The sequence below is a fragment of the Rhinopithecus roxellana genome, chromosome 8, assembly GCF_007565055.1.
Source record: "Rhinopithecus roxellana isolate Shanxi Qingling chromosome 8, ASM756505v1, whole genome shotgun sequence".
NCBI lineage: Eukaryota > Metazoa > Chordata > Mammalia > Primates > Cercopithecidae > Rhinopithecus > Rhinopithecus roxellana.
The window spans coordinates 138,862,703-139,006,881 of NC_044556.1; positions in this window are offsets into that span (position 1 = coordinate 138,862,703).

Genomic DNA, 144,179 nt, shown 5'->3' on the forward strand with positions numbered 1-144,179 from the left:
GTCATGCAGCATTTGTTGTTCTGCGACTGACTTATTTCACTTAGCATAATGTCCTTTGGGCTCATTCATATTGAGAATGGTATTGGAAACTGTGTACCCTGTTGCTGGGAATGTAAAGTGGTGTATCAGCTATGGAAAACAGCCTGGTGATTTCTCAAAAAATTAAACCAGAACTACCACATGATCTGGCAATCCCACTTCTGAGTATATAGACAAAAGAAATAAAATCAACATCTCTGAGAGGTGTCTGCAGTCTCAAGTTCATTGTACCCATTTTTCACAAGATATATTTTATTATTTTGAAAATTTTTAATTTTCTAAGATTTGGAAGCAACCTAAGTGTTCACTGCAAAATATCTTGAGAATCTTCTAATTCTTTCCTATAACCTTACCTTCTAACAATGTAGATGAGTTGAATATCTTCAATTCTATTATTGTAAACCAATATTTTTGAAAGAGGCTTTTCTAACACTATAAACCAGCACTTTTCAGAGGTGATTTTTTGCCTTAGTATATGGAAGCCTGTTTGGAATCCTCTCAAACACACACACACACACACACACACACACACACACACACACACACACTCAGGATGCAGAATAATCTTTGGAAACAGTAACTTGATGATGATTACAGTCTTTAAATTCATGCTCTTCCCTTAGAACACCAGTGGCATTTCTGTAAAAATTGGTCGTTAACAAACGCTGAATCATTGAATTAAATCTTTGTTTTTTTCTTCTTTTTCTTAAAAAAAAAAAAAATAACGTGTTTATCTGTGTAACAAACCTGCATGACCCACACATGTACCCTGGAACTTAAAATAAAAGTTGATAAAAAAAATAATAACAAGCTTACATTGTTTACTCAATATGCACCAGACTTTACTCCAGGCAACAGGCAGAAATAAATATTTTTCTTCGTAGTATTACATAGTAGGTATGAAACAGTAGTATTACATAGTAGGTATGAAAGAAATGAATTAATACATGAAAAAAGGGATTAAAAAGTGGTATGACAAAAGTATGTGTGAATATGGTATGAGAAAAAAGAAGAGGGTGCTCATTTCTAACTATAGATCAACAAAACATACATAGAGTAATTATTAAGGTAATACTGCTTTCATACTTAATAATGTGAAAAGTCTAGGAAATAATGTCAAACAATTTTTTTTTAAATGAACAAAGTTGCATACTTGTGAAACTAACCAATCAGCTCATGAAAATGCAAGTAATACAGTACTCTGGATCATAAGTAAATTAGTTTTTTTTTTTTTTTTTTTTTTTTTTTTTTTTACTGCTGTAACAAATTGTCAGGAAAACAGTTCCTTAAAGGAATAGAGATTTGTTATCTTACAGTTCTGTATGTTTGAAATCCAATCTGGGTCTCACTGAGCTAAAATTAAGGTGTCTGCGGGACAGCACTCCTTTTCAAGGCTCTATGCAATAATCTTTTGTTTTTGTTTTTTTTTTGTTTGTTTGTTTGTTTTTTTACTTTTTTCAGCTTGTAAAGACCCTACGCCTCATTGTCCATTCTTCTAGAGTCTCATCTTCCTTTAATCCTTCTCTCTTGACCTAAGGACCCATGTGATTACAACCAGGTACTATAAACTAGGTGGCTTATAAGCAACAGAAATTTATTTCTTGCACTTTTGAATGCTGAAAATTTTATATCCAGGTGCCCGCACGGTTGAGATCTGGTGAGATTTCTCTTTCAGGTTGCAGGCTACTGACTTCTCATTGTATCTTCACATGGAGAAAGAGAAAGCAAGCTAGCTCTCTGGCATATTCCTATAAGGGCATTAGCACTATTTGTGAGAGCTCCACCCCCATGGTCTAATTATATCCCAATGGCGCTACCACAAAATTCCATCACATTGGGGATTACTTTGCAACAATTGAATTTTGGATGGCAGAAACATTCAGTCCCTAACACTGAATTACCAAAAGTAAATCCAATTTAATGTCAGTTACGTTATGAACACTAGGGTGCTTCCATGGGCAGAGATCCGTATTTTGAAATTGGATTCCCAGACTGGGCTTTAGAAACGAAGGATGAGCTGGAGTTTCAGTGTCAGATTAGTCTACAAATGATCGCCACTCAGAGTGGCTATGAAAAAGAATAGAAAAGATCCCACCAAGAGATGGGATAGCAGAATAATCCGATGGAGAACACAAAATAAGCAAAAGCACGAGGTGAACCTGAATACTCTTTCACTCACTGTATGAGAAATTTAGCAGTCTGAGCCACCTTAACCCAACCAAGTCTTGTTTTTCACTATTAGGTAAATAAATGGCTTTTTGTCAAGTGATAGAACATATTGTAACAAAAACTCCTTCTGTGATAATTTTTAATGTCACACATTTATAATATGATCCTTTCATTTGTTGGCTGCCTCAGGATTCTGGATGTGATAGATAAATATCCTGGGGATCTGATTCCAAACATACAATTGAATCGCTCTGAAGATCTTGAGAAAAGTCACTTAATTTTGTTAAACCTCTGTTATTCTTTTATAAACTAGGGATCATAATCCTTATGAGAAAGGATTATGGCACAAATTAGAGATAATGCACAGAAAGAGCACTTGGCATATTACCTGACCCATAGTAGGTAGCCAGTGGTTAAATTCTGTTCTATGGTTGTTTTTATTTTTTGACTCCCAAAGTGACATGTTGGTGTGAGTCTCTATCTTTTCAGCAATACAGGGCATATCTGAACTGACAGATGAATGCTCTGGAGAGGGCATTTTCTGTTTTTCTTACTCTGGCGAACAACTGACCTGATTTCAAACTAGTCAATTCAGGAATATATAATGATATGCTCTAAATGAAATGACTACTGTGAAGATTGATATGTATTCTCAGAAAGGAATTACTGAGTGTCTTAAAAATGACCTCCATGTAGAAAACAATCATATTGACACTCTCCTAAGTTACAGAACTAATATTAAAGATAGTTTTACAGGTAAGCAGCAATACTTTCATTTAGCCAATGGTTCTATCTGGAAATGCAATTTTAATGCATTCCTGATAATAAGTGTATATATTTCAGTAATTTCATGTATTTATTAATATTTTTTCCCTGCTAGATAAATAAAGGTAGTAAAAGATCTTTTTGGGTTCAGAATTTTGGCAATTCACATAAAAACAGAACTATTCTTTTTGAGATTAAGATATGATATTTTAGAATGTGAATGTTTGTTTACGTTACATGTTGGTTTCATCACTTTTTCCTTTAATTTTGGTTCCAAACTTGAAGGTAGCTGAGAGTTTGTAGCACTAAGAGAATGCAATTTAGTTTCCAAATTGACAATGTCCAGAGAGTCAACATCTAACAAAACTGGAGGAAGAAAGTGTTATGAAAACACTCATTTGTGTGTGTGTGTGTGTGTGAGACAGTATTTCCATGTTCTTCAAGTTTTATTTTGAGTTAAGAATCTTCAACCCAGAATTGTTGTTTCCTCTGTAATTTTCAAGGTTTTTAGAGAACAGTGTTGTATGTATTTTCAGTGTGATAAAATGTTTTTACAGTATTAAATATGCTCAGAATATAACCTTGATCATAGATGACAAAAATTATGTTTTTATATTTTGAAATACATGTAATTAGAAAATCTGATGCCCTAAAGTTGCTAAACCATGGGACTTCATGTTATTTTATGAATGTTGATATATTTCAATTTATAGTAGTACTATGCCAATAACAAAATCAATCAAGGTACTCTGAAAATATCTCTCTTTAATATTTTTATTCATTTAACAAATACTTTTTGAGGTATTTCTGTGGGCTAGGTACTTTTCTAAGACTGTAATTGTGAATGAAATAGCCATAATTCTCTTTTTTCACAAGATTTGTATGTGTGTTAAAAAAAACAGATAAAACAAGTATTTAGTGTGCCCACTAATGTCTGGGGTTTACATGGGCACAGGTTGGTTTGGGGGCGGGGGAATGGGTGCTGAGTTGTCTTGGGAAATGCAACATTGAGGTGCAAGAACAGGAGTGCTTGTTCAACATTCAGGTGCAAGAACAGGAGTGCTTGTTCTCACATAGGTTTATGGGCACAGGCCCTAAGATGTATCCCTCACCAGGGACCCCACCCTTCTCTACCCAGAAGTTTCCTACACCACTCCCATATCATGAAAAACATTAAATATATGATAGTATACAAATTTGTTGAATTTTGCATACTCAAATACATAAAAAGTTCCTGAATATTTGACAAACACAAGCAATGGGGAAAGGATTTCCTATTTAATAAGTGGTGTTGGGAAAACTGGCTAGCCATATGCAGAAGACTGAATCTGGACCCCTTCCTTACACCTTATACAAAAATTAACTCAAGATAGATTAAAGACTTAAATGTAAGATCTAAAACCATAAAAACCCTAGAAGAAAACCTAGGCAATACCATTCAGGACATAGGCATGGACTAAGACTTCATGACCAAAACACCAAAAGTAATGACAACAAAAGCCAAAATTGACAAATAGGATCTATTTAAACTAAAGAGCTTCCACACAGCAAAAGAAACTATTATCAGAGTGAGCAGGCAACCTGTGGAATGGGAGAAAATTTTTGCAATCTGTCCATCTGACAAAGGGCTAATATCTAGAATCTACAAAAATCTTAAATAAATCTACAAGAAAAAAAAAACATCAAAAAGTTGGCAAAAGATATAAACAGATACTTCTGAAAAGAAGGCATTTTATGCAGCCAACAAACATATGAAAAAAAATTCATCATCACTGGTCTTAAAGAAATGCAAATCAAAGCCACAATGAGATACCATCTCATGCCAGTTAGTATGGCAATCATTAAAAAGTCAGGAAACAACAGATACTGAAGAGGACGTGGAGGAGTAAGAACACTTTTACAGTGTTGATGGGAGTGTAAACTAGTTCAACCATTGTGGAAGACAGTGTGGCAATTCCTCAAGGATCTAGAACCAGAATTACCATTTGACCCAGCAATCCCATTACTGGATATATAGCCAAAAGATTATAAATCATTCTACTATAAAGATACATGTACACGTATGTTTATTGCAGCAGTACTCACAATAGCAAAGACTTGGAACCAACCCAAATCCCCATCAATGATAGACTGGATAAAGAAAATGTGGCACATATATACCATGGAATACTTTGCAGCCATAAAAAAGGATGAATTCATGTCCTTTGCAAGGACATGGGTGAAACTGGAAACAGTCATTCTCAGCAAACTAACATGAGAACAGAGTACCAAACACCACATGTTCTCACTCATAAGTGGGAATTGAACAATGAGAACACATGGACACAGGGAGGGGAACATCACACACTGGGGCCTGTCGGGGAATGGGGTCTAGGGGAGGGATAGCATGAGGAGAAATACCTAATGTAGATGACAGGTTTATGGGTGCAGCGAACCACGATGGCACATGTATACCTATGCAACAAAGCTGCACGTTCTACACATGTATGCCAGAACTTAAAGTATAATAAAAAATTTATTGAATATCTGAAAACAAATTTACTTTTATTCTAATCCTAATGTTTTATTGAATTAGAAATATATTCTTAGTATGTAAAATGCAGAGCAATAGACAACTGAATCAAGTTTGAACACAAGAAGTGGTAATTGTCAGATAGGATACCATTTTAAAGCTAATGCAATTAAAGCTGTATAGTATTGCCATACCTATGGACATATTGAACAATAAAACAAAAGAAAGCTAAGACATATCCTCAAACATATATGGAAAGTTGCTAAATGTCTGACCAAGAAAGCACAGCAAATCAGGAGAAAAGCACAGACTCTGCAAAATAGTGCTCAGATTGTTCTTCATATAAAAAAGTAAATAGATCTTTATTTGCACTGTACAAGAAAAATGAACTCTAAGTGCACTAGACATCTTGTTATAAGGAGTAAAAATTTAAAATATTTAGAAACAAGTTGGGAACTGTTGTGATTTAAGATTTAAAAAGACAAGAGAGGAAAGACATGAAAATGCAACAGAAGAGATCTATAAATTTGACGTATGTGTAAGTCACAAGGCTCAGAAACAGAAATAAAAGGCAAGCTCATGACTGGGATGAGATTATATTTTTCTGGGCCTTTAACAAATATTTAGAAATTATGCAGAATGTTAGAATCTCTTGCAGATCATTAATAATAAAGAAAGAGAGAAGTCCACAAATGATATGAACAACTGTTTTCAGAAGTAACAACCTGTCAATAAATATAAAAATATGTTTAATTATTTAAAATACAAAAAGACCAATGAAAGAAAAATTTTCATATATGAAAAAGCAATGATGTATACTGTTTATGAAGGTATGTACAGATTTCGAAAGTGTAAAATTGTGGACAAGGAAGATTAACATCTATTCCAAGATCATAGGTATCTCTAAGGCAGGACAGGCGTGATAACATGTAGTGTTCAGACAGGCTGTGGTATTAATCTTATAAATGTGTTTAATGTATCTGAAGAATAATTAATAATTATGTTACCGATAGACATATCTTTATTATGTATGTGTATGTATATGTGTGTTTATTCAAAATAATTTTCTATTTGCTCAAAAATCATGATTCAATAGGCAAATCTTATATATATATATACTTGTTTACCAATAACTTTTCAATACAATAGAAGGTTAAAATAGAAAATAAATTTTGTCCATTTTCTGCCCTATCTGTGCTTCAGAACTAAGTCAAATTTCTCAAGTTACCAAATTATATCATTTATGTTTTTAGTTATTTGATTGATTATTCTCTAACTGCAAATATCCAACAATGAAATATTTCAACTACTTTCTCTTTCATCGTACTTTGGTCTTTCAGAATATCCTATTAATTTACTACTTCCACATGTGTAAATATTCCAATTATCGGTTTTTCACAGAATTTATTTTATTCAGAAAATTGTTAAATCCCTCAATGGGCTTTGAGGTAAAAGAGGATACAAACTATTGTGTTCTCAATTGTTATGTTCAATAGTTATGGTAGTTTGCAAAATTCTTACAGCCTTTATTCAAGACAATAATTTTCATTTCAGTTCAAGTAGATAACTGGGAAAATCCTATTAAGTTTCTGCCTTTTGCATTTTTTTTTCTGACTAGGGCTTTATCAAAAATTAAGTAACTAAACACTTTATTTAGAATTACACATTGAAAGAAAGATTTCCACTTACTGAAATTCCCAGTCTGGAGCTTTACTGCATAGCTCCAGAAATGTTCACTGTATGTCTTCCCATCCTCAATCAAGCAATGAGAATAAAAGGATGCTGCTGTCAGATATTAACTCCATCACATGAGGTGTCAATAATACTGACCAGAAGGTCTTCAAGACTTTTTATATTGTAAAAAGATCTTTAGAAAGATCAACCAATAGGATAAACACAGAGAGAGAGAGCTGAAGAGATATAGAGGGATATGTTAAAGGAATTGGCTCATTTGTTTATGGAGGCAGAGAAGTCCCATGATAGACCATCTGCAATCTGGAGAACCAAGAATGCCCATAGAATGGTACAGTCAAATTTCAAAAGCTTCAAAACCAATGAAGCCAATGGTATAACTCTCAGTTTGAGGCCCAAAACCTGAGAAGCTGATACAAATTCTACAGTCCAAAAGTTGGAGACCCTGGGATTCTGACATCTAGGGGCTGGGGAAGAAGGAAGACCTGGACCCAAAAGAGAAAGCAAGAATTTGTCCTTCTTCCATCTTTTTGAAATTCCAACTGGGCCCCCAGGCAATTGGATGGTGCCACCTACATTGAGGGTGTATCTTTACTCAGTCCACCTACTCACATGCCAAACTCTTCCTGATACAACCTCACAGACACACCCAGAAGTAATGCATTACCAGCTATCTTGGTATCCCTTAATCCAGCCAAACTGGCATATAAAATTAATCATCATGTACATATACAAATTATGACTACAGTCTGGGAGAATTGGAATGAAATGAATGGCACCAATTTTAAAGTTTATTTATTTTTTGTTTGTTTGTTTTACTTTTTACTTTTTATTTTTGAAACAGGGTCTTTCTGTTGCCAAAAATGGAGTGCAATTATAGCTCACTTGCAGCCTCAAACTTTTGGGATCAAGTGATCCTCTTACCTCAGCATCCTGAGTAACAGGGACCACAGGCGCACACCGCCAGTCCTGACTAACTCCTTTATTTTGTGTAGAAATGTTGTCTTGCTATGTTGCCCAGGCTGGTCTTGAACTTCTGGCCTCTAGTTATCCTCCTGTCTGGGATTACAGGTGTGAGTCATTGCACCACAGTGAAAAGGCCATGAAGGAGGTCAAACATTTGAGATTCTAAATTCTCGTGGTGTGTAATTGCCAAAAAGATAGATGAATGCTGTGTTGAAATAGTAGTTCTATGAGAAACTAGTTATCTTTAAAGTATACTAACATTTTATCTCAAGTAACTAATTCCCAAAATATAACTCATCCATTAATTAATGGATTTCTACATTTACAAAAAGCCCTGTCAAACTTGTCTTTGTTCTTTATAAACACATATTGCAAAAACTTACTAATTTTTATGCTTTTGAATTCTAGGTTTTGATCTAGTGTTGGATTAATATAAATGAACCTCATGATTCGTAGGTGATTACTTAAATTGTTCAGAAGCATTATATCTCACAGCTCACATTTTAACTGTTAAATAAAAATCTAGCTAATCATTTATTGCCCACTTTTCTCATCTATGGTCTTAAAATAATAGTTTTACAATAAATACAATATAAAATATTATTTATTCCAGGACTTCTTTTCTGTATTATAATTTTGTTAATTCTTTCCACAAGAGAAATTTGACTTATTCTCAAAGTATGTATCCTCTTTTTTTTAATATTTTGCTTTTTGACCTGTGAAAACTATTCCTGGAAATAGTCTTTTAGATTAGTCCCAGTACGTAGTTTTCATTAACCTGCCTTATTTATGCTTCATGTTTTATTTATTTTTCTAATTAGAAACCCAGCCAGGTTCAAATGCTGAAATCAGCAAGCAGGCTGAAGGGACCCACATTTTGTCTTCTGCAGTCTTAGGTGTGCATAATCAGTGCCCCTTGTAGAAATGCACAACATGAGCTAATTTTTATAAAACTGGAACAAGTCTCTCATATAATTTTATAATACCATAAAACCTAATGTTATGTTAAATTATTTTTTTATATGCAACAAGGACATTAGGAAGAGACCCAGCAGTGAAAGGTACAGTCTTTTCAATATGCTTCACATTGTATCCTATAATGGATACTCTTTAATTTTCTAACTTTATTACCAGCTAATAACAAAGATTTAAATTTTCAACAAACAACATCTTAAATATTTTACCACATGTGAGCTAATATGTTATAAAATTATTTCAAACCAGGTACATTTTAGACATAATGTATTTCCTGTATAAAAGAGAGATGCCTTTGCAACCAAGAATGTTGTTTTCATTTACAATAAAAATATTCTTTCAGTGGTCTCCATTTTCAGACTCTTAAATGTTAATTAAAGCTTGGAGACTTTTTGTTAACATTGATAGAGTTTTAAACCCCTTTTGTGTCTTACTTCAGATCAAACTAAACTATCTTTTTAGTGAATATCTAATCATAACAATTGTAATAACAGTAACTTCAAACTAAACTAGTGAAAAGTTAACAAAGATATTTCTTAAGATATTAAATGATTCATTCTGCCTTAAAAGCATGTGTATTTCTTTTAAAGGCAGTAAAAGGAAAACAGAGAGAAAAAATAGAATATAGGTAAAAAAAATAAAGCAAATAGTAAAATTTTACATTTAAATACAACTGTATCAATAACTACATTGAATAACATTAAATATCCTTAATGTAATGGATAGAAAAAGACATAAAATAATAGTTAAATAAACTATTATTTTAGCTTGACTTTTTGATAAATGATATGGCTTATCCAAGATCACAGATATAGGAAGATGAACATTTATGACTCTAAATCAAGTATCTTGAGCCAGCTTGTGCTTCTCTCCTACTAAAATATTTTGTCAAATACCAAAATATCTACCCCACGCCATTCTTATACTTTTTATTTTTCTGAAATTCTGGCAAGTCATTACTATTAGTATCACATACCTGTTACCTCTTCAGATGTAAGCAGATGATTCTAGATGGAAACCCTAGTGTTTCCATATGTGCCTATGTACAAATGAACATAGGTACATATGCCAAGTGAACACATGTAGATGCAATACATATGGTAACTATGTATTATCAGTTATTTTTCTGGTTGCTTACGTAAAAACTAACAGTCATATTTTTTTTCATTTACTCTTGTACTTTCTACATCTAAGTTGCATAAAATTTTATTTCAAATTTCCTAATAGATTTCACATTTTCTTCTATTCTTACTGTCACTATCTTGGTCTAGGTAGTGCATCAACTAATTATTGAGTTATTGAAGTAATTTCATTTGCTCTCACATTATCTCTAGTCTCAGCCTATTTCCATTTCAATGGTACTAATGAACAGCCAATTGCTGTTGGAAGACCACTGTGGTCTTGTCACTAACTTGATCAGGATCTGATAAATGCTCTTTATTTCCTAAATAATCACAGAATGAGCTCATATCACATATCGAACTTTCTACCTGAATTCTATATTAAACAATGACCTTTTATATGCTCAGGGATTTTATTAAAAACCCCTGAACATACTCCTCATACTGGACTCTGTGTCTTGCTTATTATTGTGTTTCAACCAAGTTAAGTCCTCCCTATATTCACGTTATGCAAACGTTCAACATTAACCAACAAAGTTCCACTTTCTCCAAGAAGCATGCTCCAGTAGTACCTTTCTCCACTCTAAGGAAATTGACTCATATTCTGATATTAGTAACCCTGCCTAAAGACTTCTGCCTCTAAAAGCATGAAAATGATTAATATTACTATCTTGTAAGGTATCCTATTCTGAAAATTCTACATTCCTTTCAATGAATCTAAAATCTTATATATGTATGTATATATATAAATATGTGTGTATATATATATTTCTAAAACTAGAATGATATGCACCAAGAAAAAGTATTTCAGTCAATTATAAATACTTTCCTGAAACATAATTTAGTGTGAGTACCTGAGAGTACAAAGGTGTCAGGACTGTTCTCTCTATTCCTGGCACAAACTAGCGGGGTTTAGAAGTCTAGGAAAACCTTTTCCTAGAAAATGAAATTAAAACACACAACCAAAGAATGCTTGGGTGTTAAAAAAAAAAAAAAGTATGCAAAGAGAACAGAGATGAAAAGGAATTCAAGTGTGCTGAGGTAGAAAGAATTAAAAGATGCCAGTACAGCTGGAACCAAGGGAGGAAGTGGAAAGCAGATTTCAGACAATGCTGGACTTTGTTAAACATATTATTGGAATGTATATTATAGGAAAATGAGAAATCATAGAAGGACTTTAAGCTAAAAGTGATTGAACTTAAACCACATTTTAAACACTTATGCAGTGTTGTAAAAGTGTAATGTTTCTCTTTAATTTTTGAAATTAATTCAAGGGGGATAAAAGTGAGTATAGAAAGTGTGGAAACAGAAAATTGGCACAAGGCTGGTAAGGGTGGATATAGGAATCTCACTTAAGGGGCTACAACCATAAAGGATAGAAAGAAAAAAAAATGAACTTATGCTAGAATTGTGAAAAAAATGTGGAATGATTTGACTTGGGAATCCATTCAACAAATAATTGAGTACCTATTCTGTAGCAAATGATGGAAATATAGATAATAACAGAATAGATTCTAAAAATCATCTCTTAATGGTCCCTAAGCTTTGCTGAGAGAAGAGATAAAACAATCACATACTGGGTTATTTTAGAGCAATGGAAAAAAGTGTCACAAAGATTGGAAATAGGGAATATTGAGGGAGTAAGTTTTCAATATGGAATAGAATGTATGCAATGCCATATATTTTTTCACAATGTAAAATAAGTTATTTCTGAAATATATTCATGCATTAGATACAATTGTGACAGTACAATAAAACTGAACTGTATGCACAAATTTGCAAAATAGAACTGTCAGAAGAATTGTTTTATCTTCTGAATACTATTCGAGATTAAAGATGACAACATGAAACACGGTTTGGGAATATTAAATCAGATTAAATTTGGCCTTAACTGTCTTCATACAGAGTAAACTGTATCTTAACTTAATATGTAAACAAACTGTAACCTGACAGTGTATTCCCATAATAAGTAGCCAATTCTCAGCCAATCATAGCAGCGGAGTTTTCATCCAATCACAGGCTGTAAACTGCCAAAAGATGTCTGAATAAGATAAATGCTGAGCCAATCTGAATGAATCAGGACATTTCTCTATGTCACTTTTCTTTTTCTGTCTATAAACACTGCCTGATTAGGTTTCTGGATACAGCTCTCCAATCCTTTACTGATTCAGCATGCTGTCCTATTTACAAATTGTTTCTATATGCAAATAAACTCTGCTAAATTTAATTTTCTAACGTATTTCTTTTAACAGGATCTTTTCAAAGTAGTTTTAATTCAGCAGTATAGAAATTTTCTGTATATCTTTTTTCTTTTCCTGGGTTATTGGCAAAATGAATTTTACCTATTTATGACAATGGCAACATTTTCTAACATTAGTTAATTTTATATTTGCTTATAGAAAAAATCTATATTGCATATAGATTTGTTATGAACAATTTTTGTGTGTGTGTGTTAAATTTGTTTTGGTCATGCATTTTTTTTTTTTTTTTTTTTTTTTTTTTTTTTTTTTTTTTTTTTTTTTCCAAGACGGAGTCTTGCTCTGTCACCCAGGCTGGAGTGCAGTGGTGAGATCTGGGCTCACTGCAAGCTCCGCCTCCCAGGTTCACGCCATTCTCCTGCATCAGCCTCCGGAGTACCTGGAACTATAGGCTGGAACTATAGGCGCCTGACACCATGCCCGGCTATTTTTTATTATGATTATTATGTTTTTTTTTTTTTTTTTTTGTATTTTTAGTAGAGACAGGGTTTCATCGTGTTAGCCAGGATGGTCTCGATCTCCTGACCTCATGATCTGCCCGCCTTGGCCTCCCAAAGTGCTGGGATTACAGGCATGAGTCACCGCGCCCGGCCCCATGCGTGGTATTTTAAATCTTCAGTTAGTAAATTAACCCTGGGACTCACAGTGTTCATTTTGTAAATTATTTTTCTAAATAAAAATACATGCTTAGATTACTTTCAATAATAGATCATTTTGAGACCATAAAAAGCAATAATATTCTAAAGTTTAAAAGGTACACAGAATTGTTAAAATAACCACCTCTGCCTCTAAATAGTACATATTTGTGATGTAATTCTTTTATCTAAGGCAAATCTAACCATATGTGATACATCTCTGAATTGCATTTTACTAATTTTGAGGTTATTTTTGCGTTAATATCTTAGTAAGATAGCTTTTTTCTGACTACTTTTACCTAACTTTTTAAAAACCTTTTGAGTAGTTCTTTTTTACAGTTCTCAAAGATAATCGTTTATTGTATTGCTTTTAAAATATTAAATGACACACCTGATCTCTAATTTCTAACTATAATGCTTTTACACAAATTGATTTAAAGTGTGATGTAATAAGTAGAAGCAAAGTTTAGGAAATATGAGTCAAGAGTGGAAAAATAAGGCATTACTTTTTCTACCCATACATATGGGATGGCAATGGGTTTAATAATGTCTAAATTATAAAGAAGGGAATTAAAATGGATATTATGTTATAACCATCATTGGAAAGAAAAAATAGTTTTGAGAAAATTGATTAATATATTTTATAAGCATATATATTTAATAAAATATTCTAAAATGTCTATTTTGCCTATAAGAGAATACCTAAGTGAAGTAGAGTTTGGAACTCAGACACTTTGACTGAGGCAGTTAGAAACAGCTGCAGTCTTTATTAAACTGTATGCTCTTGTATAAATAATAATCTAGGGACTTTTCCAGGATTAGCAAAATCCATACTTCAGATGTAAGCAAATGATTCTAGATGGAAACTCCAGTGTTTCCATATGTGCACATGTACAAATGAACATAGGTACACATGTCAAGTGAACACATGTAGATGCAATACATATGGTAACTATAACAAAGATAAGAGAGGAAGAATAGAACAGAATTATAGAGCAGCAAACTATAGGCAGTTTTATCAGTACTGTCACTATAATGATATTTTGTTTAAAAATTTAGCTCTTACATTTAGTTTACTGATGTATAATATGAGGGAAAGATTGGGTTTCATTTTTTTTCTTTTTTTTGCATAAGATTATCAAATTTTTCCAGGTGATATGAAGAAGAGATTATCTTTTGTTGGTTGAATTGTCCCTGACTCTGATGTCAAAAATCAGTATGTGGCTCTATATTTGGACTCTTTAATTTACACCATTGATGTGTCTGTCTGTATTCAGGTCCATAGCACACTGCTATGTTTGTTGCATGTCTATAAAACTTGGAATAAAGTGTTGTGAATTTTTAATTTTTCTTTTTCAAAGTTTGTGGCTACTCTTTCTTCTTTGTATGGCCATATAAATTACAGAAACAGCTTGTCACATTCTATCAAAAAGCGTGCCTGAAATCTAACTAAAACATAGTGGAATCTCTAGACGATTTTGGGGATGGGTCGGTGATATATATGTTAACAGCAGTGAGCCTCTCTTCCATTAGCACAGTATTTATCTCAATATATTTAATTTTTTATTTCTGGATTCAATTTACTTAATAATTTCAACATGTATGTTCATAAGGAAATTGTGTAAATTTTCAACTCAAAATAGCATTGTTTAGTTTTGTTATATGATTAATTGACGCAGATAATGAAATAGGAAGTACCTTATTGCCTTATTAAATATTCGGTAGAATACACCTGTGAAGGCATCTGAGTGTAATTTTCATTGTAGAAAGGTTTTAAACTACATGTTCAATTTATTAAATAATTATAAACTTATTCAGATTGTCAACATTTTCTTGAATGAATATGGGTCATGTGTGTCTTTCAAATAATTTGTTCATTTCATCTAAGATGTTAAATTTATTGACATAAATTTGCACAAAATTGTTCATAATACTCTCAATATCCTTTTAATATTTGTAGAATCTGCACTGATATCCTATTGTGGCATTCTTTTTCATTTTCCTAATGGTTAATGATATTCAGAATCTTTTTGTGTGCTGTGATTCTAGATTGAACTGTTTTAGCATGTATTTTTAAAACATATTATCCTAGGTTGATTTTTTTTTTTTAATTTTCTAATATTCACCACCATGGCTTTTTCCTCTTAGATGATAAATCTGGCTAAAGACTAATCAACGTTATTTTTCTTCTCAAAGGACTGAATGTTTTCCCAAGTTTTATTGAGGTATACTTGACAAATAAAAATTGTATATATTTAAGGCATACAGTGTGATTTTTGATATACATATACACTGTGAAATGCACTCCATTATTAAGCCAACTCACATAACCATAACCTCATGTATGTACATTTTGTGTGTGTATGTTGTAAGAACACATAAGATCAACACTCTTAGCAAATTTCAAGTACACAATACAGTATTATTAACTATAGTCACCATGCTGTACATTAGATCCTCAAAAGTTATTCATCTTGCATAAACAAGTCTTTGTATCATGTGACTAACATCTCCTCATTTTTCCCTCCTCCCAACCCCTCAGATCCACTACTTTACTCTCTGGTTTTAGGAATTCTTTTTGTTTGTTTGTTTTGTTTTGTTTATGTTTCTCAGATACATAATATTATGCAGTATTTGTTTTTCTGTCTGGCTTATTTCAGTTAGCATGATGTCCTCCAGTTTCATCTACGTTGTTGCAAATGGCTGATTTACCTTCTTTTCTTTTTTAAGAGTGAATAGTCTTCAATTTAGTATTTTCTTTATCCATTTATCCATTAGTAGACATTTAGGTTATTGCTATATCTTTAATATTATGAATTTTGCTGCAATAATCAAGTCTCTTCAAGATACTGATTTAATTCCCTTTGAATATGTAGCTAGAAATGGGACCACTTGGGTCACACTAGTTCTGTTTCCAATTTTCCAAGGAGCCTTCATACTGTTCTCCATATTGGTTGTACCAATATATGTTCTCATCAACAGTATAAAAGAGTCTTTATTTCTTCACACCTTCACCAACACTCATAACCTTTTGTCTTTTTCATAATGGTAATTTAACATAATGGTGATTTCTCTTTATGATATTGATTTGAATTTCTCTGATGACTAGAGTCTTACTCTACTCTGTGTTGCTATAAAGGAATAACTGAGGTTGCGTAATTTATAAAGAAAAGAGGTTTGTTTGGCTTGTAGTTCTGCTGACTGTATAAGAATTATGGCACCAGTATTTGCTCAGCTTCTGGTGAGGGCCTCTAGCTGCTTTCACTCATGGCAGAATGTACAGAGGGCCTGTTTTCCATAAATTACATTGCCAGGAAGAGAAAGAGATAGTGGAGATGTCAGGCTCTTTATAGCAATCAGCTTTTGCAGGAACAAATCTAGTGAGACTGCACTCACTCCCCTAGGCATTTATCAAGGATCCACCTTCATGACACAAACACCTTCAGTTAGAACCCCACTTCCAACATTGAGAATCAAATTTTAACAAGAGATTTGGAGGAGACAAACATCCAAACATTAGTAATTAATGGCATTAAGCACTTTTGGATATGACTGTTGGCAGTTTGTATGTCTTATTTTGAGAAATGTCTATGCAAGCTCTTAGTCTATTTTTTCAGTAGGTTACGTAATTTCTTTTTTGCTATCAAGTTGTTTGAAATATAGCTTAGATATTTTCTGTGTCATTTGAATTATTATGTAGCTTAGATATTTTCTGTATTGTTTGTCAGTTTTCTCTATCAGAAATTTATCTTCTGGTTATTATTATTACTACCTTTTTTGTTCTTTCATTTTACTAAGTTTTTGTTTTCTAGTTTCTTATTTTGAAGACTATAGTTTGAGATTTTTATTCTCTTTTTTTTTTTTTTTTTTTTTGGGATGGAGTCTCACTCTGTTGCCCAGGCTGGAGTGCAATGGTGCAATCTCGGCTCACTGCAAGCTCTGCCTCCCTGGTTCATGACATTCTGCCTGCCTCAGCCTCCCAAGCAGGTGGGACTACAGGCGTCCACCACCACACCCGGCTAACTTTTTGTATTTTTGGTAGAGACGGGTTTCACTGTGTTAACCAGGACCGTCTCGATCTCCTGACCTCGTGATCCACCCGCCTTGGCCTCCCAAAGTGCTGGGATTACAGGCGTGAGCCACCACGCACAGCCGAGATTTTTATTCTTTTTAAATATAAGTCTTGAGTACCATATTTTTCTCTCTATGGCTACTTCAGTTATGTCCTAAATTTCATAGGTAGCATTTCATTTTCTTCAGTTCAAAGTAATTTCACTTTTTCTTTTTATTTTCTCATTTGATCTTTAGTTACTTAGAAAAGTGTTATTTTCAAAATATTGGGGTATATTTTACATATTTTTCTATTGCTAATTCTTAGTTTAATAGCATTGTGGTTAGAGTGTTAAATGTGTGTAAAATGAATCATTAAATTTTATTAATACTTATTTTGTGGTCCAGGATTTGATATAGATTAGCAAAAGTTTCGTATTTAGTTAAATAGAATGTAAAATCTTATGTTGTAGCATGTAGTGTTTTCTTAATGTTACTGAAGTCAAATTGGTTCATAGTATTGTTTAATTCTTTATACCCTTACTGAATTTCTGAGTATTTGATCTACAAATTATTTAGAAATGTTAGAATTCTCAACCGTAATTCTGGATTTGTCTATTTCTCCTTATAGTTATTAGTTATTGCTTCACATATTTTAAAGTACTGCAATTAGGTGCATTCATTTTCAGGATTGTTATGTCCTCTTAAATTTATTGCTTTCTTACTATATATTAACGTTTGCTGTCCTTGATGATATTCTTTTCCCTCATATTTACTTGGCCTTATCTTACTATAGCCATTACACCTTTTTATTAAAATTAGTGCTAGCTTGATGTGTATTTTTAAATAATTTTCTTTTAAACGTATAGAGATCTGCAGATGATGCTTTTTTTCAAATTTATATGCCTGTGAAAGTCTTTATTTTGCATGAATTTTAAATAATTTTTCTTTAAAAATTTCTGACATAATTCTTCACTAATGTTTACTCTTTTCATTAACGTCATTTCACTGCTTCAGGATGCAATCCAGCTTCCTATATTTCATAAGCTGTTGTGTTTCATTAGTCTCTTCATCTTATACCAGTTACTTAATCGTCCCTGGTCTTTCATTACTTGGACATTTTAGAGTTTCATACACTATTTTGTAGAATATCCCTCAAAGTTTGGGTTTGTCTATTTTCTTACAATTAGAAAAAATATATATACACATTGGGTAGGAGTAACAAATAGATGAAGTGCCTTTCTCTGTGCATAGTATCAAAAAATATATTATAGTAATATGACTTTTCACTGGTTATATTAGACTGTCACTTGATTACTTGGTGTCTGTTAGATTTTCTCCAGCAAATTTACTATTCTTCCTTTTGTGATTAGTAGATATTTGGGGGAAATACATTTGAACTTTGAAAATACTTTTTATTTTCAAACTTTTACCTACAAATTTTAGCATCTATTAGTGGACTTTGTCTACAAAAATAATTACTATGATGTTTTAATGGTGATTTTTCTATTCACCTGATTACATATACATTTGTGAAATAGAATGCTACTATAGGTAGAAATGTTCATTCCCTCCTTCTGATTATTCAGTTATTCATTTGTATCAATATAGAGTCATAAATATATTAAATTTTTAGTTGTAATCCAGTTCTTTGTTTTGTTGCTCCAATTATTCCAGCTTTGTCCATTGGAGGATTTATGGAGTTGGCTCCTACTTACTTTTAATATGCCCCCCATTTTATTTTACTGTTTTTATTTCATTTACTTTAGCATTTCTTCTAATCCTGGACCATAGAATGCTCCTCTCACACCTCCCACTCTCCCCACTCAAGTAGACCTAGTGTCCGTTGTTTCATTCTTGTGTTTATAAGTTCTTATAATTTAGTTGCCAGTTGTAAGTGAGAACATGTGATATTTGGTTTTCTGAACCTGTGTTGGTTTACTAAGGATGATAACCTCTAGCTCCTTCCATGTCCCTGCAAAGGACATGTCCTTGTTCTCCTTTATGGCTACATAGTATTCCATAATGTGTATGTGTGTGTGTGTGTGTGTGTGTGTATATATATATATATATATATGAGATTTTTATCGTGGAATGATTTTGATTATTGACAAAATGATTTTTTTTTTTTTTTTGCAATGGTAGAGATGGTCTTATATAGGATTTTGTTTGTTCACTTGTTTAGTTTGCTTATTTAGCAAGTTAAACTAATTGATTCTTGAATATTGAGCTAGCTTTGCGTTCCTGAAATTAATCATGCTTGGCCATAATATATCACTATTCTATATGTTTTTGAATTTGATTTGCTGGTATTTATTTTAAGTCCGTGTTTGTGAAGATTATAGGCATATGGTTTTGTTTTCTTATAAAGTCTTTGGATTTGATACTACTGTGAATTCTGGCTCCATAAAATGAGTTAGAAAATTTTCCCTCCATTAAATTTTTGCACAATATTGTATATAATGGGTATTATTTGTGGCTTACAAAAATGGCAAAATTTGCCAGTGAAACCATCTAGACCTATTGTTTTCTTTGTAGACCTGCATACGCCTATTAAAGAAACGTCCTATATCTACTCATAGCAGCTTTATTCTTCATGGTCATACACTGGAAACAACCCAAATATCCATTATCAGGAAGATGAACTTGTTTAAAGTGGAGCACTACTCAGAAATAATAGTATTCTTCCTGATACAAGAAACACCATAGTTTTCTTCTGTTGAAATTCTGGGGCCCAGTATAGGATACAGAAATCATATTACAATAGGGAACTACCAATATTTTAAAAGTCTTAAATAGTTAAAGATAGTAACTAACCAAAAGTCATAAAAAATAATGGTACGGTGTTACAGGCTTAGCAAATCCAGTCACTATTGCCTCATATGTCATATAGAGGAGTGAATAATGAAGAAAGTTAGAAAATAGTTCAGAAAGTCAATATTCAGATAATTGTAAAGAGTGTAATTGCTTTAGGGGCATGCACACTGTTGCTGAGAGGCAAGACTGGATCCCACTTACACTGTAGGAGTGTGAGAGCCAGAACCAGAAAAGTCACAACCACAGAGCCACTGCTTCCGCAATGGAGAATAAAGTGAATAGAAGTGAATCACATGTGCAGAATCACAAGTGTCTCCACCAGAGTAAAGAACAATGACCCAAAGTTCTGTAAGCTGAATTGCCCATCATCATGCAGAAAACAGAACACCAAAATGAAAATAAATAAATAAATAAAAAGATTATTTATTTCTCCTTCACTCTTGCAGGTTCCCCCAGAGCCCTCTATTTCCCTGTAACCCATTTCACCCCATTATCAAAACTTGACAGACAAACTAGACAGAAAAACAGCATAGATTTAAAATAACAACACTATAATTTAAAATAGTTTAAAATTTAAAATAATTTCACAACACCAATTCAAATTGACATCTAGCAAAAGTACCATCCAAGAACAGAAGAATACGTATTTTTTTCAAGTACCCATGGGAGATTCACTAAAGTAGACTATATTCTGGGATACTAAAAAATGCCTCAACAAACATAAAGAAATTAAAACTAGAGTGAGTTCTTGGACTGTAGTGGAATCAAAATAGAAGTCATTTAGGGAAAGATAACAAAAATCTCCAAACACTTGGAACTAAACAATACATATAGAAATCATCCATAAGTCAAAGAGAAAATCTCAAGGGAATTTAGACTATTTCATTTAACTGAATAAAAAGGCAGCATTTCAAAATATTTGGGAAACAGCCAAAGCAGTCTAGAGAGAATATTTATAGTATTAAATCCATATATTTCAAAACAAAAAAAAAGAGAGAAATGTCTCAAATCAATAAATAAGCTTTTAACTCAGGAAACCAGAAGTACAAAATAAATCCAAAGCAAGTGGGAGAAACAAATAACCACCAGAGCCAAAATGAATACAATTTAAAGAGCTGATGTGCTTTGGCTGTGTCCCCATCCAAATCTCATCTTGAATTTCCATGTGTTGTGGGAGGGACCCAGTGGGCGGTTATTGAATCATTGGGACAGGTCTTTCCCATGCTGTTCTTGTGATAGTGAATAAGTCTCATGAGATCTGATGATTCTATAAGGGGATGTTTCCCTGTACAAGCTCTCTTTTTTCCTGCTGCCATCCATGTAAGATGTGACTTGCTCCTCCTTGCCTTCCACCATGATTGTGGAACTGTAAGTCCAATAAACTCTCTTTCTTTTGTAAAATTGTCCAGTCTTGAGTATGTCTTTATCAGCAGCATGAAAATGGACTAATACAAGAGAATAATGGTATTGTTATATAAGGAAACTCAATTTAGAAATCAAGATGTTTATTGAAAATAACAATAAAATTGACAAACTTTTATCAAGACTGAAGAAGAAAAAAGGACTCAAATTACCTCTATCAGGAATAAAATAGCAGATGTTAGTACATACTATCTAATTATCAAAAAGGTAATAATGGGATACTATTGACAGGTATACATATACACATTTGATAATTAGATGAGATGAAACAACTAACTGAAATGCATAAGCTACAAGAACTTTCCCAAAATAAAATAATTTGAGAAGCTCAGTAACTACCAAGAAAATCAATTTTTAAAATGTAAAAATTTTCCCCTCTCCAAAAAAATATCTGGGCCCAGATAGCTGAACTAGAAAATTGTATCAAATGTTAAAACAAAAATTAACCATAATTCAACCCAGTACTTTCCAGAATATAAAAGGAGAAATACTACATAGTAACAAATTCGACCTTGCCCAAAAGGAGGTCGGGCCTTTTTCCTCAGCTTTTGGGAAGATAAGAATATCTAAAGCCTTGGAATGTCCTGCCTGATAGAGTCCTTGTTTACCTGAGTCTTTGTTTACCACATCTATAATGTTACTTAAGTTATTTTATGTGAAGAATATAAAGAGATTAAAAGTCCTTGGTCCAAGACTGCTGCACCAAGGCAGACAGTAACAATATACTTTAGCATGCAATGGTTTTAGCAATAAAACTTGGGAACTTTGAGTTATTGAGAACTCAACCTTTTGATTGATTTGAGTCTGAGATCACCCAGGTGGGCAATCAATCATACTAATGTAATGGATCCACACTAAAACTTTGGGCACTGATGCTTGGGTGAGTTCCCCTGATTACCAACACTCTGTTCACATCAATGCCAGGAAGGTAACATGCCCTGATTCCCATGAAGAAAAGACCATAGAGTATTTGTACATCTTTTGAGACCTCCTCTTTGATTCAAATTTTATTTGTAAATGTGTTGTTTAATCTCTAGATACTTGGGGATTTTCCAGATATCTTCATTAGTTTAGGTTCATTGCAGTCTAAGAATATACTTTATAGGATTTTTTATTATTTTGAATTTGTTATTTGTTTGTTTTCCAGAATGTTGTTCATCTTCATGAATGTTTTGCTTGATCTTGAGAAAATTTTGGACTCCCCTGTTGTTTAATGGAATATTTCAGGAATATTAATGAGAACAAGATGTTTGATATTATTCTTCTAGTCAGCTCTACCATTACTGACTTCTTGACTGCTTGATCCGTCAATTATTGAAAGTGAAAAAGGAGTGTGGAAGTAGTCTTAAACTCTAACAGTGTAAGTCTTTTTCTCCTTGCCATTCTATCAATTTTTGCCAGAGCTATTTTGACTCTGTTGTTAGGTTCATACATGTTAAGGATTAATTCTCTTTGGAGAATACAGCCCTTTATTATTAAGCAATGCTTTTGTTTATCCCTGGTAATTTTCTTTGAAGTCTGTATTGTTTGAAATTAATGTAGCTACTCCAGGTTTTTTGATTAGCATTATCATACTGTATCTTTCTCTATACTTTTACTTTTAGCTTATTTGAGTCTTTAGATTTAAATTAGATTTATTCTAGACATCATTTATTTGGATCTTGCTCTGTTCAAAATATACTCTTACAATCTCTGTTTTATAATTAATGTATTTAAAGTATTCATAAAGTTATTATTTATAGAATTATATTAATTACTATGTTTATAACTGTTTTCTATTTGTTGTACTCGCCCTTTTTTCGCTTCTTTCTCCTCTTCCCCTCTTTTTCTTTCCTCTCTATTTTTAATTGAACATTTTATAAAAATCAATTTCTCTTTATCTCTTAGTATGTTAAACATACTTATTTTACATATTTTTATGGTTTTTCAAGAGTTTACACTATGCATTTACAAGAAATCTAAGTTTGCCTTCAAATAACACTTTCCTTTTCACCTGCCAGAGCCTAGAAAATCTTTCCCAGCTATTCACTATAATAAGTTAAAGAAATTCTTGGCCAAGTGCGGTGGCTCACGCCTGTAATCCCAGCACGTTAGGAAGCCAAGGCAGGCGGGTCATCTGAGATTGGGAGTTCGAGACCAGCCTGACCAATATGGAGAAACCCCATCTCTACTAAAAATACAAAATTAGGCAGGTGTGGGGACACATGCCTGTAATCCCAGCTATTCGGGAGGCTGAGGCAAGAGAATTGCTTGAACCCGGGACGTGGAGGTTGTGATGAGCTGAGATAGTGCCATTGCACTTCAGCCTGGACAACAAGAGTAAAACTCCATCTCAAAAAAAAAAAAAAAAAAAAAAAAAAAAAAAAAAAAGAGCAACTCCTGGAGGTAAAACCCACTAATATGTGAGAGCAAACTTTGTTACTAAATATTACTCTAGTCCACACTGGGCTTCCACACTTACCAAAGTTCCCTTTAAACTGTTTTTACCAATGTGTAATTCCAGTGGCCTCTGTTCCATGTATGCAGATTTTGACTGTGAGCCTCTGGATTCTCCTATCTTCCCAGGTTTCGGGGTGGCTGCTTACCAGGAAACCCATTTTATTAAAATGTCCAAGTCATTGAGTTTAGTTTATTCAGATTTTTCCTTGTAGTAAATGTGAGATTGGTTCCTTTAACCTTCTAATATGTTAGCACTGAAATTAGAAACAAACCTCATCTTTTAATGTTTGGCTGACACCAAGGTGCCAGTACCTATTAATATTAGTACTAATATGATAACTAAAATTTTTCCTTGACTCTTTTTTAATTTATAAAGAAAATGTTTTATAATTTCAATTGTAATTCAAAAATAAACTATATTTATAAGATTTTTTTAGCATCAAGGTAATAATATAATATACATAATAAATGTACTATTTTGTTTTGAGCTAATGATAAGATAATCAGATTCAGAACATGGGAAGGCAAAATTATGTCATAGTGTGCTATTTAATAGAAAATTCTATATTAGCCCAAACTTACGTGTTGAAAATATAAAATTCTTGCACAACATGTTGGGTAATAATCATGTTCAACTCAAAAGAAAAACATTTCTTATCTACCCTACATACATAATGAGAGCAGCCATACAGTTTTAGCATAAAAATCAAATCTGTGATGATAAATTGTATTATAAATATTAATTGAATGCTTTTACAGTCTTTTAAGTTGGAAATTTTTTGGACCATAAAGTTATAGATGGTCATAAAATGTGTATACTTATGTTTATAATAAGAAATAAAAATCATTTATGTTAAACTTAAGATCCTGCAAAATGTTATGCACCTACTAAAAGGTATCACATATAAAAAATTTGGAGACATACTGACTAAAGTGATGGAAATTTTTAGTGTGCAGCCACTAATATTCTAATCTGTAAACAGAAGAATGTGTAAATCTTTGACCCATTCACCCAAACAATTTTTCTGCATCATTGATAAGATTATATAAATTTTGTAGCCTGTTAATATGGTACATTACATTGATTAATTTGCTAATATTCAACTCATGTTGTATTTCTTCATATTAAAAACTATGATGTTTGATTTTTTTTAAAAAGTATTATATTCAGAGTATTAATATTATACTGATGTTTTTTGCATCTAAATTCATGAGAGATGATGTGTAGTTTTGGTTTGTTTATTTCGGTACTATTTTTTCTGATTTTGTGCATTAGAGCTTTCTAGAGGAACAAGACTAATACAATATATGCATATATGAAAGGGAGTTTATTAAGGAGTATTGACTCACAGGATCACAAGGTGAACTCCCACAATAGGCCCTCTGCAAGCTGAGGAGCACGAAAGCCAGTCAACTTCAAAAGTAGAGAAGCAGACAGACAGTGCAGCCTTCAGTCTGTGGCCGAAGGTCTGAGAGTGCCTGGCAAAACACTGGTGTAAGTGCAAGAGTCCAAAAGCTGAAAACTTGGAGTCCGATGTTCAAGGGCAGAAAACATTCAGCATGGGAGAAAGATGGACAGAAGACTCAGGTCGGCCTAGACCTTCCATGTTCTTCTGCCAGCTTTTATCCTAGCCATGCTGACAGCTGTTTACCTATGATAAATGTGATTTTTAAAGTATGATAACAAAGCATACTTCATGTACCTGTATTTTGGCTCTTTCTGTATTTCATGTGCCTTTATTTTGGCTCTTTCTTTCTTCCATCTTAATACTGCGAGATTATTGTTTTATTTCTGCTTGAAGAACTGCCTTTATCTTATCTTTAATAATAGGTATGCTAGTGACAGTCTTATTTATTTATTTTTTATCTGAGGATGTCTTTATTTCTCCTCAGTTTTTGAAAGAGTTTCATCAGATATAGATTTCACAGTGATATTCCTTTCCTTTCAGGGTTGGAAAATTATTATGCCAATTTCTCTAGCCCTCACAATTTCAGATGAGAAATTACTAGTCAGCTAAATAGATGTTCCCCCATAAATGCTGTTTTTCTTCCATTGTTTTCAAAATTTCTACTTTTTCTTTAGTTTTCCAGAAGTGTAATTATTCTGTGCCTTTGGGTAAGTTTGTGTCTTTTGTCAAATTGAAGAGGTTTTTGTATATTATTTCTTTGAATACTCTTTCAGGCTGACTTTCTTCTTTCTTTTGGTGATCTGATAATAAAAATATTAGAACTTTTGTTTTTGTCCACTGGTTTCTGGGATGTTTTTCATGTTTTTTCAGTATATTTTCTCTCTGTTGTTCATATAGAATAAATTTGATTAATCTGTACTCCACTTAATCTATCCTCTGTCATCTCTATCTTACTATTTAATTTATTCCATTTTTAAATTTTATTTATTGTATTTTTCAGTTTCTTGATTTTCATATGGTTCATTTTTATCATTTTTACTTGTTGCTGAGATTTTGTCTTTTACATTTCAACAACATCTGTACTTGATTTTAGAAACTTGTTTGATGGTTGCTGTAAAATTCTTGTCAAATTTTTTTTTTTTTTTTTTTTTTTTTTTTTTGAGGTGGAGTCTCATTCTGTCACCCAGGTTGGAGTGCAGTGGCGCGATCTCAGCTCACTGCAACCTCCACCTCCCAGGTTCACGCTTTTCTTCTGCCTCAGCCTCCAGAGTAGCTGGGACTACAGGTGCCTGCCACCATGCCCGGCTAAATTTTTATGTTTTTAGTAGAGGCAGGGTTTCACCATGTTAGACAGGATGGTCTTGATCTCCTGACCTTGTGATCCGCCCGCATCGGCCTCCCAAAGTGCTGGGATTATAGGCGTGAGCCACCGCGCCCGGCCTCTTGTCAAATTTTTATGGGATCTGATTTATCTTGGAGTCAGCATTTGTTAATTGTTCTTTCCCAGTTAAGTTGTATGTTTTCCTTATTTCTTTGTACTACAGATGATTTTAATGTTACTTTTGACCTTTTATGCATGATATTGGGCAACTCTTTGTCTTAGGTAAGTTTTACATTTCAGTCACATTGTTTAAGTGACCGCTAGCACTGGCCTAATTTTTGTGTGCTTTAGTTCCCAAACTAGCTTAATTTTGAGAACCTTGCAGTTATTTTGTGCTGCTTGGATTATCCAAAGCCACTGAGATCCTATTGGTTCCTGCTGGTGCCATTTGAAGAGGGGAAACTACAACTAGTTCTTTACCTACAACTATGTCTTTACCTACAGCTGTTAGGTATCTCCTGCTGAGGGAGGCTATGCTCATGTTTCCGGAAATGAAGAGGCTTCCCTGGCATGGTGATTGGGATTTCTCACCCACCCCTTGTCTGTAAGATACACATGTGCTGAACATAGCTACTTGTGGCAGACATCTCTCTTACCTCGCCACTCTGGTGTCTCTGAATTGTGAAGGAGAGACTTGGACCTGGTGGGAAAGGGTACTACTTCCTCAGGCTGCTTTTTTCTAGCAAGATTGATCCCTTTCTGGTGGTTTATCACTCAACTGCTGTTTTTGGAGGAACGCCTGTTGAATCCAGCATTAGAATGCCTATTTTGGTCACTTTTTGCTTCTAGAGTGGTAGTTGACAAACAGTGGTCTAAATTGCCTTCTTCCTTTGGGTATGAGGACATAGATACCCTGCTGTGTGTTGTTCCTCCAGCTCTTGTATTCCAAAGCAATTCACTTACATTTTACTACCTTGCAGAGCTCTCCTTTGGATGTATCTTGCATTTTTTTTCTCATTTTATAGTTGTATATATTTTGGAGTAGCAGGAAGAATCCAGTCTACAACTTTTTAGGACTACAAGTAATTTATATGTTTTTGAAATCAGCATCACTTTCACGCATAAATTCTTTCTACTCAATACCCTAACTGGATCTTCGTACTTAAGGTAGTGCCTAGATTAACAAATGCTTTGTTTGAATACAGAAGAAGTAGTAGTTAGAATCTAGTCAATTCTGTACATGTGGCATCCTACAATGAATCTTTCATTAACAGGAGGACTTACTTCCTAAATTTCACCAGTAATTTGAAGTAAGAGTGAATTTACACAGATGTGTTTCTGCACTTGTTTTAAACTACTGCTAAAACATTTTTTTGCCCAGTTATCTTACGTTAATGATAAACTATGCTTTTTAAAAAATGTGGTTTTTAAAAAATATTTTCCAGTGATCTTTTAAATGATACAACTAGTTCAACTTACGCTGATTTCTTTGAGTCAACTCTAACCTGATTACTTCTTGATTTCAAACTTAGGACAAGTCCTTCCTTATACTTAGAAAACTCTATCTCTGTACCTACCAATTTTAACTTGAAATGTCCTTTCTCCTTGAATTTCTAGGTGAGCTATGACCATCACAGAAAACTAACCACTCATTCTAAAGTACTTTCCTACATTGCACTCTGGCACAAACCATTATATATTTAGTTTCCAATTTAAAATTATTATTTTTGTCTATATGTCACTCTTGTTTACTAATAGCATTTAAATACCATTAAGGATATAAGATTGTCTTATTTACCTATGCATTCCTGCTAATTTGAAGAGTGCCTAGCATACAGTAAATACTTAAGTATTTATACTTAACTATAATATAAATAATAATAACATATAAAATATCAAATTATAAATAATAATAATAATACACTAAATAAATTTAAGTGAACAATTAAATAAGCTGTCAATTCCAGTTTTTTTAAAACCAACTTATTTTACTACTGGCAAGTTAACTTTTTCAAGATTCTTTATAGCCTCTGACCCAAAATAAAAATACAATGTATAATGAATACATTATATCCTAGTGCAACTTATGTAACTTCAAAAATATTATGTGAGTATTCCACATTTTAGGGCATCTTCTGTAGGCACGTATGCATGTTTGAGTCTATATAAACATGTCTGATCAACAGCTTTGGCAAATTTTATTTTACTGGGTCATCATTCGTAAAAAAATGTGAACAAGGATTTTTCCAAACAAATGCAATCACTTGAACTTTAAGAAACTTATGTTTTTTATTATGAAAATCTCTGAATGGACCAACCAGCTTAGATATGGCAGCGATCAACAGGGAATATAGCTTCTTTTTCTTTTCTCCGCCATTCTTAACATATGCTTTATATTTTGCTTCAAAATGCCCCTTCTCATTTCTACCAACGTATTAATATTTTCTCTATTTTATGTTTTATTACATATTTAGATAGTATTCTAGACTTGTTGCAACACATTTATTTGGAAATTGAAAATTTCTTTAGAATCTAATAACTTCCTTCTAAAAAAAGGAGATGAGAAACAAAGTTCGGAGTGTGTGAGGGACTGTATCAGTTTTCCATCTCTTGCAAGATATAGCTAAGCACCTTGCATATTTAGATGCTCAAGTTATTTTAGTCTCAAATATTTATTTATTTTTATTCATATGATAGTTAACTTTATCTTTTAATAACATGTTTAACCCAAAGATTTATTATGAAGTACCTAAAATTGTATTCAGAAACAAATTAACTCAAATCATCAGATGTTAATGCATTTTCCCCAAAATACTAAGTAAAGAGATCAGAGGGATGATGAACCTTTCCCTAATCTAACATAAAAAATGATTATTATTCATACAGTATTCTTACATTCACACAATACATATTTTACATCTTAAAGGCTCATTGACCTTAAACTCTTGGATACTTTAACTGATGAAACAATTGACTCTAAAATTTAGCAAAACGTGCTATGATCCCTGTAATCAGTACATACATTAGCAAATTATGATATCTTACTGTCCTAAATAATATTAACTTAAAATTTTGAATTTCACAGTGTACTTTCTCGTATTAGTTCATTTGCAGCTAGTAAAAATATAGTGTCTTAAATAGGGCAACTGCTGTTTTCATCCTTTAACAGATAAATTCTATAATTGATATTTGAACCAATATTTTCTTAGAAGATATGCTATAATCCTTTCATTAGGCTGCCTGTGTGGAAGAATATTGAAGCAGTTCAAAAAAAAAAAGGAGATCACGAAAGATGATCTCATGGGAGCAAAAAGAGAACTCTAATAGTAAGCAAAATTAAGAGGTCAAGACAAAGAAATGGTTACTTTGTCAACAGAATACAGGCACTCAATCATTATATCAGCCTTTGGTGCATGATTAAATTTTCCAATGAGAGTTTTTAGTCCCCTTACCAATTATACTCTGTTGGAGGAGGATAAGAATAAAATAAAATTATCCACTAGGAACTAGGATCAAAAGAAAATGTAATATTAAATGTGAACTTTGACTTGTAGCAATATTTCTTTTCACTAAGGAAATAACAGCACCCGGGTCTGTGACCTAATAATGCATCCTTGGATCTGACCATTACTAACTACAGAGATTTGGCACATCAAATCTCTGTGACAGGAAGACAATAAGTCAAACACTGGTATTGCAGTGACTGCTCACACATCTGCTATTAGAACAAACTGAAGCCAGAACAGTAAAATCTCTTTTCCAAATCTAGTTTCCACTAACCTTCACATATTAGCTTGTTTTATCAATCTTCTTGTATGTAGCTGATGTCACGTAATCCTCTCCCTGCCCCCTATTCCTTGCTGACTACATATATCAGATCATCTCAGAGAACAAAGCTTGAGAATATAGCTAAGTACGTGTATATAGCTATATGTATATAGTGTGTGTGTGTGTGTGTGTGTGTGTATACACACAGCTATATTCCTTCAATATTCATATATTCCAATAAATATACATATATATATGTCTTGTGTATATGGTTATAAACGTATCACCTGTATGTACCCACAACTCACATATACACATGTGAACATAAAATACCAATATATCTAGTTACAATCCACTACTGTTAGAGGAAGTAGTTTAGACAGATATGAGCAGGGCAGGAGTGCCACCAGAAATGGCAGGCACTCATGGGGTGATGGTCAGCCAATCATAAAACTGTCCCTCTGAGATAATAAGAGAGGGCCCCAGAAATGTCAGGTGCTCACTGGGTGATGGTCAGGTGATCATACTACTCTCACTCTGAAATTGTAAGTGGCCACAGCTGCACCAAGAGGAAGAGGTGTTCCCCAACAGTTAGGAGCAATTAAGAGCCAGTCAATCCCAATTTCCTGATAAGGTCTTAAACATAAGCAATAAGGGACAAAATGGCAGAGTTTGACTGGTATATGACTTTCCCCTGGGGGCTCCCGACCAGTAAGGGAAAATCACCCCAGGTGAGCATGCACGCAACCTCAGTAGAGGTTGTGCATGCCACACAGCTCAGCCCATGTGGCAATTGAGCAACAGCCCACCAGAGGAGGGAGATCAAGAGAGGAAAAGAGAAAACCCTGGAACCAAGCCAATGTATAAAAACCCCAAGTCAAGGGCTGAATGGGACACTTGATGTCTTAAGTAGCCCATCTGGACTTCTTTTAAATATACTTTGCATCTTTCAATAAACTTTTGCCTCTGCTTTAAAACTCGCTTGGGTCCTCTGTGAAGACAACAGTCAGGATCACTGTGGACTCATTGCAGGTTGTGGACTAGTTCGCTGGTTCTGAACTTGATGCTAGCTATGGACTCACCACTGGTAACAATACGACATTCTTCATTCTAGTAAGTTTCACTTTCCATATTTAAAATTTTATTCTCCATTTTTTAACAAACTGGTTCCTATAATGTTTACACATTTATTTATTTTGTCAATATGTATTCCTTTCTAAGCACTTCATGCCTGTAGTTGTAAGTGTAAATGATACTGTTTTTCCTTCAATTACCAATTGTTAATTGCTAGTATACCGAAACATGTTAGATCTTTGCATACTGACTTTGTATCATGCTCAGTGAGTGTGTGTGTGTTTTAAAAATAGACTATTTTTAGAGCTGTTTTTGGTTCCACAGCACAATTAAGTGGAATGTATAGAGAATCCCCATATACCCCTGGTCCCACACACTCATGGGTTCCCCCCTATTAATATTCCACATCAGAGTGGTTTTGTTACAATCAGTGAACCAACATTAACACATAATTGTCATCCAAACTTCATATTTTATATTAGGAGTTCCTCTTAGTGTGGAATATTCCTTTGGTTTTGATAAAAATATAATGACATGAGTTTACCATCACATTATAAAAAATAGTTTCACTGCCATAAAAGTCCTCTGTGCTTTAGAATGTCATATAGTTGGATCATACAGTATGTGGCCCTTCAGACTGGCTTCTTTCACTTAGCAATCAGTGTTTACATTTTCACCATGGCTTTTGACATTTTGATAACTTATTTCTTTTTAATCACTGAGGAATACTTTATTGAGTGACTCTTTCACAGTTTAATTTTCCACTCACCTACTGAAGGACATCTTGGTTTCATCCTAGTTTGGGCCATTATAAATACATGTAAGTATCCATGCAGGTTTTTGTATGGATAAAAATTTTCTGCTCTTATCAATGATTATAATTGCTGAATTTTATTTTAAAAAGTTTAGTTCTGTAGGAAACTGGTAGACTGTATTCCAAAGGGCCTGTAATCTTTTGCATTCCCACCAGTAGTTAATGTGAGTCTCCATTTCCCCCATTCTTGCCAGAATTTGGTGTTGTCAGTGTCTTAAATTTTCACCATTCTAATAGCTGTGTAATGACATCCCATTGTTCTTTTAACCTTTAAGTCCTTAATGGCTTATGAGGATTAGCTTATTTTTGCATGTTTATTTGTCATCTGTATATTTGTATATTTTCTTTGGTGAAGGGTCTAGTCAGGTATTTTGTCGTGTTTTGAATTAGATTGTACACTTTTTTATTGCTGAGATTTAAGAGTATTTTGTATATTTTGTTTAATTTTAATTTTTAAAAATTATATAAGTGACAGACAAAATGTACATATTTACTATGTATAGCATGACATTTGGACACAGATATACATTATGGAATGACAAAATCTATGTAATTAACTTATACATAGGCTCAGATAGTTATTTTTGTGGTGAGAACACTTAACATCTACTCGCTTAGCATTTTCCAATAATATAATATATTTTAACCATAGTACTATGTTTTAAAATGGATCTCTCGAATTTAGTTCTCCTTTCTAATTAACATCTCCACGACATCTCCAACCACCCTTGTCCCTGGTAAACACCGTTTTACTCTCTACTGCTATGAGGTCAACTTTTTAGATTCCACATATGAGTGAGATCATCTGTTATTTGTCTCTCTCTCCCTAACTTATTTCATTTAACATGATGTTCTCCACCTTCTTCTATGTTGTCACAAATGGTAGAGTTTCATTTATCTGTTGCTAAATAACATTCCATTGTGTATACGAACATGTTTTCTTTATCTGTTCTTCCACTGAAGAACACACAGGTTGAGAACATACCCTTGGCTATTGTGAATAATGCTGCAATAAACATGAGAGTGTGGATATCTTCTGGACATAATGGCTTCATTTTCTTTGGATTTATACCTAGCAGTGGAATTGCTGGATCATATGGTAGTTCAATTTTTAATTGTTTGAGAAATCTTCATACTATTTTTCATAATGGCTCTACTAATTTATATGTTACTACCAATAGTGTGCACATTTTTCACCACTTTGTTGCCAATATTTTTTATCTTTTGCCTTTTTGGTAATAGCCATTATAACATGTATGAAGTGATCTGGATTTTCCTGATGGCTTTAACTTGATGATGATCTTTGACTTGACCTGATGATTGGTGATGTTGAGCATTTTTTCGTATATCTGTTCATCATTTGTCTGACTTCTTTTAAAAAATATGTCTATTTAAGTCCTTGGACCATTTTAAAATTGGGTTATCTGTGTTCTTGCTCTTGAATTCCTTATATGTCTTCATATTATCCTCTATCCCCTTTCAGATGTACAGTCTTTAAATATTTCTTCCCATTCTTTAGGCTGTCTCACTCTGTTTTTTTGTTTCCTTTGTTGTGCAGAAGCTTTTTAGTTTGATGTAATTCCATTTGTGTATTTTTGCTTTGTTGCCTAGCTTTGGAGTCATATCTAATAAGTGATTGCCAAAACCAATGTCATGGAGCTTTTTCTCTAGTTTCTTTCTGGCTATTTCACAGTTCAGTGTCTTCCATTTAAGTCTTTACATATTTTGGAAATAGTTCTTTATCAAGTATGTCATTTGCAAATGTTTTCTCCCAGACTGTGGCTTGCCCTCTCAATTTCCCCATGTATTTTGAACAGTACATTGGGAGAAACTGCAAGGAGTAAAGAGAAAGCTTCATAATGATAGGTTTGATGAAATGGTGAGAAAATGTTATTATTTTAAATAAACTATGTTTTTCATTTGGGAGTTTAATGGTGATTATTTCCTGATAGTTTTCAACAGAGTCTATGCACTGGAGGAAGGATTTGAAGCTTTACTAAGTGTGAAAAGTGAAAGTAATGAGAGGAACTACAGATTTTCTTTTCTTTTCTTTCTTTCTTTCTTTCTTTTTTTTTTTTTTTTGAGACAGAGTCTCGCTGTGTTGCCAGGCTGGAGTGCAGTGGCGTAGTCTTGGCTCACTGCAACCTCCACCTCCTGGGTTCAAGCAATTCTCCTGCCTCAATCTCGCGAGTAGCTGGGATTACAGGCACGCGCCACCACGCCCATTTAATTTTTGTATTTTTAGAAGAGATGGGATTTCACCATGTTAGCCAGGCTGGTCTTGAACTCCTGACCTCGTGATCCACCCGCCTTGGCCTCCCAAAGTGCTGGGATTGCAGGCGTGAACCACCGGGCCAGCCAGATTTTCTATTCAAGAATTAGCTGTGTAAGGAACGAAAGAAAAGAAAGAAATAAAAATGAGAAAAATAAGATAATTTAAAACGTTAGCAGAGAGAGAGTCCAATACCAGAAAAAGATTTAAATTACAAGGAGTTTTGAAGGAGTCAGGTAAAATGTTCAGTAAATGATATGGGGCAACTAGAAATATTTGAAAAACAAGTGCTGGGTACTTACCTCATGATTTGTATTTTAAAATGATATGTATCAGACATAAAAACTTAAGCTCCTAAATTATGTTACTACAAAACTTTTGTGACTACATCTGTAAATTCAACTCTCTGTATATAAAATATCAAAATTAGGAAAATTTTTCAAAGTGTGATTCCTATTCAGAAGCCTTAAATGACCATTGATTTTATTCTGTAAGTTTTCAAAATAAAATTCTGCACAAAATTAAGAGAACTGGCAGATGCAAAGTCATATCAATGTTTGTGAAGGAAGATTCACCATTGTAAAAATAGCTATCTATCATGCATAAGTTTAATATGATTCTAATAAAATATTGATACTTCTTATTTTCAAAAAGACTACATGGTACTGGAGTTATTTAAAAAATAGTAATAAAAATGTGTAAAATAGGTGCAGGGATAGGAAGTAGCAAAACGTGATTATAAAAAATATGTAAATTAAGTAAACAAGCTTTAATTACTAAAAGTGATGTTTGCTGCATACCTGGATTAAACAATAAATAATGAAATTGAATAAGAAACTATCCAAGCAGACCCAAATAATCAGATAATTTAGTGTAGCACAAATGTACTAATGTAAACCAGTTTGAAATTGTAGTGCTTAGACATGTTATTGAGAAAACTGGATGGCATTGATTAAAAAATATTCAATTGGATTGTTTCTTCTTGATGTAAATTAAGAAAAATCCATGTGGATCAACATTTAAATCATAAATAAACCAAAAAAAAAAAAAAAAAAACTTTAGAGCAGAAGAGTGACGTTTTCTATTATTAATCTAAAGTGGGGAAGACATATCTGTCACTCAAAATCCAGGAGTCGTGAAGGAAAAAGTTAACAAGAACGGTCAACACAGAAACAAACACTTCCTAAACTTTTTCAGAGGGTGTCGGAGAAAGGAAGAAAGTGGTACAATTCTGAATACAAAACGATTAATTGAGAAAAAAAAAAAAAAGCTTTCAATTCATTTTTCAAAAAAAGTTAATTCCTCAATATATAAAGTTCCTGAAAGTGAATAAAGGAAAAAATAAATAAGATAATGGAAAAGTCTATTGATATGAACATGATTAAAAGAATAGTACATTTATATGCAACTTAGTTATGTGAAAAGATGCTCAACTTATAAAAGAAAATCTCAAGTAAAACTACACAGATAATTCAAGTTATATATTTTGTATACGATTAAGTATTTGTATTAGACTGTCACAAGCAAAAATCTTTAAAAGCTGGATTAAGTAAAAGCAAGCAAACAGAAAAGGCCAGCTATTTAAACATATGACAAAGCAGTCAAGTCATTGTGGACTTGATGGTACAACATCCTAGAAAGAGGAAACTTTAGTGAGATGAGCCTAGCTGTTCCCAGTGGGATTCCTTCTTTGGGGGCATTTGTCAATTTGCAGCTCTGAATTGCTAGAATAAAGCAGCAACTTAGTGTTCTCTGCAGTCTCATAAATCTGAATTGACAGAAATTGGACTTCTTTTTTACTTACTTTTAACCAGATTTAAGAAAATTCTATATGTCCACTAAATAGTTACTCTGAAGTTCATGTCATATTATACCTGTTTTAAAACTAGTTTGGGTCTCTTGGTTGATATGTAAAATGAGATTTTTTTTTTTTTTTGCTGGTAAGAGAATGTATTCATATGACATAACTTGAGTAATTAGCCTCCCTGCCTAGGTTCAGAACCCTCAGATTATTTCAGAGCAATCTCCGGAGTGCTTAATATAGAAATTACTAAGCAGTACAGTGGAAAATGACATGTCGATGTATGCTTATTCTGAAAGTAATCAGAGCATCATATGGTAGCTGGTTCTAGATGTTCTGTCCTCTTTCGAAGAGTTCCAGGTATTTCCAATAATATGGAACTCATAGTTGTTCATGCCACTTAATCCTCACATCTTTGTTGCTAAATTCTTAGTAGGCAAATGCCTCAGGCAAGTTGTGACTATAGCACTAGGTTTTTTACTCAATAGAGATCAGCAAACTCTCTAAGTTTTGTTTAGATTATGTCTTTTTTTTTTTTTTTGTCATTTAATTATTCTCAGGCTAGTCTTGATTGCTGTCAACAAAATGAAATAAGTACCAAGCTAGCATAAATACAGATAATGGTAATCCTAGGCATAATTTAGAATCTTTAAACTTTCTGGCCTAAGGAAAAAAACAAGCTGGCTCTGTCTTGGTATAATACATTTTTTACTCAAGAAATTTAAAACTTCAGTACAATGTTACAGTCTGAACAAGCTGAGCTTTTCTCCCTACTTATCCCCTATTTTCTAATATCCCTAAAATGCATCTGGGTTAATTTCTGATTTCCACCTTCCGATACAGACGTTAATAGGAGGTCATCAACAAACTGTAGTAGTCTCAATTCATGCAGCCTTTATGACTCCCTGCATACCTGAAGGCAGTTCTGTAACGACCTGTCTCTTTTAGTCGAAATGATAAAATATGCACTACTAATATCAGAGAGTGTGAGGAAATTTGCCCAAGCCTCCACCTTTAGTAACACCTCAAGGTCACCACAGGGATAATAGGAGTTGAGGCATTTAGCTCTCAAAAATCATTTCAAGCCTCCAAGCCACATTTATCTTTTAAACAAGCCAGATTGGAGCATCACAGGGTTCATATATAGGGTTTATAAATTCTTGTTCTGCCAGGACTCTAAGGTTCCTGTTCACAGCTGTTACTGCTATGTGGGATGGACACCACAGGTTGCAGTTTTGGTGAAGGACCTCCTAGCTGCAACTCTGTCTAATTTGGGAGCCAACCCACAGTCTAAGTTATCTTGTCTTCAAACATCTATAGCCTTCTATTAATCAATAAATTCTCTTGGACTCTCAGATATTTAATAAATCTGCCATATATGTTTTGAGTACTAACTGACATCTATCAGTTGCTATTAATATTGATCAATTAGTTCCATCTAAAATAGCCTTACATCAGTTAGAATTTCAATAGCTATTCAAAGGATCCCACCCTTCCAGTCATTTGCTTTCTTCCCCCATCTTACATTAAAATCAACCTTTGGTAACTGTATACGTTTGTGTATTTGCTGTAATTTATTAATTTTTGTTACTTCAATGTTTTTATTTAGAGCTATGAGATATTTACTCATGCTAACTTACTTTCTGATATCAATAATGGAACCATGAATCCTGATGGTCCTGGACCACACACTGGTTGCCCTGGCACTGACACTAAAGGCATCTCTAATTGTTCTTACTCATTGTAATTGTAAACCATGAAGGTTGCCATGATGGATTTGTTCTCCTAACCAAGCTTGTCTGCTATTTTAATATGTGTCTTAAGTGCTTGTATAGCTATATAGCCCCTGTTTCCCACCTACCCCCCTCCCACCCCTCCACCCCCACCACCCACCACCCCGCCAACCAAAGATGGAGTATCTCTTCTTGATAGCAGGCAATTCTGCTGAAAATAAAATAAAAAATAAAAATAAATAAATAAAGTGATCATTCTTTCTTTCAAAATACATGGCCTTTCTTTTGAGCAAAATGTATGGCCTTTCATTTTGTAAAAATAGTATCTGACCTAATTTAGCCGTGACTAATTGGCTTCACTTTCTTGTGCTTCTAAGCTATTGTCAATATTTTTCCATCTAGCTTCCTAGTGTTTGCCTTTGTTTTATCTTTATGATGCTCAAGTCTATATATCTGTTTATTTTCCAGATATTTCAACATCTATTTCTCTTAATTTCTCTAAATTATCAGACACATACCTTTTTAAAAATAATGTGCTCTTGCAAATTTATCCAATATATTAGAGTATTAATGAGATAGCTCAAAGAGCATCTCTATGTTGTTTACATTATATCATTGTGGTCTCAATGTTTTATTTTAATTTAATTGAAGAACATGTTATGAAATATATTGGACTTCATCACTGGTCATAATGCATGATGGAAAAAAATGGGTAAAATTTCAGCCGTGGGCATAGTGTAGCTTTGGAATTATTTTAATTAATATACCAAGTTAACCCTTTTTGGAGCCTTTTATGTATCAAAGTATACTCTGCTCACCAGCAGAAGCAGGAAGAAAGATAAAAGAGAAATTGACCACATTGGGGTATGGATTTAAGAAGTTAGTCAGTGGTAGTCCCAATCCTGATCCAAGTTTGGCTCAATGATTAGTTTCCACAGCCACAGAGAAGAAAACAACAGAGAGTATAAGAAGTAATGTCTACCTTCTCTTTCCTTTTGGCTAGTAATAGATCTCTACTAAACACAAATTCCTTGTGTTTTCTTATTTTCTTACTTTCGTCCTCCACAAAAACACATTTTTCTATTATAAAGACGTGTGCACATATATGTTCAATGCAGCACTATTCATAATAGCAAAGATATGGAATAAACCTAAATGCCCATCAATGATAGACTGGATAAAGAAAAGATGGTACATACACATCATGAAATACTATGCAGCCATAAAAAATAAAAAAGATCATTTGATTTGCAGGGACATGGATAGAGATGGAGCCCATTATCTCAGCAAATTAACACAGGAACAGAAAACTAAATACTGCATGTTCTCTCTTATAAGTGGGAGCAAATAGATGAGAACACATGGACACGTGGAGGGGAACAGCACATACTGAGGTCCATCGGATGGTGGAGGGTGAGAGGAGAGAGAGAATTGGGAAAAATAACTAATGGATACTGAACTTAATACCTGGATGATAAAATAATCTGTGCAACAAATCCCCACAAGTTTATCTATGTAACAAACCTACACATGTAATCCTGAACTTAAAATAAAAGTTTAAAAGAAAAGAATGAATTTTCTGCTTAGTATGTGACTCACCTGGGTAGACCTATGTTAACTATTTATGAACACAATCTTGGCAGAAAATGGCCAATACATCGTATCACTTCATCTTTAAGTGCTGCAATATGATAAAAGGGGATGTAGAGACTTCCAGTTAATTGTACAGAACTGAATATGCACTCAATTCCTGTTATCCCTGTGATAGTCTCATAGTCAGAGTAACTGGACAACTTGGAGATTTGACAAGACTCATTCTTCTCTTTTTTGACTTGTTTCAGTGTGAAACAGCTTTCCTGAGTAGATGTTTTGACTCTTTTCCTGAGTAGGCATTTTGACTCTTCTGTCACAAACTTCCCATAGGATACCTGACCCACGATCCAGGGTATGTGGAAATGGAAGAGAAGGGATGGTTAGGAGGATGGTAGGAAACTAGCAAGCCAATTGGCCCATATGTTGGACCATTAATTTTTGCAGTATTATTAACAGTAAAGTGCTCTCATTTAAATTCTAGTAATCTAAGAAGTACATTATCAATAGACTTTTATAATTTTATATCCACGTCTTAAAATTATTATATTACTAATATACTATTAATAGTGTTGACTAGAGTTCTAGTTTAGATATTACTGTAAGGCTATATTACCACGTAATGCTTAGCTTATTGTACCTCTCCTACATGTGATGTGTCCGTGCACATACCTGACATTTCTACAATTTTCAGGAAGAACATTTTGCTTTTAGTGCATAGACAGTGCTGCTGCCTTAAGGTGATCATGTAAATATAATTTAATTGTTTTCAATTTTAATTCTTGTATATTGTTTAAGTATATAGTAATGGCTATTTTCGTGAGCAACCATTTGTCCCATAAACGTTGGTATAATTAGATGTTAAGTCTTTTGTGCCGATTCAAATATGATTCATACTCCTTTGCAAGGGAGATTTATTTTTATATAATGCTTGTACATTGACTTCTCATTGATTAGTGTGGAGGGAAGGGGAAGCAGGAGGGAGGATGCTGAAAAGTGAATTGGCAGTGGATAAAATGAATGTAGCATCTAAATGGATCACTATCAAGTGACCCTGAAAAATACAGACCTCAATCAAATATCCAGACAGAAAAAAAGTCACTCAGCTACCTTTTCTTCTCTGAAAATTACAAACCTTGTAGTCACTTACAATAAAGTGGATTTCAGCTCATAATTTATAACATATGTGAGAGTCTGTGTGTGAACTATGTTATTTCAATTCTTTTATAAACTTCTTTATTCTTCTATGGCCTTACTGACTTTCAGCTTTTTAACATTATTTAGATTCAACTTGTAATTTCAGTTTATAATTTCATACATTACTATTCTCTTTATGTTTTCCTAGCACCGACATGGATTTGCCTTAAATGCAGTTCATGTTCAATATGGCATAATGTTCTATTCTTAATGCTAAGGGGCACAAAACAATACAGTTCCCCTTATCTTCAATACTAATATACCATGATATTGTAGGATTACTCCATAAAGACTGTGTGTTAAGGAAGACAATGCATTTTTTCTTTCCTTGTCTATGAAGGACTAAAAACCATTTCCATATTATTAAATAGTAAATATGTCAAAAATACAAAAATTTCATTAAAACATTATATATAAGTTTATTAATAACATATATGTATGTAATTTTTGCCCTTTTGTCAAAAGCATTCATTCATGAAAAGAGTAATAGCATTCAGGGGATATTTTAGTGAAGGAGGCCATTTTGAGGCTGGTATAAAAGTTTAGTTTCTATTAGTGGGTTTCAGCATTAACCACACTTTATAAAATGAGCAGTGGTTGAAGGATTTCTTGATAATATCACAGGAACTCATTCCCATAGCAATGCATTCCCCAACCTGCAGAGACTTACCATGGTATACTGGTTAAATTCTAATTCAGATAATTACATTCTGCCTGCATATCTGACTTCTTACAGTTTCTAGCCTTTTTTGCAATCTTCTGTTATTTCCTGTTTTGAATTGATGGCTGCTGTGCCCTGTGGAACAGAGGCTGAATAATGGGACAGGAAATCATTCACTCTGCTTCTGTTACAGTTGTGGTCTCTAGCTCTATTTTTCATTTCATCGTAATATTTGTGAAATAGAATCACTTTTCCTTGTTTCTGGTCTGCTAAGAAAAATAAATTCCATGAGAAACCTGTACACATTCTATTTCTATTAAAATATGCGTTTATCTAACTGAAAGTTAAAATATAGGTTTACTTTACAAAATATGTTATACATATAGTGTATTTTTAAAGATGTTAAGTGAACTTGCAAAATTGATATTTTTCAAAATATATCTGTGGTATTAACTTCAAGTAGCAGCCTGTTTTTCATAATTTGGATGCACACCATTCAGATGCCCTGTATAAAGCTCTATCTATAATGTGCACTTAGTAAATAATATGTACTCTATGTCTTAATGGAAATCCAGAAAGGTCATGTGATTAATCTTTGGGGCAGATGTTCGTATCTTTCCTAGACAAATTTCAGTGGGTCAAGTAGCAGCTCAGTTTCTTCTTCAAACATTATTCAGAGAAGAAAGCAGTATTTTATTCATATTGATGGCCATATACCCTACCTGACCTCTGCCCTGACTTCCTAGGTCCAGAAATTATTTAAGTCCCACTCTGATGAGGTCTAAATTCACATGGGGTATGTGGGGTAATAATACAAATTCTGCTTTTCCTTTCTACACATTGTAAAACTTTTGCATCTTATACCAAAAGAAAAAATTATTACTTGTTGTACTAAAGGTTGTTGCTTATTATTACTTGTTGTACTAAAAATTATTACTTTTTGTAGTAAAAGTACTTTATAAATAAAGATGAAGATCCAATGGGTTTAGAGGAAAGTAACATTAACAAAGAAAATATATGAACTTCTTCAGTGTTTAGTATTTCACCATAAAAATAACTTCTGTGTATAATATTAAAAACGAGTACTTTGAAGTAAAATATTAATTTATCCATGTTAAAGAACTAGAGGTATAAAATTCACTTAGAATTCAGTATATTTCCTATGTCCTCTTTATTGAATATATATGTATGCTAATATACAATTCAATAGCATCAATTATAACATAATATTCTTATTCTTTATTTAAAAATACATATTCTCATGTTTCATCTTATATTAATCAGCCCAAGTTAAAAAATAAAAGTTATAGATATTTCTTGTCTTCAAATTTGAAAATGTTAAACAAAATATAATTTTCTTTCAAATGAAGATAAATCTGTGTTATTGTAGAGAAAAATATAAATATGCGTGTGTGGATATGTGCTTTCTCTCTTTATTTCATTTGAGGGGATGGAAGTATACATCCAAATTTTAGCCTCCAGGGAAACATGAAGACTCTCCTGTCTCATTTAGAAGAAATTCTAGTGTGAGTCAAGGAAAAAATTAGTGTTGTTAAGGAGAGAATGGTTTCATTATGTGAGCAAAAGTTTTACAAGTTTTACTTTGTCTTGTTTAAGTAGTGACTGGATGACAGTGTATACTTTCTTCTTGCTTCTTTTTTCCCTTCAATATATTTTATAAAGTAAGTTGAGTCTGCAGACATTACCCAATTAAGCAGCTTCTTTACCTTAATAAAATCAACCAAAGGACAGAATAGGATCCATAGGAAAAGGTATACATCACTGACTTTAGTTTACACCTTTAAGTAAAGGATACAAGGACATCATCAAGAGTCACATCCAATTCTGTGCAATTGATCAGCACAAAAACAAACAAACAAATGAAAACAGCCCAAAACAAAACAAAAGACTGTTGTTTCTTGAATTCCTGGAGCATAGATCTTTCAAAAGAAAACCTCTAGTTTCAGCATTGCACTGAAAATCCTTCATTTCTTCCTTCTCTAATATGCTTCCTTTCTTTATGAAAAACTGACCTATATCATTTTCTTTCTCTCTGGAGAATACCTTTTGACACATTGCAAGCTTTATTTACTGCTAACAAATGCCTTCAGATTTTGTCTGTAAAAGACTTTAATTCTTCTTCAATGCTAAGGGTAACGTAACTTGATACAAAATTCTTGATTGCTTGGTTTTTCTTCAGACGCTTTAAATATTACACTGCACTGTATTCTTGCTTGTATGGTTTCTGAAAGAAGTTTAATGTAATTCTTAGCTTCTCTAAAGGTAAAGTTTCACATGACCCCACCCCAAAACCCCTGGTTTCCCTCAAGATTTTCTCCGTCCTTTGTTTTGTAATAAAATAAATATGATGTGACTAGGCATCCATTTTTTCTGAGGTTTTTCATACTTGGTATTCTCTGAAATTCCTAAATCTGTGGTTTTGAGTGTGTCATTAATTTTGAAAATTTCTCAACAATTAATATTTCAAATAATTCAATATTTGTCTTGCTCATTTGTCTATTTCTGATCCATCTGATACTTCCAATGCATGTTATATGTTTTATCACTATCCAACAATTCTTGACTATTTGGCTCAGTTGTTTGTTCGTTATTTTTTCTCTCTGCATTTCAGACCAGGTTTCTATCAACATATCTTTAAGCCCACTGATTCATTCCTTGGCCATGTCTAATTTACAGCTGAGTTATCAAAGGAATTATTTATTTCTGTGCAATTCTTTTTTAATTTCTAGCATTTTATTATATTTTTTACTTTTATTTTTGAGACAAAGTCTTGCTCTGTCACCCAGGTTGGAGTGCAGTGTCACAATCTTGGCTCACTGCAACCTCTGCCTCCCTGGTTCAAGTGATTCCCAGGCCTCAGCCTCCCAAGTAGCTGAGACTACAGGCCCCTGTCACCACGCCCAGCTAATTTTTGTGTTTTTCTGTTGTTTTTGTTTTTTTGATGGCATCTCACTCTGTCACCCAGGCTGGAGTGCAGTGGGGAGATCTCGGCTCACTGCAGCCTCTGCATCCAGGGTTAAAGTGATACTCTTGCCTCAGCCTCCCCAGTAACTGCGACTACAGGCGCCCGCCACCACGCCTAATTTTTTTGTTATTTTTAATAGAGATGGGGTTTCAGCGTGTTAGCCAGGATGGTCTTGATATCCTGACCTCGTGATCCACCCGCCTTGGCCTCCCAAACTGGTGGGATTACAGGCGTGAGCCACCGTGCCCGGCTGCCTGTTTTCTTATGTATAAAATTTGGATAACCAAGTCTGACTCACAGTATTGTAGTGATGAAAATATTGATAATATCTACATTTTAATAAAAGTTACATATTATTATTTTAAGTAAATTAACGCATTAAATTATTTCAGTACATGAATATAGTATTTATCAATACCAATAGTTCTACTTAAAGATCGCATTGATTTTATGTATTTTGTCTGAGTTCCTGTTGTATAATAATAAAAACCTTGATAGCTAGGTTTATTACTTTCTTTTTGTCACCTGAATATTTATTTTATAAACATACATGACTTGCTAAATATTAGCCCATCAGTAAGTGGAGGACATGAAATAATTTTGCTTCTCAAAGAACGGATCTCACGGATATTCCACTAAGATAATTTTGCAGGAATTAGCCATATTTATTTATTGTTTTGAAATAATATTTGAAGCTCTATTAGATGATTATGGTTTCATACTTTTTTCTTCTTACATAGAGTCACATTTTCCCAGTAAACATGAAACAAATCCAGTATTTTATTGTAAAGAAATTTGTTTTTCATTTTGACAGCTTTGGGACATCTCTGATTTAATGAAAGCTCTTGTTTACCATTTCTCCCTGCAGCACACATCTGTTGATTCTAGTTCTTTCATCTAGAGATACTGAAAAAAAAAAAAAAAAAAAAAAGAATGAAAAGAAAAGCCGTTTATTCATTCTACAAAAACTGTTGAAGTGTCTCTTATGGTCTTCAAATAGTTACTGCTGCTTTCTGCAGGCACATTTCTTGAACTAAAGGACAAAACAGTATTACCAAAATTCACAAATGGTCCTAAAATTATTGGTGATTCTGAGACAGAAGGCATACTTGTGACAAAAGAAAAATCCTTAAGAAATAAAATTAAGACCAAACAGAAAAAAAGGCTAGTGATATCGTATTTAAATAGTGGCTAGTTTTTTTTCTAAGTTCTTAGAGAAGAAACACTGAAAATTGGTCACATAAGTAGAACACCAATATAACCTCCTGAGATTTTATTGCATATATCAAATGATAAAATGAGAAAACCTGTAAAAAACATTGAGAAGATTATCTGTTATATAGGAAATATTTAAAATACTTTTACTTTTATTATGTATCTATGCATAGTTGAGTTTTATGGTAAAATGCATCTAGTTCTTATACTCTCATATGGGTGCAGTGTTTCTCAATAATCCTTTCATCTCAACACCACCCTCAGTTTTAGAACTTTTCTAATTATTTTTATGTAAGTATTGACATTAACTCAATTATACCAGACTGGGTCCATCATCACATCTGTTTCTAGAATTAGGGAAAAAAAAGAGGGCCCTTTGGTAGAATACTACTTTCAGAAGATTCTATCTGAATATAGGAAATAAAACTAGACCAGTATAAAAAGAACAGCTTATGGTTATTACTGAAAATTTGAATTTATTTCCCTATAAATGGGATAAGTGAAAAATATTAACAAAGTAGTTACTATAGTTAAAAACCATACAAATATATATTTATATATTATTCACTCTAATGCTTTTAATTTTTACATATACTCAGATGGTTAAAAAAAAATCTGTGCCTATGTCTTTACAGTTAAAAAATAGTCATCAATATTACTCTTTCCAAAGTATGCATAAACAAATAAACCTGACTTTTTTTTTCCTAAGAAACAGATATTTACATAGCCTAACTCTTAGGAAAATAGAGTTATATTATAAATAAATAATTTAATTCTGTGTCTGAAAAATCAATAGCTAATTTTTTCCTGCTACATATCTGTTCCCTTAGGTCGTGAAAGCATTTCTATTTTCCTTTCTAAGCAGGCAAATCAGATAGATATTTTAATGTTAGACAGATTTTTATAAAAATATTTTCTGTGAACTTTATAATATATGACTTTGGAGGAAGTGCAGATTAACATGTATATATTTATACATTTAACAAAGCATCACACAGTCAAAATAAATTTAAAATAAATAAAAGGAAAATAGATAAATAAAAAATAATTGATTTGAATTTATTGTGTCTTTAGCAAGTAGCTTTAGTTCTCTAAATTAAATTCAAATATTTGGAGTTTAATAGGTTAGTGAACTCACCTATACTAATACATGCTCTGTAACTTTGTACAAGTTCATAAGATTATGGGTTAAAAGTCATAAACAAACTAGGCTGTTTGGCCATGCTCCTCTTCTCCTTATCTACAACCACTATTGTTATTTGAATTCAAGCACAAATATATTTAATTGGAAGTTATATTGTATATTTTTTTAATTCTGAATTTTTCCTTTTAAGGGACTGTGGAGGTCATACCTTATTAGACAATGGTTAGTGAAATGGTGAAACTGCCTTTCTTGATGGGGAAAAAGAGGGTTGCAACTCTACATTGAACTTTGCTGAAAGGGACTTCTTTCTCATGTTCTCATTTATGAAAAAAGTAGTCAGGTTAAATCATTTTATTCAGACTGAACAGAATTTCAACATTAATCTCATTATGTCTTAACTATGTAATCAAAGGAAAATCATTTTGAATTTAAGATCATTATTAGCAAAATGGACATAATAATAATTATGATAAAGAGACTTAAAAACCATGCATGTAAAATGTGGTTAAAATAGAAATAGTTACAGATAATCAGAAGTCCTGAAAAAAGTTAGGCAACATTATGGGCAAGTAAGAATCACTATGATGTTTTCAGAAAGAAAATACCTTGAAGAGAAAGTAATTTATTATTTTTTGTAGGACAGGCTGGTGTTGAAAATGATGAATAGGAAGTTATTACTGCAGTTAAGCTTAGAGTTGATAAGAAAGAGAAAGAAAGAGGCAAATTGCAAAACTTTAGCTGCAAAGAAAAAACAAAAAGCATGCTCTAAGTACCAAAAAGGTTAATATGAAAAGCAGTCATACCTTGAGTATTGCTTATGATCATATTTATGTCACTTTTAAATATTTTATTTATATTTCCCAGTAATGGTCAATGGACTATTATATATATGAGCAAAAATCATGTAAACTTTTGTAAATGGTTTCTAAAAATATAATCTTTTACTTCTGCTAGCCAAGATACCATAATTACTATCATAATTCATCATATTCCCAAACTAGTACCTAAATATGTGTGTCTATTTAATATGTACACATATATGTATACATTTAAACCTGTCATGATTAGGAACAAAGATCTATCATACCCAAGGAAAGCTGAAATTGATTTCTTAGTTAACAGGCCTTTTAGGCACACAAGCTTCTACATATTATAAAAATTGTTATGCTTTTCTCTTACTCAAATCCTATTTTCAACAGTAGCTCATGTTGTTCACATGCACTGTGAAGACATTTTAATTCTGATTCATACCACCTTTCACATTTGCTTTCTGTCAGAAAAATACATGTCCTGTCGTCATAAATTCTACCCTGCAAACCTTTTTCTTTACTGCATTCTTCCTATTCAGAACCATGCTACTCATCACTTGACAGGTTGCAAAATGTGATAGTCATAAAAGTAAAGTCTGCTAACTTTCACTCCTGACAATTTGTCAAAAGGCACATTAAAAAATAATTGGAGAGAAACTGCACAGATTTTTAAAATGTATTGAGTCATTTTTCTTCAATGCCTGACTGGTCAGCTTGTAAGATACCATTCTCTCCATTATTAACAAGTCAAGACTACTGCTTTAATAATATATATATATATATATATATATATATATATATATATATATATGCACTGTATTGCACTCATCTTGCTCTTGGGGTTTGTGGCAATAGACTTCTGATTTATCTGGAAAGTCAACAAGTAAAACAGTCCTTTAGTACACGACTAATTTATGTTTCCAATTTTACCCTTCATTTAAATGTACATATTTCTCGACTACTAGTAATATCATAAATACCACCTGAAGTAGAAATAATAAACCTATAATATGTTTTTTCTATATTTTCATTAACAGTTTAATGTCTTATTATAATTTTAAAGACTTCAACTGTTATAAATGTTCTAAGCTTATTCTATCATAAATCAACATTTTAAAACATAATAGATAGTAATGACATTGTTGTATAGCCACATATATCTCATGGAAGCCTATAAGATAAAACAAATGGCATAAATTGATGAACTCTATGGAGAGGTAAACAATATTCTTTGGAATTTCAAATGAGAAAAGCAGAACTGTATTAGGAAATTGGCAATCTAGGAATAAAAGATAGGTAGCATATAAGAGCAGGATGTATGAATTTGAGTTAATGTGCTAAATAAAATCATGGTATCAGAGTGATATGTTTTCATTTATTCTTAAAGAATATTAAAATAGGGATTATTTCTGTATTATAATTATAAACTCAATGGTATATTAATTATTGATAATAAGATTTTAAAGAATAAACAGAATTATTAATATTCCACAGACTTTCTGGAGCTGCAAAATAGTTACAGCAATAACCAACACAGTCATGTTAACTGTTGCCATACTTATGACGTGGTTTTTAAAGGTAGGAAGTAGAAAGTTCTTTCATAATATTCCAAGAGGCTAATTGGTTATGATACTAAATATTATCTTCTAAAAACGTGTAATACATTTCTGAATGACACAATGGGAAATATTGTTTTAAAAGTTCTTAAGTTTTCACAGAAAATTTTGAGAAAAAATATTACGGTGCTTAAAAATAAGTCTAATGGTATGTATCATTAATGAATATATATCTTCATACATAATGTTAATATTTATGATATATATAATATAATTCTCTTTTGCCTTTTTTGATGAATCTTTATCCTTGGATTCTCTTAGTAAATTAAATCTCCACACTTTAAAAATGTTTTTTGGCAGGTCAGTTTTCTTTTAAAAGACAATTTGTGAAGAAAAACAAAACACATTCTCAACTAAAATGATTATTAAATGGATAAAAGGTCTGTTAAGAAGAAATACAGATAAATATGAAGAAGTTCACCTTTTATTTTTTATCTTCAAATTAAACAGATAATTTTATAAAGCAATAAGAGGAACAAATTCAAAATTCATAGAAGCAAGCATCTGTCAGAAGAGTTTTTCAGCAAAGTCACTTTATTTTTTTCTTTTACTTTTTTTCAATTTTTAATTTTTGTGGGTATATAGTAGATGTATATATTTATGGGACAAATGGTCAGCTATTAAGTGATTGCTTTAAATAGCTATTTATCCCCAAAATAAAAACACATTTTCACATGACAAGTGGAACATATTACCTAGCCTACATCAGACAGGTTTATCTGAATTTTCCTGATATTGCACTTCATGTGTTTGTCAGTGTATTAACTAGTTATACGTGCCTCAGTTTTTTTTTTTTTTTTTTTTTTTTTTTTTTTTTTTTTTTTTTTTTTTTTTTGAGACAGAGTCTCTCTTTGTCACCCAGGCTGGAGTGCAGTGGCCAGATCTCAGCTCACTGCAAGCTCCACCTCCCGGGTTCACGCCATTCTCCTGCCTCAGCCTCCCGAGTAGCTGGGACTACAGGCGCCGCCACCTTGCCCAGCTAGCTTTTTGTATTTTTAGTAGAGACGGGGTTTCACCGTGTTAGCCAGAGATGGTCTCCATCTCCTGACCTCGTGATCCGCCCGTCTCGGCCTCCCAAAGTGCTGGGATTACAGGCTTGAGCCACCGCGCCCGGCCATACGTGCCTCAGTTTTATTTGATGTACTGCAAATGCCTAAAACTTAGAAGAAGAATACATTGAAAGAAGAATTTTAAAAATTTGTCTACCTAAGACAAAAATAACTTTAGAATTTATTTAAGTTCTCCTTGAAAAATACAAGTCTATGACACAATTGGCCTACATTTGGCTATTATCCACGATCATGTACAATAACTAAAAAGCAATTATTTAATGTATGTATTTTAATTTAATGTATATTTCTCTTATTTTTATCCAACTTTCTAGTTTTTATTCGTCTTTTAACTCATAAAACTGGTTGATAATATCTGAGTCACATACATCTTTTCATATTTTGTATAGTTTATATGCGCATCTGTAAACATATTATTTGTGTAATATTATTTATGATGACGAGACTTACAAACTATGCATGTAAAATGCAGTTACATATTTATCATATCCTTACATTTTAATTATTTGATTATATCTAAGTCAGATTATATAGCTACAATTCTCTACTTAACAATGGTGGATAGGTCAGGAAATGTAAAAAATAAAATAAATTATCAATGATAGGGATGAATTAATATGTTAGTTCTATGAGTTATCAGCAATATTTTTGTTTGTCTTTTTTTCTTTCAACAGAAATACTTTTACACTATAAGATGTTTAAAATTATAATATGGTTTATTGAACAATTTTCTTTAAATAACAGGTTTTAAGCTTTTGCTCTTGTATCTCAGAAGTCATTTGTGACATGATATAGCAATTTTGCAGAACAGTATCAGCTGTAATATGACGTCTTAGAAAATAAAACATGTCTTCCATGTTGCATAAATAACAGATATGTTTTCTAAATATTTTTAGATATCTCTTTATGAAATTGTATACACATTTGATATTAGCTTCTAATGCTATTTTCTAATGGCAGTGTTATAAAAAAAATCAGTCTGGCTTTTTTTCATTTTTAGCTTGAGAAATATAATAAAAGTAAATCTTACAAGAGTGGGAGAATGGGATGGTTTGATTGAGAAAGTCAGATTGGATACATAAATAGAATGAAATATCTTTCTTGAACCCATGGTACATCACAGTCTCAGTTTTTCTGGTTTGAATTATCTTTCTGGCACAAATTGATCTCTTGTGCCCATCACTGTGAAGTAATAGTTCCTCAAAGGAATATCATTCTCAGAGTTCTCAAAGACAGGAATGGATAGGTTTTCATCATATATGCCTTCATTACATAACACATTGGAAATTCTATATTAAATTGTATTTTATCTTTATAGATAACTTAATATTAAGGTTAATAGTTTTAAAATTTGAATATAATCATTGATTTTTTGCCTTATGTCTCTATTATTAATCTGTATTATTAAACCCAGAAAGTGTGTGCCATGTACCAAAATAAATAAAATGCAAACTTGAAAATTATAAACTGTTACCTAATATCATATACATTCTTAATATCATTTAATGTCTCTGAATATTAACATTTGCTTAAAAGAGTATTTGATGAAATAATGGACCATATTATATAAAAGTCTATTTTTTTTTTTGTTTCCTCAAACCACTATGTCAAAGGGTATATAAAGTTAGAATACACTCACTCATTATGCTTTCGAATTCAACAGAATTTTAAAATATTTTTTCCATTTCTAAACAAATGTAATGATGGACTTCATCTTAGGTGTAGCTATTCTTCTAGAACTTTGTATTAGAAAGTACAGATTTCTTATAGCTAGGCGCATAATTTGGATCAATTTCATAAGTAACTACATATTACATTAATCTTCAAAATACTTACAGTTACTTGAGATATGTTGTACATTAAAAGATAGATTTGCCTGCCACAACTTTCCCCTTTGGCATGAATTTAAAAACATACAGAAAACCATTCATTAGGACAAAAATATATCATTCATTTGCCAATGATAAAGGTAGAGAAAGAAAGTTTAGTCTGAGCACATAACTAAGATGCTCCAGAAGTTCCATATTATCTGGCATTTCAAAAATACCTTTGGTAAGCATCCCAATATTAAAATATTCCCTATTAAAGCAAACCATTGTTTACTTGGGTATCTATAAATTGCTTTGCATTCCATTATAAAAACTACAGAAAATTGAAAAGAGACACAATTATCTGCAACTCAGTGTATTAACATAACCTTCGCTTCTATCTACCTCCCTACTTGAAGTTCCACACTAATATCTTACATCATAACTTTGTACATTTTATTGATGTTTACATATTTATTTATTTACAGTGGTTTCTTGAGTATTTTCTTACATTGTTATGCTTTCAGAGTTCTTATATTTGCAAAATGTCTTTATATTGTGTTAGCATTTAAATATATTTTCTCTGGGAATGGCATCCGTATTAGTCCGTTTTGACACTGCTGATAAATACATACCGGAGACTGGACAATTTACAAAAGAAAAGGTGCAAGCCCCAACCTTGGCAGAGGGTGTGAGCAACAAGCCTTGGGAGCTTCCACATGGTGTCAAATCTGCTAGTGCACAGAAGTCAAGAATTGGGGTTTGGGAATCTCTGCTTAGATTTCAGAAGTTGAATGGAAGTGCCTGCATGCCCAGGTAGAAGTTTGCTTCAGGGGAGTGGCTTTCATGTAGAACCTCAGCTAGGCCAGTGTGGCAGGGAAATGTGGAGTTGGAGTTCCCACACAGAGTCCCTAATGGGGCACTGCCTAGTGGAGTGTGAGAAGAGAGCCACCAACATCTAGACCCCAGAATGGAAGATCCACCGTCAGCTTGCAGCATTCTCCTGGAAAACTCAATGCCAGCCCGTGGAAGCAGCTGGGAGGGAGGCTGTACTATACAAAGCCACAGGGGCAGAGCTGCCCAAGACCATGGGAACCCACCTCTTGCATTAGTGTGGCCTGAAGTCATAGATTATTTTGGAGCTTTAAAATGTGACTGCCTCGCTGGATTTCGGACCTGCATGGGGTTTGTAACCCCTTTGTTTTGGCCAATTTCTCCATTTGGAATGGCTGCATTTACCCAATACCTATACCCCCATTATATCTAGGAATTAACTAACTTGCTTTTGATTTTACAGGCTGATAGACAGAAGGGACTTGCCTTATCTCAGAAGAGACTTTGGACTGTGGACTTTCAGGTTAATGCTGAAATGAGTTAAGACTTTGAGGGACCTCTGGGAAGTTATGATTGGTTTTGAAATGTGAGGACATAATATTTGGAGGGGTCAGAGGTGGAATGATATGATTTGGCTGTCTGCCCACCCAAGTCTTGAATTGTACTTCCATTAATTCCCACATGTTGTGGGAGGGACCCTGTGGGAGATAATTTGAATCATGGGTGCTGTTTCCTTCCTACTGTTCTTGTGGTAGTGAATACGTTTCCTGAGCTCTGACGGTTTTATCAAGGCTTTCTGCTTTGCATCTTCCTCATTTTTTCTTGTTGCCACCATGTAAGAAGTGTCTTTTGCCTCCTGCCATGATTCTGAGGCCTCCCCAGCCATATGGAACTGTAAGTACAACTAAACCTCTTTTTATTCCCATCTTGGGCATGTCTTTATCAGCATCATGAAAACAGACTAATACAGTTAGGATTCTCAATCCTGTCTGCATATTATTAGCTTTTCAAATAATCTGTATCCTTAAGGAATCTATCTTAACTTCCAAGGTGATTCTTATGATCTCTCATTCTGAAAACCATTGGAATACTTTAAATTATATTCCTTGGTTCAGTGGCTATCCATACATTTACCAAGTTAAATGTGTGTAGATATAACTTGCCATTTTTTCAAATAAATCTAAAAGAATTCCAGTCAGAATAGTGCAGTGAGAAGAAAGAAGTGGAAAAGTCCTGTGGTAGGTTAAATTATTTATTTATAATTATTTGTTACCTCCCAGAGCATACATGTCCTTCCTGTGGGCTAAGTATAGAGCCCTGTGTGATACCATTATGCTTGACCATATGATTTGCTTTTTTCAAAGAATGTGGATGAACATGATGTGTGCCAAGAAGAGTGATCCATATTCTTCTTACTGAAGGTATCCCAATGATGTTGTTTAGTATTCTCCTCTTTCCCTTGTTTGCCATATAAGCATATAGTTACATCTAGAGATTTAATCATATTTTGTTTCAATTTTTCAGCAAGAATGCTTCATAGGTGATGGTGTGTGTTTTCTTATTGCTGTTGTTTTAATGTGAAAAAGAAAGGCTTCTCTTTAGATCTATCTTTCTAACTGTTGCTGGAAATTATGCTTTTCTTACTCCATAATTCCTTTCTCATTTATTAAACACTCGAAACAAAAACTTAATGTAATGAAATGTATAACTTTTTGTTTATGTTATTTTTTCGGAGTATATAAAATACTTGCTTTTAAAAAAATCATTGAATACTTTTCAAAATAATGCATTCATTTGCTAGTATTCTCCAAAGGAGATCAAGAAGAATTTGTGTTTTTTAATTTGTATAAATTTATTTTTGATATATTTTTAAAAACTCATTAATTTAAACATATTTGATGTCTTTCAATTCATATTACTTATTTTCCTTATTTTTCCATTTTGACCAGTGGAAACTTCATCTTTTCTCTAACTTACCTCTAACTCTGAACATATTTTTCTCCACAGAGATAGCAGTGTTTTACAATTTCCTTTTACTTTGCTGCAGTAATATTCCTTGGTCTTATTTTGTGTTATTTTCTGCCCTAATTCTGGAATTAGTCTTTACATCAAAAAACAACAACATTACTTTGTGAATATCTCATGGTATTAAAATTGGTGGTCTGTTACCACAGCATGTGAGATCTAGGCATTTTACTCTTTCCTTGCATGAAATCCAATGAAGATATTAATAGTTTTATCATTGTCTCTCTTATCATTCTATATGTCTAAACTTAAATATCTCAACATTTTGAAATAAGAATAACTTTGTTAATGAAATAGTTAATCAAATGTTTAAGTCTCTCATGTAAATACAAGAAGCAGCAGTATATACAAAGTAATGAATTTTGATAAGGGCAGTGGTCCACAGAAATTCTTTCCACTTCCTCATGTTTTATTCAGATAAACTAGTTTTGTTTTATATACAGCTCATTCAAAACAACACGTTTCAATATTTTAGAATCCTATTTATGAAAGAATGTAAAACCCAATGCATGTTTGTACCTCTGTAATCAATTTCTGTTTTACACTAAATAGAACAAGTGCCAGCAAGCACATTATTAACCAACCCTCTTCCTCCACTGCCATTACATTTTACAGCAAATTGTCCATCAAATATGTTAACAACAGGAAACAAGAAGTTGATGTGGCAATTTGTAATGCTGGGAAATGAGAAAAATGTAAAACTCTATATGTAATGTTTTTTCACTCAGAATATACTTTAACGATATGCTATTTTGACAGTGATTCTTAATTGCTCCCTCAATAATCATTCTTCCCTTTTTCTATGCCAACAAAATGTTTGGCTGGGCACCTGATTATCTAGAATAGATGCTAAACTTTTCATTCCTTCTTTATTTTTTATATATATTATATATATTTTTTTATTTTATATATTATATATAATATATATTTTTATTTTATATATAATATATAAAACATATATAATATATACGATATATATATTAGCTCTTATGAATAAGTATGTAATCATATCATTTTTTGAGGTTTCCAGGTTGGTACACAACCAAAGTGAAATTAGAGGTATGGGAGAAGATCATGCTCTCGAATAACCATTTCACATAGCAAGGGTGAGTCTGTTGAGCTGTGTGTGTCTTACCTACTCGCAAAGGCAGAGTAATAAAATTCCGCAGAATCCTGTAACAACTCATAGAGGATATGAGATGGCTTTTTGGTTCAAGTCCTAGCATAACTGGCCAGTCTACCCTGAATATTAGCTGGAAAACTAAGCCAAGTATTTATCAGCTTAAACAATATTTCGAACTATCTGTCTCAGTACTGATTGATGGAATGGAAAATAAAGACAGAGAATGATGAAACCAAAAAACTATTTAAATTCTGAATAATCATACATATTATACATGTAGCTTTGAAATGTTCATTATAAAACAAATAAACATCTTTCTTTAGTCTTAAAAAAAAACGGAACATTTTGGCATTAAAGAATGGGTTTCTAATCTGATAGGAATTAAGGTATAGTTTTACAAAAGAGTGGATAAACAAAATCTAGAGGAGGAAGAGAGTGCATTTACACTGGGTCATGACAAGAACCTCCGGATAGCAGTGTTTTAGCTAGTGTGTTTCTCAACTCATTATTTGCTTTCCCTCATTGAATCAAATAGATGGTGCTTCAAGAAACAGAACACTAGTTACAGTAATTATGAGCTCACTGTTATGCTTTGAAAATCGAATTATTATTTTAATTTGTATGGAATAATAATATTAAAATTAGGTTTTGCAATGAATGCAGAAGGTGGTTCTACATATATTGACTTCCTTTACATATCTTGTAAACTCAGATCATAGAATCTTTCTATGACTCGTGGAGGAAGAGAAGTAAAGATACAGTCGCTCCTACTGCATGGAACCCATAACATGAGTAGTCAGACCTAAGGTAGGAGAAAGAAGAATGGAAAGAGATATTTCTCTCTGTAAAGAGAAAGTCATAATTTGCCAAGTTTTTCCATTTGTTTACATCTATATCTTTTATTTGAAAAACAAAGACTTAGAAAAACAGCATTAGTTTTAGATCTTTATTTTAAAGCATGTTATTTTTAGCTTATCTGAGAAACATTTACAGACCAGTAATAAAACGAAGGAACAAGAAATCATTAATGCACAATTATATCAACTGGTGCAGGAAATAAGCAATTAGAAATAGCATGAAGAAAAATCAATACCCACATTTAACTTTTTCCAACAACAAATTTCAAAGCAATAAAAGTAAGGGCTTACTTTACTAATGAAAGTTAGATAACCAAAGTTGACATATTCAATAGAATAAGATAAGAACAATTCCCGGGTGTTAAACAATAACTAGAGAATTTAGGTAGATGTATGCTGGTTTAAAATAGTTATATTTGAACTAATTTTTAGTGAATCCATATAAATGTAACATAAACTATATTCTTTAAGCATATTTTCTAATCTTCATGTAATACATTTTGATTAAATTAAATGCTAGTAAGTTCTTGGCTCAGTGTTCTCTGAATTTTAAAAATAAATTTTACTTTATGACAAAATCTAAAAATAGAATTACCATTCAATTCAGCAATCTCACTATAGGGTATCTACCCAAAGGAAAACAAATCAATGTATTTCTGAATAATACTAAAAGGAATTATAAAGAATACAAATTGAGAGATTAATCAGTCTTCACAAATAGAAAGATTCACAATTGTTAATATGTCATTTTATTCCAATATTTATCTCAAACTTCTGGCAGTCTATTTGAAGAAATTGGCAAGCTGTGTTTGAAATTTCTTATACTTAAAGAACATTAGATAGCCATTCTTGAAGAAAAAAAGTCAAGCCAAAAGATTATACTAGTTGATTGTAAGACATCATATGTGTATAATTATCAAGAGAGTGTAATGTTAACATAAGAAAAGAAAAATACAGAAGCCATTTATATGCTCAGACACTTACCTGGTCAAGAATATTATCAACATCATGCCAAATCTGTTTAAATGAAAAATGAAAATCCTTGAAATAAATTGTTACTTACACAGGTATTAGCAGCTTGGAGGGGGTGAGAGAAGAAAGCACATGAGCTGTCCTAAGACAGACCCTGGACCACCTAAATTCAGCCCGAAGACCTCCCTAACTCTGCCCTAATGGATGGAGTTTTTGGTAAAGTCTATGACCAGCCCATCCTGGAGAATGAAAACCTGGGGCACAGATGAAAATCCACTGAAGTGTCACATGCCCAGTCCATCTAGGCTGTAACCCCAGGTAACCCCATCCTCCTTATACAGGCATTATAATAAAATTTACATGCAGTTTTGCCCCCTGAATAGGCTTTTTAATGAATTATGGGTAAAATGTATGCAGAGTTTAACTTCAGTCATAAAACCATAAACTGCCAATCAACTGATATTATCCTGTCACTCAAACACAACCCAAGCCTCAACTCATTCCCACCAACTCCATAAAAGCACCTTGTGCTCTGTTAAGGGGAGCTGATTTCACTTCTCAGAAATCAGCCTGCTCTTCTGATGATTATTGCTGTGCTTCAATAAACTTTGCTTTGAGCTTGCATTTTGGTGTTAGTTTTCAATTCCTTGCTCACTGTCATAAGAACCGAGATTGCTGGTCCAGACCTCTGGCTCTGTTGATCTCAGTTAAAGGAGCCATTGCAGTCCTATGCAGGACTCCTAGTAACATCTTTGGGGCCTTGACTCCGGTGCTTTCAGGTGTGTCTTGTTATTTGGTATTACAAGCTCCTTTAGCTACTTCCCCTTCTGTTTTTGACTGCTGCGTTGCCACATCTCCATCTAGCTTTATTGCGATTCTCTTACAATTCTTCTGCTATGGTTTGTTATACAAAAAAGAAGGTGGTTGTTTTTGTGCCAATGCAGGGACGCCTCACTCCAACTATTTCTATCCCCAAATGGACACCTATTTCTACCCCAATCCAAATTCCTCTCTCTGGGTCCTTCTTGCGTAACTCCTAGCAGTTTATGAGAGTCTCAGGTAAACTAACCACCAAGTCTTTTACTCCTCCTCTATATTGCTCCTGGGAAGGTTGGACCTTTACTCATTCCTTTTTGGTCACAAGAGAATGCCCCCACCCACTCCTGAGAAGGGACAACATGAATAAGTTGGGAACTCACCTAGTCTTGGGAATTAAGCTGTCTCCCTGCTCTAGCTTTTAATACTAGGAACTCCTCCCATATCAGATAATCAAGCCTTAATCGAGTTGCCTGTTAATCCCTAAGCCTGGGCTTATGGAATGCCAAGCAAGGCCATTAGGGCCACCCCTGCACTGTCCTCTTTACATGACCCAACTTCCTTCCCTAGTAAAAGGCAGTGCTTGATCCCTTCAGAAGCTGAAAGGGAACTTCACCCCCTCGTTTCTAAGTTTTTAAAACATAGGCTTCTCAACCTCTATAATTTCCCTTGTAACACTTCCCTTCTGTCTGTTTAAAAGCCTAACAGGGAATATAGGTTAGTATAAGATTTGGGAATTATTAATGAGGCCATAGTACGTCTCCACCCAGTAATTCCTAATCATTATAACCTACTGGGAAACAACCCTAGCACACCTTCCTGCTTTACTGTTTTAGACTTAAAAGATACATTCTTTAACATTTCCTTGAATCCTCAGTCCTACTTTCTCTTTGCCTTTGAATGGCATGAGGAAGGGGGTGAAGGGCAACATCTTACTCGGACTGTCCTGCCCCAAGGGTTCTGGGACAACCCCCACCATTTTGGCCCAGCTCTGGCCAAAGACCCTCCAAGAGTTATATCCAGAGGAAAGGACTATTCTCTAATATATAGATGATTGCATTATCTGTTCACTCACCCAGGAAAAGGCACTAACCCATGCCACAGAGACTCTAAACTTCCTGGCTTAAGGGGATATAAAGTCTCCGCATCAAAGGTTCAACTAGCTCAGCAAGAAGTCAATTACCTTAGAGTTGTTTGCTCCCCTGGAGAACAAAGAATTTCCCCTGATAAAGTCCAGGGAAATCTAGACCTACCTGAGCCAACTACCCAGAAGCAACTTTTAGAGTCTCACTGAGTATTACAGATTTTGGATCCCCAATTACAGCTTAAGGACTCAGCCTTTTTTTACAAGACTTTAAAAGGTCATTTTGACTCTGAGCCTTTACTTTGGGGTCCAGATCAAATACAAGCCGTTCAACAGCTAATGGCTTTACTATCCCATGCCCCAGTCTTAGGAATCCCTAAGGTCAATTGGCTTTTTCAACTTCACATAGCAGAAAAGCAAGGAATTGCTCTTGGAGTATCCTCTCGAGAACTAAGACTCCTCAAAAGACTTGACTTGTTGGATACCTCTCAAAGAGGCTGGACCCAGTGCCATAGGGATGGCCTAGCTATCTAAGGGCCATTGTGACTCTCTCCCTGCTAATAGAAGAAGCCGCTAAGATAATTTTATGATAGTTTCTCACTGTGTACATTTCTTATCAGATTACCTCCCTTCTAGAAAGAAAAGGCCATTTGTGGCCAATGGATAGCAAAAACCTTAAATTCCAAGCTCTGCTCTTAGAAAATCCAGACCTAGAAGTTTCAGTTTGCCCTTCCTTAAATCCCTCTACTCTGCTCCCCCTCCCTTTGGAAGACTAGCCTGTCCACTTGTCTTAGGATATAGTATCACAGTTCACGATCCTCAACCAGACTTAACTGACATACCTTCACAGAACCTTGAAGAAATCTGGTTTTCAGATAGGAGCAGTTTTGTTTATGAGGGCACTAGAAAGAATGGCTATGTTGTGGTCTCTCTAACACAGGTCATTGATGCCCTAGCTCTTCCTCCAGGAACTTCAGCCCAGTTAGCTAAAATAATTTCTCTAGCCCAACCTTTAACTCTGGCTGAATACAAGTTTCTTAATGTTTATACTGACTCCAAGTTTCCTTTTCTTTACATGCCCATGCTGCCATTTGGAAGGAACATGGCTATCTAAATGTCCACAATAGCCCCATCAAGTATGGGCCTCAAATTCTCTCTCTTTTAGAGGCAATTCTTAAGCCCTCCCTAGTGACTGTAGTATACTACCAAGGCCACCAGAGGGGAATGAATGAGGTGGCTAAGAGAAACCAGTTTGCGGACCAGGCTGCTCACCAAGTGGCCTGGCAGTCTCTGGTTCTCCAAGGTGCCCTGGTCTCCTCTCTCTAGCCCCTTCCTCCACCGGTCTACTTTCCATGTGAAATCAGGTGGACTGTTGCCCGTGGGTTTCACCCAGATCCAAATGGATGGTACCACAACAATTCTTTAACTCATCTGTCACAGTACTGTTAATGGAAAGTTACCAAGTCTCCGCAGGAAGTCAGCCACATGGGGAGAGATGCCTTATTTGAAATGGTTGCACCAACCTTCTTGGCAAAGGAGTATACCGTGTTGTCAGCAGGGTAGTTTCCTCATGCCCTGTGGATGTAACCAACAATCCCCAAGGAAACAAAACACCTTCTTTAACTAGTTCCACTCAAAAACACGGGTCCTACCCTGGGGTACACTGGCAAGTAGGTTTTACTACGGTACCTCCATACCAAGGACATAAATATATCTTAATGTTTGGGGATACTTTTACTGGCTGGGTTGAGGCCTTCCCTTCATTAACTGAGAGGGCCTCAGAGGTTGCTCAAAAACTTCTGTCAGAGATTATTCTCAGGTTTGGCCTTTCATTGTTCCTCCAACAACACACCTGCTTTTGTTTCCTGTGTTGTTCAACAAATCTCTAAAACCTTGGGGATTAAATACCGCCTTCATTTTGCTTGGAGGCCTCAATCTTCAGGAAAGTTAGAGAAAGTCAATCAATACTTTAAAAATACCCTAAGAAACATAGCTCCGGAAACTCCCCAAAATTGGAAGGAAGCTCTCCCCATAGCCCTCCTTAGAGTCAGGAGGCTCCAAAGGCCACTCTCAACCTTGGCCACTATGAAATGCTTTTTGGCAGGCTATTCCTGCAAGGATATCATCTTGTTGACATTGATACTTCTTCCATTGTCACACATGTCACTTCCCTTGAACAATTTCAGTAGGCCTTACAGGAATACAGAATAAAAAATCTTCCTTCCCCAAGGCCTGCTCTTAATCTTTATGCCCAGGAACTTCAGTACTAACCAAAACCTGGAAGTATGGTTCTCCTGCTTCCCAATTCCAACATGCTTGGAAAGGACCATACCCTGTTTTACTTTCTTCTCCCACAGCTATTAAAGTGCCAGAGATTGCCAGTTGGATCCATCACTCCTGTGTAAAACCATGGATGGCTGCCAAAACTAATGATGCCTCCACAGACAAATACACCTGTGAGCCTTTAAAGGATCTTAAGCATCTATATAAAAGACAGATAAGTAATGTCAAAAGATAAGTAATGCCCTCTGAATTTCTCTTTTTGCATAAAGGCTCTGAGCTGGATTGTTATGATTATTTTCATATATTTGCAATTCAATTGCCTCCTCTCCAGTGGGTGGAATCATATTTTTAATGTTAAATTGGCTCTTTTAAAATCAGTAACCAACATTTTTGCTCTCTTAACTATATTAACCCTTACAGTCATTCTAACATTTTTCCCCAACACCCATGTTTACCTACCATCCAAGAGGTTTTAAATAGACTGGAAAACCTCACAAAAATTGATGGGTCTGCACTAACACCTCCCCTAGTGAAATTCATTAGTCATTCCCATTCCTGCTTCTGATGGAGTCAGTTAGAAACATTCCCAGCCCCCCCTTGTTTTGACCCACCAGGATGGGCTATCAGTCCCAAGGTCAAAGCCACAGTCGATCACATACTCCTCAATAGTCTACCAACAAACCCATTACTACCTCCAAGGACCTGTATTCTCATCTATAATGCTTACTGGATAAGCACTTTTTTGTCTCATATATTAGTTGATCCATCACTTGGATCTTTTCCTAATATTCCTCATGCTTGAGATCATACCTTTGCCCTATCCTCCACCTGATTATGGATCAACTTAATCATTGACAAAAAAAATATGGACATGCTTACTATTCTCAATCTGCTTTCTCTTTTATTCATTTTCCCAAGCCCCCTAACATAACCAACCGTGGAGAAACAAGCCAGCTACTTTGGTACTACTATTTGCCCCAAACCCTAACCAGACATCACAACTTCTGGTTTCAGCCACATAATTCCAGGCAAAATAATAATTGTAAAAAACTCAGCTCCCTGAAATCTCATGTTTTTGGCTGGGATGCCACCATTCCTTCTTTTAGTTGGGCCTTCAAGTCCTCTTTCATTCCATTAAGTTCTTCCTGTTTTTCCCCATTACCTGGCATGGCCTTGGCTTCCACTTTTGAGAGTATTGAAGCTGACTCACACAGCATGGGAAAATCCTACTTTAATATCACTGTTGACATTTGTTTTAACCTGGCAAATCACATTTACTTTCTGTGTGGAGACAGGGCATATCTCTGCTTACCTGCTCGCTGGACAGGAACTTGCACCCTAGTTTACCCAAACTCACTCTCATCAACAATAGTATTCTCTTCCCTATAAACACTCAATAACTAGAGCCAAAAGAGACATTTTAACCACACTGACTGCAATTGGCATTCTGGATGGTATGGGCACAGGAGCTGGAGGCCTCCTCAACTCCATTTTTACTGCCCCAAAACTCTCCTTAGAAATTATTCAATGAATCATTTATCTAGCTGACCAAATCAATACCATTCAAGAACAGATCACTTTATTAGCAGGCAGAGTCTTACAAAACCAATGAGCTTTAGATTATCTCATTCCCAATCAAGAGGGAACTTGCATAATGCTTAATGAAGGCTGCTGCTTTTTTGACAACCAATCAGGTAAAGTACAAACCAATTTAAAAACCATTAGAGACAGGGTCAACAAATTTGTGGAAGGAGTTTTGGGAAGCTTTCGCTGATGAAACTTCAACATCTGGTCCTCATTTTGCTACTTAACACCCTTTTCAGTTCTATAGTAATCATTTAACTACTTGTAGTTTTTAGGCTATACTTATTGAATTTATGAATTTGTTTTGTTTCTTCCTGTCTAGAATCCATAAAACTCCAAATAATCCTACAAGGTTACCATGAAACTCCAATCATGTCTGATAGCTCCTTGGACCATCATCACACTCCTCTGCCCAACCTCCCAGAAGAAAGAAAGCAAAAGGAGGGACCCTGTCAAATCACTGATCCCCTGCCAGATTGAAGTAGTCAGAGTAGTCATCATTCATATACACAAAGATTGGGTCTCTTTTCTCTTGAGGGGAAAATATTAAGTAGTTAGATAGACATTAGCAGCTGGGAGGGTATGAGAGAAGAAAGCACAAGGGCTGTCACTAAGACAGGCCCTGTACCACCTAAGTTCAGCCGCAAGACCACCCTAACTCCACCCTAATGGATGAAGTTTGTAGTAACATCTGTGGCCAGCTTACCCTGGAGAATGAAATCCTGGGGCAAAGATGAAAATCCACTAAAATGGCACACGTCCAGTCCATCTAGGCTGTAACCTCAGGTAACCCCATCCTCATTATAGTCATTATAATAAACTTTGCATGCAGTTTTTGCCACCGTGAATAGGCTTTTCTTAATGAATTATGGGCAAAAACATGCACAGTTTAACTTCAGTTATATAATCATAAGCTTCCAATCAAATAACTCCATTCTGTCACTCAAACACAGCCCAAGCCTCAACTCCTGTCCACAAAGCCCATAAAAGCACTCTGAGCTCTATAAAGAGGGGCTGATTTCACTTCACAGAAATCAGCCTGCTATCCTGCTGAGAGTTTATTGCTGTGCTTCAATAAACTTTGTTTTGAGCTTGCATTTTGCTGTTAGTTTGCAGTTCTTTGCTCACTTTAAAAAGAACTGAGATTGCCAGTCCACAGCTCTGGCTCTTGATCTCCTTGGTTAAAGGATCCATTCCAATGCAGAACTTCCAGTAACAAAATTACTAGAAAAATGTATTACATATAGAAAAAAAAAATTGAATCTTATTCTTTACTTCACACCATGTAACGGAAACTAACGTGAGATGAATTATTGAGCTGAATGTAAATATAAGTATTATAAAGTTTTCAGAAGAAAATAGAGAACAATAGTTTCCAAAATTGTGGTGGCCAATTTCCTTAAATTGGATCCGAAAGCAAAAAATATAGATAGCTTAAATTTTCCATGAAAATTAAAATATTATGTTCATCAAAGGATACTTTTAAAAGGCATAGGCAAAACACATATAAGGGAGTATATGTATTTTATATGTATCTGTTAACACCATCATCTTGGACCTGTAGCCTTCAGAAATCTACGAAATAAATTTATGTTTTTTTTTTTTAAATCAACCAGACTGTGGCATTTTACCATAGCCAACTATATATATGTTTATCTCTATACACAGAGATAAACCTCTCTATATATAATTTATATTTTTATATGGAAATCTTTCTTTCTCTAAATATAGACTTTCTAGATATAGAGATTTCTCTCTCTATATATATATACATAGAATTACTTTATGTGTATATATACATATATATACATACACTTTTTTCCAAAGCATATAAATATATTTAGATATCCTAGAAATGAAAATAAGAAAAACAATCCCAATAAAATGGAATAAGCACTGACAAAAATTTTTGATAAGAATGTGGAACAAGAGGCCAGGTGTGGTGGCTCATGGCTATAATCCCAGCACTTTGGGAAGCAGAGGCAGGTGGATCACCTGAGGTCAGGATTTCAAGACCAGCCTAGCCGACATGGTAAAACCCCATGTCGCGTTAAAAAAAAAAAAAAAAAAAAAAAAAAAAAAATTACCTTGGTGTGATAGCAGGTGCCTGTAATCCCACCTACATCGGGAGGCTGAGGCAGGAGAATTGCTTGAAACTGGGAGACAGAGGTTTCAGTGAGCCGAGATCCTGTCACTGCACTCCAGCCTGGATGACAAGAGTAAAACTCTGTCTCAAACAAAAAGAAAAGAAAAAAAAAAAAAAAGAAAGAAAAGAAAAAAATGTGGAAGAAGAAATCTCCAAACATTGCTAACAGAAGTATAAACTAGAAAAATTACTTTAGAAAAAAACTGACATTCAGTGCTTCATGTACTTTTAGCAAAATAACTCTATGACAGCATTTCCACTCTTAAGTATGTACACAGGACAAATGAAAACAGAAATCCAAAGGCATGTACAAGTACATTTAAAGCACTTTTTAATATAATAGCCTTAAATTGAAAACTATCTTAATGTTGATTCACCAAAAAAGGATAATCAAATTGTGATATATTTATACCATGTAATAATACATAAAAACACTATGGATTCATGAAGCAATGTGAATGAATATCCTGATTATTATGAGGAATGAAAGAAGCAAATACAAATGAGTACATGCTGTAGATTTCCATTCTTGTAAAATACTAAAATGTGTCAAACCAATTCATTTTGATCGAAATCAATATAGTAGAAGTCTTTGTAAGTGAGGAAATGGAAGGAATGTTCATGAAGAATCTTTTTAGGCCAGTGGGTGTTTTCTATATTTTGATAGCAGTGTGGTTTACACAGTTGTCAGAATGTATTTAAAAGCATTACAGAGGACACCAAATACATGTGTATTTTTACTTTATGTAAAATAGTTATCAATAAAAAAATTAAAATACAAGTACATAAGTAATTAGCACTTAATAAAAAGTGAAGTGTTACTGTTAGAATTCAGTGTAATGAAAGAAAATGCTCAACTTAGAATTTGTACTACAACCAAACAATGACAAATTTACCCAAATACTAATTTCAGTTCATCAACAGTCTTCTATCAAAAAAGATGAACAAAAGAAAACGTTGGATAGAACCAACTGTGTGTCTACATCATTGATCTATTCAGTGCTAATTAATACATTTTCACAGCATCTGTACATTTACTCTCCAATATAGCCTCCACACTCTCCAGCAATTTAATTTCACTAAGCGTATCAACTAGCTCCCATTATAGATCCAAATCCCTCCACATCAATTTCATTTTTTACATAAATATGAATAGCAATTAATAAAGTTTTCATATTTTCTTTTTTTTTTTTTTTTTTTTTTTTTGAAACGGAGTCTCGCTCTGTCACCCAGGCTGGAGTGCAGTGGCCGGATCTCAGCTCACTGCAAGCTCCGCCTCCCAGGTTTACGCCCTTCTCCTGCCTCAGCCTCCTGAGTGACTGGGAATACAGGACCCCGCCACCTCGCCCGGCTAGTTTTTTTGTATTTTTTTAGTAGAGACGGGGTTTCACCGTGTTAGCCAGGATGCTCTCGATCTCCTGACCTCGTGATCCACCCGTCTCGGTCTCCCAAAGTGCTGGGATTACAGGCTTGAGCCACCGCGCCCGGCCAAGTTTTCATATTTTCAAAGAAAAAGTTTTAAAAAAAGGAAAGGTTCTTTGGGGATAGGGTTTTTGTTGGTTTTATTTTATTTTATTTTATTTTATTTTATTTCAGTTTCCTGCTACTAAATATGCAAAACACAGGTACAGTACTTGAAGCCATTCTTTCTTAATTCTTTTTGATTATGGTGTAACAAGATTCTCTTCTAATTTCAATGTAACTATCTGTGTTTTTATTCATATCCAGTCTTTTTCAGCCACCTAAACATTTCAATGCACTTCTTTTCCACTTACAGTTACACACATTTTCCTTTATTGGCTTTTTTTCCTCAATATCCCTGCAGACACCAGGCTATTCTATTTCTTCTAACAACCAAATATCTTTGAAAAGTGTTTACATTTACTTTTTTCCCCATCCTCAGCTACCTCAAAGCATCTCATTACATCCTCACATTCATTCTCTTTATTTAACAAAGCTAGTTTTATTAAATCCATGACAAGGAATTCAATGGACAATTTTCAATTATTACAAATTTCAATCCCTTAAAATGTTAGAACTGTTGACATCTTTCATCTGAAAACATTTATTTCTTTGCATCTCGTGAAATACATTCACCTGGTTTTCCATCTGTCTCTCTGGCTGCGTATCACACACTCTTCCTTTGCTTACTGGTTAATGTTGAGGAATCATTAGAACTACAATTAATACCTCCTAATTTTTACTTATTAAAGCTTCCACAGATGAAGGCACCTATTCTCATGTAACCTATTGTCATCTCATACTGAAGTCACCCAGATCTACTTCTACAGTCCATATCCAGCTCTCGAGACACACACCTTTATAATTAACTATTTCTTAGAACTTGACACTTAAGTATTTCACCAGTACCTCAAATAGAAGTTGTACCAAATAAAACTATTTGTTCTAATAAATTTTATGCAGCCATTCTTTCTTTCAGGTTTACAAGCTCTCAATCTCGCTTCTTTAAATGAATCATGCCTTCACTAACTTCCATACTTTCAGGATTTTGTACTTTCCTACTAACGCCTACAAAGCTTTAGGTCTCCTATGTTATATCCCAGAAAGCCTGTGGTTCTTCCCTCTTTATAAGGTATATTATTTTTCACTTATTTAACCTATAACTATATATTCTAACTTTAATGTAAACTTAATGTGAATTCAGTATCCACTTTAGCCACTTCTCTAGCCTCAGATCTCATTCAAGTCCGTATCCCAAAGCAGGAATTCAATGATGTATATTGAATGAATTAATTCAAAACTTGTTAATCACTCTCTACATAAGAGCCTAGAAGGAAAAAGAATCCAACATGTGTACTAACTTGATGTTTGTTGAATTTGGTTTGGGAAAGATGACAATTTGTTTTGCCTTCTGCATTTTAGCAATAAAATACAGAGAATTGTTAGTTAATAATAGCATTGCAACATTGACAGTTTGTGGAAGAGCAGATTAAATATGATAACAGCAAAATCCATGTTGCGTGGTGTTAAAGTGTGTGGTTCATAAAGCAACAAAAGCAATTGGTAATTATGTTATTTTGAGAAATACGATGATAAAGCATAGACAAACACAAGATAGCAATTTGAATAGAAGATCAAGGAAGGTATTCACTGAAAAATAATACTATGTTTCACACATTTTACTTTATGTTAGTAATATAATGATGAGAAAGAAACAGTATCACCTCCTATGAATTCTTTGTTGAGATGTGTAACAGGCAAGTGAATTGGCAATTTTAATACCATGACACAAGGGGTAAGCTAAGGTAAATAAACAATTGCAAGATTCTCACAGAATATTATTTCAGAAGGAGAAAATTCTAGGGACAACAAGACTAGTGATGAAAAAATATGCAGTAATTCAAGAGAGGGATAATAATGACTTAAAATACATAGAAACAATTATAATAGAAATAGACCTTGGTAGGGAATGAGGAATATGCAAGACCAAGAAAGACTATTCCAGGGTTGGCAAAAACAAACAAACAAAACAGAGGTATCTGAAGTCATAGGCCAAGGGAAGAGAAAATTGGAGACTGAAGGAGAAATCAATAGAAACTTATCTTGAAGATGTCAACTACAGATTCAAATTTGAGTGCATTATTTGACAAGATGTGATTATTGATCATGCATTTAGAAGATATAAAAATATATTTTTTTAAAAAAAGTTTTTCCCCTTGAAAAGAAAATCCTATTAGTAAATTAGAGATTGGGTAAAAATGTGAGAATAAAAATGTAATGGAGTTGTGGAGCAGTTAAGAGCGAAAGGATAAAGAACTCCAAGTGTTCTAAAAATGAAGAATATTTCTAAAATTGACCAGGGGATGCACAGATAGACTAATGTACAACTTACAAAATAGAGAATTCATGCATAAATTATCAGACATTGAGTACATTAGAAATTTATTTCATTTAATAGTATTTTGAGATTCGTACAATGATTTTCCCTGTGGGGGGTGGGGGAAGCAAACACTTCAATATAAGCAAAGGATTTCTGTCACTGCAGTCACTTTATTGAACACTAAATAGAAACATGAGAAGTATTAGAAAGGTCACAGGAATTAGATCAGTGTCAAGATATATTGACTAAGAATCATAATGATGATGTTATATGCATAAATAAAGGAATAACTACCGTAGAACAAAAATTTGAATATTTTTTCTAAGTTAAAATAGGCAGAACTTATACTAAAAATAAATACAGAGTTTTAATTTTTGTTATTTAAGTCATTTAATTCTTACTTTCACATCAGCAGCCACACAACAGTATACAAAATAACATGAGCAGGCAAGATGGGATTGCCCAGTTAATGATTGTAGCATCATTTTTAAAATGTTCTTTTAAGAATTTTTCACATTTTCCTGTTATCAATTTGAAACCTTTGCCAGATAAGGATATACATATCAAATAATCTAATAAATTATAAATTTAATACATCTTTTAAGAAATGTTCAAAAGACAAGCCAACATTCAGAAATTTAATTGCTCTTCAGCAATGTGACTTCAGGATTTTTGTGTTTTTACATTTATTTAAAAATTTAGGAAATATTAAAACTTACTTGTAATTACATTGCAAAAACACAGCTGAGGATCTAAACACATAAATTGGTTCTGTCATATGCACAAATATATGCAACTTTAAATACCCAGAGCATACACAGAATGCTCATGTAGTATAAACAAAAAAGTAATGAATTTGGCTGAAGCTACTGTAAATATTATGATATTCAATTTCATTTTTAATTTAACTAGAATATACCAAGGATAATTTGCATCCCTCTATTTATATTATGTATAGTTAGAAAATCCTCTTGCTATAGCTCTGCTTTCCAGTTTTTGCTTTTGTTTCTAAGAATTTAATTATAAACATTCTTGGTGTAGAAAAATAACAATCTACCTGACAAATCAGTGTTATAGGTTTTTCAAGAATACCAAACAACCTGACCATTAATAGGCAACTTTTTCTAAAATAAATTATATTCTTGTAAAATTGAAATCAAGTAGAAAATGTTCTATTATCTTCCGCAGTGATTTTAAAAACAGGAAAGCTGAATACGTGGATTTAATAATATAGATAACAATATGAAATTGATAAATTTTATTTGATTAAGGCAATATATTTGTATACTACATTGTGTTCTTCAATGTGCTTTTGCACATCCACATGCAGTATTCTTCAGGAGTATTGGTATAATTAATAAAAGTTTTGATATATAATTTAAGCACTATGTATGCAAATGTTGGGTAAATGGAAATAAAGCATTCAGCTTCAAAGTAAAATTTCAGTACACATTTAGGTGAATAAATTTGTTAAAATTATTATTGAATTAGTAATTTTGCATTAGTATTAGAAGACTGAGAATTATGATATGATAATGATAATTTGTTAACAAAAACACATCAATATTTAGATGAACAAATGTGATTTTCACAATATTATAGCAATTTACGATAAGGTTTTGATAGATATACAGAGAGACAAATGGAAGTCAATTATATGTGCTGTCCTAGAAATCCTAGGCATTATTATAGTAGTCAGTCACCCCTTATCTGAGGTTTGGTTTTCCACCATTGAAGTTACCTACAGTCACCCATGGTTTAAAAATATTAAATAGAAAAATCCAGACATACACATTAGTAAGTTTGAAATTTTGTGCCATTCTCAGTAGCATGATGAAATCTCACACTGCCCTGCTCCCTCCCATCTGGGGCATGAACCATCCCTTTGTCCCACATAGGTTATCAGATAGAATGTAGCAATATTGCAGTGAGTGCTGGTCTTCAAATAACCCTTATTTGACCTAGTATCTCCAAAGTGCAGGAAAAGTGATGCTGGCATATTGTTATAATTGTTCTATTTTATTATTGATGTTGTTAATATGTTACCCTGTCTAATTTATAAACATTATCATAGGTGTGTATACATTAAGAAAAACAAGTATATGGGGAATTTAGTACTATCCCTAGTTTCAGGCATCCACTGAGGGTTTCAGAATGTATCTCCCATGGATAAGGGACGACTATTATAATTGCTTCTGTTTCTATAAGGCAAAGATATGTTATATGTGATGACTCTAGATTTTCAATTATAAGTAGAAAACATTATAGAAACACTAATAAGAAACATTTTCCTGGATAGCATAATTTATTCTAATCTTCCTTAGAATTTGATGGTATAAGCTATTAGTGTTTAAGAAGTGTTATTGTTACTTTTGTCTAATCACATAATATTAGATTTTTTTTTTCCTGTGGAAAATTCAATAGAAGTCTCTATAAGTATTTTGCTTTTGATAGATGTTGGCTAATTGTGGGATATATTTTTGGTTCTATATTTAGTATAGTTTGCTCTTTAGACAATCAAGAGTTGGTGCCATGTTGTGTGTTCTACGTTAATCGATAATTTCTTGCAACTATAGTTGTGAGAATATTTTAAGAGCCTGAGTAATCAGTATTGATCTCTTACTTCTACAGATTTAAAATTGCTTGGCAAAAACTGGGAAAGAAATGCAAATACAGTAATAAATAATGTAGATGCATCATGAAGATAATATAATACTTTGATGTTACCTGGCCAACTATTTAGTGAAAGTGATAGACATGTAAACAAAACACATTACAAAACTACTGTAGCTTGCTATAACTGATAAGGTGACTATCGTCAACAAAAATTTATTGTACATTTTAAAATAACTGAAAGAGTGTAATGGGATTGTTTATAACACAAAGAAGAAGAAATGTTTGAGGTGATGGATACTTCTTTTACCCTGATGTTATTATTACATATTGCAAGCCTACATGAAAATATCTCATGTGTCCCATGTACCCATAAAAATTATAAATAAAAATAAAATCTATATTATTACAAAATAAAGTAGATATTATATTTATATAATATATTTTATTGTTTATAGTATATAGTAATATATATTTATATTACATTACATATTATATATATCTATACCTGTAATTATTCCTGTTTCTTTAAGGCAAAAATACGTTATATATGATGACTCTAGATTTTCAATTACAGATAGAAAAAATTTTTCTGGGTAACGTAATTTATTCTAATCTAATTTATATACATATACCTGATAAGGGATACAATTTTTTTAGAACAGTTTGGGAGAGTTTTACTCCACTAGATTGACGTAATTTTGAATTGTCTAATTCATGTTAGTAAGATATTTATAATTTTACAATTACATTGTGTTTTGCCCAGAAAATGCAGGTGGTAAGAAAACTAAAAACTCCAGATAAACTCCTTGCCATTAACAGATGTAGTAACTAAATGGTATAACCATAAGAATGGATCATACATTTATAAGACATCTTTGAGCTCAGAATTTGCATTCTGATTGCTGGCTTGGCAGAAAACATTAGAAAATAAACTAAGAGCATTTGGATTAGTATTTTTTAAAGGATAAAAGTAAAGCTTTGGGGAAAAATTAGGAAGAGTTATTTTACCTAGCATCTAATTCAGCCAAAAAGAATTTAACTTTTTTGGCAGAGTAAACCTTGAATAAGTTTATAGGGATAAATTTGACCTTATCAGGTTTTGCTCATCAGTGAATTTCAGGCAAAATATATTTTTCATAGCTCTTCTCTTACACACACACACACACACACACACACAAATCACCTCTCCTAGAAATTAATGACCATTTAAATCATATGGTACTGTGTTTATTTTCAGATTTTTCTTTCCCACAAATTATGGGTTCCTTTTTATATTCACTTTTGCCTCTCATCTCACTCTCTTTTAGACCACAGTATTGGCAACTGGTTATTTCTTTAAGAACTCTTGATGGAATATTATTGATTTAAACTAAGGCATCTGTTTTCTCCACATCCTCTCCAACACTTGTTATCTTTCATATTTTTGATAGTAATCATTTTGATAGTAACCTTCATGAGGTTATGTCTCATTGTGGTTTTAATTGGATTTCACTAACAATGAGTGATATTGACCATTTGTTTCATATACCTATTCACCATTTTTTTTTTTAAAGGTAAAAGCAAGTTTATTAGGAAAGCAAAGGAATAAAAGAATGACTACTCCATACACAGAGAAGCTTTGTTTGCTATTTGCATGTTTCCTTTTGAGAAATGTCTATTCAGGTCCTTTGCCCATTTTTAATAGTTTTTTATTGTTTTGTTTTTGTTTTTGTGCTATTGCATTGTTTGAGTTTCTTATATATTTGGGATATTAACCCTTTACAAGATATTCAGCTGATTAATGTTTTCTTCCATTCTGTAGATTGCCTCACATTCTGTTTTTGTTGTTGTTTGTTTGTTTGTTTGTTTTGTGAAATCCCACTTATCTATATTTGATTTTGTTGCCTTAACTTTTAGGTTCAGATCCAAATCAAAATAAAAATTATTGCCCAGACCTATGTTGTAGCTTTTCCCTATGATTTCTTCTAGTGATTTTATTGTGCTAAGTCTTAAAGTCTTTGATGCATTTTGAGTTTAATCTGTATGTGGTAGAAGATAGGGGTCTAATTTCATTTTTCTACATATGGATATCCCAGTTGTCCTAACACCTTTTCCTGAAAAGACTGCTCTTTTGCCTTTGTACATTCTTGAAACCTTTGTCAAAAATCAACTGTCTATAAATGAGTGCACTTCTGGGTTCTTTGTTTGGTACCATTAGCCTACGTGTCTATGGAAAGGATGTGGAGAAAAGGGAATCCATGTACACTGATTTTTGGCAACATGGCAACATGGATAAACGTGGAGGGTATTATGTTAAGTGAAGTAAACCAGTCATAGAAGAACAAAAGCTGCATGATCTCACTTATATGTGGAACCTAAAATGATCAAACACATAGAAATAGAAATCAGAATGGTGTATACCAGAGATTGAGATGTGGGGGAAATGGGGAGATGTTGGTCAACAGGTAGAATGTTTCACTTAGACTGGAGGAATAAATGATAAGTATTTAAAGTGATGGATGGGTTTGTTAGCTTGATTCAAACATTCTACATTGTAAATGTATTATTTTGTTCCCCATAAATATATACAATTATCATTTGCCAATATGTAAAAAAATAAAAATAAAAATAAAGTAAGATAGCTGGCATTCTTTATAATCACATTTCATTCTGTGGTTTATATTTTTATTAAGATCTAAGTTTTCATCTTCTATTTTACAGTGCAGAAAATGGGCAATCAATCAGAATATTTTAAAGTCAAATTCAACACAAGAAAGAATATAACCAACCTATTTCAGAAGCATAGCTTTTCCTGAGATTTATTATAAATCACATTGTGTGCTTTATTATAATAAATATGTAAATACACACATACTTCAGAACATTCTTGATGTTTGTGATAAAATAAGAGTAAATATTATAATAAAATGTTTATAATCATATTTGTACAAAGTGTGAATATATTTAATAAGGAAAATAGGATATATTTAGAATTTGATGGGTCTTCTAAAAGCAAATTTATGTGAAATATGCTTTTGCAATTTGAACAGTTCCTACAAATGAATTTCACATATTCTTTGCTTCCTTTGAGATCAAATACTTCTAATTAAAGTGTAACTATATGTCTTTCAGAGGTATACTGAACTAAAGATAAGCAAATTCAGGTGATGACTCTGCAGTTCTGGGAATTGAAGTCATTATTTCATGTTAGACGTTTTGTAGTGATTAGTTTGCTCTGCCTACCCGCTACAATGTAAAGAGAAAAAAATAAAAGTTCCATAAATACATTATATCATTTGGATTTAAATTTTAATGTGCATGCATTTATTAAAATGCTAGTAATAGACTATTTAGTTTAAAAGTTTAGTTCACAAATATTTATTAAATTCTAACGTATTCTAGAAGATGTGTTAAGCACTGTAAACTAAAAAATAATTTTATAAATGTTTCTAACATGCAAGAGCAACTTTCAAAAATGTATACAGTAAAATTTCTTATATGCATACAAAAACAAATGTACACAGTAAAATTTGTGTAATTATTAAAATGATGTTTAAATTCAGAGCGAAGAACAGTTACTCTGGCCTCAGAAGACCCCTAGACAAATGTGTGGACTGACTAATGGAGGCTGAGTAGGAGTTGGTTGGGTGAAGATGGGCTGAAGAGCACGTCAGGCAAAGTGACCAGAGTGACCAGAGACATGAAAATGTGACTTAGATTGATGTAGGGGCTTACTATAAGCTACAAAATAATACTTTAACATAAATTACAGGCCTGAAAGTTAAGAGCTAAGTCTGATTCATAGATACCCTTTATTACATGCTAACTCTGCAGGAATTTATCAGTGGTTCTGAAACTTTAGTATGGGTAAGAGTAATCTGGGATACCTATTAAAATATACAGTCCCATGATCTACTCTCAGACATTTTAATGTGTTTTAATGTAAGTCTGAGGTGGAGTTTAGAAATTTCTATCTTTATCAGGTAAGCAAAACGATTCTTAATTATGCAGTTTTGATAATTGGTCATCAAAGGATTTTAAACAGGAGAAGTGACATTTAGAAAGATTACTCTCATTGTAATGTGAAAAATGGATATGAGATAAATAAAATTATAGTAGAGAAATTAGTTGTAATGTCATACAATAATTCTGATGAGACATAAAGCATTACATTATGGCAGTAGGGCAGAAAAAAACAGGAGAAATGGTTTCTAAAATAATTGAGAAATTTATATTTATGAAACATAAGGATTTCATTTTTCAATTTAAGAGATGAAAAGAAAAAGATTATTTGAGAATGGCTGCTAGTTTTCTGGCTTATGTGATTGGGTAGGCACTCATTACATTAAATTAAATAAGGCAAATGGCAAATTTCTGAGATTAAGTTGATGGATTAGTCATATGTTTCTCTCTTCTTCCCATATGAAATTCACAATAAAATTTTTTTATGTAAGTAAGTAAATAAATAAATCTAGCAACACTCAAACATTTAAGCAAACCATCCATAAATAAAAAGTGGAGGAATTTTCTGAAAAGTAAACCACAGGCAGAGAACAACCACCAGACATATGTGGAGGAGGTTTTCTTCTATGCGATGGAAACAGCATTGATGAGTTCCAAGGACATATACAGAAGAAACTGGGAGGTGAGTGTGTGCATATGGCAAACACCAGACTACCTAGTTGGTGTAGATACTTCATTTCCAGTGGCAGAGTTCAATCCAGATAAAGACATCTTCTGTCACCCAGAACCTCTACATCTTATACAGCAGCATTCCCCAAACTTTTTGACCCTAAGGCCCAGTTTTGTGGAAGATAATTTTTCCATGGACTGGGGCAGGAAGGGGTCAGGGGATGGTTTGGGAATGATTCAAGCTCATTATATTCATTGCACACTTTATTTTTATTACTATTGCATTGTAACATATAATGAAATAATTATACAACTCACCATATGTAGAATGAGTGGGAGCCCTGAGCTTGTTTTCCAGCAACTAGATGGTCCCATCTGGGGGCAATGGGAGACAGTGACACCCAAAGTGTGTTGCTATGTCCAGTCTACTCTATAATCTTGTTTTGGTTGCTGTCACTGCAGAAACTCCTTCACAAAGAGAGGACGTTGGAAATAGAAGAAGGCTTTTCAGTTCTTTTGTGGCAATCTCAAGAGTATTTCTCCTTGACTGTAATCCAGGATGTATGGAGATTGTAAGTCTCAAATATACTTTTGAGGTCACTGTCATCTGCGATTTCAAGCAATTGATCACCTTCTAGAAGACAAAGTCCATTCACCTGGCTTATTCACAAATGGTTAGTACATTCATCCCTCCCCAGTTTGGGGGTCTTTTGTGGTTAGAAAATAATGCTCATGTTCTTCTGAAAGCTGAGATAGGTGATCATGAACCTGATGGGAGAAAGAAGGCCCTGGTTCAGTCTCTCAAAATCTCTGCTAATGTTTGAAACATGTCAAAAATCCCAGTGTTCGCTCATCACTCCCATAATTCTGGTTTGGATTTGATTGCAGCCACTTTATCTGCTGACTTGAACACAGTTGTTCTCTCCCAAAGTGACAGACCGAGTTCATTGAGCAAGTTGAATGTGTCACACAAATAAGCAAGTTTTGTAACCATTCTGTGTCACTGAAATATGCTGCTAGTAGTGACTGTTTTTCTAAAAGAAATCTCTGGAGTGGTCCTCGTAACTCAAAAACTCATGCCAGTGATGGACCTTCAGAAAGCCATCTCACTCCTGTGTGTAAGAGAAATGTGTGTGCTCTGCATTCATCTCCTCATAGAGCTGCACAAACAGATGCGAGTTAAAGGCATGTATAATACTTCAATAGGGTTAATAATTTTAATCATATCCTATCAAACATTATTAAGTTCTGGTGACATTTTTAGAATAGTAAGCATTTCTCTATAGATGACAGTATGTAGACCCACATTCAGAAGTGACCTCTTTAACCTCAGTAGTGAAACCAGAAAGCCGTCCAGTCATGGCAGCTGCTCCATCTGTGCATACACTGACAGAAAATGACCCGTTCTGTTTTCTTGATATGTAATCAATCAAAGACCTGAATTGTTCTGCAGTTGTGGTGTTGTTTGCCAACAAAAGTACACATAACATATTTTCATGAACATCCTTTAGAGAAATATATCACACAAAGCAAACATTGTTGCCTTGTTGTCAACACTGGTAGATTCATCAATCTGAATTGTGTATTATGGTAACTCATTTAATCTTCTCTAACGATTGTGCCTCAATATCCTCTCCTATTTCATCAATTCACTTAGTTATTGTGCTAGCCAAAATAGGAACACGTGCCACCTTTTGAAGTGCAGCCTCTCCAAAAATTCATGACAAATATCCTTAGCAGCAGCCAGGATCAACTCTTCACCAATAATAAAGGGCTTCTTAGCTTTAGCAAAGCGATTAGCCACTAAGAATGATGCTGTCAGTGCAGACACATTTAATGAAGTGGTGGCCTTCAATAATTGCTTCTGTTCTTCGTGTTCACATTTCTTTTCTTTGAAAAACTCCAAAGGCTTGTCTTCTATTGCAAGGTGTTTGTCTTCTTGCAGAGCAACATGTGGTGAGCAGTTTTGAAGCTTTCATGGCTTCATTGGATAGCCAGTCACCACATATTATAGAGAGAGGGCCTGGAGAATATGAATGACCTATTGGAATGAACCCATAATTTAGGTAGGACTGTTGGTGTTTTCTTTTAAATGCAGCTTTCTTTTTGTTGGCAGTCTTAGAGTCTTCTGCTGTCTCATCATTGAGTCTTTTTCCCTTTTCAAAGAATCTCTCCAGTGGTACTTAGTTTTTAATCATTTGGGCTAGGGTTAGCTTGTGGGCTTACAAAAACTGTGACTGAGACAATTGCATAGTGTGGGAAAGAGACATGGATGGAAGTGGTAAATAAATTAATGAGTGGGCCACACGTGGACTAAAATAAGTGTTGGATTCTGACTTAAAGCATGCCACCATATGCAGCTGTACAATTGAAGTCCATCAACTCACTGACCATTATAAAGCTTGCCACCAGATGCAGCCTGTCACTTGCCACTCACTAATAAGTTTTGATATGAATCTGCAAGAAGTTGACTTATCATTGTCTCTGTGTAGTCAAACCTCTCTGCTAATGGTAATTTGTATTAGCATCATTGCCTCTGCTCCACCTCAGATCATCAGGCATTAGATTCTCATTAGGAGCATGCAACTGAGATCCCTTGCATGCAGAGTTTGCAATAGGGATCATGCTCCTATGAATATCTAATGCTGCTACTGGTCTGACAGGTGGTAATGCAAGTAATGGAGAACAGCTGTAAATAAAGAAGAAACTTTGCTCACTCACCCACCACTCACCTCCTGCTGTGTGGCCTGGTTCCTAATGGGCCACAGACCAGTACATGTCTGTGCTCAAGATGTTGGGGACCCTTGTTAAACAGGACACAGTAATTCACAGATTTTTGTGTGGGATAGAGAAGTAGATGTGTAGTATCTTCTGGAGGCAAGAAGATACAGGGAAAGTCAATAACCAGGTAATTACTCACTAAAGTAACCTCTCCTATGGTTACTTTAATGTTGCACATTATCTAATTCCACACTTGGGAGATATAGAAGGATATGCTGTTGTTTGGTCAGAGACCTGAATAAGCAGAAGCAAAAGATGTATCAAATATGAGTGCAAAATAAATATAGTGCATACATGAGTAAAAGTAACACCTTATAAGATAATTAGGGGATTCAAGCAGAGGAACACATCTTAGAGATAAAATGGAGTTAAAAATTTAATTTTGGGCATGTAATTTCAGGTGAAGGTAGAAGATTTGTAAAAGTATTGTAAAAGGTTGTCCAGTGAAATAATGTATGTTTCAATCTCAAGAAAGAGAATAGAGCTGAATATATTAATTTTAAAGAAATATTTATGGAGTTGATGGATATATGTACTGATATTCATGTAAATGATACATTATTGGTGAAACTGTCAAGGAATAATACATATTAGAAAAGAATGGTGTATCCAAGTACAATCTGGAGTAGTCCTGGATACAGCATCTATCTTTCCACCTTATAATTCTGATCATATATCTGAATTTGCAATTTTCTAGTAGAGCCGGATACAAGGATTTGAGAACAAGGAGTGTATCTGGGGACTGAGCCCAGACTACACCAGCAGTGAAGTAGCAGTATGAGAGGGAAGCCAGTGTTGTGTTATCAGAGGAGTCTTCCCAACAGCAGCTTGATCTTGAGGAACTCTGGAAGATTCAGTATTTATGCAACAACTCCAATGATAACATTTTGAGACATTTTTTAACATAAATATTTTGCCATATCATATTGAGAGATATTTAGAGAAATTCTCATAATTTCATGACATGGATAATAAAGTAACAAACAAGTGGATATAACTTTTCTAAACATAACTACTTATAACAATTTAATGCATGTATATACACATGTATATACACATATATACACATATAGATATATATATGTGTGTATTTACCTAATTATATGTAGTCATGTTTTTATTTTTCTATTGAAGTGTTTTTGGAACAGTCTTCTGGGTTCATAAATGTTCTTTATAATAATTATTAAAAGCAAAATTGAAATTTTATTTTCTTTTAATAACCTGTGTTTTATAAAATTGAATTTTATTTGCTTTTAATAAGCTTAACTACATAATAGTGTTTACTTATCCATTTCCCTTTTGTTGACTATTTTGTTTTATTTTTCTTCCAAGTGTTAACAAATAGCATCACAATAAACATTCTTAAGTATAATTCTTCATTCTTATCTCTCTTTATTCTCTTGAATATATTCCTAAATGAGAGGTATAGATTATTATGTAGATGGTTACACATATTTTAAGGTAGCTTGATTCCATAACAGCAGTCTATTAAAACACACAACAGACAACAGTCTATTAACAGCAGTCTATTTCTAACAGCAATATATTAAAACACACAAATCAGATCTTTGTACTTCTTTATATCAGATGAGCTGCAAACAGTTTTGATATACAACCTGTTTAGTAGGATGCTTTGATCAACTACAGTTATTTAAAACTACACACATTTATTACTATATGAAAATAATTTATAAATCATAATATAGTACATAAAATGAAGGCATTAATATAAAATTAACATGAGATTCCTAGTATTTTCCTAAACATTTTTGTTACTATTTTAGACCCTATCTTTTCCACATTTTTTATTTCCACTATTGGTCCTCACTTTCATCTATAAGTCTTAGAATTTATATAATGGAGCACAAGAAAAGTTATTTATATAATGGAGCACAAATGAGAATGTCAGTTTTGGGGCAACTATTCATAGGTTTGACATGATGATATTAATTATCATAAGAACTCTTTGTTTAATGTTTCAGAGTTTACAATGTATTTTTACACAAAAACATCTCATTTATTCTTCACATGTACTTTACCATCTTAGCAGAAAAGTAAGTATTATCATCCCCCTTTGAAAATTAATACAATTAAGATTCAGGAAGCCCAAATGTCTTTCTTGGCCATACAACCAATGATAATATATCTTATTTTCATAATAAGACCTTTCAAGTACTGGGTGCTTGTCTGAAATCGGGGCTTAAAATCAGAGTTCCCTGGATTATAGAAGCAGGATGAAAAGGACTGATAAATTCAAGCACAAGATTGTGCTGAATATGGTCAAGAACATGGAGCTTAAAACTGGAGGTTGCAGAGGACCTAGGTCAAGAAGTGGATCTGGAGTAAAGGTGATGAAACAGCAGATCAGATTGGACACAGGCAACACTGAAAGGCAGTGCAGAGTAATGAACCAAGTACATACAGAACTCCTATGCGAGTGGTTGTTAAAAGAGTGTGTGTGTGTGTGTGTGTGTGTGTGTGTGTGTGTGTGTGTGTGTGTTTAGGAAACACACAGTCTCTGGATCAGAAAACAAACAGTTTATCGCTCATGGAGAATCAGAGTGCCTTTTTCCCCCAAACCCTGATTCTCCCTCATGGAGTGACACAGTGAGAGCCAAATGTCCAGTTGTTCACGAGTCACAGGAACCCTGCCTGTGATTCATACCTCACAGACAGCAGCTGGTGTGTGGGCCCAACCTCCCCTTAACTGAAAGAAAGATGCCTAGAGTTGTACTGCCCTGGGATGTGAGCAAACGACCCTAGGGCAGGTGAGTTTTTGTCTCTGTGGAGTAATACTCTATCAATTGCTAAGGCTTGCCAGTGCTTTTTTGGTCAGAAAGCCCAGGCCTTGAAGAAACAAAAACATTTACAAAGAATTGTTCCCTAAAAGTGGTGACCACAGAAGCAAGGAAGGAGAATGCATCTTGACCAAAGCCTCCAGGTTTGGTATTTGTCAGATATTTCCTAGATTCCTTGTTAAGCTCTTTAGCTACGAAAAAGTCCTTGTAACATTTTTATTTTCATTAACTTTATCGTTTCCTCTCAGTTATGTCTTTATTCAGTTGCATTTCCACAAAATATTCATTTTACCTGCTGTGAAGATTGCTGTAGATATGGTCACCACATTGAAAATGTACTTTCACTTCCTATTACTTGAGCCCAACTACTGGCTGTTCATTTCCAGGTACTCTTAAAGGGACAGCAGCAATGAGACCACCTCTGAGATCTGTGGTTTGAATTTCTGACGTAACACAGGAACAAGGGCTTTCCCCTTGTTCCTATAAGGAGGGGGTCATGCAATTGGTCCAATCACCATGAGGCGGGGGGGCTACCTACATATTTCGATGCTGTATTCGATCCAAAGCATCTTTTTCTTCCCCTTCAAGAAGTTTTGATAACTTAGCTCAAAATGTTATGGGCATCTATGCATCTTAAAAACAGCAAACTGTCAATGAATATGCTGAGTCAGTTATGAGCTCACGTCCACAAGTCATTACTATTTAAAAATTACAAAGTGTATCATATTTTTAAATACAAGACTTTTTTTTTTTTCTTCTTAAGATGGAGTTTCATTCTTGTCACCTAGGTTGGAGTGAAATACAAGACTATTATTAAGCATTATTAACAAAAGTACTATTTTGCTTATCAGAGTTGAGTGGTAGTTTTAGCAAGTTATTTTCCGCGAAAGCTTTAACAAGATGAAAGGACTTACAACACTGTCAGATACAGCTAAGAAAAACTTAGAAATAACTGACAAAAAAGGAGGCCCAAGAGACTTTATCCATTCATGCTTACCACCACAAATACTGTCTGACAGCACATCTAGTTTCTCTGATGTTCAGTACAAGAAACTACATATCTGACACTGGATTTTTATAGGTAAATACAAGAGTTTCTTGTTGTAAAATGGTCTCTTGAGAAGTTTACAATACCTAGGTGTCACTTTCAAGTAGAAACAAAGCCTCAAAAATTTAACTAACTACAACTGTGTACATTTTACCATTTTCCTACTTCTTACTGTGAAATTTGTAAAAAATAAATACAGGATACATTTTATTCCCTTATGGCTATTTATAGTTTTATGTATATAATAATAATAGGTAAAATGTTAATGGATCCCACGGTTGAATAAAAATAGGTTTTGTTATTAACCAAATAAAATTTTAGATAACCTATTCTTAATATGTGAACAAACAAAAATAAAACTCATTCAATATGCTTTCTTTTGTTTAGTGTATTAGAAAATACCTTGATTTCATACACTTTTACAAGATGGAAAGTAGATGAATTTGATTGAGTTTACCATGCAAAAAAAAAATGATATTTGTTTGTTAATTTTGTTAGTTCACTAACCAAATTATTTATTACTCATATTGCATAAAGCATAAAAGCTTTCTAGAAAGTTATAAGGATTTTTCTTCTCATTTACATAATTCTTAGCACATAGAAATTTTAAAATAAGCATTAATTATATTCATTGCTATATTAATCTATTTCTTCCACTAATGCTCTGCATCTCATGCACGCCTCCATTTTCAGAGAACATTCTATACTGATACTCAGTTTTGTATGGTTTTATTTTCTTCTTCTCTGTTGTTTCCATTTCATTAATATTAGTGTTTAATAAGGATCAATTTTTGCAATGAAATGATTGACACATTCCCAACTCAAATGCTCATGACTCCCCAGTGCCCATCCTGGTGCCATTCTCCTATGTCACATAAAGTTACTCTGCTCCTTTCTAGGACAGCTCAAAAGTGCAAGGGATTTACTCTATTCATGAGACTTCTCAATACCAGAGGGAAGAGAGACCATAGATCAGTGTCCAGGCTTTCCTCTCCCTCAGTCAGACCATTCTGGGGCATGATCTCCATGATATCTCAGAGGCCCCCTTGCTGGATGAAGCCCTCGTTGCCCACAATGATAATCCACACCTTAACCCACACTTTAGTGGTATTTCTCCTTTTTGGATTATACTTTCTTTTTTTCCAACTGGAAATTGCTTGAATCCCTATTCAAATATACTATTTGCCCTCCACGTCCTTATTTCTGGGTCAGCTTTTAAGAGGACTCCCATCTAAAAGAATCTCCATGACACTAAATTTAATATATACACTTTGACTTTTACTTTGCTTTTCCTTTGAGTTATGTTTGATATACTTGACAATTTCTGTATTTGGAGAACACTATATTCTTTCGTTTCATTGACACCACATCCCCCTGGTTTTCCTTCTATAACTCGAATCTGTTTATTTCTTGTCAGTCTTTTGCCTGGAGGGTTCTGTACTGTGTCCTTTTCTCTTTCTACGATTCACTCTTTATGGCCTTCTTATTCTGAATTTCCAAATTCTATCTCTAGATATGTCACTATTAACTGTCTACTTTCACACTTCACATATCTTTTAGGTTTCTTTTATGTATTTATTTACTATTTATTTATTTATTTTTGATGCGGAGTCTTGCTCTGTCGCCCGGGCTAGAGTGCAGTGGCGCGATCTCGGCTCACGGCAAGCTCCGCCTCCCGGGTTCCTGCCATTCTCCTGCCTCGGCCTCCCGAGTAGCTGGGACTACAGGCGCCCGCCACCGTGCTCGGCTAATTTTTTGTATTTTTAATAGAGAAGGGGTTTCACCGTGTTAGCCAGGATGGTCTCCATCTCCTGATTTTGTGATCCACCCACCTCGGCCCCGCAAAGTGCTGGGATTACAGGCGTGAGCCGCGGAGCCCGGCCGTCTTTTAGGTTTTGTACCCAAATTATCAACATATTTTAGAAAAGCATTGATAACAGAATTTTGAGATGTTTATTGCCTGCAATCTTGCTGTCTTCTGGTATTTATTTTTCTCTACCACGCACCACCTTTATTCTCAACAGCAAAATGATAGGCATAGGTATTGTCTCCGTCTCATTCACATCCCACATTTAATCAATTATCAAATCCTACTTAGTAAAGGTTCTATATGTGGTTTATGTGTGTGTGAGTGTGTTTTCACTTTTTTAAGGTTTTGCTTTTAATTGATATGGAATAATTACAGAATAATTATACATATATATGGAGTACGTTGTGATGCCTCACATTAAGCAGATGCTGTGATCATCTGTATAACAACGTTTGCCAGTTCCAGAGTATGAATTGAGAATGTGGGAAGTAATTTCTTGAGCCCATAGTAATGTGATTAGGGTTGTTCTCTTTCTTTCATAGCAGCAATATTGATGTAGAAAGGTAATACTGAATATTATATGTAGATACAATCTTAGGATGTTTACTTTCTTTTCTAAAATTTAACTAAACTATGTTGTCTAAATGGTAAAGTCATATAGTTGGCCATAAATACACTTGAAAATGATGGCCTGTGTTTTTCTGGCACCAGTAGAAAAGTATCAAGGGATGAAGACTTGGGTAAGCCTAAAGGCCCTAGGTTTATTTCTGCATCTCAGTAATGGTGTTTCCTTCTTAAGCATACCACTTTGCTACCTCTTGCTTTGAAAAAGCACAGGTAGTGCATACATAATAGGCATAATGAAAATATTTATTTTTTTACTTTTCTATTCTTTCTTATTCCTTTTAAAGTTTTAATTTTTTTTTTACAAATTTAGGAGGAACATGTAAAAGTTTGTTACATGTATGTAATGAGTAGTGATTAAGCCAGGACATGTAGGGTTTTCATCACCTGTGTACAATATATTTTTGTTAACTCTATTCACCCTACTTTACTATCAAGTATCAATTTTAGCCTTTCTGGCTTTCTGAGCAGCATCATGATGGCTGGCAAAAACAAGCACCTCACAAAAGGTGGCAAAAAGGAGCCAAGGAGGAATGGCTGATCCATTTTTTAAGAAAAATGGTGTGACGTAAAAGCACCTGTTATGTTCAATATAAGAAATACCGGAAAGACACTAGTCACCAGAGCTCAAGTAAATAAAACCATCTGACAGTATCAAGGGTCATGTGTTTGAAGTGAGTCTTGCTGATCTGCAGAATAATAAAGTTGAATTTGGAAAATTCAAGCTGATTCCTGAAGATGTTCATGTCAAAAACTTCCTAACTTCTATGGCATGAATCTTACCCATGATAAAATGTGTTCCACAGTAAAAATTGGCAGATCATGATTAAAGTTTCTTTCAATGTGAAGACTATTGATGTGAATTTGTTTTATCTGTTCTGTATTGGTTTTACTAAAAAATGCAAAAATTAGCTATGAGACGTCTTAGGATCAACACCAATGGGTCCACCAAATCCAGAAAAAGGTGATGGAAATCATGACCTGAGAAGAGCAACAAATGACTTTAAAGAAGTGGCCAGTAAATTGATTCCATACAGAATTGCAAACTATATAAGAAAAGCCTTGTCAATCTATTTATCCTCGCCATGATGTCTTTTTTAGAAAAGTGAAAATGCTGAAGGAGCCCAAGTTTGAATTGGGAAACTCATGGAGCTTCATGGTGAAGATAGTAGTTCTGGAAAAGCTACTGTGGATGAGATAGTTGCTAAACTTTAACAAGTTTATGGGTATGACCAACTCTTCCAAGAATCTGTTTAAGGTTGAAACTTCTAATAGTGTAAATAAAAAGTCCCATTTGTGATAAAAACAACACATGGACCTTAAATTTTCTATCTAACTATATGTTCTTATACCCTTTAACCTATTTCTCTTTAGTCTCCTCTCTACCCTCAATTCACCCTTCTCAGTCTGTTATCTATTCTGTTATCTATCTTTCCACTCCTTACCTCTATGTGATCAATTTTGTTTTTTTTTAACTCATAAGTGAGAACATGCAATATTTTTCTTTTTGTGCCTGGCTTATTTCACTTAGGATAATGACCTCCAGTTCCATCCATGTTGCTGCAAATGACATGAATTTGTTCTTTTTAATGGCCAAGTAGCATTTCATTGCGTATATGCACCACATTTTCTTTACCCATTCATCTGTTGTTAGACACTCAGGTTGATTGTGTATTTGGTATTTTAAGTACCGCTGCAATAAACATGTGAGTGCAAGCGTCACTTTGATTTATTAGTTTGTTTTCCTTTGGGTTGATATCTAGTAGTGGCATTGCTGTACCAAATGGTAATTCTAGTTTTAGAAATCAAGAAATTTTCCTACTATTCTTCATAGTGACTGTACTGATTTACATTCCCACCAGTTGTGTTTAAGAGTTCCCTTTTCTCCACATTCTCACCATGATCTGTTATTTTTTGGTCTTTGTAGATGCCCAATAGACATTCTGGCTGGAATAACAGGATATCTCTTTTGTTTTTCATTTGCATTTATCTGATGATTAGAGACATGAAGCATTTTTTTTGTATACCTGTTGGCCATTTGTATGTCTTCTTTTCAGAAATGTCTATTCATGTCTTCTGCTTACTTTTTAACCGGATTGGGATTGTTTTTTGTAATTTATTGAGATATTTGAGTTCCTCAAATATTATAAAGATTAGCCCCCTGTCAGAGTAATAGTGTGCAGATATTTTCTCACATTCAACAGATAGTTTCTTCACCCTGGGTTATTTATTTTGCTTTGCAGAACCTATTTAGTTTAATTAAGTCTTTTCTATTTGTCTATTTTTGTTTTTGTTGCCTGTGCTTTTGAGGTCTTAGTAATAAATTTTTTGCCTAGACCAATGTCCAGAAGAGTTTTGCTTTAGTTGTCTACTAGTATTTTTATACTTTCAGATCTTATATTTAAATCTTTAATTTATTTTGAGTTAATGTCTATCTGATGAGAGATAAGAGTTCAGTTTTATTCTTCTGAAACCAATTTTCTTAGCACATTTATTGAAGAGAGTGTATTTTCCCCAGTGTAAGTTTTTGTCCAATTTGTCGAAGATTAGTTGGCTGTAAATGTGTGGCTTTATTTCAAGGTTCTCTATACTGTTCCATTGGTCTATGTATCTATTATTAGACCAATATTGTGCTGCTTTGATTATGATGGCCTTGTAATCTTGTAATATATTTTGAAGTTAGGTTAATATGATGCTTCTAGATACCTCCTTTTTGCTCAGGATTGATTTGGTTATTTGGGTTCCTTTTTGTTGTTTTATACTAGTTCTAGATTTTTTTACCTTTGTGTAAAAGAATGTGAGCATTTTTTATAGAGATTGAATTAAGTCTGTAGATTGCTTTGAGCAGTATGATCATTTTAGTGACATTAATTCTTCTGCTTCATGACCATAAGATGCTTTTCTGTTTTTTGGTGTTCCCTTCAATTTCTTTAATCAGCATTTTGTTTATTTTCCTAATAAAGCTATTTTACCTCCTTTGTTAATTTTATTGCCAGGAATATTTTTGGCAGCTTTTATAAGTGAGATTAGCTTATTGATTGTTTCAGCTACATTCTTACTAGTGTATAGAAATGCTACTGATCTGGCCACAGTGGCTCACAACTGTAATCCCAGCACTTTGGGAAGCCAAAGTGGGCCAATCACTTGAGGTCAACATGGTGAAACCACATCTCCACTAAGATAAAAATACAAAGATCAACCCGGCATAGTGGCACGTGCCACCCCAGCTACTCCAGAGACTGAGGCAGGAGAATAATTTGAACCCGGGAGGTGGAGGTTGCAGTGAGCTGAGATGCTAAGATTGTGCTTGGAGGGAAGGGAAGGGAAGGGGAGGGGAAGAGAGGGGAGGGGAGGGCAGTGGAGGGGAGGGGAGAAGGGAAGGGAAGGGAAAAAGAGAAGAGAAGGGAAGGGTAGTGAAGGGAGAAAGAAATGCTATTGGTCTTTGTAGGTTGACTTTCTATCCTGCAACTTTACTGAATTCATTAATCAAATATAAGATATTTTTGGTGGAGTCTTTAGGTTTTTCTAGATATAACATCATATAATCAGCAAAGAGGGACACTTTGACTGTCTCTTTTTCTATTTGGATGCCCCTTTCTTCTTCTTCTTCTTTTTTTTTTTTTTTTTTTTTTTTTTTTCTTGAGATGGAGTCTTGCTCTGTCACCCAAGCTGGAGTGTAATGGCGCAATGTTGGCCCGCTGCAACTTCTGCCTCCCAGGCCCAAGCAGTTCTCCTGCCTCAGCCTCCTGAGTAGCTGGGATTACAGGCATGTGCCACTGTGCCTAGCCAATTTTTGTATTTTTGGTTAGAGATGAGGTTTCACCATGTTGTCCAGGCTGGTCTTGAACTCCGGATCTCAGGTGATCCACCCACCGCGGCCTGCCAAAGTGCTGGGATTACAGGCGTGCGTCCCTGTGCCCATCCGCCCTTTATTTTTCTTTTGCCTGATTTCTCTGGCTGGGACTTTAAGTGCTTTGCTTGATATGAATGCTGAAAGTGGTCATCCTTGTCTTGTTCTAGTAATTACACGAAAGGCTTTCAACATTTCCCCATTTCATATGATGTTAGCTGTTGGTTTGATATACATGGCTTTTATTATTTTGAAGTATTTTTCCTTCTAGGCATAGTTTGTTGCGAGATTTTGTCATGAATACATGTTGAATTTTGTCAAATGCTTTTTCTGCATCTATTGAGATGATTGTATGGTCTTTTCCTTCATTCTGTTGACATGATATTGATCTGTGTATGTTGAACCATCCTTGCATCCCTACCATAAATCCCATGTCGTTATGGTTTATTATCTTTTTCAAGCGTGGCTGAATTTATTTAGCTAGTATTTTGTTGGTGATTTTTTTAGTCTATTTTCATCAGGAATATTGACCTATAGTTTCCGTCTTTGTTGAGTCCTTGTCTGGTTTCGGTATCAGGGTAATGCCAGTCTCATGGAATTAGTTAGGAAGAATTTTCTCCTATTTCATTGTTTTTTTAAATAAAAATCCTGTTTTTTTTGTTGTTGTTGTTGCTGTTGTTTGTTCCTTTCAAGAGGATTGGTATTAGTTTTTTGTACATTTGGTGAAATTATTATTGGGAGACATTTTATTATAGATTCAAACTTGCTATTTATTGGTCTGTTCAGATTTTCTATTTCTTCCTGATTCAATCTTGGTAGATCTTATGTTTTCTGTACTTTATCCATTTTCTCTAGGTTTTTCAGTTTATCGGTGTATAGTTGTTGGTAGTTGTCTCTTATGACCTTTTTCTACTTATGTGGTATCAGTTGTAACGTCTCCATTTTCATTTCCGATTTTATTTATGTCTTTCTCTTCTTGGTTAGTCAAGCTAGTGATTAATCAGTTTAGTTTGTCTTTCTGAAGAACCAATTTTCTATTTTGCTGACTCGTTGTAATATTTTAGTGTCTATTTCATTTAGTTATGTTCTGATTTTTATTGTTATTTTCTTCAGCTAATTTTAGATTTGGTTTGTCCTTTCTTTTCTCATTCTTTGAAGTACATTGTTAGACTGTTAATCTGTAATCTTTCTACTTTTTTTAATGTTGCAAACTTTTCTCTTAGCACTCCTGTTGCTGTATCACATAGGTTTTGCTATGTTGTGTTTTCAGTTCCCTTTGTTTCAATAAATTCTTTACATTTCCTTCTTAATTTCTTTGTTAGCTCAGTGGTAATTTGAATGTATGGGTTTGTTTTTTTTTTTTAAATTTCCATGTATTTCTATAATTTCCAAGATTCCTTTTGGTTGTGGTTTCTAGTTTTATTTTCATTGTGGACTTAGAAGACAGTTGATATGATTTTGAATTTGTTGAGACTTTCTTGGAATCTAACATACGGTCTATCCTGGAAAATGCTCCATGTTCCGGTGAAAATAATATATATTCTCAGTTGTTGGATAGGATGCTCTGTAAATGTCTGTTAGGTCCATTTACTATATAGTCCAGTATAGAGTCAATATTTCTTCATTGATTTTCTATCTAGATGATCTATGTAATGGTGAGGGTGGGGTGTTAAATTCTCCCATCATTACTATGATGTAGTTTTTACTACATCATTACTATGAAAGAGATGCAGTGTATCTCTTTCTATAGATCTCATAATAGTTGCTGTATGAATCTGACTGCTAAGGTTCTTGGGACATATATAATTGTTATATCTTGGAAGTATATTGATCTCTTTATTATTATATAGTGACATTTTTTGTCTTTTTGATACTGTTTTGATTTAAAGAGTGTTTTATCTGATATAAGTACAGCTACTTCTGCTTGTTTTTGCTTTTTATTTGAAAGGAATATTGTTTTCTATCCCTTTATTTTTAGTCTGTATGTATCTTTACTGCTAAGGTTCATTTCTCATAAGTAGCCCATAGTTGGATCTTTTTTTTTTTTATCTTTTCAGCAATTATTTCCTTTAAGTGAATAATTCAATCCATTTGCATTCAAGGTCTTTATTTGTATGTGAGGCTTTGTTGCTGTAATATTGTTAATTATTTTGATTGTTTTATATATTATTTATTTTTATTCTATTATTTCTCATTTTGGTTTGGTGGATTTCTGTAATGAGTCATTTCTATTCCTTTTTGTGTGATTATCATTGAGTTTTATACTTTCATGTTTGTTGATGATGGTAAATGTTATCCTTTAACTTTTAGGTTTAAGACCCCCTTAGATATTTCTTTTAAGACCTGTCAAAATGGTAACAAGTTCCCTCAGCATTTGCTTGTCTGGAAAATATTTTATTTATCTTTCATTTATGAAGGATAATATTGCTGGGTATAACCTTCTTAGCTAAAAGTTTTTTTTTTTTTTTTCAGTACTTTTAATATATAATTCCATTCTCTTCTAGCCTGTTAAAGTTACTGTTGAGAGATTTGATATTAGTCTCAGGGAGGTACCTTTGTCTTTCTGATTTTAGGATTTGCTCTTTATCTTTGACTTCATACATCTACTTATAATGTTCCACAGAGAAGAAATTTTCGCATTGTATCTGCTTAGGGATCACTGAGCCATTTTCATGTATTATTTTATTCGATAAGTTTTCTAATATTTTGTTATCTCTATGCCCTTGCTGATTCTGATAATTTTAATATTAAATTGCTTTATGCTGTCTTAAATATCACAGAGGCTTTGCTCATTCTTTTTTATTATATTTTCTCTATTTTTGCCTGACTGGGTTCTATCAAAAGACCTGTCTTCAACTTCTGAGATTCTTTTTTCTGCTTAATCAAGTCTATTATTGAAACTTTCAAATGTAAGTGTAATTAGTATTTCCTTTAATAAATTCTTCACTTCCAGAATTTATATTTTATTATTCTAAAAACATATTCTAAAATATATATTCTAAAAATATATATTATTTTTGAAAAAATGTGTCTTTGGTAAATTTCTCATTTATATCCTGATTATTAAAATATTTTTTTCTGTATTTTATAGAATTCTCTTTATCTAAGTTTCTTTACAGTTAATGTTTTGAATTCTTTATCTACTATTTTGAGAATTTCTGTTTGGCTAAGGTTTATAGCTGGATAATTATGTTCTTTTAGAGGTGTCATATTTCCTTTTTTCATGAGTCTTGTGTCCTCACACCTGCACATCTGGTGTAACAATCACTTCTCCCTATTTTTAAATTTACTTTCATAGGAGAAGACTTTTTCCTGAAGATGTATCTATAATGTGGTTTGGATAGGGCATTTGGCTATGATTCGGGATACCTGCAGTAGTGTAGTCTCTTTATGATTTCTCTGACTGTAAACAATTTTCATAATGTGTGTGATTTCCTCAGTGGTTCGGGGTAAACTTATTAGTGAAGATTGTGGCAAAGTCGTGCTGGGGACTAGAATGCCAGAAGTGCCAATATTCAAGGACTAGTGATTGCGGTTATGGGTTTAGCATGCCTATTTTTGTGCCCCAGGGCAATATACATTGGCATTTGTGCTGGTGGTTACCAGTGAGCCAATTTTTGGGCTTTCAGATTGTTTGCTTGGATGGTGGTGGCAGAGATGGACTGAGTGGGTGGGTGGATTATAGGTCCCTAAGCAGCCAGAGTGGTAGAGGAGATGGTGGCAGCAGTGACAATACAAGTCTCTGAGTCCCAAGTGGTGTGCATTGGTGGTGGTGGTGGCTGTGATGGTCTGTTCAGGTGAATCTTCAGGCTTGCAGATGGTGCTTGCAGATAGGTGCCAGCTGGGTTGGTAGCAACCAGATGTTTAAGTTCAACCTCAGGCCCTCTGGAGGAGTTTTCAGATGCTGCAGTGGTGGATTAAATTGGGCAATTCCCCAAACCCTGGCTATGTGAGCTGTCTTGGAAGGATGGGTAAAAGCCAAGTGGGAGGGCTTGCACTCAGGCCCAACCAATGGTGAGAGAAGGCACCAGTCATGATGGGTGAGGGCAGAGTGAATCTCAGGCCCCCAGCAGAGTGCTGAAGGAAGGAGTGGTTGTGGCTGTGCTGAGATCCTGCCACTGGAGTGGATGGGGCAGGCTTCACTGGACACAGCCTGGGTCAATGGTGGGGCAAACATTCATCCTCTCATGCCATAGTCCCACTGGGGTTCAACTCTCAGTCCTGGCAAGAATAGTATATGCCTAGTTCACACCTCAGCCCAGCTGTAGGAACTCCCTGCTCGGTTTGCAATTCAGTCCTAGCAGCAAGTTTTACCCCATTTGCACTCTAGTATCAGTCACCATGGAGCTCATGTCCCAGAACCAGCAGCTGCAGTCCATGCCTCATTCACTTATCAGCTCCACATGTGGGAGGTTGTTCCCAGATCACACCCCAGTTCCTGCAGCAACAGCCCAAGTTTTCCTAACACCTCACTCTTAGTGTCACTGAGCTCCAGGGCAGAATGCCAGGATTTAAAGTGGCACTTGACTATACCTACTTAGATCAGAGAAAAGGTATGGTACCAAGCACAAAGTCCATCCTGGAGCAATCCTCATAGTTTCCTGGAAGCTCCCTGTGTTAGTTTCAAGCTTTCACAGGGTCAAAGGGCTCTCCTGTGGCAAGATTCTATGGTGGGAATGTGGACTACCTCAATTCTCTCACTTACACTTTCTCCATATGGGGAAGTCACTCCTGTCTCCCAGCCAATCCCAGCCAAGCACGCTGGCTCTTTCTGTCTTTTCTCCTTCCTTGATTTCAATGTTTCCTCTCACTTTTCTGTTGCATTCCAGTGTTATTTCTTACATAATGTATTCAGTGTGATTGTCTACATACTATTTTTGTTCTTCTGAGTAAAGGAGGCAAGCATGAAATTCTTCTAGCCATCTTGAAGCCCCTCCTTGTGTGTTTTTAAACTATCACTTCTCTTTGCCACTTCTCCTTTCTCATGTTTAGAGTTAAAAGCAACATGGTCTTAATTGACATACTGAAAATCCTAAATTGTAGTCCATGACTGTTGCTCTTAAAATAATACCTGTCACTGGGTAATTTATAAATAAACAAAATGTATTTCTTACAGTTCTGGAGGCTGGGAAATCCAGGGTTAAGGGAATGCATCTGGTGGGAACTCTGTGAAGTCCCAAGGCAGTACAGGGTATTATATGAGGAGGGGCCTGGGGATGCCAGGTCAGGTGTCTCTTTTACCCTATATGAAGCCACTAATGCCAACCTCATAATGACCCACTAATTCATTAACCCATGAATCTATTCATCTGTGAGTGAAGTAAGTCATTAAAGACAGCAGGACCCCCATGACCCAGTTACCTTTTTGATACCTCACCTCTCAATACTGCCATATTGTGGATTACATTTCAGTATGCATTTTGGAAGGGACAAATATTTAAGCCATGGCATTCTTCCCATGGTCCCTCAAGACTCATGTTCTTTTCATATTCATCTAATCTCATTGCCCCAAAGTCTTAACTCGTTCCAGTATCAAGTCAAAAGTCTAAAGTTCAGAGTCTCCCTCTGTAAACCTGTGAAATCAAAATAAATTAGCTACTTCTAAGACACAATGATGGTACAAGCCTGACATAGGTATTCCTATTTCAAATGTAGGAAATAGGCAAAAAAAAGGAGGAACGATCCCCAAGTAAGTGTAAACCCCAAAAGACAGACATTAAATCTTAAAGGAGGAGAATAATTTCTTTTGACTCTGTGTGCCATTTCCTGGATACACTGGGGGTCATGTCCCCAAGGCCTCAAGCAACCTTCTCTGTATGGCTTTACTGGGTGCAGCCAACATGGCTGCTCAAACAGGCTAGAGTCAAGTACCTGAAGATTTCCCAGGCAAATATTGCGTACTGCCAGTGACTCCACAGTTCTGAGGTCCTGGTGGCAATCGTACTGTCATGGCTCCACTAGGCACTGCCCTGGTGGTAAATCTCTGACCCTGCCTTTCCACTCTGTTTCACTTTATTTGGGTCTCTTTATGTTAGCTCTGCCCCTGTGACAAATCTCAGGCTTGGCTCCCAGACTTTCAGTGACATCCTTTGAAATCTGCCTGGAAGTTGCCTAACCTCCATAGCTCTTGCTTTCTGTAGACCTGAATAATTAACACCAGGTAGGTGTCCCAAGGCTTATGGCTTGTATCTTCTTGAGTGAAGGGTAGTATCAGTCTCTACGTGGACCTATTTATGCAACAGCAGGTGTGGCCAAGAAGCACTGGACTGGATTTCAGGGAGCAGAATCTCAAAGTGACCCTGGAAAGTGAGCCTACGGAGCAAGCTTTGGACCTATCCCCAAACCATCCTACCCTCCTAGGCCTCTGAGACTGTGATGAGACGGGAAGTCTCAGAGTTTTCTGAAATGTCTTTGGGGTCTTTCATTGCCTTGAGAAATTACGGCTGGCTCCCTTCTTTTTTAAAAAATTATTGATTCAAGGAGCACATAGTCTTGTTAGTTACATGGGTATTATATGTGTAATGGTGGGGGTTGGGCTTGTCATGTACCCAGCACCCAAATATTGACCATTGTACCCAATAGAAAAATTTTCACTGCTCACATCCTTCCCACTCTCCCCCATTTTGGAGTGAGTCCCCATAGTTTATACTCCTCATTTTTGTGTCCCTGGGCTAATTCCATTACCAAATGATCACTGGGTCACATCCTTGGTTTCCTCCCCTGAACAAAGTTGTTCACTATTTACATGACCAAGCTGAAAGTTTTCTAAACCTTTTGCTCTTCTTCCATTTCAGATTATAAATCTATCTTTAAATTGTTTCTTTGCTGTTGAATCAGTGCAAGCAGCCAAAAGTAAACACACAGCTCCTTCTAAATTTTGCTTAGGAATTTCTTCTGCTAGATATGTTAGTATTCATCTCTCTCAAGTTCATCCTTCCACAAAGCCCTTATGGACATAGTTCAGACAAGTTATTTGACAATTTATAACAACATAAAGCTGGTCTTTACTCCAGCTTCCAATACCTTGGTTCTTCAGCTCTATCTGAGACCTGGTTAGAATGGCCTATAGTGCCTATATTTTTTATCAGATTTTGGTCACAACTAATTAACCAATCTTTATGAAATGTCAGACTTTCTCTAGTCATTTTGTTATTTTTTGATCCCTCACCAGAGTTACCCTTAATATACTGTTTAAGTCAATGCAGGGTTTTTCTAGCCTGATCCTCTAAGCTCTTCCAACCTCTCCCCATTATCCTATTCCAAAGCTATCCCACATTTTCAGATATTCTTTAATAGCAACAGCCCCATTATCAGCACCAATTTTGTATCTTAATCCATTTTACTGTTGCCTATAAAAGAGCACCTGAAACTAAGAAATCAATAATGAAATTAAATTTGTTTCTTACAGTTATGTAGGGTGAAAACTCTGAAGTTGAGAGACCACATCTGGGAAGATTCTCGGGGTTGTGGGGACTTTCTGCAGAATCCTGAGGTGGCACAGTGCATCACATGGCAAGGGGACTTATAATGCAAATTCAGGTATCTTTCTCCTCTTAGAAAATCACTTATGTACACTCCTGTAATAACCCATTAGTATACTAAGCCACTAATCCATGAATGGATCAATTCACTCATGATAACTCTTCTCTTATCACCCAATTACTTTTTAATGGCCCCACGACTCTATACAGCCTCACTGGGGGGTAAAATTTCAGCATGAGTTTTGGAGGAGATAAATATATAAAATATAGCATTTGATTTTTTTTTTTTTTTTTCAGTATTGCCCTATCTGCACCCATTATTTCTGTTTTGGAAAAAAAGCAAAATGTTTCATATGGTTGCCTGTTATCTCTTTTGCATGCCATTTCATCCATAATTTGATTAGTATTTGGATGATCAAAAGATCATCCTTACTGCAGTCCTTTGAACATCCTGTGTTCCACACTTCACTGGAAATTTTCTCATTTTCTCACTTTGCCTAGAATATTCCCACCCAATTTCTCTTTATTCTGGCCAACAGAAGTTTTCATAATAATGTTATTTCTTCAGAAAGGATTTCTTCTTGTTTCATAGATGCCTCTTGTATAGGTTGACTTAGCATCCTGTATTACTCTTCAATGCTGACATTTCTCAATAATTTCTTGTTGCATTAGACTACACATTTGATAAGAGCAAAATCTATATTCATATTGTTCATCCCTCGAAGGACTAGAAACTGACTAGTGTAATAGAATGGATTTTTAAGTCCATATGTTATAAATCTAAAAGTTTGAATTTAAAACTTTGGAGATTGAATGACATTAAGCAATTAGAAAACAAAAGTCCTAGTAAAGAATAAACTGTCGGGCCGGGCGTGGTGGCTCATGCCTGTAATCCCAGCACTTTGGGAGGCCGAGATGGGCAGATCACAAGGTCAGGAGATCGAGACCATCCTGGCTAACACGGTGAAACCCCTTCTCTACTAAAATTACAAAAAATTAGCTGGGCCTGGTGGCGAGTGCCTGTAGTCCCAGCTACTTGGGAGGCTGAGGCAGGAGAATGGTGTGATCCCTGGATGCGAAACTTGCAATGAGCCGAGATTGCATCATTGCACTCCAGCCTGAACGACAGAGCAAGACTCTGTTTCAAAAAAAAAAAAAAAAAGAATAAACTGTCTCAGTTCACTTTTTGCTGTTATAACACAATACCACAGTCTGGACAATTTATACACAATATGTTTATTTGGCTTGCAGTTCTGGAGGCTGGAAAGTTCAAGGTCAAGAAGCCAATTCTGGTGAAGATTTTCATTCCCTATCATCCTGTGGGAAAAGGGGGATGAATTCCTGAGACCACTGACTCACTCCTGTGATAACTGCATTAATCCATTCAGGAGAAAGGATCTAATCACCTCTTAATGGTCCCATCTCTTAATACTGTCACAATGTCAATTAAATTTAAACCTGAGTTTTAGAGAGAACATTCAAACCATAGTAGTGACCGAAGGTATGTAAATCTGAGATTTTGGATTAAAAATTTGAATGTAATCAAACTTCCTTTGAGACCAATAAAAATATAAAGGAGAGAGAGAGAAAGAAAAAGGAACTTATACACAGTATCATAGGTAATTCACCTGATATTTAGCCAATCAAAAATGAAATTTAAACAAGTAACCACTTATCAGCATGAATACATCTTACAAATATATAATTCATCAAAAAATTTACCCTAATTATTTTTAGAAACATGTGGAACTTAATATTATTCATAAATGTTTAAAATATTTTTATTTTTGAGACAGGATCCCACTATGTGTCCTGGGTTGCAGTCAGTCATATAGGGTGAGCATAGCACACTGCCTCCGGAGGAGCCAGAATTATAGGTGTGCACCACCACACCAAGCAAATCCTTAAATTTTAAATCATGCACTGTTCTGAGTAGCTTGATAAAAATCTCAGTTACTGCTGCATCATGTCCTGTACATGAGGCATCGCTTTGTGTAACTTATCCATGTTACATGCTACCAGCCCCTTAGTCACTTAGTTATCATCCAGGTTATCAGATTTATTGTTGCAATACTGCAGTGCTTGTGTTTACGTAACCTTTATTTTACTTAATAATGGCCCCAAAGCACAAGAAGAGTGATGCTGACAATTTTACTATGCTACAGAGAAGCCATAATGTATATTTCCTTTAATTGAAAACGTGAAAGTTCTTGACCTAATAAGGAAATTAAAACAAAGTATGCTGAGGTTGGTAAGATCTATGGTAAAAACAAACCTTCTATCTGTGAAATTGTAAAAAAGGTAAAATAAATTTCTGCATAGTATACATAGGGTTCAGTACTATTTGCAGTTTCAGGCATCCACTAGGGGATCTTTGAACATATCTTTGGTGAATAAAGGGGGACTACTGTATAATAAATATGTATATATAAATATATAAAAACATATTAACTATGTATGGGGATGGTAAACACTAAGTGTGCTGCCACTGCGAATTGAGGAAAAAAATTATAGAGAGGTGCTGAACAGAATTCAACTGCATCTTTAATGTTTTATGTATTAAAACAAAAGAAAACATGGATTTTAAGTATATAAGACTTAATATTAGCAGTTGTAAAAGTGATTGGATAGTTTATAGATGTCATTCACATTATTCTTTATAACAGTCTAAATATTTGAAATATTTTACATTTTAAAAATTAGATAAAACTACACTTCCAAGAAGATGCATTAGATATATTTTCCCCTGTTCTTCCTGATATGTGCTGCTGAAAACTCTGGGCATTATGTATAAAATATAAGAAGACCGTGAAAGCTAAAAAGAAGTCATACTGCTTAGGGGCCTCAGAACAAAAAATTTGGAATCACGGTAAGCTTCCTGAGTATTATTTTTGCCTCATATATTTTATACAGGATGCTGGAGAAGCCTAAAAGCAGAATTGTCAATGGACTCAGGTAAAATAAGCCCCTCAAAAGCCCATTCTTCTGACACAAATGAATAGGAATGAGAAAGTCTAAGGAAACAGAGGTTTAAGAAAGTAACATTCCTATTACCACCAAACACCACCAGTAATTGTCAAGTACATGGCCTAGACTTTCACCTTTGCCAGGTTATAAAAAGATGTCCCAACTCCCCTGATGGGGAGTTTTGAAGGGGGTTGTATAGGGAACTGGAACTCTATCTCCACTAAGCAATAGCCAGGTCCAGTACTACCTCTTCCATGATGGCAACAGAAACCATGCAGAGAGCCTGGACTTTCACCCCCACCAGCATTAACAAGGACTCCCTCTTGCTCCCCAGTGTAGAGTCAGAGGAGGTATTGCAGAGAGTCAATACTTTCACCATCACCAGAGGGTAATAACACCATTCCCACTGCAGTGTCAGTGGAGACTACTTAGGGAGCAGTGACAAGACACTTCCACCCCTCTTAAACAGCCGGGCATCACTGGATACTTGGTGGGGAACAGGAACTCCCATCATTATCTAAGGTAATAAGGCATCATCCCCTTTGGTCTCAATGGAAACCTATTGGAGATTATGAGTTGTTATCATCACCTGGTTATAATAAGGTGGCTCCTCTTCCCCAGCTGAAGGCATGTCAAATTATATAGCTGAAAAGAAAATATTTAAATAAGATTGAGAGTCTCATAACATTGATAGGTGACAAAGTGCTAGCAGCCCTCACTCTCAGCGCCTCCTCAACCTCAGCATCCACTCTACTGGCACTTGAGGGGCCCTTCAGCCTGCCGCGGCACCGTGGGAGCCCCTCTCTGGGCTGACTGAGGCCGGAGCCCCCTCTCTCTGCTTGCCTGGAGATGTGGAGGGAGAGGCTCCGTTGGGAACCGGGGTTGTGTGCTGTGCTTGCGGGCCAATGTGAGTTCCCGCCGACGAGGGCAAGGGCTTGGCGAGGGCAAGGGCTCGGCGTGCACCACTGGCCCAGGGCAGTCAGGGGCTTAGCACCCGGGGCCAGCAGCTGCAGCGGTTGTGCTGGGTTCCCCAGCAGTGCCGGCCTGCCAGCGCTGCACTCAAATTCTCACCGGGTTTGGCTGCTGCGCACGGGGCAGGACTAGGGACCTGCAGCTGGCTGTGTTTGAGCTCCTCCCCCTGTGTTAGGCTCCGGAGTCGGGTGAGCCTCCCCCACGGGCGCTGCCCCCTGCTCCGTGCCGCCCGGTCCCATGGACAGCCCAAGGGCTGAAGAGTGCAGGCGTGGCTGGGGACTGGTGGGCAGCTCCAGCTGTAGCCCTGGTGCAGGATCCACTGGGTGAAACCAGCTTGGCTCCTGAACTGGATGATGACTTGGAGAACTTTTATATCTAGCTGGAGGATCGTATGTGCACCAATCAGCACTCTGTGTCTAGCTCAGGGTTTGTAAATACACCAATCAGCACTCTGTGTCTAGCTCAGGGTTTGTGAATACAGAATTGGTACTCTGTATCTAGCTAACCTAGTGGAGACTTGGAGGACTAGCACTCTGTGACTCTGTGTCTAGCTCAAGGATTGTAAATGCACCAATCAGCACTCTGTGTCTAGCTCAAGGTTTGTAAATACACCAATCAGTACTCTGTGTCTAGCTCAAGGTTTGTAAATGCACCAGTTGGTACTCTGTATCTAGCTAACTACCACTCTATGACCTTGTGTCTAGCTCAAGGATTGTAAACGTACCAATCAGCGCACTGTCAAATCAGACCAATCAGCTATCTGTAAAATAGATCAATCAGCAGGATGTGGGTGAGACCAGATAAGGGAATAAACGCAGGCTGCCCAACCCAGCAGTGGCAACCCGCTGGGGTCCAGTTCTACACTGTGGAAGCTTTGTTCTTTCGCTCTTTGCAATAAATCTTGCTGCTGCTCACTCTTTGGGTCCACGCTGCCTTTATGAGCTGTAATACTCATGGTGAAGGTCTGCAGCTTCACTCCTGAAGCCAGTGAGACCAGGAACCCACTGGGAAGAACGAACAACTCCAGACCCGCTGCCTTTAAGAGCTGTAACACTCACCAAGAAGATCTGCAGCTTCACTCCTGACAGCGAGACCATGAACCCACCAGAAGGAAGAAGCTCCAGACACATCTGAATGTCTGAAGGAACAAACTCCGGACACCCCATCTTTAAGAACTGTAACACTCACCGCGAGGGTCTGCAGCTTCATTCTTGAAGTCAGTCAGACCAAGAACCCACCAATTCCGGACACAACATGACACAAAAATTTCCTGGTTTTAATAAAAAATCTGGTGTTATACAAATAATAAGAAATATCTCAAACCGAATGGAAAAAGACAAGCGTGGCAAATGCTGAAGTGACAGAGATATTAGAACCTTCTGACAAAGAGTTTTAAAGCAAAAATCATACAGTGCTCCAATGAGCAACTACAAATGCACTTCACTCAACTGAAAAAAATTGAAAGTGTGGAAGTTATCAGAATAAAAATGGAGTCACTTGTGTTAAAAACCCTAACAAATGGTGGTGGAGAAGGCTGGGAGGCGAGGGTTTTCGTGCATGCATCTGTAATGACAAGAACTATCACAAAAGACTGCAAAAACCACAACCTTGCACAAAGGCCATCACAACCTTATGCAAAAATAATACTTCTGTGAGGATATCTGCTTGGCAACTGTGTGTGCATCCTCAGCCTGGTGCTATCCTTGTTACTGACCCTATAATTATCTCAAAATAATTATATAACCCTTCTCACTTTCTCTTTTAAAACTTTTAGTCTTCTTTTACCTCCTTGAATGTGCCCATTATTTACTATGACATGCATATTCCCATTGCAATATCAACTCCCAAATAAATATAATTTGTTTTAGAGAGGGTCTCTCTGTTCATTATTGAGCCCTTGACAAAAGCCTAAAACAACTCCTTGGTCCATACAAGAATTGACATCGCAGAGCAAACAGCTGCCAAGAAAACTGAAGACAGAGGAAAATACATTGTATCACAGTTTATTGGAAGTAGAGACCAGAGGAAAGGCCTGCTGCTGTAGTAGACTAAATGCTAGAAATACAGTGAGGACTACCTGGAGAATTAAAAACTCCCAGGACTCATTTTAGTCTGGTGTGGGTGTGAAAACTTTGTCATTCTTTTGAGTAGAAGAAAAAAAATAAAATACCACAGGCTTTGGTCTACTGGGAAACACACACACACACACACACACACACAGAGAGAGAGAGAGAGAGAGAGAGAGAAAGAAAGAGAGAGAGAGAGAGGAAAAAAAAAACGCCCTCTAAAGATTTAGACATATTATTGTAGAACATTTCTCCTCCCCAGTATCTTACCACTACAGCAACAGAACTCCAGGATAATAACGGTGAACTACAATTGAACAAGCTGCAAGACACAAACTCCATTTATGAAGTCTCCAGGGAAGCTCAAAGTTAACAGAGGGGAAAAAGCAAGGACACTAGATACTATTGAAGACAAAGAGCTGCAGGTGTAAAAAACACTAAACACCAGCTAACTCCTGGTTAGATAAACATAAAATTTCACACTAAAGGACTGTTTATCTCAGTTCCCACTACTTGATGTCACATGTCTGGCTTTCAATAAAAAATTAAAAATAAAGTATGCTAAAAGACAAGAAAAAACACAATCTGAAGAGAGGAAGTTAAGCAAGCATCAGAACCAGATTCAGATACAGCAGAGACATGAGGATAAAGAGAACCAGGAATTTAAAATAACCATAAGTAATATGTTGATGGTTCTAAAGAAAAATAAAACAGCTTGAAAGAATAGGTAGGTAAGGTAAGCAAGGAGATTGAAACTCTACGAAAAAAAAACAAAATCCTCGAGGCTAGGTGAGGTGGCTCACTCCTGTAATTCCAACACTTTGGGAGGCTGAGGCAGGAGAATCGCTTGAAGCCAAGAGTTCAAGATCAGCCTGGCCAACATGATGAAACCCCGTCTCTACCAAAACACAAAAATTAGGCCGGGCGCAATGGCTCACGCCTGTAATCCCAGCTCTATGGGAGGCCAAGGCGGGCGGATCACCTGAGATCAGGAGGTGGAGACCAGCCTGACTAACATGGTAAAAGCGGATTTCTACTAAAAATATGAAAAATTAGCTGGGCATGGTGGCATGTGCCTGTAATCTCAGCTACTCGGGAGGCTGAGGCAGGAGAATCGCTTGAATCCAGGAGGTGGAGGTTGCGGTAAGCCAAGATCACACCATTGCACTCCAACTTGGGCAACAAGAGCAAAACTCTGTCTCAAATAACGAAACAAAACAAAATTAGCTGGGTGCGGTGGCAGGCACCTGCAGTCTCAGCTACCTGGGAGACTGAGTCATAGGAATCACTTGAACCAGGGAGGCAGAGGTTGCTGTGAGCCAAGATTGCGCCTCTGCACTCCAACCTGAACGGCAGAGCAAGACTTTGTCTCGAAAATAAAAATAAAAAATGAAATAAACGTCTAGAAATTAAAAAGGAATTGCACAGAAATAAATAATTCCTTTGATGACTCACCTGTAAATTAGACATGGCCAAGAAAGGAATCAGTAGGCTTAAAGATATATTCATAGAAAACTCCTGTACTGAAATGCAGAGAGGAAAAATAGTGAATAAAGCCATTGAGCCAAAGAGTCAAGAATTGTTGGATATTGATAAAACATATAACATGCAATGGAAGTATCAGATGGATCAGAAATAGACAAATAAGCAAGACAAATATTGAATTATTTAAAGTATCAATTGCTGAGAATTTTTCAAAATTAATGACACACTCAAAACCACCACAGATTTAGGAATGTCAGAGAATACCAGGTATGAAAAACCTCAAAAAACTGATGCCTAGGCACATCATATTTATTTATTACCAAAAAAAAAGACAGATAAAATATTAAGAGAAGCCAGGGGGTGTGGGGTGGGGTCGTGTGAAACCTTATCTTTAGAGAAACTAAGAATTACATTAGACATCCCTTCAGAAACCAAGCAAGAATAGAGTGCAGTGAAATATTGAAAGTGTTTGAAGAAAAACAAAGCAATCTAGAATTTTGTATCAGGTTACATTACCCTTAGTACTGAAGAAGAGTTAAAGTCTTTTTTCATACAAAAACCGAAGGCATTTGTTGGCAGTACACACTTGCCATGTGTCAAAAGATATTCTTCAGAGAGAAAAAAAGTTGTAAGTTTTTCATAAAGAAAGTAAGCACATTAGAGAAGGAAGAAATGAAGGATTTTCAATGCAATGCTGAATGGAAGTGTTAAGAATGGATGCCCTAGCATTGTTCCTGAACTTATTGGGAAGCACTTAATGTTTTATCTATAAATATTACATTAACAGAAGCCAGTTTTAGGATGCCCTTTGTCATATTGAAGTTTCCTTCTATTCATACTTTTCTGTTTTCAATAATAGATGGATGTTGAACTTTGCCAAATGAATTATCTGCATATATTAAGATATCATATTATATTTCTATTTTATACTCTTAATATAGTGAATTACACTAATGGATTTTTTAATGCTAAGGCAATCGTGCATTGTTGAAACAAACCCCACTTAGTAGTAAGTTATATTTATTTATATAGATTATTTTGCCTCTTTCTTCGGGAATTTTGAATCTATTATAATGATACATTACTTTGTTTACTTGTAATATTTTGGTCTGTATATCAGCTTCTTAGGGCTACCATAACAAAATACTACAGACAAAATGATGTCCAACAACATAAATTTATTGTCTCACAGATCTGTAAGCTAGAAGTCCAAAATTAAGATGTCACCAGGACCATGCTCTCTCTGAAATTTGGGGTAGAATCCTTCGTTTTCTCTTACTAGCTGCTGGTGGCTTTCCTGCTATCTTTTATTACTTTGGATCTCAGGTGCAGCATTTTTATATCTGCTTCTCTAGTCACATATCAGGATCTTTTCATGTATGTGTCTCCTGTTTTTATAAGGACACCACTTATATTGGATTATGGCCAATCCTAATTTGGTATGACCTCGTTTTAACTTGATTACATCTGCAAAGATCATGAATTCACATAAAGTCACATGCACAGATACTAGAAATTAGTATCTCCGTATGTCTTTTTGGGAGATATTCTACCCATAATATTGTTTTTGTATTAGTGTTATGCTGGCTTCATAAAATGTATTGGGGATTTTTCCTTTATTCTAATTTGTGAAATATATGGTAAATAAATGCTGTTAATTTTTCTATGAATATTTAAAATAACTCAGCTGTGAAAGCATGTGGCCCTTGAGTTTTCTTTACGGTAATGTTTCTGATAACAAATTGAATTTGTTTAATTGACACAATGACATTATTTTATCATCAAAATTGCTAGAATATTTTACCTTGTTTTGGTAATAAGGTGGGTAGGTGGCATAAATCTTGAATATCTTTACTTATGTGGCAAAAAGGACTTTGCAGGTAAAATTAATTATCTAGAGATGGAAAGATTATTTTGCATTATTCTGGTGGCCTAATGTAATTATGAGGCTCCTTATAAGACAGAGTCAGGCGAATCAGCATCAATAATAGGAATGTAGACAGCATTTAGAATCTGGAAAAGCGAAAACATGGATTATCTTCTAGAATCTGCAGGATACAGCATTATCAACTCCATGATTGTAACCTAGTGAAACTGATTTTGGACATCTGATTCACAGAGCTGTGAGGCAATACACTTGTACGTGTTTAAGCTACTGAATTTGTAGTAATTTATTACATTAGCAATAGGAAACTAATATAAGGTAAATCAAAATCATTTCGACAAACTAAAAAAAAAATAGATTTTTTTCTTACATTGCTATATCACAACAGGAAGAATTGATAATAAAAATATTTGAGCTTGTGTATTTGTGCATTTAGTTTTCTTATTTTTATGAGAGGTTTTACTTTGCTAAAATTTATTTGTTACTTGCTTTCTACTATGCTGTTGTCACTGGGTTTTTAGTCTCAAAGGATTTCATTATAGCAAACATCTTGCCTTTCCTTTAGAGATCTGAAAGAGGTCACTGGATACTTACACTATGCTGAAGTATCCTTTCTACAATTCCTTTTTCAATTGCTGTTTACTCAACAAGTGAATGTTTGAGCTATTCTGTTGAGTGAGGTCTTGTTTTGTTAAAGGCATAAGAGAACAGAATATTCTCCTTTAGAAATACAGCTCAATATTACACAGACATTACTTTTATAACCCTAATTGCTGTGTGATTTTCTTTGTGTAATTCTAGATTAGAATCTTTGACATTTGTAAACCCATTGATCAAAAAAGTAAGGTTTTCTTTAGGGAAGGTAGAAGCAATAATGCAAATAAGGTCTTTATGAAACAGAAAAACCACTTTGATTATTTTCTCATTCAAACAAATATGTAGGAACTATGGAAACTTAATGCAAATATAATAGCAACATTTTCTTTCTTGCATTTCTCTCTTTCAAATAAAACTTGTTTTCAGGCAAAGTCAAATAGTTCAGTGCAGCACTGCTGAGTAACAATTTAATATAACCAACATATGTAATTCAAATTTTTCTAATAGTCTCATTTTTCAAAAAAGTAAGAAGTGGCTAAAATTAATTTTAGTTATATATTTCATTTAGCCTGCTATATCTAAAATATTGTCTTTTCACAACCAATCTATAAAACATAATTAAGGTTTTACATTTTTTTCACACAAATTCTTTAAGATCTGATATGTATTTTATATTTACATAACATCACAACTAAAACAAGCCACATTTTAAGTTTTCAGTATCTAGTAACTACTACAGTGGATGACATGTGTGTGTAGGTAAAATAATCTAGGAAAAAATAATCCAGAATGAAATAATTATAATGAACATAATTTAAAAAATACAGAACCAAATAATTGTGATGAACCTAATTAAAAGTCTTAGAGGTTTAGAACAGTCTTAAATACTGTTCCACCAAGTATAAGATTCTCCCAATTTTTTCTTCATTGGTTTAATCATTTTTACCCTAAAGAATAAATTAGTCATATTTCATGCAAGGACTTGACAAGATAACATCATTTTGGAGACTATGGGGTGTTAAAGAACATTAAGCATAAGAAATCATGATATAGATTTGTGTAATAAAAACAAAGAGATGGGACCAAAAAAATCAGATGATTAGAAGTAATAGCCTTTCCCCAGTAATAAGCAGTGGAAAATAATTTGCACAGTTAATATAATGACATATTTTTATTCATATGCTATTATAAGTGTTTTATGATTAAACATTGAATAATTTCAGAAACAAACAAAAAAGATAAACTTGTTGGTTATCAAAATACTAGAGTCCCATGGGCCAAAACAACTTCACACATTTAAAAAAAAGCACATCAAAATTATCTGAAGCACACAAAAACTAATCTGCTGTAACATAGGAGAGTATCCTAACTGTAACAGTGTTTGATATTAATATTTAGAAATGGTACATAATTTGCCGCTACTGTATTGACAAAAAGATGTTAAATTCATGCTATAGGTGCATTTTCACTGATTTTTTATAAATATTTTATATTTTAAAAATACAAAAATTTAAAAAATATTTTATATACTTTTGTTGAAAAATCCTTTCTAGAAGAAACTCCATTTAAGGCAATTTTATTAATTCTTACTTTATGGGCTAATTTTTGACCCTAATTTCCCCATGCATATGAGTCCATTCTTGTACACTATAAAGAAATACCTGAGACTTGGTAATTTATTATATAAAGAAAATTAATCTGTTATTGCACTGCGATAAAGAAATACCTGAGACTTGGTCATTGGCTCATGGTCCTGCAGGCTGTACATGAAGTATGGTGGTAGCATCTGCTTCTGGGGAGGCCTCAGGGAGTTTTACACATGGTGAGAGACAAAGCAGGGGCCGGTGTCTTACATGGCAGGAGCAGAACCAAGAGAGAAAGCGGGGAGGTGCTACACACTTTTAAAACAACCAGAACAAAAGATAACTCACTAATTCACTATCATGAGAGCTGCATCAAGAGGATGGTGCTGGCCAGGTGCGGTGGATCACGCCTGTATTCCCAGCACTTAGGGAGGTTAAGGCAGGTGGATCACAAGATCAGGAGTTCAAGACCAGGCTGGCCAAGATGTTGAAACCCTATCTCTACTAAAAATACAAAAATGAGCCAGGTGTGGTCACAGGTGCCTGTAATCCTAGCTACTAGGGAGGCTGAGGCAGAGAATTGCTTGAACCTGGGAGGCGGAGTTTACAGTGAGCCGAGATACGCCACTGCAGTCCAGTCTGGGCGACAGAGCAAGACTCCGTCTCAAAAAAAAAAAAAAAAAAAAAAAAAAAGGATGGTGCTAAAGCATTCATGGAAACTTCACTTCCGTGATCCAATCACCTCCCAGCAGGCTCCACCTTCAACACTGGGGATTACATTTGTACTTGAGATTTGGTGGGGACAGAAAATCAAACCACATCACCTTGTATAAATAAAATTACATTTTTTAAATTGATTCTTATTCAATCTATATCTTATTTATGCCTTCCTTTATTATGATTTTTATAGGAGCTATTACCACGAAGTCTAAATTTGTGGACAAATTTTGTCAAAAGAATTGTTTCTCTATTCAACTAAAACATCGAGTTGCAACATATTATGTCTGTTTATATCGATGTTAATATTAAATAATTTTTGAGATAATATTTATTGTTTAAATGCTACTTCACTAACAGTGACAATTTTAAAAGGCTTATTATAGAAAAACTTTATCATAATTAGGTTAAAGACATGCATCACAGTCACAGGGTATCACCAAGCCAGGGATCTAGTGACATTAACTGTAGCCTCCTACTGGCCTCCCTCTGTAAGAGCCTGGGCAGAATGCATTTTCTCTCTGAGATCAAATACAATAGATGTGTGTATGGAACAACTGGAAACCAGGAAGATAAAAGAATGGAGTTTCCTCCAGGTGTTTTCATACACTCCTCCTTATTATTCCTTCTCTGCAATCAGTCTCAACAGCAGGGACCGGGAGGGGTGGGGGGAAGAGGTGGGAAGAAAGGGCGAAACTATTTCACCAAAGCCAAGCAAAAAATGTCACTTTCACAGTAAGCAATAAAAATTCTGATAAATTGGGACATACTTCCCCCAACTCTTTATAATTAGAGATACACAAGACATTTACACAGTATGTTTCATGCCTTGATCGGGAGTCAGTGCCACAAACCTTCATTATTTTATTAGCACAGGTCAAGCTAATTCCAGGCCCTTTGGAATTAATCCTCATATTACAGCCACCACTAAGCCATAATAATTTAGTCACTTTAAAAAATCATGACCAATTCATTTAAGGCAGGTTTGAACATTGCCAGTTTCTGTTAGTATAGATTTTTAATTAATTAATATTCACTGAAAATTTAATTAAAGTAATGGTTTTTATTTATTTATTGGAACTAAAAGCAAAGACTATTAGTAAGCAGATAAATGTGATTGGGTACCTAGATGGATCTAAATATTGGGGTCAAATACCTTAATTTTGAAGTACTATTATTTCTCATTTCAATTTTTACACATATAGTTGTATCCTCTGACATTATCTCCTTTCATAGTGTAAACTATGCCACTGTATAGTGATTCTCAGTATTGTCACAAACAGAGATTATAACTTGGTGATTCCCTAACTTGGACCAATTATGTAGTCATTTAAGAATGCCATAACAGGAAATACTTTGCACAGTGAAGCCATGAATATAATTCATATTTGTTTTAGGGGTAGATGGAAAGATAGCTATAGATAGATAGCTCTGGATAGACAGAGAGACAGAGAAAGGAAGAGAGAGGGAGAGAAGGAGAGAGAGTGAGGGAGAAAGAGAGAGAGAGAGAGAGAAAGAGAGAGAGAAAAAATAGATAAAGTCCTCTCAAACAGTAATTGCTTCACAAAGCAACAATATATTTATAATAAATTAAAGTGAATAATGAATATATTTGTACATAACACATTAAACCATTTATAAATAATGAACTAGTTCTAGTCTAATATTATGCAATATGATATCAAATAGCATTTGCTCTGTTTTTGAAATCATAGAGAATGCATCACTAGTAAAGAATTGAGCATGTAGACTGAGCACATAGATTGAGCACGGAGACTATGATTTTTGAGACTGAATCATATTTATCTTTCTGAAAGAACTGTCACACATATTATTTCAAAAACCTAGAAAAATGCTAAATTTATCTAGAAATGATATAGACACATCAATCATAGGAGGCCCTTCAATTCATAATTCCCAAACTAGCGTGAATTTAGGAAAAGAATATTAGCATTTCCGCTCCAGAAAGAATAGTCTTTCATTTTAAAAAATAGTGACATAAAATTACATGTATGTGTATGCGTGCGTACATTTGTTTTCTTTTGTTCCACAGGGGTTGATTTTTATTCAATTTATTCAAATACATCTTAGACACTGAGGAACTGATTCCCATATTTGGTATGTAAAATTTGGAAGACAAAAGAGATTTGCATTACATTTAGTACACTTGAAGAGTTTGCTCTCTGAAGATTTTGACAACAGAATCTACCAATTCTTTTACAAAGAAGAGTGAAAAAATTGGCTTTTTCTGGTGAAACTGGTTTCCTTTCCAAGTGATTCTGAAGCAGTAAGATGCTCATGAACAATATCATTCATGAAAATTTGTAATGAGAAAACAAAAACAGAAACTAAAACTAAGCTTACTCTCTCACCACGGCAATGGAAAATACAAATACTCTACAAGAACAACATCAAACATTGACACAGCATTCAATACATTTCTAAAATTTAAAAACAGTCCAAATATTGGATATAGCTCTATAGAAACTTAAGTGACAAGGAATGTTCCCATTCTCACGGTTAATGTACTCAAATGATTAATTCCTAGCATTAGGATTCTGATGTTCCAGTCCTTCTTTTAGGGGATGTTTGGCTTTTATTGCACAGGTGTTTTGAGGCATCTGAAAATCAGAGGGAATAGAGAGATAATATTAAAGAGATGGAATGTGTTAAAATAGAATATTGCCTCTTGAATTCATTATTCATATTAACTGTTAGAAATAATTGTGCTACACCAAAAGTACCCATTTATTAACTGATTTTAATTCTTTTTTAATTTTGTTATTTAAATAGTGTTTGAGTAACAAGTGGTGTTTAGTTACATGAATAAGTTATTTAGTGGTGATTTCTGAGGTTTTGGTACACCCATCACCTGAGCAGTATACACTGTACCAGATGTGTAGTTATTTACCCCTCACCCTCCTCCCACCTTTCCCCCTTAAGTCCCCAAAGTCCATTGTATCATTATTCTGCCTTTGTGTCCTCACAGCTTAGCTCCCACTTATAATAAGAACATATGATGCTTGGTTTTCCATTCCTGAATTACTTCACAAAGAAAAATGGTCTCCAATTCCATCCAGGTTGCCATTATTTCTTTCCCTTTTATGGCTAAGTAGCATTCTAGGGTGTGTGTGTGTGTGTGTGTGTGTGTGTATCACAATTTCTTAATCCACTTGTTGACTGATGAACATTTGGGCTGGTTCCATATTTTTGCAATTACAAATCATGCTGCTCTAAACATGGATGTGCAAGTGTTTGTTTTTTTCTTTTTTCATATAACGACTTCTTTCCTCTGGGTAGATACAGAGTAGTGGGATTGCTAACAGTCTCAAAGTGTCCCCTTTTTACCACATTCATGCCAACACGTTTTTTTTTTTTTTTTTAATTAACAGCCATTCTTACAGGAGTAAGGTAGTATTGCACTGTGGTTTCGATTTGCACTTCCCTGACAATTAGTGATGTCGAGCAGTTATTCATATGTTTGTTGGCCATTTGTTTATCTTCTTTTGAGAATTGTCTATTTGTGTCTTTAGCACACTTTTTGGTGAAATTATTTATTATTTTCTTGCTGATTTTTTTGAGCTCCTTGTAGTTTCTGGATATTAGTATTTGTTAAATGCATAGCTTGTGAAAATTTTCTGCCATTCTGAGGGTTATCTGTTTACTCTCCTGCTAATTTATTTTGCTACATAAAAGCTTTTTGGTTTAATTAAGTCTCATCTCTTTGTTTTGGTTTTTGTTGCATTTGCTGTTGGGTTCTTGATCATAAAATCTGCTTAAGCCGTTGTCTAGAATACTTTTTCTGATGTTGTCTTCTAGAATGTTTACGGCTTCAGGTTTTAAATTTAAGTTTTTAATCCATGTTAAGTGGTTTTTTATATAAGGTGAGAAATTAGGATTCAGCTTCATTCTTCTACGTGTGGCTTGCCAATTATTCCAGCAGCATTTGTTGAATAGGGTGTCCTTTCCCCACTTTATGTTTTTGTCTGCTTTGTTGAAGATCAGTTGGCTATAAGTATTTGACTTTACTTCTGGGTTCTTTATTGTGTTCCATTGGTCTATGTGCCTATTTTTATACCAGTATCTTGATGTTGTGGTAATTATAGCCTTGTGGTATAGTTTGAAGTTGGGGAATGTGATGCCTTCAGATTTATTCTTTTTGCTTAGTCTTGCTTTGGCTATACCCACTCTTTTTGGTTCCATATAAATTTTAGGATTTTTTAAAAATTCTGTAAAGAATGATGATGGTAATTTGAAGGGAACTGCATCTCATTTGTAGATTGTTTTGGCAGTATAGTCATTTTCACAATATTGATTCTACCCATCCATGAACATGGGATGTGTTTTCATTCGTTTGCATCATCTGTGATTTCTTTCAGCCGTGTTTTGTAGTTTATACTGTAGAGGTCTTTCTCCTCCTTGGTTACATATATTCCTAAATATTTTATTTTTATTTGTTTGTAGCTATTGTAAAAGGGATTGAATTATTGATTTGATTCTCAGCTTGGTCGCTGTTGGTGTATAGCAGGGCTACTGATCTGTGTACATTAATTTTGTATACTGCTACTGATTTGTGTACATTAATTTTGTATCCTGAAATTTTAAGAATTCACTTGTCAGATCTAGGAGCTTTTTGGAAGAGTCTTTAGAGTTTTCTAGGTATGTGATCATATTATCAAGGAACAGCCGCAGTTTGACTTCCTCTTTACTGACTTGGATGCCCTTTATTCCTTTCTCTTGTCTGATTGCTCTGGTTAGGACTTCCAGCACTATGTTGAACAGAAGTGATGAAAGTGGGCATCCTTGCCTTATTGTGGTTCTCAAGGGGAATACTTTCAACATTTCTGTGTTCAGTATAATGTTGGCTGTGGGTTTATCATAGATGACTCTTATTACATTTAGGTATGTTTGCTTCTATGCCGATTTTGGCGAGGGTGTTAAAAACCAATGCTGGATTTTTCAAATGCTTTTTCTGCATCTATTGAGATAAACATACGATTTTTGTTTTTAATTCTGTTTATGTGGTATATCATATTTATTGACTTGCATATGTAAAAACATCCCACATCCCTGATATGAAACCCACTTGATTATATTAGATTATTTTTTTTGATACTGTGTTGGTTTTGGTTAGCTAGTATTTTGTTCAGGATTTTTGCATCTATGCTCATCAGGGATATTGGTCTGTAGTTTTCTTTTTTGTTATGTCCTTTCTTATTTTTGGCATTAGGTTTATACTGCCTTCATGAGTGATTTAGAAAAGATTCCTACTTTCTCTGTCTTTCAAAATAGTTTCAGTAGGATTGGTACAAATTCTGTCAAGGAACTAGAGAAACAAAAACAAACCAAATCGAAGCCCAGCAGAAGAACATAAATAACAAAGATCAGTCCAGAACTAAATGAAATTGGAACAACAACAAAAATACAAAAGACAAATGAAACAAAAAGCTGGTTCCTTGAAAAGATAAACAAAATTGATAGAACATTAGTGAGGTTAACCAAGAAGAGAGAAGATTCAAATAAGCTCTATTAGAAATAAAATGGGAGATTTTACAACCGATAACACAGAAATAAGAAAGATTATTCAAGGCTACAATGAATATCTTTATGCACAAACTAGAAAACCTTGAGGACATGGATAAATTCCTGGAAATATACAACCCTCCTAGATTAAACCAAGAAGAAACTGAAACTCTGAATACACCAATAACAAGCAGTGATATTGAAACCGTAATCAAAACAATTGCCAATAAAAAGAAGTCCAGCACCAGATGGAGCCATAGATGAATTCTACTTGACTTTAATACTTTTTTAAAAAAAAAAAATTTGTTTTATTTATGCAAGTTTTGCTTTAATTAAATATCAAATACAAGATCATATCCAGAGAATTATCCTTCCAGGTATATTTATATATTTATTCCTTATTTTTATTAACACTTTGAACAAGTATGTTAGATAAATATATAGTTGTATGGCTAACTTATGTTCACGTCTATCTCATTTATTTCATGTTGATGAATGAAGACCATTGTAAAGAGTGAGGCTTGAAAATATTTTAATACTTTTTCCTTTTGAAAACTTTTTTTAATGAAAGCAAGGCTGTATTTATTCTACTTTTGTCTCTCTTGTCTCCAAAAACTGAGGTCTTTGAAAAATATTTTATGGCCACCAAGAGGTACTCGCTATAGATTCTCATCCAGGATTCTTTACTCTGTTAATGCGTCATCATGTCTCTCTGCGTTTCTCTCTGTGTGTGTGTGTGTGTGTATGTTGCGTTTATGTCTGCATGCATACAAGTGTGTGTGTGTGTTGGGAGGGTGTATGTATCTCTTGTTTGCCATCAAATGTAGCCTTTCTACCTATTTTTTAAATTTTATTTTTACTAAAAATTATAGTTAATGAATTAATACTATATTATTTATGGCTCATCACATTTTGAAACGTAATTTTCTTTTCTAATAAATGATCATCAGGTTCTCATTTCCCTGATTCAAAGGAGTTAAAAATTATACATCTTGATGCATTCTGACAGGGTATTTGAGAAATTTGTCCCTAAATCATCAGTGTCCCTGAAATCATAGCAACTTTTCTACTTAATTCTATATATGACTACTTAGATATTTAAATTTGGCATTCATGCAAATATTTTTTTTTTTTTTTTTTTTTTTTTTTTTTTTTTTTTTTTTTTTTTTTTTTTTTTTTTTTTTTATTATACTTTAAGTTCTAGGGTACATGTGCATAACGTGCAGGTTTGTTACATATGTATACTTATGCCATGTTGGTGCGCTGCACCCATCAACTCGTCAGCACCCATCAATTCATCATTTATATCATGTATAACTCCCCAATGCAATTCCTCCCTCCTCCCCCCTCCCCCCTCCCCATGATAGACCCCAGTGTCTGATGTTCCCCTTCCCGAGTCCAAGTGATCTCATTGTTCAGTTCCCACCTATGAGTGAGAACATGCGGTGTTTGGTTTTCTCTTCTTGTGATAGTTTGCTAAGAATGATGGTTTCCAGCTGCATCCATGTCCCTACAAAGGACGCAAACTCATCCTTTTTTATGGCTGCATAGTATTCCATGGTGTATATGTGCCACATTTTCTTAATCCAGTCTGTCACAGATGGACATTTGGGTTGATGCCAAGTCTTTGCTATTGTGAATAGTGCCGCAATAAAGAAATGCAAATCAAAACCACAATGAGATACCATCTCACACCAGTTAGAATGGCAATCATTAAGAAGTCAGGAAACAACAGGTGTTGGAGAGGATGTGGAGAAATAGGAACACTTTTACACTGTTGGTGGGATTGTAAACTAGTTCAACCATTATGGAAAACAGTATGGCAATTCCTCAAGGATCTAGAACTAGATGTACCATATGACCCAGCCATCCCACTACTGGGTATATACCCAAAGGATTATAAATTAGTCTACTACAAAGACACATGTACACGTATGTTTATTGCGGCAAATATTTTTAAAATAAGTTTTAGAAAGCCAAAATCAATTTATTAAGTAGCGTGTCCATGATAAAAATTCTTTGCACTACATCTTTATTTACTGAAACAAGTATCTTTTCCACTAACCAGGAAATTTGAGTTTAAGGGTGAATTAAACTGATAAACTTGTTTGTATTAATTTTTGTCTAAGTGACTTAATATTAAGTTAAAGTTTTAAAAATAGGAAAAGTATATGGGTTGTATTACATAATATTACTTGAAAATATATCCTGTAACAGTAAAAACTATCGGGATATGGCTGTTTTATATATCACTGGAAACCTTAATGGGTTTCAATGGGTATAATGCATAATATTTTCAGCAATTTATAGATACATCAGAACTCAAAAAATAAAATGAGGTAGTAATTTTCAAGCTATGGATTGTTTTTCTTTGTGCCTCATTCTTCGTTATACTTATTTTAGAATTCATTAGCAGTGTTTTCACTAGAGAACTATTCAAAAATCATATTGATATTTTAAAAAATTACCAAGATAAAAATACTGAAACATAAATTTCCTAAAGTTATTTCAATATAAAATGTATTACACCAATTAGAAATACTACCAATAACTGTAATATCATTCAACAATAGTAGGAAATATGTGTTATGGCTCATAATTTTTTTAATGATTACAATATTTAACCACAACTTCTAGAATTGATAGCACTTGTCTCAAAAGTGAGTTACATGAATAATTAATGCTGTCTATATTATGAGCTAATTAACAAATCTAAATCTATGAAACATTAAAGGCCATAATATACAAGAGATAATTTATATAGATATATAGTAGAATAGAAGAATCACATACTATACTTATCATTATTAACAGCCTGTCTTCCTATCTCAGAATCCAAGCAAGCTGAATATTCAAAAGTTTTGTGGTCAAGTAATTTTCATTAAGTAGGAAATTTCAAATTTGCAAGAAAGTTTTTACATAGAGCATTGTCTCTTTGTATTTTGTTAATTTAACAGGATATTATAGTTATCTTTAATAATGTCTATCTTAAAATATCTTATATTAAAACCGCCTCTTCTAATTTATATGTACATTATTTTATATGTACTAAACGTTTCTAATATGAGGATATTTTTCCCCTGTTTTGTTCTTTCCTCATTTTGTAAAATATAGATTTAATTTCTGTTTGTATCACAATATTTTCACTTTTTAAGTTCTATATTTATTACTCTTTCTTTGCCTTTGCCTACATCTAAAACAAAAGGATATTTCCTTTTACATGTTGCACCTTTCCTTCGATCATAAAACTTTTCCTGGAGACGGTCCTACTCTGTCACCCAGGCTGGAGTGCAGTGGCATGATCTTGGCTCATTGCAACCTTCCCCACTGCCCTCAACCCCCAACCGCTGGGTCCAAGCAATTCTTGTGCCTTAGCCTCCCAAGTAGCTGGGACTACAGGTGCGTGCTAACACACCCAGTTAATCTTTTGTATTTTTAGTAGAGATGGGGTTTCACCAAGTTGGCCAGGCTGGTCTCAAACTACTGGCCCTCAAATGGTGTGCCTGTCCACCTCAGCCTCCCAAAGTGCTGGGATTACAGGCTGAGCCACCGTACTCAACATCATTTGTTTTTTTATGTTTTGTTTTCCTATTCAATACTCTATTATTTCAACCTAACACATATCTATCCTCCCATCCCCGGATATGCTGGATTATTACTTTCTGAATCATCATACACTATTTCCATTAATTATCAAAACTGGCTGGGCATTCATTCATGTGTTCATTTTTCTCTGAATCCACAGAGTTAAAGCCTGATCCCTTTAGTAAGAAGAAAAGACAAAAAGGTGTTGAGGCTCACTAGATGTGAAGATCCTGAAAATGATAATTATATAGTGTTTAAGTAACTAAAGTCACTTCAAATGGCCTATCTTCAATGAAATTCACATAACACATGCAGTAAATTATTGAACTGAATCACATTCTATTTTGGGGGGGCTCCCTGGCATATGAAGTATGAATCATATCCTAGCGTACCATTTTTCTTATTTTAACAGGACAAGGTCCTGGTAATTAGGTTTGACATGCTTGAATAAAATATCAGGTATCATTTTTCCAAAAAAAAAATAGTGAATGTCCATTACTTTTGAAGGAGTCTAAACAACATGAGAAATTAAGTGGCAAACTACCATGAATAAAATGTTCATAAAATATCACTGATCATGATGATAGTTCTTTAATAGAACCCACCTAAGTAGACAAAATTGTTAAAATTGACATACCCTGACACTTGTGAGATAAACCTATCTGAAAAGAGAGCAGCCACAAAAGCAGATCGTTCAGCAGTCGCCTGCATGTCTCAGGGTTTCCCTTTGTCTTTCACAATATATTTTCACCATAGGTTTCTTCATTTGATGTAAAATTGATTGAAGATAGCTTTAGACAATTAAATGTGTACTTTTAGATTAGATAAAAGATCCTTGCTATGCTAAACTGGACAATTTTTTAACAGTCAATCTACTATTTAAAATGATGTCTTAATTCCTTTATATGCGGTATGAGAATTTAAACTTAAATTGGTAATTCTGAGACATAGTACACAAAATGTAGACAAAAATAAACAAATAAGGCTCATAATTTCGTACCTCAGAAAGACTGGGTTCATTATTTATTTGGAAATTTTATTTTATTATTTTTATTTAAATTATTTCAAAATTGTATTACCTAACGTGGATGACTCTAACTGAAAATTACTATTACTTTTATTCTTTCTGCTGTAGGCAGAATAATACTCCACACCCAAATGTCTAGGTCTTACCCCTGAAACTTCTAAATATGTTATGTTTTATGCCATGGAGTAACTATGTGTGCAGATAGAATTAAATTTGCAAAGTAGATGAGGATGTGGGAGATTATTATGATTGGCCCAATATAAGCGCAGGTGTCCTTATGAGTGAAAGAGAGAGGTACAAGAGTCAGTGTCATCGTGATGAGATGTGACAATAATAGGACTGGCCTTGCTAATTTGGTTCATAATTAAAGTCATTTGTCCATGTCTATCTTTTGCTAATTCAATAAATAATGTAAATAATGTAATCAAACACCATGAAGCCACCATAAACCAAACAATTTCATGTATCACTAATTCTAAACTATGTATTTTTTTCTTCCTATTTCCTTAGCTTCCTCTACAGGAACACCTACCCTTAACTCTTCATTAAATTTATGTGTGCATTTTTATTTATATTCATATTTTGTTACCATTATTTGTATTCCCTTAGACACATATATCAGATACATCTCTATCTCCATATCTATCATCTTCTGTTTATCTAGATATAAATATAGGTGATATATATTTTTTAGTATCGCTCTTCATTTTTACACTGCCCTACACAATATAACCTTCAAATTTTAGTTGCTATCAAAATGTTTTAAAGTTTGCTACACTGTATTTAGCCTGTAGGTATTTGCTTTGCCACTCAAAACATTATTTGCATGCTTGTGTAAAAGTTTGCCTGTGTGACTGAAAATAGCAATAGTTCGTTTGTTTGTATTGTTTTAACATTATTCTATTACTGTTATTATACCCAAATTTATTTATGTATGCACCTAGCAACAGGTTTTATGTTTATAATATTATCTTATGAACTACACCAAAATGGTAGTCAGAAACATTTTAAAACATGTAATTATAGAAGACTTCATGCATACTAAATATAATATATAAATATGTAAATAACACAGGTATATAACAATATACTAAAATAAACATCATCATTCACCATACTCTGTAATAGTTTGTTGACTAGAGTTATTCCCTCCTTTTGAAAGATTGGCAAATTCACCCCTAAAATAATTTGGCACTGGTGTTTAATTTTGAAAAAAAAAAGTTTAACAAAGCTTTTAAAAAAGTTTATATCACACATTTTTAATACCATTTAGGCCTCCCATTTTTTGTTTATAGGTTTATTTTTTTTTTTTTTTTTTTTTTTTTTTTTTTTTTTTTTGAGACGGAGTCTGGCTCTGTCTCCCAGGCTGGAGTGCAGTGGCCGGATCTCAGCTCACTGCAAGCTCCGCCTCCCGGGTTTACGCCATTCTCCTGCCTCAGCCTCCGGAGTAGCTGGGACTACAGGCGCCCGCCACCTCGCCCGGCTAGTTTTTTTGTATTTTTAGTAGAGACGGGGTTTCACCGTGTTAGCCAGGATGGTCTCGATCTCCTGACCTCGTGATCCGCCCGTCTCAGCCTCCCAAAGTGCTGGGATTACAGGCTTGAGCCACCGCGCCCGGCTTATAGGTTTATTTATATTTTCTTGTGTTTTTGTGTCAATTGTAGGAATTTATATTTCCTAGAAAATTGTCAATATCAGGTAAGATTATAATTATTTTGAATAAATTTGTTCACAATATCCCTTGTTGCATTTAATTTTGCTGTAACTTTAACTATGAAATAATTTTCTCTCCCAATTTTATTTATTTGTTCCTTATCTGTTTCTACTGAATCCATTTTGCTTCAGGTAAACATTTGGGTGTGTTAGTCTTGTCTAGTTTTTTGTTTATTATTTATTAATATCTGCTTTTATGTTTATCATATCCTATGTAGTAATTTCCCAGAAGTTATTCTGATATATTTTCCTCACTTTCGAAAATATTAAATGCATTAAATTTTTATTCCTTCTTCTTTACTGTTAATAATTTAAAAATATGTATTTCCCAGCATATAACATGCTTTTATACCATTTTTTAATATTCATCTATAAATATCTTCTGATTAACATGATATTTATCTTCTTAGGCTCAATAATAATAATGCTGTATTTTAAAATATCAACCACTTTTAGATAGTTTTGTTGTCAGTGTTACTGTTATTGTGGTTGTTGTTTTGCTTTCTAATATAATTTGCATTATAGTCAGATAATACAAATTTCAGAGTAAAAGTATTTGGAAACTTGTTGAGACAATTTATGGTGCAATGAACTGCAAGTTTTGTATATTATTAGAACTTTCAGGGATGACAACTGTCATTGTTAAATCTTGTGTTGTAAATATATTCAATAGACTAGTGGTTTTAAAGTATGTCTTATTAAAACATTTAAATATCCCAAGGTTTAAAAGCATAAGATGTATTTTTAAAACTAAATCCTACTGATTTTCATATGCTTATCTACCATTTCCTGAAAAATGTGTATTAATATCTTCTAATCAATATTCCTTGTTCTGTCCATATTCTCTGTATATTTTTGAAAGGCTTATTTGCATAGACATTTGTAACTATTTTTATGTTCTTGTTAATTAAAAATTTACTTTCAATATAGCAACTTTCTCCTATTTATTTACAACTTTTCAATTTATACTTCCTTTTTATGTTTTAAATGTGTCTCTTGTAGCTAAAATTAAATCATTTTTTTTTTCTTTTTAGAAGGAGTCTAGCTCTGTTGCCCAGTCTGGAGTTCAGTGGTGCAATTTTGGCTCACTGTAACCTCTGCCTCTGGGTTCAAGCAATTCTCCTGCCTCAGCCTACCGAGTAGCTGGGATTACAGGCATGTACCACCATGCCCGACTAATTTTTATATTTTTCTTAGAGACAGGGTTTTATCATATTAGCCAGGCTGGTCTCAAACTCCTGACCTTGTGATCTGACCGCCTCGGCCTCCCAAAGTGTCATTCTTTCTTTCATGCTTTCTCTATGATTGGAATAATTTACCATTAATATATTTTTGGTGATGACATGTCTTATTTATTTCTCTCGTTATTCTTTTCTATGATATTCATTTGCTAGTTTTTCTGTTTTTACTGAGATTGTATTTTCCATTATTTATGTTATAAATCCCAATGTTTTTAATTACTTATAGGATTTAATTTAAAATTGATCTTAATCATATCGTTCTGATCCATATAAATCTCTTAAATTTCTTTTTTTTTTTTTTTTTTTTTTTTTTTTTTTTTTTTTTTTTTTTTGAGACGGAGTCTCGCTCTGTCGCCCAAGCTGGAGTGCAGTGGCTGGATCTCAGCTCACTGCAAGCTCCGCCTCCCGGGTTCAGGCCATTCTCCTGCCTCAGCCTCCCGAGTAGCTGAGACTACAGGCGCCCGCCACCTCGCCCGGCTAGTTTTTGTATTTTTTTTTTTTTTTTAGTTGAGACGGGGTTTCACTGTGTTAGCCAGGATGGTCTCGATCTCCTGACCTCGTGATCCGCCCATCTCGGCCTCCCAAAGTGCTGGGATTACAGGCTTGAGCCACCGCACCCAGCCTACTTCAATTTTTTTTTTCTAAAATTTTTATTTTATTTCCATTTTTTTTCCAAATATCCATGCCATATTTTAAAGTTTGTAATGCCTTGATTTGTTCTCTTCTTTTTTTAGTTATGATAAACATAAATACATAGTTGATATTTCCAATACAAGAATTGCTCATTGCTCTGATTCTGTTGTTTAATTGTTCAGACTTTCAGTCACATTGACTTTCTCATTTTTCATAGACTTTATTGAAGAGTTTGTATTGATTGCTGCTTTACATGTTGAATACCATAAGATTTAGTTTGAGGCTTGAATTATTGATAGAGAACTCTGCTTGCTTCAGTCAGACACAGAGGGCACTAAGCCATTTACCACTACCTTAAATTTGTATCTAAATTTATAGTTATATGGATTGTGATATGCAGTCCAACCGAAATCCTAGGTGAAATCTGGTTGTTATAAATTTGCAAGGATATCTTGTCTTTCAAAGGGAGATTTTAGTCTAGTTTATCTTTTCACTGGAGGTAGGGATCTTTGAGGATCTCAGTTTTATACTGAGGTCACTCTGCACTACTGCAATTTTCCATATTGCATGCTCATGTGTTTGTATATTGTCTGCTGATGAATATTTTTTTAAAAAGAAGGAAACAAACAAACAACCTCTGAAATGTCCTGAGATATTCAAGACCCTCATAGTTGCTACTAGTTTTTACTTACTTTTGTTCTATATTTGTCTTCATCTTGCTTATTTGACATTTGTAATTTCCTTTTCTGTCTTGCAAATTTAGTCCCATATTTTAAAATATACATATTGCCATGTTTTATCATATATTTAAGTACTTTATAGGAAGAAGGTGTATTAGTCAGGACTCTCTAGAGGGACTCTCCAGAACTAATAGGATAGGTGTATATATAAAGGGGGGTTTATTGAGGAGTACTGACTCACACGATCACAAGGTGAGTTGCCATAATAGGCTGGCTGCAGCTGAGGAGCAAGGAAGCCAGTCTGAGTCTCAAATCTGAAGAACCTGGAATTTTATGTTCGACAGCAGGAAGCATCAAGCATGGGAAAAAGATGTAGGCCAGAAGACTAAAACAGTCTAGCCTTTCTGCAGTTTCCTGCTTGCTTTTATTCTGGTTGTGTTGCCAGCTGATTAGAATGTGCTCACCATATTGAAAGTCTGGGAAAGGTCTGCCTCTCCCAGTCAACTGACCCAAATGTTAATCTTTGGCAATACCTTATCAGACACACCCAAGAACAATACTTTGGATCCTTCAATCCAGTCAAGCTGACACTCAATATTAACTGTCACAAGTCCACCCTTTGTCAACTTGAACCCATACACATCTCCTGAAATCATACCTAATTTTCAAATAAAGACAATAATAAGGTCATAATTATGGCTAACATAATACAGCTATTCCTTGTACAATCAGAAATACACCAACTCCCAACCCAATTGCAATTGCATAATGTTAACACTGAAATGCTGATATGAAGTCAATAAATCTTATGTCACATGGCAAAGGAAAAAGAAGGAAACAAAATGAAGGTATTTTCTTGGTGCAAGTCTATACATGCGCAAATATGTTCTTAACAAAATAAGGAGGAAATACTCATGACAATTATACTCCTTGTTTCTGCAGCTGGTCATGTGGTAGTAGCTGGTATTGATGACTACCTTTCTCTACTGTGCATTCTATATTTCCTTTGCCTTCAGCAAGCAACAGCAGGTGGTGGTTTTTTACCTGGTGAAGTGACCCAAACTTTCATTTTGGAAGGGTCTGGGCCATTTGTAGTCCTGCCTGGATTGGGCTGTTGTAGTTCCTCATTGACTTTAATCACATGGCAGGGTAATGCTAAGAGATGCCCTAATGAATCTCCTGTATTCCACAAATATTCTTCCTTATCTCTATTGTGAAACAGTAGATTGATTTCATCTTGATAATCCTGGTCAATCACCCAGCTAACAATATAACTCCCTTCTTAGCCATTTTACTTAGAGGTAGGAGGAACCCAAAGTGGTCAGGTGGCAGTCTTGACTTCCAGCTTAATTAAACCTTTGTTGTGTCTCTTCGTAACAATGTTCATCCCTCTGTAACTAAGAACTCTAAGCCAGCAGAAAATAATGTCATGGAAACAGGAAGCAAAAATTTTGCTAGCGGGTCACTAGGAGTGATGCTGAGTGGTGCCACTTCCACTTGCACCCCTTGCTTCCTGGACCCATGAATCCTGGCTATAGAAGAAAGAGTACCATAGACTGGACACTGATTCAAAGCATACACAGCCTTCTTGGAAACTGTGTCCCAGCCCTGCAAAGTATTGTTGCATAGTTGGTATTGTAATTGTGACTTCAAAAGGCCATTTTACTCTTGTATCAATCCAGTTGCTTCTGGATTGATAGGATGACAGGAAACATGGTAAGACCAGTGAATTCCATGAGCATGAGCCCCCTGTTGCACTTCTTTAGCTATAAAGTGAGTGCCTTGGTCAGAGGCAATGCCATGTGGAACACCGTGATGGTGGATAAGGCATTCCGTGTGGCCACAGGTGGCAGTCTTGGCAGAAGCATTGCGTGTAGGATAGGCACACCCATATCTGGAGTGTCTATTCTGGTGAGGACAAACTGCTGCCCTTTCCACGATGGAAGAGGTCCAATATAATCAACCTGCCACTAGGTAGCTAACTGATCACCCTGAAGAATGGTATCATATGGAGGGCACAGTGTTGGTCTCTGCTGCTGGCAAATTGGGTGCTTAGCAATGGTTGTAGCCAGGTCAGCCTTGGTGAGTAGAAGTCTATGTTGCTGAACCCAAGTGTAACTTTCATCCCTGCTACTATGATCACTTTGTTCGTGGGCCCATTGGATGATGACAAGGATGGTTGAGGAAAGAGGTTGAGTGGTGTCCACAGAACAGGTCATCCTATCCACTTGATTATTAAAATCCTCCTCTGCTGAGGTCAACCTTTGGTGGGCACTCACACGAGGTACAATATCTTCACACTTTGTGACTACTCAGAGTGATGCATTCACATAACTCTTCCCGAAATTTCTTTGTCATCAATTTTCCAATCATTCTTCTTCCAAGTCCCTTACCATCTGACTAAACACTGGTGACAGCCCATGAATCAATATATAATCACACATCTGGCCATTTCTTTTTCCAAGGAACATGCACAAAGGGGAGCAATGCTTGAGGTTCTGCCCACTGGGAAGATTTCCCTCCACCACTGTCCTTCAGAGATGTCCTAGAAAAGGGCTATAGTGCTGCAGCTTTCCCCTTTTGGGTGGTACCTGCTTATTGTGTAGAGCCATCTGTAAACTGGGCCCTTGTCTCCTCTTTGTCTGTCAGCTGATCATAGGGAACTCCCTATGAGGTGATTGGTGCAGGCTGGGAGAGAGAAGGCAAGGTGACAGGAGTGGAGACCATGGGCATTTGAGCCACTTCCTCAGGTAACTTACTTGTGTCCTCAGGACCTGCCTGAGCCCAAAACATATATACTGCTTCCAGTTGATGATGGAATGCTATTTACTGTATTAGTCTGTTTTTGTGCTGCTAATAAACATGTACCTGAGACTGGGTAATTTATAAAGAAAAAGAGGTTTAATGAACTTACAGTTCTTCATGGCTGGGGAGGCCTCACAATCACAGCAGAAAGCAAAAGGCAGGTCTTACATGGCAGGAGACAGGAAAGAAATGAGAACCATGTGGAAGGGGTTTCCCCTTATAAAACCATCAGATCTTGTGAGACTTATTCACTACCAGGAGAACAGTATGGGGAAAACTGCCTCCATGATTCAATTATCTCCCATCGGGTCACTCCCACAACAGGTGGGAATTACGAGAGCTACAATTCAAGATGAGATTTGGGTGGGGACGCAGCCAACCTATATCAGTAGGTTTACTGAATATAAGATTGGGAAAAATGTGTCAACTACACTTTACATAAGGAAAAAAGTGTTTGATTTAATGGTTTTAAAAATAGTCATTTATAAATCTCAGGATGCTTTGAGTAAGAATTTTGAGCTGGGACCTACCCACAAAGTTAAGTGTGATATTGAAAATTCTGTGTTGGGATGGATCCTTTAACAAAGGAGATTAACAGAGCCAGGGCTCTGGACCAGCAATCTTGGTTCTTGTGATAGTCAGCAAAGAATTGCAATTTAACACCACAATGCAAGCTCAAAGTAAAGTTTATTGAAGCATAGCAATACATTCTCAAAGGAGAGTGGGCGGATTTCTGCGAAGCCAAATCAGCCCTTCTTTACAGAGCTCAGGTGCTTTTATGGCATTTGTGAGGAGGAGTTGAGTTTTGGACTGCGTCTGAGTGACAGGATCATGTTATTTGATTGGCAGTTTATGGTTATATAACTAAAGCTAAACTGTGTGTGTTCCTATCCATAATTCATACAGAAAAGCCCACTCAGGGGCTAGGTGGTAAAACCATCTGTAAATTTTACTATAATGATGTATGATGAGTTTGGGGTGGCCTTGAGGATATGATTTTATGTTATTGGGCATTCGTTACTTTAGGGAATTTCTACCTGTGCCCTAGTTTCTCCTTGTACAGGATGTGCTGGCCACAGACTTTTCCACAAACTCCATCCATTAGAGTGGAGTTAGGGCTGCTTGGCAGCTGAATTTAGGTGGGCCAGGGGCTCTTTGAGACAGCTTTTCTGCTCTCCTTTTTCACCCACTCGTAGCTGCTAATGTCTATCTAACTACCTGACAGGTGAGCTTACGAAGGAAGCTCTGGAGGCTTCTTTTGATGTATCAGCTAAACTCAATAGCAGCAAGAGAGTGTTCTTAAAATTCTAGGTGCTCATTCTAGGTCCTTCTGCCCACCACACTAAAAGCCAATCTCTGAGACAATGAGTATTGTCAGGGAAGAAGGCTTTAATTGGGTGCTTCAGTCAAGGAAATGAGAGATCAGTCTCAAATCCATCTCCTCAATCAACTAAAATCAGGGGCTTCTATAGCAAGGAAGAAATGTGACTATATGGAGCAAAACAGAAATTAGGGAGGAGAAAGGAAGAGGACTAGGACAATAGGAAGGAGGTAGTCAGTTAGGCAATCACGATGGATGAGGGGTGGGGTGTCTCATTGTCCCGATGGTGATCTGGTAAGTTTCAATTGCTTGATACTATCTGTGGAGGCCTGATGGTTGGTCTCCTGAGAAGTGAACCCAGATTAAAAAAACTGCGACTTTCTCAAACTTTAAGATTGAGAAGATAAACATCTATGTTTATTCAAATAAACCATAAACATCAGTTCTATGGGACAGTTGGTTTCAATAGCAAGGCCCAATGCAAAAGAATTTTTTAAGCTATCGGATCCCATCATGTTACCTATTATCCCACTGGTCAAAGTAATTAACAGTTAAGTACAGAGTCTACAGTTAATTAAAAAGACTCCATCCCCTTTAGGAGGAGTTAAACTGTCATATTGAAAAAATACCTCCATACAGATACGGGAATAAATCATTGTGAGATTTGCAATTTGCCTCCAAAATGAAATTCTCTTATTATTTATTTAAATGTAATGTTTCTCTTTATGTGACATTTATGCTACTCTTTAAAATTATTAAAATAATAATTATTAGCCACATAATAATCTGGAAAAAATAGCATATGCTTGTAAGCTAGTTAAAACTCCATAAGGATAGATGAACAGCATATTGTTAATGTAATATTATTTTAAATGAGGAAATGTTTACATATGTATTTTACATAACTTTTAATTAAAATAATTTTTAAAAATATATATTACATTCTATTGTCAAAATTTGGTCAGATTACATATTCTGAAAAGCATACTAATTCTTAAATAAATATATATAATAAACTGTAAATGAAAATAAAAAATGATAAAAAAAATTAAGCATAGTCATTAGTTACAAAAAGTGGAATGAAAGGTTCAAATTAGAGATAGACCCAAAGGGACTCCAAATTAATGATAATAATTTGTTGCTCAAGCTGGACAGTCAGTACCTTAGAGCCCATTGTGTGTTTTATGGTAAAATATAACATTGCAGTATTTCAGTATAGTAAGATATTGATTTTGCTTTCAATACATGTTACTGAGTCAAATGGGGAGTCATACTTAAATGTTTGATTCTTTACCCATAGTTCAAATCACATGCAAAACAATCTCTGGTAAAATTGTTAATATAGATATTAAAATAAAATAGTGTTGCTAAGACAAAAATAAAATAATATTTTCATGACCTTCAGATAAGTATATTTTATGATCATTTTGATTTGTAATTTTCTCTTTCAGTTATATTTAATGTTCAATCTATATAAATTTGCTTTATTTTCTTTGAGTGTACCTGAGTAGAGTTCCTGTTAGCTTCTTAATAGTACTTAGTCATTTCTCATAGTTACTAAATAATAGTATGTGGAGAGTTGGATGGAATACAATGTCAGGCAGAAAATTGTAAAGGAATTTCAACAAGCCTCAACTTAAGTCTTATATAAATAAAAGTATATTATGTAACAATATTAAATGTACCTAAGAAAAAGAGAATTTAGTGACAAAGTCAGAAGAAAAAAAAAATATTGCATTTTAGTAATTCTGACTATAGTTTTGTAATATCTTGAACCAAAATTCTTGATGACTTCAATAATGTTTATATTATCTTCACCTGATTAGAGGCCACATTTTCTTTTTCAGTCTGTTATTAACTTTTACTGCGCTGTTAACAAATTGCCACAAATTTCATGGCTTAAAGCAACACAAACTTATTCTTCTACAGTTTCAAAGGCCAGAAGCCTGAAATTAGTTCCACTGGGCTAAGGCAAGGTGTTGGCATGCTGGTTCCTTCTGGAGCACTAGAGGAAACATGTTTCCATGCTTTCGCCACCTTCTGGAGGCCATCTGTATTCCTTGGCTTGTGTCCCTTTCCTTCGTCTTCTGATTATATAACTCCAATCTCTGCTTCCATTATCACATCACCTCTTCTGACTCCTTTTATGTCTCATATTGTGATTACACCAGGTAAACTTTGATAATCAAGAATATTCCAGGTAACCCATCCAGAGAGCTTTAACATAACAACAAATACAAAGCAGCATTCATAGAACCAGTGATTAGGACATGGACATCTTTGTGGGAGGGAGACCATTATTCAGACTACTATCTTCACAAAACAATTATTCTGCATATTGCAAATGAAAAACAAAGAACAATATTGTGTGTGTATGTTGGTTTTTAGAGCAGCATTAGTCTTAGTCAAGATTAGTCAGTCTCAACATTATCATTTAATTATTTAAATAAAATATCTGCAATTGTTGTTAAAGCATGTGAAATAATTACCTTGACATATGAACCTGGAAATAATTCTGTAAAACCAATCTTATTTTTTAAATATAATTTCACTTTAATGCTGCAAGCTTATAGATTATCTACTGCCTACACAAAACTGTGAACAAATAGGCAGAAGTAATAAAACAGGAAATAAAAAAGGTGTTACAATGATGGCAAAGAGAATGAAGGATTTGGCTATGAACTGCTCATTTAGTTAGTGTTTTTCAAACAGATTAAATAGTGACTCCAAGGGCAGCATCCATAAAAGCTATTATTTAAACATTAAATTACAATTCTACTTCAAAAACATTTTGGGGACTTAAACAGAAAGAGTGCTGAAGTCCAAAATATAATTCTATATCAATGTCAGTTGAAAAACTTAAGGAAAGTTATATCAGCTTTCAAATTTTAACGATTTCACTCACAAATCTCTGCTAACTAAATATATTTTCAGTTTCTTAATTGCAAATTTTGATAGAAGGATCTAACACTTCAGAAAATAAGAATCAGAAGTCAATAAAAATGAATAACCCTAAAATAAATATAAAATATCGAAGTGTTCAGGACCTATGTTTGAACAATTACAAAACCTGTTTCAGGATTGAAAAGTACATAAAGGAAATGCAGTGTTGTTTAGGATTGGAACACTCAATGTTGTAAAGATTTTATCTCTCTAAATGAACCTATAAATACAAAATATTTTAATTAAAATGTTATAAGATGTTTTAAAGTTGAGTAAAATATGGCCACGATTCATTCAGACAATGAAAAAGTAAGAAGAGTTTGGACAAACACTTTGATGTGACAAAATGTCATTTTCTTTAACAGATATTCATACTTAATGTCCATCATGTTACACGCTTGCAGAAATAAAATGACAAATCTAATTAAAAAGAAATTCAAACCAGACTCAGGAATACATAGGAATGTAATGCATAATTCCCTATAAATTTACTCAGTAACAAAAGTATCTTAACATTTGTAAATTAAAATGATTATGTAGAAAATTAAATAATTGATTGAACAAAAAGCCTATGTGATGGTTAATTTTATACATTTACTTAACTGAGCCACCAGATATTTAGTTAAATATTATTCTGAGTATGCCTGTGGGAGTGTTAATGAATGAGATTAGCATTTGACTTCCTAGTCTGAGTAAAATAGATTGCCCTCCCTGATGTTGGTAAGTCTCATCTAAATCATTGAAGGACGATGTAGAGCAAAGGAATATAGCAAGGTAGAATTTACTTCATCAACCTGACTGTGTTCAAGCTGGGTCACTGGTCTTTTCATGCCTTTGAACTCAGGCTTTGGAACTTACATAACCAGCTGTCCTGGTGCTCAGACATTCAGATTCAGACAGTAATTACATCATCAGCTCTCCAGCCTGTGTATTTCTACATCTAAATATATATATATAATATATATAATATATTATATATATATACATATATATATGTATTTGTTGTTTATCTGGAAAATCCTGACTTATCCAGCCTAAGAACAATTTTTTTCAGATTCAGCTACATCAAGTTTGTTCTTTTTTTTTTTTTTTTTTTTTTTTTTAAATACTATTTAAAATACAGCTGACCCTTGAATGGGGCTGCGGTTAGAGGTGGTTAACACTTGGTGCAGTTAAAAATCCACATATAGATAGGCTGGGCGCGGTGGCTCAAGCCTGTAATCCCAGCACTTTGGGAGGCCGAGGTGGGCGGATCACGAGGTCAGGAGATTGAGCCCATCCTGGCTAACACGGTGAAACCCCGTCTCTACTGAAAAAAAAAATACAAAAAACTAGCCGGGCGAGGTGGCGGGCGCCTGTAGTCCCAGTTATTCAGGAGGCTGAGGCAGGAGAATGATGTGAACCTGGGAGTCGGAGCTTGCAGTGAGCTGAGATCTGGCCACTGCACTTCAGCCTGAGCGACAGAACGAGACTCTGTCTCAAAAAAAAAAAAAAAAAAAAAAAAAAAAAAAAAATCCACATATACTTTTTGACTCTCTAAAAGCTTAAATATGAATGTCCTACTCTTGACCGAAGGTCTTATTGATAACACAGTTAATTAGTGTATATTTTATATGTTATATATATATTATATACTGTATTCTTACAATAAAGCAAGCTAAAGAAAAGGAAATGTTTTTAAGAAAATTGCAAGGAAGAGAAAATATATTTTCTATTTATTAAATGAAAGCGAATCATCATAAAGATCTTCATCCTTGTGGTCTTCCTGTTGAGTACACTGAGGAGGACTGTGAGATACCACCTTTCGCTGCTATAAGCAATTTACCTAAGAGAGGAATTTCTCAGGCAGAGATAATTGGCATTTGAAGTAGATATCTACAACACTTGAGCTCACTGCAATGGCAACAATAGGCAGCTACAAAATGTCTATAGTAGCACATTACGTACGACAGTTAATTTTATGCAGTTATGATTTAATACTGAATCTTTACCATTGTTTACATTTCTCTTCATTCTGAATGGTGCCCACGAAGAGTCTATAAGTATTTGCGGGTAGATTTTGATGAATTTTAACTTTGTATCATAAATGCGTGGTTTTTATTGTAGAATAAGACAAAATCGACTTGTATCTCCATATATCTTATGCCTTACGGCATATCTATTTTTTCTTATTTTTGGTATTACTAGGCTACACAATTTGTGAGTTTTCTTCAAATTGTTGCACATCTCCAAAAATTTTTTCAATATGTTTATTGAAAAACATTGTGTGTAAGTGGACCCATGCATTTCAAACCCACATTGTTCAAGGGTCAACTGTAGTAAAAATAAATAAATAAATAAAAGGTAAAATCAACACAGGATGAATGTAATCTCAGCAATGACTATGGCCACCTAAAAACAGAGTAACTATATCTTATTTTCTTTAAAGTTAACAAAATATATTAAGCTAGAAAAGAGCCATTTTAAAAGATCTCTCATACTAACTAATGTATTCCCCTACCCAACTCACATTTTATGTATAAAAAACATAGGTGTGTAATTCAAATAAAACCCACCAGTGGTGTAAGATAATTAAGTTTACAGTATAGTCCAGTTACCAACGTATTTCTGGTATGGGGTTACCTCTTGATAATAAACCAAATAATATTCAGTAAGAACTCACTTTCATTTTACATTTATATGGCATGACTGAACAAAATACAACCAATGTCAATGGGAAAGGAAAAAAATGTAAAAAAAAAGTAAAAGTTACATGTACATTTTTATATAAACTATATACAAGCAGAAACAAAAAAGGAAGAAAGGAGAAAAAAGAAAAAGGAAGGTCATCAGATAGATTAGAGTGCTGACTCACTAGATAGATAGATGAATACAGAGAAGGAAGGAAGATGCTCACATTTTCATTAAGAGATGTTTCCACACTCTTCTTTAGATCTATTAGAGTTACACACAGTTGTAACCAGTAAAACTGATAATTTTATTTCTCATGCTATGGAAAACTAGAATCAATGTTGTGGCTATAATAGAACAGCAAGATGTGGGAACTGAAGTTTTGTATCTCTATAGTACATACACTTATTTATTTGCGGATCTATATCAGCATTTTTATACCTAAAATTTTGTGCTTATTATTCTTTTAATTGTGTGGTTCTCAACCTTGTCTACACATTAAAAGGCAGAACGATGTATTTTAATATATTAATGTTTGTGCTCTATGCCAGACCAATTAAATCAGAATATCTGGTGAAAAGGCCCTGTCAACAATATTTTTGAACTTTTAATTGATGTATAATAAATGAATAAACAAGTACGCACATCATTCACATAATTGACATTTAATTTCAAATATATGATAAGGAATTGTTTCAAAACTAACATTAACATTGTTCTTATTAGAGTATAACGAAAAGTTAGAGTATAAAGAAAAAGACTGAACTATTTAATGTTTTCCTGTCATTTTCTATTCCCTTAAGATCAATTTAAAATTGAATATAAAGAGATCAAAATGACTCTAAAAGTTCAAATTAACTATATAGTGATAGTATATGCTAATTTTAATCTCATATTAGTAAAATTTTACATACTTAAAGGCACACTAACATATAATTTGAAATATGATCAGCTTTCCATATCCGTGGGTTCCACATCCATGGATTCAGTCAATCAACCATGGATTGAAAATATTCAAACCAAAACTGTACCTTCTCTGAACATGTACAAACTTTTTTTCTCATCATGATTCTCTAAACAATACAATAAAACAACTACTTGCACAGCATTTACGTGTGTTAGGTATTATGCATAACCTAGAAATTATTTAAAATTTAAGAGAGGATGTGTATAAGTTATGTACAAATACTATGCCATTTTATATCAGAGACTTGAGCATCCATGGATGTTTGATATCTTTAAGAGATCTTTGAACCAATTTAGGGATTTTGTTATATAATACATAATACATAATAAGAAGGTTTTAATGTCTCTTTTGCCATACAAAGATAATTTTGGGATATGATAGATATGTTAATCTGCTTAACCACACTAGTCATTGTACTATCTACGTGTATCTTTATAATTATATGAATCACATAACATTATGTTGGAAACCTCAAATGTATACAAGAAAAGGGTTAAAAAATAGACTAAAACAAAGTTTACAAAAAGGTTAAATATCTTTTAAAATTTACATAATTATTAACTTATAGCATATATATCATAAGGTCCACATTATAAGGGTACAAACTGTACATGTGTACTAATTGATGATATGTTTACATTATATGCATATATACACATATTATTTTTCTACTAAAGACTACCAGATGAGCACATAGAATGTTGAAACATTCCAAGATACAAGAAGTCTTCAATGTTCACTTCTTAGTCAAAATCCATGAAGCAGAATTAACTACTTTTCTGACTTCTATCCCTCTAGATTATACTGTTTTTTAAAAAAAAATTCACATAAATTGAGTTATATATTATTTTGAACCTGGCTTCCTTTGTTCAATATTATGTTTATGAAATTTATTCATGAGTTTACATAGATCAATCTATTTTTTTTTTTTTTTTTTTTTGAGACGGAGTCTCGCTCTGCCGCCCAGGCTGGAGTGCTGTGGCCGGATCTCAGCTCACTGCAAGCTCCGCCTCCCGGGTTTACGCCATTCTCCTGCCTCAGCCTCCCGAGTAGCTGGGACTACAGGCGCCCGCCACCTCGCCCGGCTAATTTTTTGTATTTTTTTTTAGTAGAGACGGGGTTTCACCATGTTAGCCAGTATGGTCTCGATCTCCTGATCTTGTGATCCGCCCGTCTCGGCCTCCCAAAGTGCTGGGATTACAGGCTTGAACCACCGCGCCCGGCCAGATCAATCTATTTTTTAATTGTAAATTATTCCATTATTTGAATATAATACAATTTGTTTATTCTATCTACTGCTCATGGACATTTCAATGTCCATGTAAGCCAAGTAGATCAAAATGACACTGCAAAGATTCTGAAAATTAAACTGTCATTGGACCCTCAACCCAGAAACTAGTCCAAGACTCATATGCTGAACCTAAACAGGGTGAATGCCTGATAAAATAAAATATTTAAATCAAATTCAGGGTGTTCTAACACAATGGACCAGATGTCTAAGATACATTTAAAAAAAAAAAATAAGCTCACATGTCTTAAAAAGAAGTCAGAAAATCACAACTTGCATAAGTAAAGATAATCAACTGATGTCAACACCATGATGAATCAGATGCTGGTATTTTTTGAACAAGAATTTTAAAGTAGAATCTGAGCTTCATTATAAACTTCAGAAAATTGTCATACTATATAAAATAACAATGAAAAATCCTCAAATTTCTTCCACAGATGCATTTTAGCTATTTAATCACTTACAAATTAAAATACATATTTAAAAACTTTATCTGCTTAAAATAATTAATATTATTGGGCTGGGCACGGTGGCTCACGCCTGTATTCCCAGCACTTTGGGAGGTTGAGGAGGGTGGATCACAAAGTCAGGAGTTCGAGACCAGCCTGGCCAATATGGTGAAACCCGTCTCTACTAAAAATACAAAAAAATTAGCTGGGCATGGTGGCACATGCCTGTAATCCCAGCTACTCAGGAGGCTGAGGCAGGAGAATTGCTTGAACAAGAGAGGTGGAGTTTGCAGTGAGCAAAGATCACGCCACTGTACTCCAGTCTGAGTGACAGAATGAGATTCTGTCTCAAAAAAAAAAAAAAAAAAAAAGCAACAGATCTGAAGACATTTCTCAAAAGAAGACATACAAATAACCAAAAGGTACATGGGAAAATGTTTCACATCATTCATTATCAAAACAATGAAAATTAAAACTATAATGATGTATCATCTCACACTAGTTCAAATGACTTTTATCCAAAAGACAGATAATGAATGGTGAAGAGGCTTTGAAGAAAGGTAAACCCTCCCCTCTTATGCTGTTGGTGATAACGCAAATTAGTACAGCCACTATGGAGAACAGTATGAAGGTTCCCTAACAAAACTGAAAGTGTAAATATTATATAATTCAAAAATTCTACTACTGGCTATGTGGCTATGTGTACAAAGAAAGGATATCAGTATATTAAAGAGAAAGGTGTACTCCCATGTTTATTGTGGGACTATTAGTAATAGCTAAGATACGGAATCTATGTATATATCCATCAATGAAGAAATGGAAAAATAAAATGTGTTACATATACACAAAGGAATATTATTCAGTAATAAAATGGAATGAAATCCTGTTATTTACAAGAACATGGGCACTCCTGGAAGACATTATAAGTAAACTTGGCATAGAAAGATGAATATCGCGTGTTCTCACTTACATGTAGGACCTCAAACGAAACAGTAGAACTAAAAAAAAAAAAAAAAAGCAATAGAACTCATGGAGGTAGACAGTAGAATGATGGTTACCAAAGGTTGAGAAAGACGGGAAGCAGTTAAATAGAGGAGATTGTCAGTAGGTACAAAAATACAGTTAGATAGAATGACTAGTGTTAGGTGGCTCAATCTGGTGTCTGTAGTTAATAATAATTTATTGTAGATTTCAAAATAACTATGAGTGAAATTGAAATTTCCTAACACAATGAAATAATAAACATTTGATGTGATCTATACCTCAATTACCCTGATTTGATCATTACACACGTTATACTTGAATCAAAAGGTCACATGCAGTTCATAAATATAACAGCTATTATGTATCCAAAATAATTAAAAACAAAAAGTAGAAATAAAATTAAAATTTTGATGAATGTTTAGTGGCAAACTTCAAAATGAGAATTTGAAGCAACTTGCTCTGAAACATAAAACTGCATGTCATCCTAGTTAAGGAACAATAAAGTCTAGTTGGAATGGTTTTTACAACAAATTCAGAAGACTATTTGGACACCACAAATGCAAGAGGAAGAGGGAAATCGAAATATGTGGGCTTTGCAAAAAAAAAAATGAAAACAGCAACATTACTGTTGTGACTTGCATTAGTGCACTCAACATCTCCCATATCCATAAAAAACCTCAACCCTAATTTTAACATGTGCTAGTACTAAGCCTAGTGCTCAATAGTTATCTTTTCTACTCCTCTCCCTCCTCCCACCCTCCACCCTCAAGTAGACCCCAGTGTCTGTTGTTTCCTTCTTTGTGTTCATGAATTCTCATCATTCAGCTCCCAGTGTAAGTGAGAACATGCAGTATTTGGAAGGTTTACCATTCTTATAGGTAATATGAAAATGCTATGTCACTGGCTGTGGAATGGTTTCCATAAAACTATCCGTTCAAATATTCCTTTAGAACATGAGCCTGGAGTTTCAAGTAGTTTATTCCTTGAAGGACTTCTTGCAAAAAGTATCATATGCAGTCAATTTTCACCTGTTCACCATTCTCCATTTCTATAACATCTGTATTACTGCCACTGGCTAAGGTTAAGTGGTTGATGATAGATTTTAGGCAGATGAGTCCACATTTTCTGTACAGTGCTTTAGCAGTGTCTGTATAGAAAACATTGAATGAAAAGTTTGCTAAAGATTCCCCACCTCAGAATTGTGCACATCTTCTAGATACTGAAAGAATCACAGCATAAGAAGACTCCTACACATGACATTTAGATCTACATCAGATGGTCAAGGAAATAGCAGGATGTGACCAGACATTATTCCTGAGTTCAAAATGTTTGCTCTGATTTAGACAGTCATAAAATTGCACAGAAAAAAAAAAATGCTTGTATTAAAGGAAAAACAAAAAGACCAGTTCACAAATGGGCCGAAGTTAAATCCAAATTATGCAAATTTATAAGCAAACTGGGGAAAGTATGAATTTTGTATCACCTTTTAAGAAATGCAACATCATTCTAGACTCAAGTATTCCTAGGCTCAAGTTATCTCAATTTTTTATACACAATATCATAGATTAAATTTAAAACAAACAAACATGTATGGACAAAAGCAGACATGAAAAATAAATCCAAGAGAAGAAATTTACATTAATAAAAAGCCAATAGGAAACCAGGTAAAGGAGTTTTCAAATACATCAAAATAACTGCATTTAATATATCAAGAAAAACAAAATATGTAAAGAATCATGGCAGATGACTGGAATCTATATAGCAGAACCAAATGAAAAATATGAAACTGACAAAAGAAATAACAATTTAAGAACTCAAGGGATGGAAGTAAAAATACATTAGACAAAGACGAATAAAGAATTTCTAAACTGGAGAATAAATAAGAAAAAACTCTAGACTGAGATTTTGAGGGAAAAGTTACTCTAATAATAACAACAAAATAGAATGGAAAATCTGAACAACAGTTCACGTAAAGAGAAGCTTTAAAAGGTCTACAAGTTGACCTATTAAGGCTAAAGGAAACCAGCTGAATATAAAATGCTATTTTCAAATCACTGAAGGAAAATTACTGGCAACAGGAAGCCGAGGCAGGCAAATCACAATGTCAGGAGATCGAGACCATCCTAGCTAACATGATGAAACGTTGTCTCTACTAAAAATACAACAAGTTAGCCTGGCATAGGGGTGGGCACCTGTAGTCCCAGCTACTTGGGAGGCTGAGACAGGAGAATGATGTGAACCCGGGAGGTGGAGCTTGCAGTGACTCGAGATAGCGCCACTGTACTCCAGCCTAAGAGAGTTAGTGAGTCTCTGTCCCCCCAAAAAAAAGAAAAGAAAAGAAAAAAAGAAAAAAAAAATTACTGGCAATATTGGACACTATTGCAGTACAATTATTCTTCAAGTTATAAGTGAAATGAAGCTATTTTTATTCAGAGTAAATCTGAGAAATTTAATAGCAGCAAATGCACAATTAATGAATTAGCTGTAAACAGAATAAATAAAATTCTCAAATCATTGAGAAAAAAAGACAACCCAACTTAAAAATGTATAATACTTGAAGCAGCACTTTACAAATTAGGATATCCTCTAGCTAGTGAGAAATTCTGATGAGGAAATTCGTGAAGAACTGACCTGAATAAAGTGGAGTTGGACAGTGGCAGACATTAAACTAAGACAGCTAATACCATGCACTCCACAGCCAAATTATCTAGGCCTTCAGAAAAATGTACAATCAAGTAAGGTTGTTTTTTTTTGTTGTTGTTGTTCTTTTATACTTCTAGTCAGCCTACTCAAGGGCAAATGCCACAATCTTCAATTTTTATATTTTCTTATGTTTTCATCATTATGAACATTTTCTCCCACTCAGAAGGCATAAACCAATTATGTAATCATCATAAGATGTAGCTTAGCACCTAAATCTTTTAATCTTTAAAAACATCCAGATGCAGAAAAAGTAGATAAGATATCATTGAGGAAATTAGATCTGCTGGCAATGCCATTTGTGAATGTCTTGGGAAAACTTTGGCAAGAACAGTGCTCCAAAGCTGTATTGTGGAAGAAATGCTATTTTTCAAAAATAATAATAAAGAGTTTATCAATTCCTGGCAAAATTCAGAAGCAATTATCAAGAACATCATTAACAAAGATGAAAAATCTTTAGCCTTTTAAAATTAAAAATAATAAACTTTGGGTGGAAGTGAAAACTACTCAAAATTGCATAAATTTTAAAGGCTATAAAGCTCAAACATTGTACAAAAATCTTCATGTGTGCTCTTAAGAATTATTTAACAAGTCTAATTTTGAAACATGTTAACATGTATGCCTATATATTGTTGTTACACAGATTGCACATTATGCAAACATTAACATTACCCTCTCAAGCTATGCTGGCACATGGCTCAAAATAAATGTGGATATTTAATGACATTTCAAAGGTTTATATTTTTGCCTGATCTGAAACTATTAAAAATGACATTTTGATGAAAACATTTAATGCATGCATAATGGGGGGTTATAGAAGTCTGAAAATACACAAATATTAAATAATATAAATAATTTCTAAATCATTATTAAATGTCACTATTAGGTTATTAGGTTTACAGGATTACCATTAAAATACATCAAATATATAATACTGAATAAAAGAAAATCCTTGAAATTTATTAAAGATTATACAGAGTCTTTAATATATGTTTTAAGATAAGAGATTGCATGAGTAATATATTAATGATATGATTAACAAAAGAGAAGAAAATGATTTCAGGATCTGGTGGTATCAGTTGTTGAAAAGTTTAATGAGTGAATCATTTAATGCAGATGGTAAAATAGCAGACATAATCTTGTTTGCATTAATGTAGAATAAACAACATCACAGAAAATAATCATCCAACAGCAATCAGTGTTAAATAACACAACCCCAGGAGGATTATATTCATTAATAAGAAGCATGCTATTCATCATTAAAGCACTAAAGTTAACATAGTTCAGAGCATCGAGTAAATATTCCACTAATGTTTGTGAACTTCTGTCCTGAAGAGCATTCAGAAGTTAATAATGCAAATGGTAAGCGGTGAGAAATCCATGTCACACAGACATCATTCAGAATAACTAGACACGCTTAAAAAGATAAGGTTCAAGACAAGGTGTAAAACCAATTTAAATATTGAACTGCCTTCTCTTCCTTTAAAAATATTCACTAGTTATTGCCTTAAGAACAAGCATGGTGATCAACATAACTCAGAGAGAGTAAATTAACTCTATGTTGTTTCAAACTGCAAAGCTATGAGAGGTTTTAGTCATACATGAGGTAGAACTAAATAATAATAGATTAAGCTGCTTTCTCTCTCCTTACATGTTTATATAAACACTGATTGCTCTTTTGCTGTACTATAAGTCATTTGAAGATGCTTGTTGTGGGACTTAATGGACCTGTATATAACCTTATGTTAACATTATAGAGTTTGGTAAAACTTTCATCAGTAGTTGCATTTCCAGGAATAATTAGGTGTTCATTCCATGGCTTACCCAAAACTCAATTATCTAACATTAAAAATTCTTGGCATTATTTTATATGCTTGTCTTATTGTTTTCCATAATTACTTTTTGACAAGTGTAGAACTATTCTAAAATGTACTCTCTTAGTCTTTTTTAGTTTAGTTAAAATAATACTACTTTCATCTTATTTCTTGAATCTCAAAAATGAAAATAAAGGTCTCACTATTAATTTTATGATCTCCATTTTGTGGCACATGTATTTTCCACTTTGCAGCCTACATTTTTTTCACAATTAAAAGGTAGTATTTTAAATGCATATTTTTGTCTGAATGACCCTATTTAGGAATAAGCAGAAAGACTTCTGCAGGCTTATTTTTGAGGAGTGAGTGGCAGGCAGCGTTTGCATGGCTAGAAATAGGCTGTTAGAAGTTTGATTACAGTAGTTTCTCTTTAACTGTCATTTTGCTTTCTGCAGTTTCACTTACCCATTGTCAAATGTGTTCCAAAAATGTTAAACTACAATATTCCAGAAATAAGCAATTCATAAGTTTTAAATTGCATGCTCTTCTTAGTAGCATGATTAAATCTTGTGCCCTCCTGCTCTCCTGATCTGTTCCTTTTTAATCAAAAAACGGGTGATATGGTTTGGCTCTGTGTCCCCACCCAAATCCCATGTTTAATTGTTGGAGTATTGGAGGTGACGCTTGGTGGGAGATGATTGGATCGTTGGGGTAGTTTCTAACAGTTTAGCACCAGCCCCCTAGTGCTGTCTGGTGATAGAGTTTTCACAAGATCTGTTTGTTCAAAAGTGTGTATCTGGTGAAACCCTATCTCTACTAAAAATATAACAAATTAACCAGGTGTGGTGGCAGGTGCCTGTAGTCCCAGCTACTCGGGAGGTTGAGGCAGGACAATGGCATGAATCCGGAAGGCGGAGCTTATAGTGAGCGGAGATTGCGCCACTGCACTCCAGCCTGGGCGACAGTGCAAGACTCTGTCTCAAAAAAAAAAAAAAAAAAAAAAAAAAAAAACAAAAAAAAAAAAACTGTGTAGCAGTTTTCCCTTTGCGCGCTCGCTCTCTCTCCCTCCCTCCCTCCCTCCCCTCCCTCCTCCCTCCCTCCCTCCCTCCCTCCCTCCCTCTCCTCTCTCTCTCTCTCTCTCTCTCTCTCTCTCTCTCTCTCTCTCTCTCTCTCTCTCTCTCTCTCTCTCTCTCTCCTGCTCTGGGCTTTTGAAGACTGGCTGCTTCCCCTTCACCTTTTGCTGTGTTTTCCTGAGGCCTCTCCAGCCATGCTTTCTGTACACCTTGTGGAACTATGAGTCAATTAAACCTCTTTTCTTATAAATTTTCCTGTCTCAGGTGTGTGTTTATAGCAGTGTGAGAACAAGCTATTAATACAAACAATTGGTACTGGGAGTTGGGCATTGCTATAAAGATACCTGAAAATGTGGATGTGACTTTCAAACTGGGTAATGGATGGAGGTTGAAACAGTTTGGAGGGTTAAGAAGAAGACAGGGAGATAAGGGAAAGTTTGGAACTTCCTGGATAATTGTTGAGTGGTTGTGACCAAAATGACGGTAGTGATAGAGACCTTGAAGTCCAGGCTGACGCAGTCTCAAATGCAGATGAGGAACTCATTGGGAACTGGAGCAAAGGTCACTCTTGCTATGCTTTAACAAAGAGACTGGCAGCACTGTGTCCCTACTGTAGAGATCTGCGGAACTTTGAACTTGAGAGAGATGACTTAGTTTATCTGGTACAAAAAATGTCTAAGCAGCAAAGCATTCAGGAGGTGATCTGGCTGTTTCTAAAAGTCTACACTCATTTGCATAAACAAATAAATGGCCTGTAACTAGAACTTATATTTCAAAGGGAAAAAGAGCTTTTGTTGGGAAAATTTGCAGCCTGGCCATGTGGAAGAAAAGAAAAAAAAAACTGTTTTATGAAGAGGAATTCAAGTGGAAAAATTTGCATAAGTAAAGAACACCCAAACATTAATAGCCAAATCAATAGAGAAAATGCCTTCAATCTTCCTATTGAAGAAATTTAAATGTAGATAGAAATGCTAATTAATGAAATTTATAGTAAAACATACCAGATTAAAATGTGTGCTGCAGACAACTTAGCACCAACATTTACATGAAAAGATACCGGTAATATGAAGAAAATAAACAACAAAGCCACATATTGAATCCCTCTTGAAAGAATATGGATTTCCAAAATGCAATACCATGATTATTCAGGTTAATTTAT